Source organism: Rhinichthys klamathensis, unplaced genomic scaffold, assembly GCF_029890125.1.
Source record: "Rhinichthys klamathensis goyatoka isolate OS25496 unplaced genomic scaffold, OSU_Roscu_1.1 h1tg000902l_1, whole genome shotgun sequence".
Lineage (NCBI taxonomy): Eukaryota > Metazoa > Chordata > Actinopteri > Cypriniformes > Leuciscidae > Rhinichthys > Rhinichthys klamathensis.
The window spans coordinates 42024-155951 of record NW_026607249.1 but is presented as its reverse complement, the minus strand read 5'-3'; the positions used below and the strand labels follow the sequence as shown (position 1 = coordinate 155951).

At 38.0% G+C, this 113928-nt stretch overlaps 2 protein-coding genes across 5 annotated transcripts; both read left to right on the top strand.

Moving 5' to 3' along the window:
- Positions 1 to 3862: 3862 nt before the first annotated feature.
- Positions 3863 to 99722, top strand: dlgap1a (discs, large (Drosophila) homolog-associated protein 1a). Of its 4 annotated transcripts, XR_008805936.1 has the most exons (12): positions 3863 to 3971; positions 39662 to 40726; positions 57171 to 57382; positions 72348 to 72525; positions 73569 to 73806; positions 93806 to 94209; positions 94342 to 94421; positions 96867 to 97285; positions 97781 to 97872; positions 98551 to 98703; positions 99023 to 99163; positions 99242 to 99359. XR_008805936.1 is itself a non-coding variant. In XM_056244062.1 (11 exons), exons 2-11 carry the CDS (start codon positions 39734 to 39736, stop codon positions 99455 to 99457), a joined length of 2880 nt encoding a protein of 959 aa, XP_056100037.1. In that variant the 5' UTR covers positions 3863 to 3971; positions 39662 to 39733; the 3' UTR covers positions 99458 to 99722. The 4 variants fall into 4 exon arrangements, 3 of the variants coding, with proteins under 3 accessions (XP_056100037.1, XP_056100038.1, XP_056100036.1); XM_056244062.1 differs by lacking the exon at positions 99023 to 99163 and having other exon boundaries at positions 39662 to 40621; positions 99242 to 99722; XM_056244063.1 differs by lacking the exon at positions 99023 to 99163 and having other exon boundaries at positions 72348 to 72405; positions 99242 to 99722.
- Positions 99723 to 110167: 10445 nt separating this feature from the next.
- ptf1a (pancreas associated transcription factor 1a) lies at positions 110168 to 111798 on the top strand. Its single transcript, XM_056244064.1, has 2 exons — positions 110168 to 111149; positions 111262 to 111798. The coding sequence occupies exons 1-2, from the start codon at positions 110417 to 110419 to the stop codon at positions 111462 to 111464; spliced, it is 936 nt and encodes a 311-aa protein (XP_056100039.1). The 5' UTR covers positions 110168 to 110416; the 3' UTR covers positions 111465 to 111798.
- The last annotated feature ends 2130 nt before the right edge of the window (positions 111799 to 113928 follow it).

Here is a 113928-nt window from a genome sequence, read left to right as displayed (position 1 = left end):
GTTTGTTTTCCTAAGTTACAGACACCGGCCCTGTTGGTGTCTGTTGTTTTTGAGTTAAAGACTGTGAGATTGAGTTCACTCAGTCTCTGTCTTTTGCTTTGTTAACAGAAACTAACGTTTAGTGTACTTGCATAGGTAACGTTATTTCAAAAGTCTGAGTTTGTTTACAGACAGTTTAAATTAGCGTTCACGTTAAATAAGCGTATATCATTGATGTAATGGTAATTATAATACTCTTACAATAACGCTGAAAGTAAAAAAACAAAAACAACAACATTAATTACTATTCTGAAACATCCTTTTGTAAGTGCGTTTGAGGGGGTGGTTGGTTGTCTCCTGTCTTTGCCAATTTGTGGTCTGAGTCCGGCTCGAACATAAGACCGGATAACATTTCCCTCAGCAATGTCCATCATTACAGGTGTTTTATTTACCTCACTTGTGAGCATCACCAAGCCACAGCAGGTTACTGCATACATGACCCTAGTTACCTGTGTTTGGCCTGGACATGCATCACTCAGAAAACAAAAGGCCAATCAGAAGAGAGGCTCATGAATATTAATTAGATGGGCCAAAATCGACCTGTTCTTTGCAGAGCTCCTGAGAAAGGAGCTGTAAAAATAAATTGAGATGGTTGTTGGTACTTATATCGCAAATATATATTCTTAAGGACATCAAAACCTAAAATAAAACTCCAGAAAGGTGTACAATATGGGACCTTTAAATGCATAATATGTACGATTTTTGCATTAAAATATTCAAAAAACAACTTGCACAGTGTTATATATTTTGTTAAATTGTGTACTTGCGTTATTCCAATTGTTACCAACAATGTTTAAAGGTGCTATATGTAGTTTTTAGCGGCCTCTAGCGGTGATGTTTCAGATTGCAACAAGAGTGTGCGTGCTCGAACTCAAGAGCGAGCACTCACTACCAGCCACACTGAGACTTTCAACACAACAGAGAAAGCATCACACAACTTGCTGGAAACTCATGTAAACTCCCACTGCAACGTTGCAATAATAGGCTACTTTTATCAGCTTGACGTTGAACTAATGCTCCATGCTCGTACCATGATAACGTTACATTGACTGCATTTAGCTGACGTGGTGTTATCTAGCATAAGGCATTTCACTAACTATTCGTGTATCTAAAACAAAGCGGAGGTCTCTCCATAATTCAAACGCTCTGCCGATGTTGATCCGTGTTTTCGTCCCGAGTCGATCCGATTGACGTTTGGCCTGACGAGCTTCAGCAGATAAAACTTTTTTTTGTTTTTTATATTTTTGTGGAGTTTGTGTTGGGGTCTGTGTTGTGCTGGAGGCAGGTCGTTTTTGGGTGTTATCAGACTCCATGTCGTTAGCTGCAGTGCCGTCGCATAGACTATATAAAAAGGAGAGAGGCTCAGGAGCGCGCATGCACGTCACATTCGATGGATTTCGCAGAAAATCCGACCCGGAGACTTCACATAGAAATAGGTATACTGGCCTTCAGAGGTAATAGCAAAACCCGACAAGCGGATCATTGTAATGTGTGATTACAACCCCTTCATACACAGGCAATAAAAATTATTCATTTTAGAAGAAAAGTTACATATAGCACCTTTAATTCCAGAGAAATTTGCAATGATAACCAGTGTTATGGCCCGTGTCATTGTGTCGCCTTTCAGTGGCGTACACACAGAGCGAAGAGAACACACAGTGACGTTATAACATAACTTTTAACACACTCAAATGTATATTAGTATGATTGTTTTGACCAAGTAAAACAGCATTGCGTTACCCCACAATTTTATTTAATCAAATAAAGTGACCTGTATGAGTAGTAATATTGTTTCATTAGAATGAGATAAAATAATGTGAATTTAAGTGATCAAATGGAACAAAAACAAATTTCAAGTTCAGGGAAGGAGGAGGCAGGAAACGGCAAACGCTTAAGTTTAATAGTGTAATAGACATAAACAACATAACAAAAGAAGCGGCTAGGCCTGTCACGATAACAAATTTTGCTGGACGATAAATTGTCCAAGAAATTATTGCGATAAACAATAATATTGTCGTTCTGAGACCATTTACATCTAAAATAATGATAATGGCATAATAATGCAGGTACACCTTTTCAAAGATCAATAAACTTTTATTTCTAAAGACTATTTAACACTGAAAATGGAAAACATTTTAAATATCCACAATAAATGAACAAAACAACCAAAAACAATCAAAGCAATGGACTCTCAGTCTCTGTTAACAAAAAATGCACTTGAATAAATACCAAAAACAATAAATAAAATGGATGTAAACAAAACCCGACCCTACCCTATGATAAATTATTTGTTATTAAAGCATTAACACACAAACCACTGTTAATTGAACATAAAAGCAAGCAGCTACTGCGTGCATGGTTTGGCATGACTGAATGGGCGCAAAGTGTGCTTAATAATTCCTAAAAAGCTGACAGTTCATCGCGATCTCACACATCTCTGTTATTATCAATGAAGTGAGTGCATTACCGCCCGCGCTCGCATTCAGTCATCAAATCTAGTGCCGCACCGCACTCTATTGCGTTGGAAGTGCACGTCTCAAGGGCCCGGCCTGGCCCAAGGATAGTGTCGGGGTCGTGTCGGGTCAAGTTCGGGCTCGGGCTCTAGTTCTAGCTCTAGTTCACTCCTCCTACGCTAAGGAACCTAAGTTGGCTTAGGAAGCTAAGTTGTCATCCAGTCTCTTTGGTAGAGAGAGAGAGACGAGGAAAACAAACAAGCATGTGAATGGAACTTATCGCGGCCGGAAAAATGATCAAGCTCATTTTTTTTTATCGTGCGATTAATTGATTTATTGACTATCGCGACAGGCCTAGCAGTGGTCAACTACGGCATGCAAGTATAATATAAACTGCAATGTAAAATGTACCAGGCCTGGTCCTCTCTCGCCCTTCAATGCAGTTATTCCTCCTCGTATCCTTCTGGAGCTCCTCCATGGGACTCGAGGCTGGTGTGTCGTGCAGGTATCTCTCATTAGCATTCGCTCCACCGGCTTCTTTCCGCTCCCACGGCTCTCGGCCCCACCCTGATCCATACCAAAGTAACGTTAGTAAACTTTTATGCATTAGCTCATCCATGAACATGATTTCTGCCTGAGTCCCATCAGATTGCTTTCCGTCGGCTGCGGAGTTGAAGTCAACATCTCCCATGATTCCACGCTCATTCACGGCGTCATCAAGCTACGCCGTTGTTATTGTTTTAAATAAGCGACCTCTAGTGGGGAAACTTACATACGGTTCCTTTTGAAATGTGTTACTGTTAAACAGTTATTTTAATCAATTTGCAGCCCATATAATATATTTTAAATCTTTAAAAAGGTTTGTATGTTTAACAAAGCAAAATTTTGCTTCCTGCTTTGGTACAGATCCACAAACTGTAATTTCAAATACTCAATTGCTGCGTGATTGACTAGATCTGTTGAACTACACTGCTCTTAGAAATTCTGAGTGGTCTGAAACATGTTTCATTTAATAGTTCCCAGGTGTATTTCCAAGAAGCAATGTCTACCTCGCTGTAATGCACTTTATATTTCTTCAGTTGTGTTTGTTTACAAGCCTATCTTTTGTCTGCAAGCCTGTAAGTAGTGTGGCAGGAATGAATCTTCTGCTCATTCTCTCTCACCCCATGTGTTTGAAGTCTCAAAGCTCCACCATCTTAGCCTTCAGCCCTCTCTTTCTGTCTTCATCTTGGATAATAAACAGACACCTACTTCTAATGAGAACCATAAAGCCTCTCCCATTTCATTCTTCTCTTGCTCAAATTAGGTAGCAGTATGTATATTTTCTGGCTTTGTGAACGCCCCTGTTGGTGCTCTTGTTAAATTTAATAACCTCAGTTCTATTTCTCTTTATCCCCGTCAGGTTGGTGTGGAGTTTTGTAACAAAAGGATTCCTCTGTGCACTGGAATAAATCAGCCGAAAATGAGGAACTGTTGAGCGTGAGTATGATTTCATGTGTTCCCTAAATATTGTGTTGTATTATGAGCTTTGTGGAAATCCGCCTGGTTTGCTAATGCTGTTTGTTCGGTATCATTCAGATTAACCTAATTCTTGACCTGATTGTAATATGCATAATAATAATTTAATTAGATGGGACATTGTTTAATATGCGACTCTCCGTTGGTTGACATGCGATTCAGGACAACATGTAAGGACACAAAGTTGTCCGTGAGAAGTCACAGACAGATGGTGTAGTACACACACCTACGCTCACTTTCACTCATGTCTTTTCAAGGAAAACAGTCTGTTTAATAGATTAAGACAGGAGGATTAGGCTTTTACCTGGTTTTTGGTGGATGTTCTGCAGCTCTTAAATGTTACACATGTTTAAATGTAGAAAATATTTCAAAATATCCTTAAAACAAAATAAATTTACTTGACAAGCAGAACTGCTTAAAATATTGAGTTGACTTGAAAATCGATCATTAAAATAATGAGGTAAGAAAAATAAACAATTCAACCATAAATCTAATACAATTGTGATTAAAATGTTCAAGATCTAGGCTATTCTCTGAAAACAGATTAATCTAGGGGTCAATGACATTAATTCTTTCCACGCCATTGACAATTTTCCCTGATTTATTATGACACACAACGCTTCCCCACCATTGACAGAATTTTTTAGCAATCTGTATTCCCACTGTTATACAGTAGAGCCCGCTATTACACATCTTCTGAAATAGAACAGCATCTCTGGATCCAAAAACAAGTGAAGAAGCTGCAGAAACAAATGATAGAAGCATTGCTTGTGCACATGTCATCAAAATCATATAAATCAAAACTGCCTAACATTACAGAATGAAATGTCGACCCAGGAAGAAGACATGGCTGTGCAGACTTTGTGGGTGTTGATGGACTCAATCTGTGTTTTATTCATCGTTCAGTCTGATCTAGTTGTAGTCTTTCACAAAAAAATTATTTTCTCAGTTCTTTCTTTTGATATACTGGTATTGTATGTTCAGATATTCATACAAAAAAAAATATTCTAGGGCCCATGAAAGTTTTGTGAAAATGATCAAAAATGCTGGTGGTGGCTGGCAAAAAAAAAAAAAAAAAAAACTGGCACTGGCATGTGAATACCATTTTCAAGAAAATAATGACAAGTTTCAGTTGAAATCATCATCAAATTTGAATAAAAGCAATAACATTCTTACTCAGTGAGTACATGTGAGTGAAAATCTCGAACATTATTTTTTAAAGATGATTTAAGTATATTTTTGAGGTAAAAGGTGTTATTTTTTGGTAACTCAAATATCACATTAAATAAAAATATATTAAACAGTGAAGGAGTTTTAAAATATTTTTATTTTCTTAATCAATGAAAGTAAAAGATAATGCTAAACAAATTTTTTAATATTTTCATCTTTTGAATGGGGCTTTTTCCTTATCATATCAGGACTGTTGTATCACCAAGACATTTTTGACTCTATACTGGCCCAAAATATCAAAATCAATTTTAATACAGAAATAGAAACTTGCACGTCATAGAAGAGATATTTAAGTCATTGTATGTATCTATGCACATTATGAATTTGATTTTTATGTTTTTTTATTTATTATTATTATTAACAGAAGTGAGCCTAATGCCATTGGCCCTTTCAGAGTTTTGCTTCTCAAGTAGTTTAAAGGGTGTTTAGATATTTTTACTGCAAAATGAGACAAAAATACATAATATGAAAATATAGACACTCCAGATGTTCACAAATAGCTTTAGGCTAGCTAAACAGAGTGCTTTCAGTCACATAGCAGGTGCCGTTATAATGAGTATGGAGGAACAATGCGCCACCCTAGGGTTTCTCCTGTGAATCAGCAGGGTGCTTGGATTAACTGTCCAGCGCAGGACTATGATCTGATACTGCAGCTCCAACGCTCCACACACAGTGTGCAGGTTCATTGGATGAGAGTCACGGCTGTTAAGTTATCTGGGAGTAGTCCTCTTTACAGGACTGATCTGCCATACACTGATAAGAGCTTCTGGAGTGCGGCATTAAGGCTGCTTTCATTAGGACACAACTGTTTGCTACACAGGAACACCAGTGAAATGGAGGCAGTGACACGGCCTAATTTAATCACACTCATATGCTGCTCGAATGTTCAATCTGCAGCTGCCATAATGCAAGCAAAACAATAATTTCACTGCATAGTGGGACTGCAGTGTCTGAAAGATGTGATTTGATTTGAAACACTTATTTAGTTTTCAATTTATCTCTTCTAAAGTGTTTTTGAATTCCATGGGAATATGGAAGATGCTGTATAAAAATATGGAAGAGCATAATCATTCTTTCAGAATTTGTATTTTTAGGACAGTTGTAAAAGCATGTACCCTATGTTAAAAAAAAAGGACACTGGAAACAAGAGTTGTTAAACTTACAACCATCTATTGTCTAAATAGATAAACCATATATTTTTTAATAATAGTATAATCCCACACAGCTTTGATGCGTAATACGCTGATTTCACGCAGCCGCCATTTTGAAATCGCTCCGGTGGGAAGAAAACCGTAAGTGTCGCTTTTAATCATAGGAGAGTCGCGAATGCGATGGCGTATTGTTGTGTTTAATGTAGAAATTAGTTATTCTAAAAATGTACATACATTTCTTTCATACTTTAGACTATATACAGTGAAATTCATTTATAAAAAAAAAATTTTTTTTATATATAATTCAGAACGGAAAAAAAAGAAGCAGGAACGAACTATATACATACCCTATATTGGATATTAACATCCAATAGTGTAAATCGCGGCAGCGACATGGGCCCTCATTGGCCCTCATTAAATTATGGAATAATTGTTAAAAAATAAATAAAATAGGCATATTTGTGGAAAAAATATCTAATATTTGAGTTACATAAAAGCTTTTTATTTGTTTTCTTCCTAATTGGAAGAGCAATTAGGAAGCTAATTCCCCCCCCCCCCCCCCCCCCCAAAAAAATGGTTTGGCCACTGATCAAAATTTGATGTTGTCATTTGATTTGAAGTTCAGTAGGCTAAAGGCCTGTTCACACCGGGACGAATTTCGCGCGTGATATTCGCCGACGTTTAACGCCTCGTGACTAAACAAAGGGCGCCAATGTGAGTGTGCACACCACAGTCTATGGTGCACACCGACACGAAAAACGCCACACTTAAAAGCGTAATTTTTTTAAAAACGCCTCGGGTTTGTTTTTTAAGGCTGCGTTCACACTGCAGGGGCTTAATGCTCAAATCCGATTTTTTGAAATAATTCGATTTTTTTGCAACGCGTTCACATTTCCAATTGAATGCGACCTTTTTTGATCTCCTGTGTGAACATGAAATGACCCAGAAGTGACCCGCATGCGCAGAAGAGTACTCAACGGTCAACGACGTCACTTGTTTGCGGAAGTAGCTAAACATGAATGTCAACAGTGGAGCTCGTTTAGCAATATTAAAGTTATTTGTGTGGGTGCGGAGTCGCAGCCAGGAGTGGTGGGATATTTATGTGAGTGGCTTCACTAATACAGAATTCATCAGTAACTTCCGAATGACCAGATCCACCTTTGATTATGTTTGAGCACATTCGATTAACTCTGTCACGGGAAGAGACACGTCTGCTGCGGACCATAACAGTGCAACGCGTTGGAGTGTAGTGGCTAGCTACGGCGGCGGCATCTAAGATTATGTCTTAGACTGTCAGCTGGCCTGCTTTAGGTCACGACATTATGAGTCAAACATCTGGGTTTTACGGCTAGAAGCAAGGGTGTAGGCTAAGAATATTCTGAAAAGTGGGTGGTGCATATTGGTAAAGGACAAGTTCAGTATTTTATACTTAAAGCCCTGTTTTAAGATCGTTTCTGATGAAATAGAACAGTTAAGATTGAAATTTGGACACGTGCTGCTGGCCCGAGAATTTTCGGTTTCTGTGGTTGCACCGCCAAACATTTACATTTTATAAAAATCACTGAAAAGTATTGAAAATATTCAAATCAGGATGTGTAGTTTGTGCATAAAAATGTCTGTTAAAAAACAAGACATGTTGAAGGGTGTTCACTAACCCATCAAAGTTTTTCAACTGGATTGGCGTTTATCTTTAGCATGCAGTGTGAAGTATTTAACTCAGTTCCTTGATCATTCCAATACAATTTCAGTAAGTGAAGAACAAATTTATACTCACTTGCGTTATGTATTATGCACGTTAGCATCTCTGACAGACAGCATGTTGAAGCTGCGCGGGCTGCTATTTTCTCCCTCTTCTCGGAAAGCGATGACGCATTCTAAGCATCCGGTAGTGTGAGTTTTCCAGGAAATGCTTGTACTCGCATGTTGTGCATGTTATTTTTTGACAGACATTGATGATGTGATATTCAAATGATGTGGATTTGGAATCAGATGGATCATAAGGTAATAATTATTTATTAGCTGGCAAATATTCAGTGAAGTGATTTGATGCCCATGAGTGTGCTATGTCAATGTTTTTAGTTCTAATATTCCAACCGACAGCCAGACGACGGACATGAGTGGTAACGTTGAAGGGTGAACTGTTTGATTTTTGGGTAATTAAAAAATGCCATGGAGACATTCAACATGCATAGTTCATGATGTTTTATTTATTTATTTATTTATAAAGGGACCATGCACAATTTTCTTGTATTGTACCGGATTTAGCTAAAGGCTATTTTTCATCCGTAGTCCCCCAGGCAGGTCAAAGCTAACATAACATTACACCGACAATACCTATGTTCACATACAATAAATACATACATACACGCATACTGTCAAGGCCATAAAAAAACATAAATAAATAAATCAGTCAATCAATCAATAGAACTACAACAATCTCAATGGTTACATAATTGGTTCAATTTAAAAAAAGATTTTAACTTTAATTTAAAAAGACGATGAGCTTTACACCCTTTTATGTCCTCTGATAGGGCATTCCACTGATTAGTGGCTTTCACTGCGAAAGATGATAGTCCAAACGCGGAACGACGAAAGGGAACCAGACAATTACTCATAAGTGATAGTCTGGTAGATCTCACAGAGGTTTCACAACTACGATGAACACAGTCACGTAATACAGAAGGAGCCAGACCATTTAGGATTTTATGAACAATACACAAACTTGAATAGTCTAAAATTGTCAAAGTTAAAAAAATTATTTTTAAATTTAAAATGTTCCTACAAGAATGAAAATGTTTTTTTTTTTAATCTAAAATGTTTAATGTCTGTTTATATAGATATGTTAAGGGTTTAATAACAGTTTCACCAGCTTGACCCCAACATGTCAAACAGTAAGACATGTGAGAAAAGATTGTAGCTTGCATAAAAGCCTTAGCTACATCAAAAGAAAGACATTGTCTAATGTGTCTAAAGTTTAATATTCCTCACCATTTTCTTTGTTTTTTAAAACTGAGATTTGAGTCCAATATTATACCAAGATAATTGAGCTCATTTACTATTTCTATATTTTCACCATTAATGAAAATGTTTGTATTTGAGAAAAGAAAAATCCTTTTGTTTTTATGATGTTTAAGCTAAGACATGACTGTTCCAGCCACTGTGTAATCTTTTCTGTAGCAGCTTTTAACTTCTCAGCTGCTAATTCTGCTGTTTTCGCATGAATAAAAATAACAGTATCATCAGCATACATTTGTACTTGTATCCCTTCACACTGTTGCGGAAGATTATATACAATATATACAAACTAAATAGTAAGGGACCTAGTACTGATCCTTGGGGTACACCCATTGTATAATGAAAATCACAGGACTTAACCCCTTTAATTTTTACACATTGTTCTCTATTTAATAAGTATGAGGATACCCATGCCAAAGCTTCAGGGGAAAATTGAAATGTAGACAATTTAGAAAGGAGAACTGTATGATTAACGGTATCAAAGGCCTTACGTAGATCTAAAAATATAGCCCCAACAAATACTCCTTTGTCAACTTTAGATTTTATTTGGTCTATTAAATGTAAAGTAGCTGTTCCGGTAGAATGATTTACTCTGAAACCAAACTGCATACAATGTAGGCCACTCCAGACTCAATGGTGTTAAGATGGGATGTCAGCTGTTCAAAAACAATCTTCTCTGCAACCTTTGAGAGTACTAGCAGTATGCTTATGGGTCTGTAGTTACTAATTTCATAATGGTCTCCAGATTTAAAAATAGGAGTAACAATGGCTTTTTTCCACGCAGTGGGAAAGACACTACCTTCAAATGACAAATTAATTAAATGAGTGATGACCGGAGTTAAACTATCTTTGTGAGTTTTAACAAACATAGTATCCAAATGATGAGCATCTTTACATTTTGAATTTTTCAATGAGTTAATAACTTTATTAACTTGCGTTTCAATTTGTCTTGATTAGATTAAAACTTTTACATGCATCCTCAATTGGACTAATATTTATTTCCCTTCTTGAAAATGTATCCCCTAATTCTTTAACGGAGTCAATAAAAAATTATTAAAAATAGTAGCAATGGCACAATCATCTTCAATTAGCAGACCCTTGTAACAAAGCCTATCGATGTCTCTTCCAGTCTTAATAGCTTTCTTTAATGCTGAATCCCTATTCTTCATCAGCTTCCATAAATTCACATTGAACCACGGTAAAACATTCTTATGCTTGAATTTTTTCTGAACACTAACAGTAAATTTATCTCTTACAGAATTAATTCATACAACCATAATCTATATCCTTGGAGGATATGATATTATTCCACTCTAGATCAGCTATTTCCTCATCAAATGCTACTAATTTTCCTTTAGGTATACAATGAAAAACATAAGTAGAGGTTACTATATTATTTTTAAATCTGTTTTTCGTTAGTTTCCGTGCAACTACGGTTAAATTATGATCAGATAACCCAGTGATCAAATTATAACTATTGATTATCCTTTCAGGTTTATTAGCAAATATTAAATCTAACTGTGTCTTTGAAGATTTAGCAATTCTAGTTGGCCCTTTAATTAACTGATTTAGATGAAATTTATCTGCAACAATTTTCAATTTTTTTATCTTCCCAATTTAAAATCACCCATAAGAATTATTTCTTTGTTAAGATTACATTCTTTTAAAATTCCTGTAAGTTGATCATAGAATGTATTGTTTTTGAACATGTTTATGTTCAGCTTTCACAAATTCGTTGACTTTTGAAAATCAAGTTAATTTTTTACCATGCAGGAAAGGAGTGGTTTTGATGCAAAAAGTTCTCTTATAAAAAAAATGTTTTATTCCATGAAAATGCAAATCCTGTTGTAAATAATAGTGAAAAATCGCTTTTTAAAACTGTTGTTCCATTATTACCCCTTAGCAGATTTTGACTTTTTATTTCATGCTGACCTTAAAAAAGAAATGGCAAAAGTTAAGAAACCAACGTGGTCAGAAATGATTAATTATTTTTCCCATTTTCCAATATGGCAATTTATCTAGTGTAAGATGTTCCATATGGATTTGGGAGAGATGATAAACTGTCATAAATGATGAAGAGAAGGGTCTCCATAAATGAAGCATCCCTGAGTTCGGTGAAAGAGCTGCCTAAGGTTGCCGGGCACTTTCTGAAAAATAGGCCATGTTTTGCCGTTCATGAGTGCTGTTGCCCGGCTTTTGTGAGCGAGAGTGAAACGAGCCTTTTTTGGCACCAGCAAACGTGTCACAGCAGAAGGTGAAACACGTGGTGGGAGATGTACTTTCTCAGAATGGTGGCTCTGAGTTGCCTGTGGCGAGAGCTCTGCTCATTAAATTTTCAGTTTTATATCTCCATATTTCCCTTTTTTTTCCCTGTTCTGCTCACCAAATAAAATTGCTTTATCTGATGAGAGCATAAGCTGAAAAAGGAAAAGAAAATCAGGAGTTTTTTTTTTTTTTGCCAGTTTTTGTTATTGACAACCTGAATCACAAATTAAGGATCATGATAGTGAGACACATCTGTGACCCTCACTTTTAAAATGGCAGCAAAGCACTGAGCGGGGTATGATTCTCACACTGAGAAGTACCTTAAAAAAGATGACGCATGATAGTAGTCTGATTACAATTCCCACTACATCACAATAACAGATGATTCCCATCATTATTGATTCCAACTCGTGATGAAGAAAACCACTGTACCCTCAAATATAGAAATAACATTATCATTGCAGTTCATATTTCATAAGCATGTGTCTCATGCAAATGCACTAGAAGGCGATGAGCCTTTCTTGTAAGATACCCCTGGAAAGGGTCTGAGAACTTTGCGTAATGTAAAAAAGTCTGACATTATGAAGTATTTTTAGTGCGTGTAACTCCAGGATATGCTGTTGATACACTGAATGGTTATTATAGATATCTTCATGCTTACATTTCACTTCAGGCAGTAGTTATTCAACATGCTCTCAGGACAGAATAACAAAAAATAACCTCGTGAGCTGCCTCCAGGTAGGCAAATTAATTGTTATCCTAAGATACATCGCTTTGGCCTTTTTCAAAGGCAGCAGTTCCAGAATGCATTGTGTTAAGCAATGGAAGATTGTGAATGTAAGAGAAAATACTGAGAATAGTGATTTAAAATAATTTAAAAAACTGTTTTACAGTGAAGTTGTGTGTGAGTTTGGGTTAGAAAGTTTTTTTTATGTAAAAAAAAAACAACCTTTTATTCTGCAAGGATAATATTACTATTTTACTGAATTTTTGTTTGAACAAATGCAGCCTTGGTGAGCATTAGAGACTTCCTTCAAAATCCTTTTTAAAATCTTACCGACCCTGAACTTTTGAACAGTAGTGTATGTATATGTATGCTTATTAAAGGGATAGTCCACCCAAAAATGAAAATTATGAACTTAAAAGTAGATATGTTGGTAGCCAAACATTTGGTTCCCATTGACATCCATTGTATGGACAATAATGAAAATCAATGGGAAGCAAAACTGTTTGCTTCCCAGTCAACAGTCTTCGAAATATCTTCTTTAATGTTCCACAGGCGAAATAAAGTCATACAGGTTTGGAACAACATGAGGGTGAGTAAATGATGACAGAATTTTTTTATTTTTGGGTGTATTTACTTTTAAGTATTGAATTATTCCTCTGAAATTGCTTGTATTGAAATCAATTGTCAATGAAATCCTTGTGCTTTGCATGAGGAGCACTACATGTACTGTATGACGCACAAAGTTGCTGCCTAAATAGTGTGTTCCAAATCAGTCACTTATGAAGTTCTATTTCAGTTTGGATTCTGTCATAGACGGCAGCTGTCTATGTAGGCAGTAGGTAGCGAGGCAGCTTACTATGTTTTGTAACAGACCTAATGAATTCCCTTCCTGCCATACGCATCATAACGGAACTTTTTTGCTTTAGGATGATTCACTCTCATTGTTATTTGTAATTTCTTGTGTGTTCACTTCGTATTAAACATCTTTGATACTCTCTTAAATATATCCTAGTATATCTTAGCATCCCATTTAAGATGCTGTGCTGCACGGCACCAGAAATATCTCCTCAATGAAATATGTTTGGGCCCTCAACAAAACCCCAATGAGAATCGATTTCGCAGCAGCGTCCTTTCCCCACCATTACCTCTGACCTACAAACACGTGTGTGAGTCAAGCTAGTACTTGCTAGCGTCACCGATACAATGCTCACATGTTTTCAGAAACTTTATTTGCCAAGCATGCTTACACATTTTTGACATGTATCGGTTAGAGAGAAAACCTCTAGATAAGTCCAGATAAAAATAAAACAACATTTACAGAGACGCAGACACAAGATAAACGCACGGGGTGTTGTTTTGTATGAATGTGCAAAATGAATTGAGTATGTAAAAAGATGTGTATATACAAGTATTATACACTACTGTTCAAAAGTTTAGCATCAATAATGTATTTTTTTGATCCACCATCGATCAAAAGTGACTAAAAAGACTGTCAGTAATGTTACACACGATTTCTATTTAAAAAAGAAATGCTGTTGTTTTAAACTTTCTATTCATCAAATAATCTAAATGTATCACAGTTTCCACAAATATTGTAAGCAGCACAACTATCAACATTGATAATAATAAGGAATGTTTCTTGAGCACCAAGTCAGCATATTAGAATGATTCCTGAAGGATCATGTGACACTGAAAATTGGAGTAATGATGCTGAAAAGTGAATCGGACAGACTCAATGACAGCTGAGTAGAATAGAATTAGCAGCTCCTTGAACTTCCTCAGATGAAACACTTTTTATTTGTCAATTTGTCAGGTAGCTGGTTAATGTGATTACATCCACCTTGTTTTAACGTAAGAGGAGGCGCGGACATTTTTAACTTCCATTGTCAGCCTTTCAATTATTTTTGCTGTACAAAAACAGCCCGCTATGCTGCTTGATGGTGCACACTGGTATTTCTCACCAGATTATTATTTTTTAGTTATTATCGTAATCATAAACACACTGGTTTGTAGCATAAATAGTTTACTGCACTTTCTCATTCTTTTACAGTGGCTAATGAAACAGAAGTCTCACACATTTACATGAAATGGCTTTCTTCTGCATTGAAAAATCAGGTGACTATTATAGCAGCAGAGTTTGTGTTTTTATAACATTGATAAACTAGGTATCTTTATAATTTCGAAGTAACCAAGTATTCCCACCTTAAAAAGGTTGATATGGAAAACTTTACAGCTCAAATAATAAAAAGAGTTGTGCTGAATTATTCATGTAAGTGCTTTAACAAAATATGAGCTTCACATTTCTTGTCAGATTCACATGTCCAGAACACTGGCCTAGTGTAAAAAAAAAAATACTGTGAAAACATAATGAGGTTTTATTCCCTCTTTTCTATCATCCAGGAGAACTTTCAGTTCAGTCTCCACACAAAATAAAGAGCTCTTCCAAGTGATGATGACTAGAATTCCCAGTTCAGAGGTTTCTAACAGACCTCATTGGCATCCGATTTGAAAGCACTGCTGAAAAACACATTCAAGCGACAAATTTGAAGTTACAAAACAAATTAAAACAGCAGTTCCTCCTCACCGAGAAGAGAGCAGAGTCTTGTTGTAAGTGTGAAAGTACAAATTGAAGAGAGTGTTTCACAACACCGTTACTGGTGGATTAAACGGAGGGTGACATCTTAGCACCCTGTGGAGGAAAGTGCACCAAACATGGGCTGGTAGGGTTCTGAGCTGGCACAGAGCAGGCCACCCTGTATACTGTATATTGAGGGAGCTGGCCAGGGTGCTGAAGTCGAAGCCTTAGTGAATGTGTGGAACTGTCCATGGTAGCATTGACTGTCAGAAATGCAACATACGGTAGCTTTGTGAATCTGTGTCTCTTTGCATGATACATTTGTGTAATATGGTCGTTTTCATAGAGGTAGAAGTTGCCGGCTTGCCGCACAAACTCAAGACAGTTTCAAACATCCTTCACAGTTAAATTAAAACAAGAAATGCATGTACATCTCATTCCATCAGCTCCAATGCTAGATTTCCCATAGGACTTCATAGTCTTACAGTCTGTTTATGCAAATTGCATGAACTTTTATGCTCCCCCAAGTCATCCAACTCAAGGCAGTGAACATTAACAGATGACATTTGCATCAGGAAAATGTGAAGAGGGTTACCCGTTTGGTATTTGTTTGCTTCTTTCTCTTTTTTCCCCCTTTCTTTGTGTGCATGTGTGTGTATGTGAGAGATAGAGAAGCACATTAATGAAACCGTCATGGCCTGAAGAAAACATTTCATGGGGAATGCAAGTGGCTAATACCAGATGCATGTGCTTCCGAAATGCTGGCAAGTCATTTTCTCAGTTGAAGACACACTCCTTCCTCATATAACCTGTGGGAGTTGTCATCAGTATACTGTCCTTGAACTCTAAAGGCCTGATCACACAAACCACGATTAGCGTCCACACCAGCGGACAATATCGTTCTGTTTATTTATTTAAGCATGTGCTTGTCTGTCACTTTAAATACTTGAGCTCATTATATCAGGATTGATTCTGATTGGCTGTCAATGTTTTTATCTTTCATCAGCTGGATAAAATCATTCTGAAAGTGATTCCAACGATATTGTTTCTCTGTGCCGTTATCTTTATATCTGTGGCGTGGACTCAGCTATTCTTTTATATTAAGAACGATTTTTAGAACTATATCTTTATTGTTATATTTATAGTTATCGTCCTTGGTGTGAACGGGCCTTAAGACTCTGATTATTTGCAATAAGGATAATGTGGGGCTCGTGCTCCAGGGCCTTTACTTTACTTTACTTTACTTTACTTTACTTTACTTTACTTTACTTTACTTTACTTTACTTTACTTTACTTTTATTTAAAATTTTCAGGACAGGATTACCAACCAGGCATGTGGAACACTTTTTGTTTTGTTTTGTTTTTTGTTTTGTTTTTGTTTTTTAAGACCTAGATCCTAGATAAACCCTTGATGGTAAATTTTCTATTGGGATAAAAGTTCATTAAAGATGTTTAAATTACAACAGTCACTCACCTCAGATACCCTGCATCTGAAAACATCAGAGGAGGACAAACGCTTGCATTAGTTTTTGAGAATCACTTCAGTAGAGCTCTTGAGCATTTTTAATTTAATTCAACCTCATCTTTTACGTCAGGTAAAAATAAAAACAGTGAATGTTTAAATATCTTGAAATAAAAATCATGCATTATAAAGCAGTGACTAATAATATAAATCAGTTTCTTCACTTGTTTTGGTGCTTGGTGAATGTTGATTTTGGACCATTTACTTGTGGTTGTGTTTATTTTAACATACTTCCACAGTATCGTAATCGCAGGAAAATGTTTCACATCGAGGGAGTCATGTGGCATCATGGGTGGGTTGGGTGACATTTGTGCTCCAGGGGCCGATTATCCTTTGATCCAGCCCCGTTTGCCATGATTGACAAAAAAAATGTGAAGAGTAATGATCTTACAGTGATCTATGGGGACACCTGACTGGCACTGAGAGGCACCACCTGACTCATGGTGCGTTCACGTGCTATGGTAATTATGGTAAATACCAAAAGCCAACGTGGAAAACGCACATGAACACCCCCTCATGTGGTATTTTCCACTGGGCAGCTCATAGAATATTTTGATGCACAAGTTGCCGAGATGAGATAACCTTTGAACTTTTCAAAATGGCGGAGAGCAACGCGAGAGTCGTGAACGGTAAAAATATGTACTATTCATGGTCTAGAAAATATACAGCATATTATTTACCGTTTGAGTTTTGATAAATAATTTTCTTGCTGTAGCAGATGACTTAAGCAATCTAAAATAGTTTTAGCTAAATAACAGGTCTGGATCTCCATCTTTTTAGCACATTACGACAACAAAAGCACTTGAACGCAACACACTGGTAAATACCAGTTCACAAGTGGAAAATATCATATTTTCCATAGCACGTGAACGCACCATCAGACTGATGTTACACCTGTAGTCTGTCAGCAAGAGACTGTAATCCTGACATCTTGTGCTCTTGCAAATCTGTTTAACAACATGGATTGTAGTGTCTATTTCACAAGCCTAGACTCGAATATACCTGAATCAGTCTGGTTTACTAGATCATCAGTGTCTCCATTGCCTTGTAAAACCTAATGGAGCACCACAATGCACATATTACTCATAGTTGTGAATCAGTTGGCCATGTTTTGCATTTAAAGGAATATTTAGGGTCAATACAAGTTAAGCTTAATCCACAGCATTTGTGACAAAATTTTGCTTAATTTCATTAACACAATCTTTTTTTTTAAGTAAATGGGGACAATGAATTTTTAAAGGATTTAAAAGCAGAAACGTTAAGCTTATAATGTTATCAAATTACTATAAAAGCATTGATTCTTCTGTTAAATATTGTGGATTATTTGAGGTCTAAAGTTGTTTTTTACTGTTGTTTTAGGTTTTAAAATGTTCCGTTGTGATGGAAATGAAGTTGTACATACTGTACACTATATATATACAATATATACAACACTGAAGTGTATATACAACACTGAAGTTGTATATACTGTACACTACCATTCAAAAGTTTAGGCTCACCAAGGATGCATTTATTTGATCAAAAGTACAGTAAGCAGTCACAAATCTTTCTAATGAACTGATTTGCTGCTCAAAAAACCCCATTTCTTACAATTATAAATGTTAAAAATGGTTGTGCTGCTTGATATTTTTGTGGACATTTTTTTTTCAGGATTCTTTGAATATAGAAAGTTTAATGTTTAACATTATAAATGTCTAACTTTCCCTTTTTATCAACTTTGCATCCAAAAGAACAGCGTTTATTTAAAATAAAATAAACAATTGTAAGTGTAAAAACCTTTACTGACACTTTTGTTCAATTTAATGTGTCCTTGGTGAATGAAACAATTAGTTTCTTTGAAAAAAATAATATATATATATATATATATATATATATACTGACCCCACACTTTTGAACAGAAGTGTTTTCGTACTCAAACCATTTTGCCCTGCATATTGTTTATATCTTTCTTGTGGCTATACTATTGAGAGTATTTTAACATCTAACATGTTCATGTCCTATTCACTTCCATTGTAAGTGCCTCAGTGCAACCCAGATTTTTGCTTCTTTGAATAAGTGGACTTGATGTTTGTGGTAATCAAACATTATCCCACAGACACTGCTGATTAAGCTTAACTTTTACTGACGTGTCCTGATGAGCTGAAGCCGTCAGAAGCAAAAACACTTCCAAACTGCCCACCTCTCCCCATCCTGGGGCCCAGCAGCCCTGCATCCTCAAAGCACTGCCTGACCACCAGCTGAAAGGAGCATTGCAACATAGCGGCGAGGAGTGGATAAAGAAACTCTCTCTCTCATTGCATCCTCTTTGCTTGGTTCTCTCTCTTCTCCATGTCTCTTCTTTCTCGCTTTCTCTGAAAAAGAGCTCTTTCTCTGTCGCTCTTTTTCTCTCTCTCAAGCCCACGCCTGGTGCAGACTCGGTTGAATCATGGGATTGAGTGGGTGGGAATGTGCTTCTTTTCTCCCAAAGACACGCAGACATACATACACACTTGCGCACACAAACTCACACTCTGACGTATCCCAGGCGGACTGGAGGATGCAGCCTGAGGCTCAGCTTTCTGACATTTCTCCTCCCTTATCTCTTCTTTTACCCTGCATTTCCTCGTTTTCATGTGCTGATGCATAATGGATTTTTGCATACTGCCTGATGTGAGACATAATGAGCCAGTGCTTGCTAACCTTTTGATTCCATTAAAATTGTTACAGATGCTTTTCCTCCCCCCACTCTGTGATTTTTCATCTACAGCAGATCTATGTAAAAACAACATTACTCAACATATGGTTTCATCAGTCCAGCCACTATATGTAGTTATGAAGAATCTTGATTCTGATTAGCCAATTGTGGTATTCTGTGTTCAGATATTTGTGTATATTGACACTAAACTGTAGATTTCCCCGTTGTCCCTGGCAACGGATTTCCTGTGCTGTGCTAGTTTCACTCCACATTCTCTTTCTTCCAACATACTAAAATAATTCCAACTAAAATCAATATTTCATGCCCATTTATTAATATAAGTTGCAGTGTATTAAGCAGGGTAATGTATAGTAAGCAAGTTATTATTATAAAATAAAGTCATTGGTAAGTAAAAACATCTTGGAGATGTTGTCGCAGTTCTTCTGGATTTAGTTTGTCTCAGTTTTTTGGTTTCTTCATGTAATCACAGAAAGTCTTTCTGAAACATGTCTGTAAAGTTAACGGAAACTCAGCTAATACTTATCACACAAACATGAAACACGTCTAAAGAACGCTTTAAATTTCTACTTTTAAATAAAACAATTCACATTTAAAACAAATATTCTCCTGCAGTGTAATCTGTATGAAACTAAAGAGAAGTACAGTTTCTCCTGTCTCAGCTCATTATCGTTAATTTGTTCACACCCACTCGCAGAGCGCGCTATTCATAAGATAATGTGTTGAGGCCATATGCAAAATAGATAAACGCCCCCAGGCAAATGCTGTAAACTCTGTAAACACACTATATTTTTTAGTCAGATTAAGATTCGTCTTGCGCGGCTATGAGGAATAATCCTGGGACATTTACCACAGAAGTGCTGGTTTATTTTCACTTCGAGGAGGAGCAACAGATTCAGCTGAGAAGTGTAAGTGTTTTATGCTTGTGCTTTGTTCTAATCGCGATATAGAATAACGTTAGTGTCTGTAAACGGAAAATAGCATACTGTTTAAGTGTGTGTGTGTGTGTGTGTGTGTGTGTGTGTGTGTGTGTGTGTGTGTGTGTGTGTGTGTGTGTGTGTGTGTGTGTGTGTGTGTGTGTGTGTGTGTGTGTGTGTGTGTGTGTGTGTGTGTGTGTGTGTGTGTGTGTGTGTGTGTGTGTGTGTGTGTGTGTGTGTGTGTGTGTGTGTGTGTGTGTGTGTGTGTGTGTGTGTGTGTGTGTGTGTGTGTGTGTGTGTGTGTGAATGAACGCACAGATACGCACTGTTACAGACGAAATAAAAGAACATTTTGTTGACTAGTTTTGGATAAAGTTTTTCAAATCAAATAAGCATCAAATAAGCTTCAAAATAAAGACATCAAATAAGCTTATGTTTTGTCAATAAACTAATCAACTAAGATGTTTGTTCCAATGCAAGCTATATCAAAATAATGAATCCTCAACTTTGAAATATGTATGATCAAACTAAGACATTTATGGAAAAAGACAATTTTCTTTTCAAGATGTTTCCAACTCTAACTTTGAACTGAAATAAAACCATGTCTATATGGTGAAGGGTGTGTGATAGAAGTGTCCAGACGTATGCACCATTGCACCCTGTATTTTAAAGAAGAACATTTAATTATTTGCGATACATTATTCATTCACAAAGAATTCAGGGACATTATTCATGTCCCTAAAGGTTGGAGTTTTCCTCATTTTTTAAATTAAGGCATTAAGATTTTGTATTCCTCTTTTTAGTCAACTTTAGCATGGGTGTGTTCACTTATTCTAAGCAGTGTGTGTGTGTGTGTGTGTGTGTGTATATATATATATATAATTAAAAAGCAATTTTAACCAGAAACCAGTCCTTTGTTGTGTATCTTTGGATTATGTTGTGTTGTAAATAAATCCAAACAATCTAAAAGCCCTTCTTTTTTAAATCTCCTCGTTCTTTGTGCAAGGCTCCTCGTAATGATAGGGCCTGATAGCACCTAATAGGGCCATTATGGGAGGGTCTTTGTCTTTCTCAGGTGTGAAATGCCATACATATTAATGAGAGATCACGCCTCCTCGCATAAAGCTTTCTCAAACAAAACACGTCATACACATTCTAAAAGACTTTATTGACTTATCTGAATGAGTAGTCAGGATGATTCTCACATAGTTTTGGAGCAAATATTCTAGACTATGTGATAGAATTTTCAAGTCTTGTGAAGAAATAATGTGTTTTGTGGCCTTTTTGAAAAATAAAAGAAACTTTTTATTTTTAAGTTTTTCAATAACCATGCATAAATAATATTCTCTCAAAAATACAAACATGTACATACATGTTGCTCACAAATTATGGTAGCCCAGTTTGTGCTATATAGAGTGAATTTACACCTTTGCCATTAACATGTTTATAAATAACTGAAAAAAGCACAAATGTCAGTGCATGTCAAAACATCCCAAGGGCCCCAAAAAACCCTTGGTCCCTAGAGGGTTAACATACAATTTGAGTGAAAACTTTAATAGAAAATTTTGCATTCATTTCAGAATGTCGTCTTTGTATTTGATATGTTACCTAAAATATTTTATAATATTTTGTTATATTAAAATAGCATTTTTGGATTTTGATCCTAAAACGTTATTATTATTTTCAGGTGTAAATTATACTTTAAGTTCCAGATGTTCAGTGTGCTCTCAAATTTTTGTACTCTGTAGTACATTTTAGATAAACTACAATTTGTAATGTATCTATGGCAACAATACGCTATTGAGATCTGTTTGCATTTAGTGATGGAAGAACTTAATAGGAACTTTCTTTTTCTTAAGATCTGTGATTTCTGTTTGTGAGCATCTTTGAACACCTGTGTTTCTGTTGACACATCTTTTTTAACTCGATAAAAACTCAAACTCGAGTTTTCAGTTGATTGACTGCTAAAATTGATTGGCCAGAGAGAGGGGTCTTTGTGCTCTGTAGTTCCCAGGCTGTAATCATGACTTGATTGAAAGCAAAAATGGAGTAGTGTCGCGTATGCTGGGCCTAAAGAGAATGCTTAAGCCCTGTGGGACTAGCAGCTAATCAGTGGAGGATATGTGTTGACAGATAACATCTGCACTAACTTTAAACAACTCCCATGTGCACCTCACTTCAATTTTGTCAGATAAAACAGCTTATAGTTAACACAACAAAACACAACCAGGCATTTCCCTTTGCTAAAGTTACATCTTAATGCTTATTTTATTTATATACACTTTTCATTTGCCTTGTAATATCAATTCAGAGAGCAAAAGTATATAGGTGTGATTAATTATGGAAAAAGTGCTCCTGTATGGGTTTTTGTCTTATATTTATATCATATGATATAGTTTAGCAATATCACACGAGCAAGAGTTCTGTTTTTTTTTTTTTTTCAATATCTGCACGATCGAAAATGTGGTTTTGATTTTAGTTCAATAAACAAGAAATTAATGTTACATTTTACACACAATATTGTAATTTTTTTTTTTTTTTGCTCAATTTCACCAATGTTCCAATTAGCCATTGATTCAGCTCCCATTCATAAAGACGGCCACTTGCTTCTTTCCTGAATGATTCAGCCATTTGAATGAATTGGTTGAATAATTGACTGAGTGACTCACTCATTAAGACAGTAACTTAAGTGATTAGGACAGTTTTATTTTCATATTTAGAGTATAATTTTATTTTCATCCTGCAATGCTACAGTACCTTTCATTGCAATTAATGGCAAGAGGAATGTTTGGAAATGTAAACCATTTCCTACTGACACACTACATAAAGAAATATATAAATAACTGGCTTAAAACATTTTTTGTGTGAAAATACTAACATGTCTAAGACTGTTGCACAGTACTATATATGATATGATAGTTTTTGCATTTCTTGCGCTGTTAGTGCGACCAGAGCTAGTGTTTCTTTGAAATATTCATGAGCTGTCGTCCTTTTCTAGATGGTTGGCTATACTATTTACTTGCTCAGCAGTCAGCACTATTGGTGCAGTGAAGGATGAGGGGAAAGTGGCTAAAGATGTGTTTCAGTGTGAAATGGAAAGAAGAGAAGAAATGACAAGCATGGACACATGAAAACGCTCAGCTTGACTTCCAGTGTTAAACTAGCCTAGAAATCTAGACGCACCCTAGCGGCAGCAAAAATTATTTTGCAGCCAGTGTGGTCTAGCAACTCTCCGTTGGCTTGCGAGCTGGAAAAACCAAACTCTGGTCAGGCCAATCACATCGTGTATAGAGTTGGTGGGCGGGCTTAACATAATGACAGCAGAGAGTTGTGACGGTTCCGCGTGATTTCCATTGGTGATTTCCCTGCTATTTGGGGTTCTGGAGGTTCTTGCACCATTCCCCAATAAATTGTCTATAGTATGCATCTCTACAAATGCTTATTTTAACCATTTTAAAATGGCACTATGTTAAGATTGTAGTTGTCATGTTTATGCTTGGAAAGCACAGTACTTGCACAGCATGTGTAGTTTTATAAACTGAACTATGTATACGAATACGATTTAGCAATTAAGTAAATTAAATATTCCAATGGACAATCTTTACTAGAAAAGAATCAGCCAAGTGATGTAGCCTAAGTTTAAACCTGTGGTTTTAGATTTTGTTAAAGTAAGATGGAGCCAAACAAGGAACCATTTCAAAAGGCTTTAAACCATGGGTGTTCCAATCCTGCTCCCACTGTCCTGCAGAGTTTAAAGGACAATCCTTCCTAAAACGCATTAAACTTTAGTTTACAAAGATGTTAAACTCACCGAGTGGTCTGGGGTGTTCACTGATATGCTCACACAAAAATCGCTGCAAAAGATGCTTTCCAACACGTTTTATCGTAGTTTTTGTTGAGTTGGACAAAAACTACGATAAAACCTGTTGGAAAGCATCTTTTGCAGCGATTTTTGTGTGAGCATATCAGTGAACACCCCGGACCACTCGGTGAGTTTAACATCTTTGTAAACTAAAGTTTAATGCGTTTTAGGAAGGATTGTTTCTGTGCACCTATGCAACCATTGTGGGGGTGGGGGAGTGCAACCACAGAAACCGAAATGTCTTGGGACAGCAGCATGTGTCCAAATTTTAATCTTAACCGTTCTATTTCATCAGAAACGATCTTGAAACAGGGCTTTAAGTGTAAAATACTGAACTTGTCCTTTAACTCCAACCCCAATTAAATGTACTTGAATCAGCTAATCACGTTCTTATAGGCATACTAGAAACTCCCACGCAGGCGAGCTAAACTATGCAGGACAGTGACCCTCCAGGACCGAGTTTGGACAACCCTGATTTAAACTGTCACGACCCTATTTCCAATAGCTCAATGGGAGCATTCATAGTCAGATAAGTCAACATATAGATCCTTTGTGTTATCTTAATAGAAGCATGCTCCATTAATTTAGTGCAGTTACAGGCAGTGCAGTATGTGACCATCAGAGTAGATTCATTTACAATGATTATCCTGGGTGGCTTCACTATTCAAGTGCTTAGAAAACGCTACAATAAAAGACAGAACCCACCTGAGGAATACCACACCATTGGGGTTTTTGTTCTTATTCAGCTGCATAATCTCCCTTATCACTCCACATAGTTGCTTAGAAATCCAATCCAATAGCATTTTAATTATCCTTATTTAAATGCTTGCTCTATCATTAAAAGGTCATTTAGAAGTTTGAAAACCCAGTGGTGTGCCCTTTCCTTTAGTAAATTCACACTGCTTAGGAGAGGTCATCGCTTGCTACACTAAACAAAGGGTGATGTTATGGAGCCGCATCAAACAATTAGAGAACGCAAACATGTTGCAGAAGAGTCTGTCCCTGACTCCTTATTTACACTGCACACGTCTGCGGCGCATTACTGGATGCGCGAGACCACGTGATTTGCCTGTCCGACGTGGTTTTTCTTAATTTTGGGGTTTCTACCTTACAGTCTATAATTTCTACCAAGGATATATTGGTGTGCAATACATTTGGGAGTATGCACAGGGTGTTTATTTTGAAATTGACAGTATTTTTCGAATTTTATCTTGTATTTACGGTGCGGCTTCGACGCGGCGTCCGTCGAAAATACTCGGTGCCTATCTTTAGCGAAGCGACATGGAAAGAGCCGCTTCTGGGACGCTTCTGAAACGCGGCGTCAAGGGGGGGCATTGGGGGCAATGCCCCCCCAAATGATTTATTGTGCCCCCCTAATCGTTCGATATTAAATCAAAGATGGGACCAAGTCACACATGTGCAAGTCTCAAGTAAGTCTCAAGTCTTAACCTTCAAGTCTCAATTAAGTCCCAAGTATTTTTTTCCTGGGCAAGTCAAGTCAAGTCACAGGCTATGTCAATTCAATTCAAGTCCTGTAGTAGGTCAAGTCAAGTCCAAGTCAAGTCACCTTATTATTGTAATTTTACCTGCAGAATTTGATCTATGGGCGTCAGTTTGGTTTGAAATGAACAGAGGTGCATTCGGAAGTGCATTTGGGAACAATTCATTCACTTTTCTCTTTCGCGCAGGTCATGTTTTGAAAGACTGTGTCCTGTAGCTTAGCCTACTAATTTAAAGAAATAAAAATGTATTCAAAAATGTGATGATGTCCGACTTTTTTTATGAAGAAGAAAGCCTTAAGTTTTCAAAAAGCATTAGACATATGACCCACTATTCTGCTTCGTGTAAGTTATATATCAATTAATTCAAACGTGCTTTCGCGCGTTGGCTGGGCCAGAGATATACGCTCTCAGTGCTGTCATATATCACAACTGTTCAGTGTTTTCAACCACATCATTTTTATTTTAGGTTTCAGACATTTAAATACACATAAGTACTAGCAAAAAAAAAGTATTTGTAGTTTGTAAAATACACACTGATGTCTATGGAAGCGTCAATAATAATCCTTTCCATTATAATAAGACGACACGTTTTATTCATATCAGATACACATTGTGTAAGTAGCTTTACATTTTACCCTATTCTTCTCCCAGTTCACCGGCCTCTTACTTTCATGTATTTCGTGAGAAGTTGAGAAATTGACGTGTTGTAACTTACTGGGCAGAATGGCTCTTCAAATGACGGACGAAATTGGAGGTTGTCGTCTGGCTATGTTAATGTTGCATGTCTTGCAAAGCGCTGTTCGTCTTTTGCCATCTTGTGGATAATTCTTGAAGCCGAAAGCTATGACCCTCGGTACCCCTCCAGCTAACATTTTGATGTGATATCTCAGTGGGCGTGGTGTGCGTAAGGTAGGCTACAATTGTAGTGGGCATGACTGATGATAGTGTCGTGATCCAGTCATGACAACGCTATTCTCAGCCTGCATGCGCTCCAGCTGGATCAACTTTTTTTTTTTAATAATAATGTATTTTATATTCAAACTGAAAACATGATGTGATTAACACTCAAGTTATTCAAGTCATCGTGTCTCAAGTCAGGTCAAGTCCCGAGTCTTTAACTTCCAAGTCCGAGTCAAGTCTCAAGTATTTCATTTTATGTCAAGTCAAGTCACAAGTCATAAAAATAGCGACTCGAGTCCAAGTCACCAAGTCACAAGTCCCCATGTCTGTATTAAATGTCTACAATTGTGAACATTTTCACTTTCTCACCCAGTGGTTTCAGCAGAATTTATCTCACAGGAACAGTAATCACTACAACGGTAGATATGCATAACACGTTATCTTCAGAAATTATTCAGAAAATTCATTATTCAATGCATTATTACACAGAACGTAACTTGAAATATAATTATATTCATAAATGACTGTTAAAACATCCCAAAACAGCACCCAAACCTTGCAAAGACCTACCTCATTCATTATTCAAAAACAACAGCCAATGGCAAGTCTCCATCAGCAGACCTTTCAAATATGTTATTTTTGTGTTAGTAGTTTTATTTATTCAAATTACAATATGCAGTTTGTGTGTAAGTATATATATCATATAAATCATACAATTAATTTAGTTAAGCATACAGTATTTATACGTAATTCCTTTGCATGCGATCTCAGAATCAAATTTTGGCGGTTTTGTAGGCATACAGCAAAGCTATAGATATAAGAAAGTGGTTTAAAGATTCGTCGTTGACAAAGACGACTTTGACCAACAACAACATGTGTGGAGACGACTCTGGAGCTAATGAGATGGTAGGAATGGAGAATTTGTCTAATGAGACACAAGTTCACAGCGTAGACAGAGCAGCGGGTGTAATTATGAATGGGCCTACTACTAGTGACGTGATCGCTGCTGCATTGCTAAATTTTTATTGCAGTATGTTATGCATTGCTTTTATTATTGTTATGTTGTTGGTGGAAACCAGGAGCTTTTGTGACTCATGTTTATGAAGTGTAGAGTCATAAATCAAATTGGTTTTGGTGTAGTTTTAGGTTGGACTTGTAATGATATAGGCTACATTACGTTGATTGTGCCTGTTACTCAAGAAAGCCACTAGATGGCACTGTGTTGTGTATGTGACGAACAATGCAGATTAACAAAAAAATATAGTCTACTAGCTATGTGGAAATGTTAAGAGAAAATAAACAGAGACGTTGAGATCATACGGTGAAGTATTTTATTTGAATAATTGAACAAAACAAGACTATTGTGGTCTATTTTAGTTAGCCTAATATGGGTTGTTGTTTTGGTCTGTCTCAGATCATTAAAAAAAAGTGTGCCCACCTATGAAAATTAAATAACCCTGACAATAACAGACAAAGAACTAAGGAACACTCAGGGCTTAAATATACACGGGGAGTAATCAGTGTGAAACAGAACAGGTGTGATAGAACTAAATAACAGCCAAGGAGACCAACTTGGAGACTACGAAAAAAACAGTATTTAAACCTGATATTAAAGGGGACCTATTGTGCAAAATTCGCTTTTACATGGTTTGAATATGAAAGTGTCGGCAGTGTGTGTACATCTTCAAATCAGTTTTACCTGAAACATAAGTTTAACCTTCAAAATTATAGTAGACTAGGCTAATGAAGCATGCTCACTGACTCCCATAGTTTACAGCATTAGTTAAGAGATTTGTTTTCCTTTGAAAGGAAAATTTGCCATGTATGTACCTGATATCCAAAATAATCAATATTGAAACGAAATCGAATCAAATTGCAAGCTTGTGAATCGAAATCGAATTGTGAAATATGTGTCAATAACCAGCCCTAATAAACACAGTCGGTTATGTCTGTAAACGTAAGCAGCAAGAAATCGCATGTGTATATTATATCTGTGGATTAAAGTGAAACCAGCGTAATATTCAGTACCTACTGCTTTAGATGCTGTTAATATGAATCAAACAACAAAAGAAAAACTGAAAATCACTCACTGCTCTTGATTGAACAACTTTAGTAGCTTTAATAAGAATACATTTCTCACTTGAATGCTGCTGTTAAAGGCTCTGGCGAGGAGATAACCATGGCAGACTGTACAGCTCACTCAGAGCGGGGTCTATGCTAATAGGGCAGAGTCCGTCAGCAGTCGTGAGCGGGGGCCTATGCATACGTGACGTCACATGGCATAGAAACTGCAAACGGCTTATTCTGAGACACTGCTTATGATTTATGGGGATTAAAAAAAGGAGTGGGTGGATTTTTACCATTATAGGGTGGTTGTGTACACGCTGTCAACACACATATGTTCAAACACTGTAAAAGTGAATTTTGCATAATAGGTCCTCTTTAAATATGGTAAAACAGTGCTGAGATTGAGAACACTATATAGCTGAAGGATCATTCTATGAGACATGTGCCTTTTCTAAATGTATAACTTTAAATCATACAAGTAATGCGTTTGTGTTGAAAAATAGCATTGTGCCTTCTAAAGCAAAATTTTATTTTGGCATATAGTTATCACTTCAGAAAAGTGACAGCTTTACAAGTAATGTATTCAGGGATGACTACAAGGTTCTTGTTAGAGAATTTAATAGTGATATTTATACATGTATAAATGAGGGACACTAATTGCTTCCAAGTCTTTATCTGTTGGTTGCTGCTCTATAAATATATGTACTGTACTGTACATTTGTACTTTACATTGGAGCTTTAATCACCCACCTCTGTCATTTATATTTTTCTTCATTGCAGTTAATATTCTTTATTCTGTTGTGCATATCAGTTGTCTGCAGCTCAGAGTACATTGTTGATAATAAATAGTTATCAATAGAGTGGATTAAATTGTTCTCAAAGAAATTATTTTCTAAATAAATGACAAATATAGTGCTATATAACTCAGACATGGCTTAAAATAACTTGTAAAGAAATACATTTTATGTATTAACCTTTAATGCATTCTAGATTTAAGTGCTTTTCTGTGCCATTGTGTAGTAAGTGCCATACAGAATACTAAATTAAAAATGTTTCCATCCATCCGAAGGCATTAGTTCATTGCTTCTAAATAGTTTACAAAAGAGATTTTGTTTTTACTTTCAAGTCCTTTATTATACTCATCTGGCTAATTCTAACCCTCTCAAAATAATATAGACATCCACTATAAAAATAGAGATGAAATCTGAAGCCATCAAATCTATCCCACAGTTTCTTTCCACAACCCCTTGTTTCCCACAGCTGGCACTGTCCTTGTGATGGAATCTTTGCAATGCAATTTTCCGGATAACTTGTTTTAATCCGCTAATGTCAATGTTTTGCAGACATGACATTGAAATCATTCAGCTATAAAAGGGAAAGAACTCTTATTTATAACTCCAACATTTTTACATAATTACCTCTGTATTATTTTCTACTGCATTTTCATTCAGTGCATGAAAAGATCATCAAATCATTTTGACTTACACAATCATTTGCATGTACTGTCTAATATTTTTTATAATAATACTAATTTTGTAATGATATATTATAATATTAATTTTTTGTGTGTGTGTGTGTGTGAGACTATTTCTACTAGCTGTCTCAGATTTAACAGTACTTTAGAGGTCAATTAATTCAATTCAATTCGATTTGATTTTAATATTAAATGTTTTGCTAGAATGTTCATTGGTGTTTTCCCAGATGCCAGTGCCTTATGGAGTCATGCCCAGGCTGTTTTTAAAAGGAGCAGAAATGTTTTGTAGAAGGACTGCAGCAATTTATATTAAACCCATCTGTTACCATGGTGACATTCACCCCTCATCTTTTGAGATATTTCTGGAACGTATTTGTGCTCATACACACTGAATCCAGTACTAAACGTAAATACACATTATATTACCTAACAACTGTATGAAATCTACTGAACTTTTTATATCATGCCTAATACAGTTTATAAGTCTGAATTGCAAACACAAAAGGTCAAAGCCCTGCACTGTCGCATATCAGGGCTTATATGAGGTCACATGGTGCAAAATTACCCGAAAACTGAGAGTCAATGTGAAAGGCTTAAAGGAGTTTTACCAAGGCCTACAAGTAAAACCTAGCCAGGCAAGCAAGATCTAATGTAAAATGTACAGTATACTGTTATAATAATTTGTAAGACAACCAACCTTAAAATGTGCTTTAAATGGTGACATCTACATTTTGAAATGGGTTTCAAAATGTAGATTTTAAAATGGGTTTAATTTAAGTAAATTCAAATAGTTGGTCAATTTTAGTCAGGGTTGGGTTCAGGTAGAAATAGGGATGACAATTCTGTCATGATTTTCAACTCTCATGTCATTCCAAACCTGTATGACTTTATTTCTTTTGAGGAACACAAGACATTTTCTATACTGGTCGGTCACTCTTTTTCATGAAATCACAGTGAATGAGGAGACTAGACCTTTTGAGCTCGCAAAAGCACCATAAGAGTATCAAAAGTCAACAATATTACTTGTGCAATATATTGCAAACTCTTTAAGCCATATATCCTTTTAAATTTAACTCTGACAAAGCTATTATATCACCTTCGTCATTTTCTCACCCTTGTGTTGTTCTAAAGCTGTATGACTTTCATTCCTTTGTAGAACAAAATAGAGGAAGTCAATGGTCATCAAAACGGTTTGGCTATACCAGCATTCTTCAAAATGTCATCTTTTGCTTTCCGCAAACAGGTTTATAACAACACGGGTGCGTACGGTATATGATTGTTTTTTGTTTTTTTTGGTGAATTATTCCTAAAAGTCATTTTTTTCACTGATAATCTCTTCTGAGTAAAATTATCAGACCGTTTTTTGAACAGATTCATTAAAACAAATTGTCTCCCAGGATTTAGTTCACAATTGGACAAGTGTGCCTTTTCTTGTGAATTCAAAGTGATACGTTTTTGGTGAGTTCCTCATATAAAACTATTGCATGGCTTCAGAAGACTTGGACTATAATGCTAATAAGATTGAAGCTTCAGTCCTCATTTGCTTTCATTACAAGATTGGCCAGAATATTCTTCAGTATATTACAGTTTCGAATAACCGTCAATGGAGAAGGATTGGTGTAGTTACAGCATCTGCCAGTGGGGGCTAACAATGTAAAACATTGACCCCTCAAATGCAGCTGAACTCTGAGGATCCATTAAACATGGTTCACAAAATAGCTTGTACGATATAAAAGACCCACAAGTGAATCCATAGTCTACAGAGTTATATCTGGCTATGACACATGACCTTTCCCGTCTTAAGAAATGCAGGCCTATGAAAATCAGATCCTTCTGACAGCTAATGAGCATTACACCCCCACCCTCTCTCTCTCATTCCCTCTGCTTCTCTGATTCCTGCGTGGGAAGAGACGAAATCTATTCAAGTTGAGTTTATTTTTGGCTCGCAGGAAGTCTGCAAACAGAGGCTCTTGAGTCACCAAAATGCACAATAGGCCTTTGCATCGATTCAGTAGCTCCGCCATCCTCACTACAGCTAAAGCTGTGCCAACTGATTACACAAGTCTTGATACAACTAAAACCCTCTTCTCTTGGCACAATAACAAAACAAAACAAAAACCCGCAGGATTACCAGTACAACATGATTTGTCATAAGGTTAGCTCCCGTTTCATAGATTATTATGAACGTTTTTTTCCTTGCATTATTATTGATCAGAACTAATGCGTTTGTTTTCGTAGGCTAATCCGTTTTCTTTAAACAATGTATAAATGTCAGATGGATATTGTGCTATGAACAAATCAAATTTCGGTCTATTATTCTGGTCCTTGGTATGCTATCAATCATGCTGCCTCCAAGGGTATACCACCAGACCGGGATCAATATTGCACTTTATCGGCTCATCATTCTCAGCATGGTCACCTGTGTGTCACTATATGAGTGTGTATGAGCATGTATGTCCATGTTGATCATCGCTATATTGGTATGTGCGCCTCCATCCGTCTGTAACTGATAAATGAGCAATTGAGGACAGTCAAGGCTCTCGTTTCCTGCTGACAGCACTGTGGGGTTGTGGTTTTTGAAGGCCATTGGCATTCAAGGCCGAACGGAGAAGGATAGACAGGGATAGACGGATAGAGAGGTGGGTGGATGGAGATGGAAGTCGCTGGTAAGGGGCAGACAGGGGTCATGGATCTTTCTGGGGTTTGACTCAGGAATTCAGGAGAGAAGTGGTGATGGACGACATATCCTGAAGCGGAACAGAGAGACACATTATCACCTATTGTAGTACTTCATAGTTCTTTTTTATTTCTCCTTGCAAGGTTTTTTTTTTTTTTGTCAAGCACACTTATGTTATGAATGTTGGTCTGAATGTTTTGTACAAAGTTGTAATTATTTCCTCACTGGTAAGTGGCTCGGAAAGTGTGGGAAAAATTGTTGGCTCTCCATACGTTTGTGGATGCCTACAACCACAGCATTAAATCAGGGGAAAACGAAAAACACACCAATTCATCATCATAGTACTCCCATTTTATCATAATCGCTGTCTGCTAGAGAGCTCAGTCAGCTGTTATTTCAAGCATCACCAAGATACTTGAAACTGTTTGTAGTAACTGTGGTGTAAGTGCTAATTGCTTCATTAATGGCTAAATCACATAATGTGCAGATCACATTTTATCCCAAGATCATTTTTTTTTTTTACCATAAAAAGTTTTGTCCGTAACACTATTTTGTTAAACATACTGTGTATGAACAAATGAACAAATCAAATTATATGTGTGTATGTATGTATCTAGGTATGTATGTATGTATGTATGTGTGTGTGTATATGTATGTATGTATATATATATATATATATATATATATATATATATATATATATATATATATATATATATAATAATTTTTTTAAATGTTTTTCCCATCTGTTCAGCCACTGTGAGGCGACCCTTTTCCCTCAGAGACTAATTACTCATGCTGTGTAACCTCTCTCATTAATACTCCCAAAAAAGCCAGATGGACATTTTGCCATGCAAGACTGCAGTAATCAAATATAGTTTTTGTCACCCATAAAAATATGGCCCAACACACTTTCCGGCACGAGATCCACTCATAATGCTATATAGAACACAATGGAATCAGGTTTCCATAATAGAGTATTATTGTGAATCACTGAGTTGCGAAACAAAGTGTCATGGCATTCTTTTTTGTGTTGCAATACACTTGTATGTCTTATTTCTAGTTGTGTTTTCTATTAACAGTTCCAATTATAAGTTCTATGTTGTTGCTACTATGTAAACAAAGGGCAAAGCTTAGCCTCCACTCATGCTAGCCAACATTATTGTTGATGTAAGTCTGTTCACCTTTGGAAGATTATCCATAGTTTTGTGATTGATTACTGTTTGTATTACCATAGTTTTCCGACAAATATCATGATTAAATGTTGTATAAATTTGTATCTAAAATGTAAAAAAGTAAAAAAATAAAAATAAAAAAAAACATACCACTCTGAAACATCCTGTGAATCCGTGCTTGCAAAGTCCATGGTTGAAATCCCTTCTGGACGATCATCTTGTTTGTTAACATTCTTAAGTCTGAATCAGGCTTGAATTGGTTTGAACTTGATGCCATCCTTACAATTTACACCAGAGCAGAACTCGTTGTTATGGTAAGGGACAAAATAAAACAATTTCACAGGAAAAAATACCTTTGAATATGTCATTTTGATGATCAATGATGAGTTTTAAGGGATATAATTATTGACTACAGGGAGACTTTAAAACAAAATGTATTCCTGTGATGGAAAGCAGTCTTCAGTGTCACATGATTCTTCAGAAATAATTCTAATATGGTGATTTTCTGCTCAAGAAAGATTTCTCATTATTATCAATGTTGAATAAAGTTGTGCTGCTTCATTTTTATTTATTTTTTAAACCGTGAAACTTTTTCAGTGTTTTTTAAATGTATAAATAGAAAGTTCAAAAGAACAGCTTTTTTGAAATAGAAATCTTTTGTGTCCTTGCTGAATAACAGTATTCATTTCTTTCAAAAAAAGCTCTGCTGACCTCAAACCCGTGTGTGTGTTGTGTATACACTATGTTGCACTGGGAAAAACAACTCTGAGGGACAAAACTGGTGTCATGACACTACAGGCTTATGAATGGTATTGTAGGATTCATGAGGGGAAGGTGGGTGGCAGGTGTTAGTCTCCATTAGAAAGCTTTTACAGGGAATCACATCATGGCCAATCCACACTCCACCTGTCACAATGACGTATTTCCCTTGCAAACGGAATACAATTCCAGGACGTGAGCTACAGGAGCTGTTAAGTTTTTCTCATTTGGTGTCTTTCCAGAGATGACTGAGGGGAATGGCTTTATTAAGATGCGTGTAGCATTAATGTTTCATTTTTATAATGTACAGTAGAATGAGGGCACGCATTATGGAATGGTCCACAAAGTGCTTTCCTATTATCTGTGAATGTTTGCGGCAAATATAATACATTATTTCAATATTTTCAAAGTTGATTTGAAATTGTAGTGATTAATAACTGCCAATTGGAGAGCTGGTTCTCATCAAGCCTAACACATGTACACACTCACACTCCTCTAGTATCACACTAAAAAAATAGTGTTTCTGTTTTACTGAGCACCATGCACACATGCATTAGTTTCATTATCAGAACTGAGTGCTGAATTCAGAGTGTCTGAGATAAAAGCAGATGCTCTTTAAGGTGGACTTTTGAAAGCTCAACGACTTAAAGGGATACTCCACTTTTTTGGGAAATAGGCTCATTTTACAACTCCCCCAGAGTTAAACTGTTGAGTTTTACCGTTTTTGAATCCATTCAGCCGATCTCCGGTTCTGGCGGTACCACTTTTAGCATAGCTTAGCATACATCATTGAAGTGGACAAGACCATTAGCAAGACCATTCTTTTTAAAATATATTAAAAGAGAATGAATAAATAAATAAATAAATATAAATATTCAAAATTGTAAAAATATATCACAATATTGCTGCTTTGTTTTGGTCATAGACTATATATATATACACTCACCTAAAGGATTATGGAACACCATACTAATATTGTGTTTGACCCCCTTTCGCCTTCAGAACTGCCTTAATTCTACGTGGCATTGATTCAACAAGGTGCTGAAAGCATTCTTTAGAAATGTTGGCCCATATTGATAGGATATCATCTTGCAGTTGATGGAGATTTGTGGGATGCACATCCAGGGCATGAAGCTCCCGTTCCACCACATCCCAAAGATGCTCTATTGGGTTGAGATCTGGTGACTGTGGGGGCCATTTTAGTACAGTGAACTCATTGTCATGTTCAAGAAACCAATTTGAAATGATTCGAGCTTTGTGACATGGTGCATTATCCTGCTGGAAGTAGCCATCAGAGGATGGGTACATGGTGGCCATAAAGGGATGGACATGGTCAGAAACAATCCTCAGGTAGGCCGTGGCATTTAAATGATGCCCAATTGGCACTAAGGGGCCTAAAGTGTGCCAAGAAAACATCCCCCACACCATTAGACCACCACCACCACCAGCCTGCACAGTGGTAACAAGGCATGATGGATCCATGTTCTCATTCTGTTTACGCCAAATTCTGACTCTACCATCTGAATGTCTCAACAGAAATCGAGACTCATCAGACCAGGCAACATTTTTCCAGTCTTCAACTGTCCAATTTTGGTGAGCTCTTGCAAATTGTAGCCTCTTTTTCCTATTTGTAGTGGAGATGAGTGGTACCCGGTGGGGTCTTCTGCTGTTGTAGCCCATCCGCCTCAAGGTTGTGCGTGTTGTGGCTTCACAAATGCTTTGCTGCATACCTCGGTTGTAACAAAGTGGTTATTTCAGTCAAAGTTGCTCTTCTATCAGCTTGAATTAGTCGGCCCATTCTCCTCTGACCTCTAGCATCAACAAGGCATTTTCACCCACAGGACTGCCGCTTACTGGATGTTTTTCCCTTTTCACACCATTCTTTGTAAACCCTAGAAATGGTTGTGTGTGAAAATCCCAGTAACTGAGCAGATTGTGAAATACTCAGACCGGCCTGTCTCGCACCAACAACCATGCCACGCTCAAAATTGCTTAAATCACCTTTCTTTCCCATTCTGACATTCAGTTTAGAGTTCAGGAGATTATCTTGACCAGGACCACACCCCTAAATGCATTTAAGCAACTGCCATGTGATTGGTTGATTAGGCAAGGCAAGGCAAGGCAAGTTTATTTATATAGCACATTTCATACACAATGGTAATTCAAAGTGCTTTACATAGAAGAAATTAAAATAATCAAAACAAATAAGAATAATTAAAACAGTTTAGAATAAAAAATAAAATAAAGTAATACTGGTCCACGCCAATTTTGGTCACAACTTCTTTTATTTTTCTCTCGGGAATCGTTCCTGATGCATCCCTGGTAAACAACCCTATTGTTTGTTAGTATCCCTAACTGCCTGATTCACTAAATTCGGGGATCCCCTATCTGAGATGGAAGAGATTGAGCCGGTTTACGGTGCCACTGGACCTCTGGCCCAGGGACGTACTCTGCTGGGGTGGTGTTACACCAGTAATGCCCAGTGGGGCCCCCACAGAGCACGCTTCGCGTGCGCTGTCTGCTGCCGTTACCTTTAACGACGCTCTCAGCGACGACTTATACTCTCAGCAGTACAATTAACTTACTCCTTCACTCGCCTCATCGGAGTGAAGACTCTCCCGCTCTCCTTCAAAATCTCTTCCAGAGATTATAAATAAATAAATAAATAATTTAAAAATAAATAAATATATAAATAAATTAAAATTTTACAAAAATTAAAGCAGTACAGTAAAAACAGTCGGACGAACAGTGGCACAGTGCTCATTCAGTAAATGCATAGCTAAACAGATGTGTTTTGAGTCTGGATTTGAATGTGACTACATTCGAAATTGACTGCATTCTGGATTTGAATGTGATTAGATAATTGCATTGAGAAATTGAACAGGTGTTCCTAATAATCCTTTAGGTGAGTGTATATTATATATATAATTATATATTTTAATATAAAGTTCTTTTTATATAATTTTTCTTGTATCTAGAAAGAGTTATGAACAGACCATGGACTGTGGATGATGTGTATCTGGTTGATAGTGTGAATTGGATGGATGACGCTGGAGGAAAGGACATTCACACTGTCAGTGTGAACCTGTTTGTATCAGTGGCTTTGCAATTGTCTGTCTTAAGATTTAGTGTAAATGAGCTCCTCTCTTCGTGTGTGTGTGTGTGTGTGTGTGTGAGAGAGAGATATGAGTGTGTGGCATGTAGTTGTGTGAGATCTGTGAAATTTGCACTCCTAGCTGCAACAACCCCCTCCCATTAGACTGTCACAAGGCCCAATAATAACCTCTCTAATAACAGGCTTGGTTCTATCTCACACTCTCTGCTGCTCTTCTGCGCTCTCTCTCTCTCGCTCTCTCTCTCGCTCTCTCTCTCTCTCTCTCTCTCTCTCTCTCTCCCTTAGAACAAATGTTCTTCTTCATATACAACGTCACGCAATTAGTGTGGCTGAATGAGGATATGCTCACCATCTGCAGTTAGCCACATTTGGCTGGGTGCCTTACAAAAAGCCCAGAGTTTTTACCAAAATTGGAATGACGAAGTTGTTCACATGAGTGATTCAGCTACATCGCATAGCTGACAAAGGGGTTTATCCCAGCTAATTTTTGTGCACAATAGATAGCCTGACCGAAAACTAAAATAATCCGTTTTGATTTTTGTGAACTTATAGCAAGCAATTGCAGGGTGTGAGCTTTCCAAGAAGAGCCTTGATGAAAGCCAGAGCTCTTACATCTGAAAAGACATCGGTATAAAGAGTTCTACATCGGTTCTAAGAGTAATGATCAGGCTTCACTTAACATTGAATTAGTGCTTCAGTAGTCATAGTGCTACCTGGTGTTCCATCAGGCTCACCTCGCACTGATCTTATTGAATCTGACAGAGAACGGCTGAAAGTAGTTGTGAGTGGGGATAAAAAAAAATTGTATGGTAGGGGTTGTACAGACTACTCAAGTCGTTTGGTTTGGCGATTAGTCAACACATTGGGTTGACTGTATAAGCGCTTGAGCTATTCTGTCTGGTTTTATCAACCTCATTCTCAAAACAAAAATAAAATGTATGTGTATTATTTCGATTATATATAAAATAAGATACATATTTAAATGTGTTAACAGTTCAATCACGGGCAATCATTGTTTGAAAAATTTTAAAAAAGTTTTTAAAATAAGTTAACTCTGAGAGCTCCAAAGGATCGCAGTTCCTTTTGAATATGCTGAAAGGCAACTTCATTGTGATTCTCAGTACAACTTTCCTTTTTACATTGTCTGTCTATCATCTAAATTTTAGCTTTCTTCCCCTCCCTCTGAGACGGACAGAAAAGTATGTCAAGACTTCTCAGCCTTGAATAATCCTTTCAGTACTGTCAGACAAAAAAAAGCATTTTGAAAGCCTGACTGTTGCTGGGTAATGTCAGACACAGATGTTCATTGAACTAACAGGGTATTTGATCAGATCAGCTCTGCTTGGTTAGGTTAGGGTACATATTGTTTTATGTAAAGTGATTGTGGTTCCACTTTGCATAAAACAGGAACAAGGCCATTTATTGAACTGTTTTTTGCTGATAGCGGGATTAATGACTAATAAGATCATCAACGATAAAGAAAAGCAAAAATCTTTTAAAAACTTTAGAACATATCTTGTATTAATATTGGTTTTATGTTTTTAAAAACATAACACCATTTTCTTACACCTGAAATGCATGATTATTTTTAGTTTTCAATGTTTTTAATTTCTTTTTTAAGTTAATAAAATTATTTTTGCACCACATTTTAGAATTTGAATTAACCTTGCCTTGTCATAAAAAATGTCAAATTATCTAACATTTTAAAGATTGCTCATTGACCTTGACACATTCATGAGGGTTTGCAGGGGTCATCTCTATATCATTTCCTGTTTTGGTTTTCTGCGTGGTTCTGCAATTTGGTCTCACCACACATGTATTTGATTTGACGAACAAATGGTTTTCATATCTAAAAAAAATATATGTTATAAAATATATTATTTTTTTCAAAATCATTTCTGAATAAATTCATAGATCTGGAAAAACAAAAATGAGCATCCTGACCTTGACCCACAGAACAAAACACATGAAAAGATTCCCATAGTGTACTCATGGTCGTTTATGTCTTTCTATGTATTCCCTGCAGACCATCAGGTCACTTTGGAGCCGTACTGTGTGTGGATGCCTCCGACCCTCGCTGGATGATTCCATCTCTGTGATGAAAGGCTTATCCAGCAGCCGCAGCCACCACCACGTGGTGACCTGTGACACCTCTTTTGACTCCATGGGTCACCACTTGGACCACAAGCCCTACCTCATCAGCCAAATCGACAGCCCCAACCCAGCCGACCATTCTTACTACTCCCAGAGAAGCCCCTACCAGCCTGACTGCGTGGTGCCTTACGGGACCTTCCCCCGCCGACACTACAGCTCTCAGCATGAGCTCAAGGATGAGACTGCTGTGGTTCCTTACACCGGCGGAGGGGTTCCAGCCAACAAGGGCCAACAGCGTCTCCCCATTGCACTGTTGGATCAGTTTGACCGGCAACTCCCAGTGCCTCGGGACGGCTATCACACACTACAGTACAAGCGTGCTGCCGCAGCCTTGGAGCAACGGAGCGACAGCCCTGGCCGAATCCGGCACCTGGTGCACTCGGTTCAGAAGCTCTTCACCAAGTCCCACTCGCTAGAAGGCCCACACCACGGTCATGGCCACGGCAAAGGCAGCATCAACGGAGGCAAGGCAAGCCCCGATGGAGAACCCCCTTCTATCCGGCATCGCAAGCGCAGCAAGAGCCGGGAGCGCTGCAAATCGGCCGAGCCCAAGAACCGGACGCCACCTTCCGGCTACTGGAGCTCGGATGACTTGGAACGTGAGGCCTGCCTGTTTCACCATGGACCACCAGGCGTCATGACCATGGGCCGTCACCCGGATAAGTCGCAGTCACAGTACTTTCTGGAGGCCTACAACACCATCAATGACCAGGCGCTTAAAAACTCCCGCAGCAACAACGATTTGGGCAAGTGCTCGACGTGCACAAGCATCCCGCTGAGCGTGGACGCCTCACAGCTCGTGAAGAAGAGCTCGTGGTCGTCCTCTCTCACGGTGAGCAGAGCACGTCAAGTCTACCAGAAGGCCTCGGTAAATGTAGATAAGGCTCTAGTGAAAGCAGAGGCTTGTCAGCAGGAGCGCTCATGCCAATTCTTGCAGGTATGCAAAAAGCCTTTCGATTCTCCCCTACACCCACATGCTCGCCTAACCCACCTCCACCTTTCCACCACCCCTCCTCTTCTTCCTCCTCCACCACTGGAGAGAGCCTCCAGTTTTGATTTGAGTTCTGCCGAGAAGTAAGTGCAACCCACTAGCTGCCTTACTTTCTGTTTAGCTGACAAGCATCTGTTTGGATCCATTCAATCTCTTACTGGTATTATTTCCCTCTCTAAACCTGAAAATCACATTTTTTACTAATGTTTTCCAGAAAGTTCTTATTTTATTGGGCTATTTGTGTGTTTGTGTGTATGTGTCTATGTAGATGGTGGGATATGATGGATCTGACTGGATGAGCAGTTTTCTTGTAGTCTTTATACATCAATTAGATCTGTGGCTTCCCAGCAAGCAATAGTCGTCATTTCACCGTCTAGGTTAACTATAGACCCAATGTAGTCCAGCTATGAGTAACTCACTTCTAGCCAAAATAGCCTAATATTTGCCAAAAATTACTTGCCAGATGTGTGATATTCCATCATGTTACCAAAGTCAACAGTGTTTGGTTTCATTTCTTTGACGTTCTCTCGTTTATTCTCGGGCTATGGTTAGATGTCCATTAAATTTTCACTGACAGCCCAAATTTTGCCTTGTTTTAGCCTAGACGTCAGGGCTGTGTTTGGATGGCTATTAGACGTCTTTTAAACGCAAAAGTGCTTGCTGGGTGGTTGCATAAACTGCTTAGACTAGTCTTACAAGCTAGTTATAAATTTTTTTTTTTTTTAAGATGAACTGAACTGAAAAAAATCTACGTTGATATTGTGTTTATGACAATTAAAAGTAAATTACACACAAAATTTTAATTAAAAATATCAATATAGCTTTTTTTAATTTGCACAAAATTTGCGCTTGTTAGTATAAGAACGCTGGCAGTTTCGATGACGTCACTGGCATGGTAGGACACGCAAAGGTGCATAGGCAACAGCTACAGGTCCTATATACACAGACGAAAATGAGCACTTTTACTTTAATGGGGCAATAGTGGTTCATGGTGTTATAAGAGGGAAATGTTGTTGGGAGGTTGGAGGGCTGTAGCCCGTCATGCACTGTCATTTATTGTATCCAAGCACATTATACATTTTAGGAAATAGAGACTGCTTATGTCGTGTGCATTTAGAGAAAATACAAAAACATGGTTGAGGTCTTGTGCGTTTTAGAAAATCGAGGCAGATAAATGGAAAATGTGATTGGACGAATTCATCCAATGGGATCGCTTGTCAAGTTAGTTGCACGCAAAATGTTAAAACAAAATTCGGCACGGACGGATACTGCACAGAAACCTCTTACTATGGAACTGGCAGATATTTCTGCGAGTTGAACTCCCTCTGCATCAACAATGTGCCCTGAGACGATGAACATCAGCTAGCTTCTGGGTGAGTAGAGAGGGACATTTACAGACCTGCTGTGGTTTAGTTAGCAGCTAGTAAATGCATTATTATCGATCTGTGATATCGTCGGAGTCATTTATTTATACAGTTTAATATGGTCGGAGTGATGGCTAGCTTGTGGAGTTTGACAAAAGTTCTTCCAACGTGTTTAGCTGCTAGCCCTTTCCCTAGGTTGGATGTTTTGTATCTAGCTTGGTTTTGTGGCTCAATTTCAATTAATGCCGAGTGTGCAACGGAGTAGCCTACCATCCCAGTGACGTAGCCGAATGTTGAAATCCAACATGGCGGCGCCCGTGTAACAAAAACAACATTTTCAACGTACAGTTTTATCCCTTTTAACAAATTCTGCCATTTTAATAATTGTACCAATGATAATAAATAAAATACGTCTGTTATATCACCTTTTTTCAGTTCATCTTTAAGACTGGTAATAACTTTTTTATGTCAGTTACACAAAAAAGTAGATTGGTCTAATTAGAATTTTAAAATTAAGATGGGTTACCCCTTGACTAACTGCTGGCTGGTCAGACTAGTCCTTAATACACAGTCTTAACATAGTGGCTATGTTTATGCAACTGGCCACTGGTGAACAATTAGGTCCTAGCATAGCATACTGCTAGCCGATTAGCCTTCTAACTTAGTTTATAAGCTGTGGCGGAGTTTCAGAATTGAAGAATTTGCACACTTTCCATTCATGAGTGTGAATTTAAATTGACCACATACTGTACCATAGGAAGTTGAATTAGAATTTGAATTGGAATGACAAGAAGTATTTACTGAACTGCAATTCAAAGAAATTCTAAAACATAATACATTCTGGGAAAGGAAGTGTCTGTCCACCCTGGTCAAATTAATTAATTAATTAATTATTTAACCTGGAATACAAAAAAACTAAATTTAATTCAATTAAAATTAAAGTATAGGTATTATGTAGCCTGGATGCCAGCCCGAACCCCGCCCACAAAATTTTTTTGTCGGGAAGTTCGGTCTGGACTCGATCCATTGAGGAGTAATTATGATCAGTCAAAAAATGTTCGGGCCAATCAAATTGCCAGGGCGGGCTTTATACGATGATGGACAGATGATCTGCGACGTAATCATCACGTTATCAAAGAGCGCTTAACTGGTTTCCCTCAGAGATGCCTGCCGCTGGAGAACTGAGATGTATAGATTCCGCTATTGCGTCTGTTGTAAAAGAAATCGACAGCGCATTCATTTTAATAGACGAACAGAGAACTGCGATCAAGGCATTTGTCGATCGGAAAGATGTGTTTGCCGTCCTTCCTACGGGATTCGGCAAAAGTTTAATTTAGCAGCTGGCTCCGATGGTCACTAAGGCTGCGTTTACACTTTGCATTAACATGCGATCACCGTGATCCGATCAAGCAGATCGGATCATTAGCCAATCAGGACATGGTGCGTTTATATTTGTTCACATTAAGCAGCCTCTGTATCTGGATAACCGATCGGATTTCTGTTTCCCGCATAATATTTAAATCAGGTCTGTGGCACGACACCAGATTAATAGTAAACATCCCAATTGCTTTCACTCACTCACTTTACTTTCATATGCAATCTCCATTAATTAGATCAAATTATATTTTTTGAAAGAAGGAATACTTCCAGAGTTGATCTTACAAAAATAACTGGGTTGATCATGTTAAACAAGTCACATATCATCGATCATCTGGGTATCTGGGTTTAAGGTTGCGTGCAATGACTATATTGACAGAAATGGGAGATTGATAAACATGCTGAAACAATAAAAACATTCAACATTTAAAACATTAAAAAATTCCGATTCCGATTATTCCTCTGGCATAGCATGCAGCGTTCAGCTCTTCGTTAAGATCTCATGACTGACTGTGAGTGTAGGCTACAGGCGATCGCCTTGTTCAGATAATGTTGCACAATTATAATGAAAAATGACACACATAAATAAACTGTTTTAAAGATTGACGTTTATTGTTCAAATAAGTTTAATTTCGTGTCTAAACTGCGTCTGGCCATTACTTTCTGACAGTCACGCGGGGAGACTGGGCGGGGATTTAAATTACGTTCACCTGTGAATGCAGACACGATGGCTGGATTGCGTTTACATTACACTGAGATCCGATCACAATGCGTCCTCGACCACCTCCGAACCGGGACACGCTGATCGGATAACATTCCGATCAGATGTGCGTTTACACTTGTCTTTTCAATGTGTATGTGGACAACATCCAGATACAGGTCGCATGTTAATGCCAAGTGTAAACGCAGCCTAAGAAGATGGGACGCAATGAAAACCCTGTGGTCGTTGTGGTTTTTCCTTTGGTCGCACTCATAGAGGACCAAGGAAAAGAAGCAACACTCGTTATTTTACTTCTTCCAGCGTGTGTGCAGTTGAGTTCTGTAGTTGACAACTGTGCTATGCAAAGTAGTTGACTTACTGCGTTGCTCTCATTGGTTGTAGGTCTATCCAATTGAGTGCAGAGTTTTTTTTTTTTCTGGTTCGGTTAAGACACATCTCATAATCAAAGCTCTATGGAGCAGTATCAGACTCACATTCTGACTAGAATATGAGTATGACGAAGTCAGGCTAGGTATTATGGTTTTGTTTGATCAGGCATTACAAACGACTACGCCCTTGGGTCCTCAACAGGCAAGTGAATTGTTCATGACAGTGGTTGATTGGACAAGAATACCACAGAATCTCTGTTGTGCTGATACTCTGTATAACAGCACTCTTTTGATATTGCTTAAATATACTCTAGTTTGTTTGAGAGGAAGCACTTTGAAATTGTGTTTCTGTGTAATTGCTACATCATCAGTACTTTTGTCTTTACATGGCATGTGTCTGTTTTTAGAATGATGATTAATATTAATCGGTCAGAAATAAAATAACATATAAGTTGGGGTGAGATGGAACTCAGTGTATCTGATATTATTTGAAGTTGTTTCTATTCCTTTTGTATACAAGGCTGCATAGTCCTCAAAGTCTGATTGAATAGACATGTGAGGTAACCCGTTACGCTATACATGCATTAAATGAGCGAACTAGAAAAGATCTTAAGACCACCTGCAGCGGACTGTGAATCAGAGTTTGCACGTGGGCAGCCCATACTAATTCAGAGGCTAAATTGAGCTGGCAGGATGTCACACATGTTCTCTATCATGCTCTGTCAATACAAAGAATAATTGGCATCTTTCTTCAGGGCTAAATCTGGACGCCAGTTGCCATAGTAACCGTGAGTGACAGGGCATTGCACTGTGCAGTTCTTGTTCTGAAGGTTTGTGGAAAGATTTCCGTAGACATTCAGCGAGTTTGTCAAGTTAGAATTATGTTGATTGTGTGGACTTCATACAGAAATGTATGTTTGCCTTGTATTGAAGTCAATTAATGCAGGTCTTTTACGGACATAGACATTTCGAGGGACTCGCCCCCAGTATTTACAATAGTGATCAGTCAGTGTAGGGTTTTCAATGAACAATTCTTTCAATTTGACATTTTTACAAAATTTACAATTTCATTACATCATTATATTCAAAGAGCAATAAGCGATTTTTATAGAATGGTACCATTTTCTGTGACATCTCTCCACAGTCAGATTCTTTGGCTTGACAGTCAGAACACTTTGAGGCCTTTTCTGCCTGTCATTTTGTGCATTCACAGGGAAAGCCCATATATGGTAAGCAGGAAGCTGAGAGCATGGTAGGTAAAGCAGATCATTCGAGTTCAGTTGTTACTTGTTATCTGTGTGATAATGCTATCAAAATAGCCCTTGGTTTTGATCATGTTTTTCAACATTTGAAATGATATGCAGCTGCTCTTCTCAATATAATGGTCTCATCAATGGTATTAATTATGATGGTGGTTAGTAGGGCTGCGTGCTTTGGTGAGGGACAACAAATTGGGATTTTTCTGATAAAACAAAATTGTGATTGCGATTAAAATGCACTTTTTAAAGAGCTCAATGTTTGCTGTTAGTTTGTAGGACTGTACAATTTTGCCAAAAATGTATGATTTATATGAGGGCTGTACAGTAACATGTCGCATGGGTTACTAAAAAATCAGTCTGTGTGATAAATAAATTTACCACAGTAGGCTACCACGTGTGCGATACAATTTTGCATGTGTGAGACAGAGCATCTTTGTGTGAAGTGAAGCGTTTGTGTGCTTGTTTGTGTGTGCCCGATTAACCTTGTATGGGCTGCACGATTAACCAATATTAAATCAAAAAAGCGATTCGGCTTAGTGCGATTAATAAAAGTTTGACTTAAATAATATGCACAGCGTGTTTCATGGTGAAGCGCAGCAGCACTGTGATCAGAGCGGATCGATCGGTTCACAGTAAATGCTGGTCCATCTCCGCAAGCGCTGTGAGTTTGAATCACTAATAAAACGTGCATTTGAAAAAGCAACACATGCCAAACATCTTTCCAAACTTTTCAAAGCTTATACTTATTTACTTAATTTATATTTTATAATAAAACGTTAGACCTTTCTAATGATTGTTGTGGCAAAAATTCATCTCAAGCAAACATCACTGCGTAAGAGACACTCAGAGTCAAATTATATAAAATAGAAGAATTTATTCTTGCAAGAATAGGAGCAGTCTAATACACAGTTGTTACCCTGTGCAGAAGAGTGACACACCCCCAGACAGACTGAACTAGCTTTTATCTTAGTTTCAAGGCCTTCTTCCCCCCAGAGCCTTCCTCCCAGTAGTTTTCCATAGACGTCACTAGTTGGCCCCATAGGCCCCCCTGCACCCAAAATGGCCTTCTGACATCTAGGTCAGAGGTCCTTGTTCGTCTGTTCTCTGGAGTGTCTCCCTCTTCTGCCTCCCCAGGTACATAAACAGAATCTTCTCTCACTACAAGTGAGAGACACACATGTGACATTCTTTGAATCATCTATATTTTACACATTGAATAGGTTCTCTCTCTTATGATATCTGTTAGGGATCAATGACTATTAAAATTTCCACAACAAATTCCCGCTTTTTATCATTCTGATTACCCATAATCATAACAATAAACAATAAGACAAATTTTAAGTCATATCATCACACTTATACTCTTCATCTCTGATTTTTGCATAAATGATCACTCTCCTTGAACCTGTGAAGAAAAGTTTAGAATGAAGAAGCATAAGGCTGTTTTTGTGGGGGAAAGGCCCCGTAATATTTTAGCTAGCAAGTAAACATTTTTACGACGCCGGGCTAAGCGAGAAATCTCTGTTCCTGCGCTCCTGTAAACAGACCCTCAGTCACGCCAGTAAGGAAAAAGGTAGTTATAACATAGTAAGGAAACAAACAGATAAAAGTATAATAAAAATCACTCAGTTTCAAACCCTATCTTTGTACGCCATCTCGTAACACGGATGACTGCTGCTTTTAACCCTCTTTAAATCTTTGCCCTTAATCTTTCTCAGAAAATAAACAAATAGAAGAAAAACAAACAGAACATACATTTAACACATATCTCACTGTAGCTCCCGCTACCTGTATCGTCACATAATTTTGTTCATCCTTGGGATAGACTGTCATTTTCACCAATTGAACAGACAGCATGTTTCACCTGTCACTGTAATCATATTCACCCATGAATAACAAAATTATTAGAATAACAATCCTAACTCCTATCATTAAGCCTTTTCCATTATTCTACGCCCATCTCCATATTTCACCTCGGTTTTCCTAACCATATTTTGTTCACTTCTAATTCAATTTAGTAAGCTCTATTTAATGCCATATTTAACAAAATCTAACCAGAGAAGTCTTATAATTTTATCCATTCTTCTAACCAATGCAGTTGTTCAATATTAACTCTAATATTTCCATTACGGACACAATCAATATATTTTCTACATTTACAATCAAATCAAGAACAACCTAGTTTGATTCAATCAAACAAAATCATCACAAAAACAGATTCTTCTGTTAAACTTAAACCATCAGTTGTGTTGATCATCTCGTTCGCCCCACGGACGTTCCGTGTTCTTTTACCTTTAACTTTTAATTCAAACATGCTGTGGTTCTACTTAATAAGCTTCAACAATTATCCCTATAATTTACATTAATTAATAGATCTTCTCTTCCCAAAAACATTTTCCTTAAATATTTCCTAATGAATAAGTAACCAATCAAATCTTTTGATCTACTGTATATCAATACTAAGCCCTATTTTGATTTAATCAAATAAATCCTCAAAATAATCACAAAACGACATTCTTAAACCATTAGTTGGTTCACATCCTCCTCCAGGCGTGTTGATCATCTCGTTCGCCCCATGGACTATGGGATGGTTGTGGCCTGTTGGTGTAGGTGAGAGGCTTGGACCCAGGTGTCACACTCTCCAACCATTTTCTGATCCTTATAAGGTTTTCCCTTATATCACGACCGCACCCCCACTGGAGTGACCTGTCACCTGTGAATGGAGACCTTAAGTATTTTGTTAGTGACCGCTTGTCTAGCCGCTCGTCCCCTTTGGTGTGACCTGTGGAATCAACAACCTGAAACATTATCTCCGGATAATTTCTTGCTCACTTAATAGCACTCGGGGTCCTTTTACCCTGAAAAACACTCAACCCACTTTGCTCATGTCCACACAATATTTATACATTTGGAACAGAATTAGTTCTGTTTGATCCAATCCATCCTGACATTCTGTAAAAGGAAAATTTCAAGTTATGCGCTGCGCAGGTGTAGCACCTTTCTGCCACACTAATAACCCAGGCCAGGACAGTTAGCCAAATTCATCCATAACCATTATTTTATTGGCACATTTTGCCCTGTCTCCCAATCCTGCATGCTCTCTGTAAAGAGAAACAAATTTCGAGGTTATTGTCAGATAGTAAAGTACGTAGTTTCTTTTGTCTACTGTTCTCCCGTGTCCTTCGATGCCCTGGCGTTTCCTGTTGAAACAATCTTTGTTATTGGTGTGTGCAGCACACTCACAGACATCAATTTTGTTAGGCAGAAAAATGGCTTCTTTCAGGGCTTTTATCCAATTACCCCTAGTGTTCTCCCAACATTTATTCAGCAAATGTGAACCCCTTAATAAACCATATTTGGCAATTGTTATACCATCCCCCTTTTGATGCACGACACAACTCGAGCATCAATTTAACATAACATTTAACATAGTGTTTTTGATAAAGTTTGCCATCAACACTAATCCAAACATTCCTTCAGACAAATTCCCTCCAGACATCTTTCTCTGCCTCTGAAACAAAAATATTACAAAAATATTACATTCTTCACTTAAAGCCACAATCTCATCTTCTTATCGAAGTATTTGAAAGGCAACGGCCCTCAGTCTCACACCGAATCTTGCTTTTCAGGCCTGTTGTTTGGTCTCTCAAGTCAGTCATCTACAAACATTTCCAAAGTCATCAATTGTTTCTATCAGGTCAGGTCATGCTGTACAGACTTGGTCATTGTCAGTCAATCATTTCTCCCCCTTTGTTCACAATAATCATAAATGTGAGAGGCTCTCTTGATAATTTCATGTTGACTTAGCCAATATGTCACTTTGTTGTTTCCCTCAAATCTACAACATTTTCATTTATCTCAGCCCATGCCAGATGGTGATCTACAACTACACAATTCCAATTTACTGATCTTCAAATCTACATTATGTATGACAAAATTATTACTACCAGACAGAGCTTGATGGCCAATCAACTTAAAGCTTGTCCCATGTTCTGTATTGTCTTTTCATCAGAATTATCAGCTTCTTTAAAAATTTGTCATTTGCCTTACCCCATCTGTAATGATAAACTCATTCCAGAGGTTAATGACGCAATATACACACCATTCAGGCGGAATATTAGTGCCCCAAACTAATACATACAAGACATAAAGTGCTGTCACCATCACACACACTCGTACTAGACACACATATGTTAACTGTTCATTTTCAATATTCATTTTTCTTTATATTATTGCTAAAAGATTTAAATTTTAAATAAGATTTTAAACCTTTTCATTTTCCTGTAGCATCTACCTAATTTTACATGGTCTCCCAACCAGTTTCAAAGCATGTCTTGTTCATTATTCATTAGAATTTAACAAGGTCAGCTGGGTTGTTTTGTTTCATTATCATTATTTTGCTTCAGCTTGCTCTAGCAGGCCAATAACAGAAAGACAGACACAGTTACCATCCCTTCCTCCGCTCAAGCAGTCTCTCTCACTATAAATAAATAATCTTTTTCAACAGCCCTCTAAGGCTGTAACTTAGACAAAATGTAATATTAAATTAATTACAATAACCTTTGACCATTCACCTTGTTATCCAGACTTTTCTTAAATCAAAAGCTGTCTTCATCTTTAGCCACCACCATGTCTAACGACCTTCAGGAGTTAAAACTATGTCATAGACCTATTAGTTCAAAATCAACACTATGATTTTCCTTGCCCATAAGGCAAACCAGTACATAAAAAAGTTTTGCTACTGTCTCCACAACAACTAATGGGAATCACTTCATGGCCTCAGCTGGCTCCTGCTCGCCCACTCCTGTTAGCCCTTTATCTATAATCTCCATCAGGGTGTTTTCCCCTGGCATATTTGCAGACGCTTGTCACAATAAAAAAAAACAAGCCATACAATGAATGCGGTTTCTTCTGGCGAGTGGTAAATAGAGGAACTCGCATTTCCTGGGTCAGACCGCCGTGACTGTTCCTCACAGCGCATCTCACCTCTCAATGCTCTGCTGACCCCGGTGGCCTCCAGTAATCAGCGCTCAACTCTCATACCTTTCTCACATATAACACCTCCATCCCGGAGGTGCCCAATGTTCGTGACCCCCTGCGTTAGGCTGTCCCCTGGCCAGGAAGATCAAACCCGTCATTGAGTAGCCACTGTACACACTGGTGACCGCTCTTTCCCATCACAGGCTGTTTGCTTCAACAGAACTCAGCTGTTTTCTGGAGCTTAGGAAAGGCACGTTCAAGAGTCACCAGAGCCATTCGGATTGCCTAATAGTGTTCACATAGGGAGACAGATTAATAACAACAGTATTTAATCACTTAAATCCATTAACCATCTTAAAGCAGAAACCTAGCTGCTTGGATTATACTCAGTGACTTTAGATCACAACCGTACATTCAGTGTACTTCATCTGTAGCCGGAGCCATCGGTCCTGAATGGTGGAGACTAAATCAGACAAAGAAGTTACTGGTCCTAAAATAAGCTAATCAAAATGTCATCTCTATCTGTATTATTATTTTAAATACTTCTTTAAAGTCATTCAGTTTTACTTTTAAAACAAATTGCTCTCTAAATGGTTTCTTTTACCATCTCTGTGTCTATGATTCTTCAACTGACACACTGTGCTTTACACATTATCACAGATAACAGCTTTTAGCTGACTCATTGAATGAGAGAGACTCTGAGACTCTATTGGATGGTACACTGCTCTCTTATATACTTCTAACATCAAACTTTTATCTATTATCTTTTAACTCTATCCCAGCTTAAGGCATCTTTGCCAGAAATTACATACGGTTTCAAATAACCATATTATTTATATTTGTCTTTTGCCCACCACAGCACACATCAGATTCAGATAAGCAAACTGTTTCCTTACAGCCAATAACAAACTTATCTTTTGAAAGCAAAACATCAGCTTCTAGTTCTTTCATGGTCAACTTTTCAAGCTGTTTGTTTAATCAGCATTTAGCAACTGTTAATCCTATAACACTGCTTCTGCTTATTTGTTCTTACATAATGGTAATTATTCTAGTTCTCAATAACGTTTCACATTTCTCAATCTCAATTTTAGTTGTCAAGTTCTCAATTACCATAACTTAATATCTGACCTCAAAGTTTTCTCTTCTAGGAGTTTATCAGTCTCCAATCAGGATTCACTTTAAGACTTCAATCTTTTGACCTTGTTTTTTATCTCTTATTTCTCAGACCAAAAATTGTCACTGTCATCATTTAAACACTGATCTACTTTCAAACCCACATTATTACCAGAAATGTGTTGTCATTTTATCACATTTTTAAACACCTTCTCGGTGGTCATTTACAGTTACCTATTAAATTGTCCTGATGACCACCATTAAAACACTCTCTGTCATCTAGTGAATTTGTTTCAGCCTCAACTTCAGCATCAGACACCTTGCAGTTTGATCACTGTGAGCTTCCAAAGGGCTTCAACTTAACACGCCCTTGAAGCAGTGTGTGTCCCATTCAGGAATGTAAACAGACCCACTGATAAGCAGTTCTCTGTATTCTTTTGACCATCCACCAATGGCGGATTCAATCACAATAGCCAAATCATACTCTTCATCATTATTATTGGCAGAACATAATTTTCATGAGCAGCACAGAAAATGCTCAAAATATTCTAATTTGTTTTCTGTCTTTACCTTAGTAATTTGGTATTATCATCAACAACACTAATTACAAGTACTGTTGCTGTTATCCCAGCTTATCTTTTACAAAACCTCATCTGCAAATCTCTTCAAAGTGAGATCTTCAGAGCAGAGCTGTTTACAGCATTTGCTCTCTTCTGTCTCTCTATTTATTTATCTATTTATTTATTTTCCCGGACTGTTCAGTTACTCTTCATAAAGTGTAACAATTTGTACATCATTATTTTCATTACAACTGGTTTGAAGCCTTTTTCCTTCCATTACATGGTTAGTCTGCAGATTCAACTTAATATTATCATTATTGTCTCAGTCTTATCTCTACTGTTTCTCCAAAACAGATTATATTACTCAGTCCGTAAATTACACAGACAACCATTATAGCTACTTGCTTCAATACCCTTATTTTCTTAACATTAATAAAATAAAGCAGATATATCATCATTTCAATCATTATTTTATCAAAATCTAGAATTGTTCCCCATTCTGCTCAAAACATTCTTCATATCATGTTAATCCTTGTCAATCATACAATGCCTTATTTTATTCTAAAACTTTTCATATCATTTAAACAGTTAATTTGACTTCCATAAATTCTGTCAGACCATGTCTATTTTCATCACATATAGTTTTCTACTATATTTCTCCTTTCTTTTCCCTACATGCCAGTTCCTTCATTATCTAACCAGTACATGATTGTTTGAACAATCCCCACACACACATACCTCTACAGTTCCCTCTATTCCACACAGACAGCCTTATTGCTTCTTGCCACTTCAATCCTTGTCATATAAATTTAAGTTCTATAGACATCTAATGTCATGCATCCATTTACTGGATAAAGAAGTAAAAAACATTATTTCTCCTGGCAGTTCGACATTTTATCTTCAACTGAACAATCCATTATCTGTTCACATTTTTTACACACATGTTGAACGCAGCCACAACAACCTTTTGTCCCGCTGCCCTGTTCCACTGATTCTCGCACACTCTTAGTCTATTTGTGCTCAGTGTTCCCTCCCTGGGAAAATCATGGTATTTTCTCAGTTTTTTCAATATCTAAAACATACATTTTTTCCCCCATACTTTCCTAGTTCTACAGAAAACCGGTGTATCAAATTTCGCAAGCTTGCTTTTGAGACATCCCCATACTGGCTGTTTTCTGTTCTCTGTGGATTTCTCTTCAACGCGCGTTCTCTTGGTCTGAAAGGCGTCCCTCCCAGACCCGATTTTTCTTTTAACCCAAATCGGTCGGGTTGCACTATTAGTGCCCTCCTAATTATGGTTTACCAAAAAATCTTTTCTGGTTCCCCCTAATTAGCCTCAGCACCTAAAAACAATTTGCTCCGTGGTGGAACAACTAATTTTCAGGGTACCTATCTGTTTGAAATCTCTTGATCTGTTACAGTTCTCACTTAATCCCAGATTATTTATCTGCTTGAAATTTCTTGTTCTGTTACAGACCTCAATTAATCTCAGATTTTTCCCTCGTATCTGTTTGAAATTTCTTGATCTATATAGATCTCAATTAATCTCAGATTACGTACCACAGAAACAGCCCTCAGCCAATATGGTTCAATTTCACTCTTTCCCCAATTAAACTGAATTTAATTAACTTACCCAAAAGAAAATAAATTGAACTGTCTCTTACCAGAGATGCTTCTGTTGCCACCTGCGGGTTCTTTAGGTTCCAGTGGTCGATTCTCCCGGCCCTGATATCGGTCGGCCCCTCTCTCTCAAGTTTACGAGGTAGAGCTGGAACTTACTTAGCCCAGGTGGCCAAACACCGTCCGATCTCAGGTCCAGGAGGCACGTCCAAGGAATATCACTTCTGACACCAAAACTGTTGTGGCAAAAATTCATCTCAAGCAAACATCACTGCGTAAGAGACACTCAGAGTCAAATTATATAAAATAGAAGAATTTATTCTTGCAAGAATAGGAGCAGTCTAATACACAGTTGTTACCCTGTGCAGAAGAGTGACACACCCCCAGACAGACTGAACTAGCTTTTATCTTAGTTTCAAGGCCTTCTTCCCCCCAGAGCCTTCCTCCCAGTAGTTTTCCATAGACGTCACTAGTTGGCCCCATAGGCCCCCCTGCACCCAAAATGGCCTTCTGACATCTAGGTCAGAGGTCCTTGTTCGTCTGTTCTCTGGAGTGTCTCCCTCTTCTGCCTCCCCAGGTACATAAACAGAATCTTCTCTCACTACAAGTGAGAGACACACATGTGACATTCTTTGAATCATCTATATTTTACACATTGAATAGGTTCTCTCTCTTATGATATCTGTTAGGGATCAATGACTATTAAAATTTCCACAACATGATCTATATTCTAATGATATAGGAATCTATAGGACTCTAATGATCATATATAGGAAATCTAATGATTTATAGGAAAATTAAGCTGTCTTTTCAAGTGATCAACCAAAACGGATGCATGTTGCTTGGATTGTGATTAGTGATATTGGGCTATGTTAACAAAATTGACTTGTTTTGTTAAATGTTGTTGTAAAAGAGTTGATTCGATGCCGAATTCCTTGCCAAAAGATATACGTCTTTTTGACTGAGAAAGCCAGGGAAGAGCAGACGCAGGAGAAGAAGTGATGATAATAAAAGGAGCACAGTTTATTGAATAATCTTAGTTGCGTATTAAATGTTTCAATGTTCAGACTGTCTAGAATATTACACTACTCAATGCTTTGACTTCGTCTGACCAGTACAATTCCAACAAGTGTTATTATACCAAGGGAAAAACAATGAAAAATATATGGTTGCTTTCTTAAAGTAAAACACACAGTTTGTAATTGAAAACTCTTAGATCCTTCAATTGTGTTGTCTGTGCTACAAAACTTTCAACCTCTGTAGCATCATGTGCAAATAAATATGACCTATACTAGTAATATTGATTATTATTATTACTAAATAAAATATTAAACAAATATTGTTATATATTGTAATATTTCACTATATAGTATTTAACATATTTAATAATAATTGTTATAAAATATATAGACAAACAATCTCGATGCAAGTTTGGAAACGTGTTGTACATGAGACATTGAAAACAATGGATTTTGAGCTGTACATATGTAAAATAACACAGTGCTGCATTTCACTCTGAAAAAATTATGTCATTAAAAATGTGATTATCACACAAATTCATATCACGATTTCAGTGTTATTCTGATTAATCATGTGGCCCTTGTAGTTCCAGAACAAAAATTTCAGAACAGCTAATATTGCTTATTGCGCTTTTAAAAATGTGCTACATCAGGCTAGAATAAGCAGCTAAAGATATAAACTGAAATTCTGTTAATAAAAGGAAATGGAGGCTCTCAAGTGGGACACAGTCTTTCATCCCTTGAAATGATCAAGCAAAGCCCAATCTGCTGTGAGGACACTGAGCCCTGTACCCAGGTCTGCTCAACAGGATTTATCCTCATTTTCTGCTCATTAGATGCGACTTGACGAAAGGCTTGTGTGGGTGTTGGTGGTATCTTTGAAGGAAGTTTTTGTGTTTGTCGGGTCTGTGAGTTTGTGTGTGGGCAAAGAACCGGTGTTAGTGGAGTCATTCTTCCTCTGACTGCCTTTTATACACTTCCTGACGTCAAGGCCAGCCGTTTCCCCAGTAACACAAGCTCTGCGGTGATTCATATAATCACAGTGAAATTCTTTAAAGTGGGATTTTCTCTCGATGCCAGCTGAGTATCTCTTTCCATACCTTAAAACAAACCTCCATGCAGACTGATGCATGCAGCATACCAGCTCCAAACACAGCAGTGCTCTCTGAATGAGCTTGCAGTTATTTGCATGCTGTCACTCTGACACTGATTTAATAATAATAATAATAATAATATCAATAATGAAGGGCCCATTAGCAAAGTGCGTTTACAACATACTGGCTGGTATTTGCGTAACACTAAGTTCACAATGAGTTCACCCTTGGTTTGAGGACAAGTAATCAAATGAACTAAAGCAACTGCTTTTTGCTCTTTATTTATATCATTTTTAAAATTCTTTATTTTATTTGTATTTAAATAATTTATTGAATGTTAGTTGACGTGTTGAAGTTTTAATTTAGTCTTTTACTTAATGTCTTGACTTATTTATTTTTTAAATATATTTTATTTATTTATTTATTTATTGTACTTATTAACATCTAATTTGCATTTAACCCCTGGCCCACTTCAGCTCTGACACAATTGTGTCAAGGTTTTATTACCATTAGATAGTATGCATTTGATTACCCTCAAAAAAACCAAGTGGTTGAAAATGAATGCCTTTTTCTTTTGACAGTCTTCAGTTGTTCCGCTCTCTTAAAACTGCAGTCCAACTTCTCATACTTTCTGAGAGTCCTATTGATGAGAGTTTGCCCTGGGAGAGCTGCACTGAGACAGATGCTTAACTACCCAGGGAGGCGTCGTTAGTGTAATCATGCAAGCTCACACCGGCAGCCTCATTAATTATCTCTGCCGGCTCAAAGAGAGGAAGAGGCTATCAGAATGTGTGTGTGTGTGTGTGTGTGTGCGCATATATCTATGGGTGGTTTGTGGAGTTGAACGCACAGGAGGAAGTTTGCATGCACCTTTCGGCAGAGGTGAATGACACAGTGTCACCTCTGACCCCGCAGGTCCCTCAAGACGAGTGGGCAGGCTTTCCATTGGGGAAGGATGACGATATCCCATGCAGACGCATGCGCAGCGGCAGCTACGTAAAAGCCATGGCGGACGATGACAGCGGAGACTCGGACGGAAGCCCTAAACCCTCGCCCAAGATGCAGGCTCGACGGGCCAGCTACCTCAAAGCCACCCAGCCATCACTGACAGAGATGACCACTCTAAAGTAAGTTCTAAGATTTACATCCATAGGTATTCTATGTATTAGTATCTGTAGTGTAAAAGTTCAGCACTGATCTGGATTATTATCGTTGACTAAAATGGAAACCATAAAAAATGTGTTACTTGAATTATAATAAATGTTCAATATATCTTAAACTTATTTAGTTTCAACTAGTTGTCAAGGCATCATTTCTCATTTTATTTTAGTTTAAATTGAAGTACTAAAAAAAACTAGAAATAAAACTTGAAAATAACTATGTTAGACCCATTTAAAAAACGTATTCAAGATTTTAAAATAAAAACAGAAAATATAAAAATAAAAGCTAATTCAAAACATTAATAAAAACCATAATAGTATATCAATGATACTAAAATAACACTGTCGTGACCACTCGTCATTTCCAGACCGTAATCATGTAGGGTACAACGGGTTTAAAGGCACACTCTAAGAAAAATGTGCTGTTCACTACTCCTATATAGTGTTTGATCGCAGAAAAAAAACTTTTTATTGAACATTGATGGACCAACAGATTTTGTGAGAAAAGAAATCATAAAAGTGGTTTGTTTGTTTAAAAATCTTATAAATGTATGAGGTGGCAAGGTGGGCCTTTTACCCCAAACACGACGTGAAAGGTTTACCAGCATATGGGGTAAAAGGCACAAAGTATTGATACAAATACTTGAGCTAAAATAATATGTTTTTAATAAAGTCCAAGTTAATACTTGTTCAAAACAATCACTTTGGCAAAGTTTACACTATTTTCAATTTATTTTAATAAATAAAACAATAGATTTTTGTTCAATAACTATACTGTCATTAAAATGTTCATTTTAAAAATACAGAAACAAAGTTATTTAAATAAGTAAAGATTCTGAAAGCATTGAATGAGATCACATAATAATTTCATAAAACTTTACAATAGTAACATATACATATATTTTATTATATGATATGATTAATATCATATTTTTAAATATGATTTCATTATAAATATATTCATAATAAATTATATTTACCATCTGAATCTAACCATGTCATGTCAACAAATGGAAAAGTCAGCCAGCTATTTATTATCCTGTTAATTATTGTGCCTTTAGCCCCAACTGTAGGGGCACCTTTTACTCCAAATATCATACTTTTAAATATTACTTTGTTATTGAAAAACTGTTACTTTATTTACCTTGAACAAAACTGAAAATCATTAACAAGGCCTTTGTCTCAAAATATAGACATTAATTGTATCGATTCTCATTTGCTACATAGTAGGCTACATACCTGTCATCTCCAAGGTGTTTGATTTTTTACTTTACCATGTTTATGTTCAGAGACTCATGTGAATGTTTAAGTCAGCAGGACTCATCAGTGGCATCTGGTCCCTTTAAAAATATTTTTTTAGAAAGAAAAAAAACACCTGTGAAACATGCTGATATCAAAACTATAGGGCTGCACGATTTTGGGAATACATTTTAGATTTTTCTGGTTAAAATGATTACATTTACTAAATACATACACTATATATATATATATATATGAACACCAAGTTTGTTGTGCCTTGTAGGCATATATGTGTAGGGCTATATAAAATATTAACAATAGCCTAGATAGCAGGCAGCCTATAAATCGTTAAAAAGGAACACTTCAGTAACACTACACTTGAGAAAAATATATGGATTATCATATGTTACTTCAAACGTTTCCATACGTTACGACGTTATGAAATGAGATTAGAGTAAAAACATGAAGCCTAATGTTTGGTGCGTTTTGCTTTTCAAACCCACAGAGAACTCAAACTCACAGCACGTGCAGAGGACATTTACTGAAGCGATTGAGCCGCTCCAAACTATGAAACTTTATTCATATTATACATACGTGTGAGGAGATATCCACAAACACAGTATTTAACAGTAAACACAGGTCTAAACATTAAAATATTCACCAAGAATAAACACTCATACGAGCCTACTGTTATATCGTGCTGTGTTTAATTATCGAACATAAAAACGTTCTCGTGTCGTACATGTAGGCCTATATACATTTAGCATTAGGCTTCATGTTTTTACTCCAATCACATTTCATAACGTACATTTTAGCCTGGCACCAGTTTAACTAGTAGCTACAATGTAAAGTTTATGCAACAATAATATGCTACTATTAGTGTCTTACCTTAAAAATCGTTCTCATAATCAAATCGTGTTCTTCTAATTCTTCTGAGGTAAATCCAAGGTAAACAGCACAGCACAAACAACTCGATGAAAAGCAGAGCAGTACTGAAGTCGCTGATTCTTTGTTTTGAGGTGATGAGGGCGGTAACAGCTCTGCGTTCCTCCGCGTGGATCATTTGCATGTGAACAGCTCTTGCCCGTGTGTGGGCGTGGTCACATTAGCACTAATCAGCTCGGGCTGGAGAAACTGTACATGTCGTTGCTTTCATACGAATTACTTAAACAGAGAATATTGTTTGTTTTGTTTTTGATATGATTTACATCATTTAAAAATGGAGACTTCAAGCTTCGCAAAGACATATGTTTCATGTCACAGTGACAAGCATTCGCTGAGTTATAGGTCATTTTCTGTCGCGTTTCAGAATGAACTTCACATTGAGAGAGACAGGAGAACGCGCATCATGTTTATTTTCTTTAATTTATGAAAAACACAACATTTTGTTTTTATTATGAGTGTACACAAATGAAATAAGACATTTAACAGTTTTGAATGATGTGTAACACATATATGTAAGATCAAAATCAACAGATTATTTTGAGTTTGTTTTGCACTGATAAAAAAAAAAGCGAGCAGATCACGCCAGCGTGATTGCCGACCCCAGAGGGTTAAAGGGACCCATTTGCATTAAGAGGTCCATTGTTAGACAACCAGTCATACTATTGAATGGTCGTGCAACATTCTTTTATTTTCCCCTGAGACGAGAGAAATCCACTATATACCTTTTTCACTTCCTCCTACAATGACGCAAAAATCGTCATTTGACGTCATTGTAGGAGGAAGTGTAAGAGGGGGGGATTTCTGTATAGACTACAAGCACAAATTCCCACCCTTTCAAACCCGCCCATAGGGGGTTGGACCTAATGCGCTAACAGAGCTATCACAGATCAGTGGGTGGGACTTCACTTGCAGATACTGAAATCAATATCAGCCATCTTGTTTATAAGCCATCTTGTTTATAAGCCAAGCTAACAAGTGCTGTGGAGATAGGAAGTTACGACAATGACGGAAGAAACTAAACATGATATGGAAGAAGAGGATTTTGAAATTCTGCTGCTCGAATCCGCTGTTCGTGGCTATCTTTACGAGCCGCAATATAGTAAAGAGCAGCTGAGGCTGATGGAGGAACAGGAGGCGGACGAGGAGCCCGGACTAGCTCGAGCTGGGCGGACTGCTGGTGCCTGTGCTCTCGCTGTGCGCTACGGACACAGATAGAGTCCGTCTGCTGCAGAGAATTTCAACGATGGCAATTTCTCCTGGACGAAATCTCTGAATCAGACGAGCACACAGACTTTTGTGTTGTGATGTGAACCATCCTAGTGTCGCACCGCATATGTTCTGACTGAACATCCAGGTAAAATGCAATAATTTACCATATAGAAAGAAATACAAACGAGGAGTAATTCGCTAATGAGTTTGCCAATGTAACAGGGTTCGTTGTTGTGGGAAGAAGGATGCGGGAACCGGCGAACATTTAAACATTTTAATAGTAAAATAAACAAATACAAAACAAAAGTATAAGCCCGCTGGCCACACACAACAGAAACAAAACATAAAATCAGGCCTGTTCCTTTTGTGCTTTCGCTCCTTCGTGAGAGATATGAGACCGCAGCACAGGTGTCATTCATTATCACTCGCGTCGTCCTCTCACGTCCCTCGCCCTCGTCCTGCTCGCCACAGCCAACTAACTAGACATTTTGTGTGAAATGAATTTCAAACTCATTTGGCAGCTAACGTTAGCCTTGTAGACGGAAGAGTGATTTCTCTGATGTTTGCGCTGTTCTGGATTAGTGGGAGTGGCTTGCGGAGCTGTGCAATGTGGTGCATTGTGGGAGTTGTTGTCTTACATACAAATGCGCCCTAAAGTTATTTTCTGTCTTTTTTCGGTCAAGAGGGCACCAAATTCAAAATTTCTTTTACATTTCGACTACATATATAACCCACTTTCAATAAAGATTAATGTTGAAATGGGTGAAGTGACCCTTTAAAGCCACACTATGCAGGGATTCCGTTTTTGTCAAACAGCGACCCCTAGAGTCGCTGTGGAGTACTTGAATTTAACATTACTGTCGTAAATACCACTCACGCAGAGCGCCTCTGCACTCACGGCTAGTGTGCCTTTAAATAAGAGATGTGTTTTTGAACTCAACCTGAGCGCTCGTGTCCGCTGCTATCAGTGTCATGGATACATAGTGTCTCTTGTAGCGGCGCGCGCGCAGTCTTCACTCGGACGCGCTCTTCAATCTATCGCCATTGCGGAGACTCTCTATTCATTCCGGTGAAATCACAAAATAAAATGCACACAAACTTAGAAATATTTACTTACTAGTCCATCAACAAGATCGCCAGGTCAGCATCACTGTTGCATCCAGTGGTGCTTTTTAGCTCGTGCCAACAAGTGAAAAGCCCGACCACGTTTTCTTTGCCTTTTCCATCGTCGAGTATCACGTCTGAAATGCGCGCAAGTGTCTTTGTGCTTCATATGTTGTTGTTGATTTGTGTGACGTCATTGCCGTAAAGCATGTCGTGATTCTCGCGAGATTTGTCGGGGGCGCTCCTCAAACTTGCATTGCTGGTTTTTCCAGCGGCGTCTCCCCCAAGCTTTACTACCAGGATGATTCGCCCCATAGATTCCCCTACTATGAGTTTGTTGACCACCGAAATGACTTTGAAGCTCTTATATTAAGGTACAATTCTTGCATAGTGTGCCTTTTTAATGACAGTTTTCATATTATTTGAACTGATTATTGATTTGCCAGTTGATTTATGAATTAATTCCATTGAGTTCCACAATTAAGAGCCCTCATACTGTGTTACTTGAACTGCAAGTGAAGTGAAATAAAAGTAAGCATCAAAGTGTTGGCAACAGCTCTAACCATGTTCTTCTGAGTTAGGATCCAAAGCTTGGCATCTCTTGAAGAATGACTGTGCCTTAGCCACGCAATAGTCATCCAGATGGTTATAACAGCTTCAAATCCTCTGCCTGTCCAAATGGCCATTTCAAAGCATACCAGAGCTGTAGTCAACACCTTAAACACCTGCCAAACATGCAGATCTGTTACCATGTAGCTTTGGAGAGTGATGAGTTTATTAACAATCTGTTTTATCTTCTGTGCTGCACTCATCTCCCAATGGAGAGGTGCATGGAAACAGTTTTTTTTCTAGTCAAGATATTAATTTGTCTGGAAATTAGATCTCTGTTGTTTCGGTTTCTCATTTATTTCAGCGTTTTTTATGATAAGACATGTACATTTTTCCTCTAGCCTTTTGTCTTTTTCCTTTGCTGCTCATGAAAAATTAATTATATTTTTTTCTTAACAGAGTAAAAGTTCCAAAACAGATGGTGTTTTTTAACTTTTCACTGCTCCAGTGAGCAAAATGTGCTGTGAATATAGAGTTTTGTGAATATTTTGGTATTTTTATTGTTCTTTTTTGCAGTAAATTGCTTTAAGAAAGCTTTTGCTAAGAACACAAATGTGTACAAAAGCTTTTGCCTTCTTGGAACATAATTCCCCTTTAAATTAAAGGGATAGTTCACTTTGAAATAAATTTTTGATATGTTTTAGCTTACCTCAAGGGCATCCAAGATGTAGGTGTCTTTGTTTCCGCAGTAGTTTCAATTTTGATATTCTTAGGTCAAACCGTTCTTGTCTGTCAGTCATATAATGCAGGTCTATGGTCACCACCTCAAAGAGCATGCACAGAGAAGTCCAAATTAAACATGATTTAATGACTCGTAAATGTAAGTACACATTGATGGCCTAAGACACGAAACGAGCGGTTTGTGTGAGAAAACGAACAGTATTTATATCGTTTTTACCTCTTGTAAACACAGCCACGTCCAAGTGATCTGAGGGCGCGGGCGCTTCTGTGTGTGCGTTACAAGAGGTAAAAACGATATAAATACTGTTCGTTTTCTTACACAAACCGCTCGTTTCGTGTCTTAGGCCATCAATGTGTACTTACATTTACGAGTCATTAAATCATGTTTAATTTGGACTTCTCTGTGCATGCTCTTTGAGGTGGTGACCATAGACCTGCATTATATGACTGACAGACAAGAACGGTTTGACCTAAGAATATCAATATTGAAACTACTGCGGAAACAGACACCTACATCTTGGATGCCCTTGAGGTAAGCTAAAACATACCAAAAATGTATTTCAAAGTGAACTATCCCTTTTATAACATCTCTGCGATTCAAACTGAAAATCCATTAGGGATGGAAAGACTCACTGTTGTATAAATGAAATATTTACAAATGACTACCACATTGGATTTTAGAGATATTAAGCAAAACGCTATCTTAAAATTGGGCATTTGTGCCCTTTGACTATTCTCTGAATGGTTTTCTGTTCTTACTTTGGTTTAGTTCAGCTCTGAGATCAGATTGATTGGGTTGGACTGTTGTACCTACATGCCCTGCTTCCCCATAGGCACCTGACTCCTGTTAATGTAGGTCACCAGGCTTTTCTGTTACTGCTGAGTAATGAGTGGCTAATCAGCCCGGGTACAGCGCTGCGCTAATTACCAACCTGCCGTATGACTTGGGGCACCTAGCACAGCTTGACGGGCAGAACCGCAGCTGATATCCACACAGACACATTGAAGAGTACGAGATTAGATGGTCAGTCAGACATGCTTCCCTCAGCGGAGATACCAGTCAGCGTCTCCACGGTAACACAACACCATTATTCCTGCCGGCCAGGGGCAGAGTACGGATTTAATTAAGGAAGCACAATATGCCACCCCACTGCAGTGGCAAAGGTACGAGTAATTACTCTAATAAGCCCACAGACTTCCTTAAAAGCCCTTGCATTGTAAAACACCCTCCCATATATGTCGACGGAGGTCTTGTAAGCAGCAGGACCTCAAACTCATCGCTTATTCTGAGCATTAACTGATCTTTAGCGATATATTTAGCAGCACTAATATGCAATGAATGCTGCATTGTGGTTTTAAAGAGTCTAGCACATTATGGCACATGTGAGTACAGCGTGTGTGAGCGGGGGATAGTCTACGTTTAGGGAAGTCTTTGTGGGGTTGCCATAGTAACAGATTTGTGCTGTAATACATTTTAAAGTCTGTAGGTGGGCTGAGTTCATTAAATCAATTGTTTGTTCTCATTATTAGTCGCGTCTCATTTCGAAGGCTGCATCCCCTGGAGGTCGCATTTGAAGGCTTCATACGTCATCGAGGTGTCATTTAAGAAAATTAACCATTAGATTGCAAAGTAAGAAATACATTACAGTTTTTTACACCTCATGGGGAATAACAGCCAATTTTATTACAGTTACTTTTCTTAAATAAGACATCCTTGATGACGTATGCAGCCTTTAAATGCGACCTCCGGAGACGCAGCCTTCAAAATGAGACTGCCTCATTGGTGACATAGTTTGTCTTTGACAAATATCCAATTCATTTAATCAATATTTATTTTGTGACTAAATTTACATTATTATTTTAATTTTTAACTCTCAATGAAATGGTATCAAATTTTAGGCAACTTAAAGTAGCATTTTAGTTGAAAGTGGAAACTTAAAATAATCAAACACACAGTTGGGTTTTAATGTTTTATGGGGACATTCCATAGACATAATGATTTTTGTACTGTACAAACTGTATAGTATAGCTTCCGGAACGCGGAGTAGGGATTCAGAACTTGCGGTCAACAGTATTTCTCGCTAAGGATTTAGATTATCAGCCATAATGTCTAAACCATCCGAGGTAGACTGACCACGAGCTATGAGGTTGTGAAAAGAAGGTTTTTGCTCCTGTAGAAGCTATAACTTTGTATGAAATCAACCTTGTTTTAAGAAAAACATGTTTTATCTGCGATCTTATGAAAAAAAACTACACTACCCACAATCCTAAGCGTAGCAGCAACGTCTGCTGATTGTTTCAACTCGCTGTTACCATAGAAAAATGTAGAACCAAATGTGGTTCGGATGGTAAATGAAAACTCTCAAGTGGAAACGTCAAAACTGAGTAAAGGGTACAAGTGTTGTTATAGCTCTAGCCTCTTGTCCAGCGGTATCTATCGGACTCCGCCATTGTAAAAAACTAACCGGAAGAGCCGTATCCCTACTAAAAGACGTACTTCCGGTCAGGCCCGCCGACAGGGGGGGACAAACGGGTCTGTTGTCCCGGGCCCAGGGTAGGGAGGGGGGCCCAGAACTGGGCCCTCATTAAATTATGGAATAATTGTTAAAAAAATAAATAAAATAGGCATATTTGTTGATAAAAATATCTAATATTTGAGTTACATAAAAGCTTTTTATTCGTTTTCTTCCTAATTGTCCTTGAAATAGTGGTCAAGAACCCCCCCCCCCCCCCCCCCCCCCAAAAAAAAAAACAAAAATGGTTTGGCCACTGATCGAAATATGATGTTGTCATTTGATTTGAAGTTCAGTAGGCTAACGTTACACTCAAAATGTCCGGTCAGCACAAGTCTGGTGCTCAGAAAAGAAAAGAAAAGAAAAGAAAAGAAAAGAAAAGAAAAGAAAAGAAAAGAAAAGAAAAGAGAAGAGAAGGCCTTCGAGATGTCCTAAACAAATATTTTTAAAAAGGTGGTGACGGTGAAGCTGGAACTAACGTTAGTAAAGTCAATGTAGAGCAAGGTAAGAAACAGCGCAGCCAACGTTTATGAGTGTTGTCAAAGACCCGGCACTTCAGTACCAAGTCGGTACAAATTTCTTTTTAAACGTCACGCCACGGTACCAGGTTTTCTCAAACCCGGGATGCGCGTGCATGCCCAAAGCGCGTTTAGTTGCGTCCTCTTCATAAAAGCGCTGGGACATGGCGACCGGCGGTGCTGCTGCTGTGGTGGCTGTAAATCCACTTGTTGATAAGAAAGGAGGAAAGAGCCACATATGGAAATATTTAGGACATTAGCTCATAATAGCGACGCGGCGCGCTCGTTTTTACAGGCGCGCCTAAGTTCATTGTTGCATAGCAACGACAGACGCCACGGGAGAGCAAACGCTTGTGGAAAGGAGAAAGCGGTGCGAACTGTGCTCTCCATGATGACGAGGAAGTATTAGCAAAGAATTCATTGATTTCTAGCCCTTGGATTAGCTTTACTACTATTTATGGAGATGAGAAATAAAAAGCCGGCTGAAATGCATCACTGTCATCATCGGTGAACAGATAATGGGGCAGATCCGAGTCTATTTTTGCTGTGCTGCTCATGCTTAAAAGTGAAAGCACACTTTTGATGGACAAAAAATAAATATGATTTCACACAAAAAGTGCCCAAAATGCACAGATTTTGCATGTCTAGTGTGTTTTAACAAGAACTGCAGTAGGCTATGTCAGAAAAGAAAATGAAGACATTTATAGAAAATGTACCCATTTAAACGTGTTTTTATTATTCATTTTGGGTAAACGTATATGGTGTTTTATAAAAATAAAAAAAATCGTGGGGGGGGGCCCATCTAAGATTATCTTGTCCCGGGCCCAGACAAGACTGTCAGCTGGCCTGCTTCCGGTCTTCAAATGGCCTATTGTGGTCAAAAATGTACATAAACTTTGCAATAATGTTAATTTTAACAAAGTAAGAGGGATCTTTTTTTTTTCTTTAAAAAGATTTTTAAAAAAATTAAATTAATTATATGTAATTCTATATGTAAACTTTTGACAACAACTGTATATATTAGGTGTGTAACGGTACATGTATTCGTCCCAACCGTCATGGTACGGACATCGCGGTTCGGTGCATACAGTCAGACAATAAAAACAGTCAGTCACAGGCGATCCACACTCCAATCCAGAAGGGGGCGTGCGTGGTAATGCAATAATGTTTGCTAACCTCCACAACAGGAAAGAGCACAAGAAGAAGAGACGATCTTTGCACCAACCCAAAACAAGGGTGCTTCTCATTTCTTATTTGTGCATCCTCGTTTCCTTTCATTGGAGAATGCGAGGGAAGGATGCAGAGAAAAGAAAATGAGGACGGAGGAATCGAAGGAAAGTTTATTTGTATATTGGCATATTCTTGATCACTCGAGTGTCACTTCAAAGTGTCATCTGCTGCGCTCAAAGGATCTGCCCTTATGTTGTTGAAGTCTGGTTATTTAAGAAATGTATAAATAATAATAAAGCAAGATGGCCTTTTGAAATATGTGAGATATACACTCACTGGCCACTTTATTAGGTACCCCATGCTAGTAACGGGTTGGACCCCCTTTTGCCTTCAGAACTGCCTCAATTCTTCGTGGCATAGATTCAACAAGGTGCTGGAAGCATTCCTCAGGGAGTTTGGTCCATATTGACATGATGGCATCACACAGTTGCCGCAGATTTGTCGGCTGCACATCCATGATGCGAATCTCCCGTTCCACCACATCCCAAAGATGCTCTATTGGGTTGAGATCTGGTGACTGTGGAGGCCATTTTAGTACAGTGAACTCATTGTCATGTTCAAGAAACCAATTTGAAATGATTAGAGCTTTGTGACATGGTGGAAGTAGCCATCAGAGGATGGGTACATGGTGGCCATAAAGGGATGGACATGGTCAGAAACAATGCTCAGGTAGGCCGTGGCATTTAAACGATGCCCAATTGGCACTAAGGGGCCTAAAGTGTGCCAGGAAAACATCCCCCACACCATTACACCACCACCACCAGCCTGCACAGTGGTAACAAGGCATGATGGTTCCATGTTCTCATTCTGTTTACGCCAAATTCTGACTCTAACATCTGAATGTCTCAACAGAAATCGAGACTCATCAGACCAGGCAACATTTTTCCAGTCTTCAACTGTTCAATTTTGGTGAGCTCTTGCAAATTGTAGCCTCTTTTTCCTATTTGTAGTGGAGATGAGTGGTACCCGGTGGAGTCTTCTGCTGTTGTAGCCCATCCGCCTCAAGGTTGTGCGTGTTGTGGCTTCACAAATGCTTTGCTGCATACCTCGGTTGTAACGAGTGGTTATTTCAGTCACTGTTGCCCTTCTATCAGCTCGAACCAGTCTGGCCATTCTCCTCTGACCTCTGGCATCAACAAGGCATTTCCGCCCACAGAACTGCCGCTCACTGGATGTTTTTTCTTTTTCGGACCATTCTCTGTAAACCCTAGAGATGGTTGTGCGTGAAAATCCCAGTAGATTAGCAGTTTCTGAAATACTCAGACCAGCCCTTCTGGCACCAACAATCATGCCACGTTCAAAGTCACTCAAATCAACTTTCTTCCCCATACTGATGCTTGGTTTGAACTGCAGGAGATTGTCTTGACTATGTCTACATGCCTAAATGCACTGAGTTGCCGCCATGTGATTGGCTGCTTAGAAATTAAGTGTTAACGAGCAGTTGGACAGGTGTACCTAATAAAGTGGCTGGTGAGTGTATATATATATATATATATATATATATGTAAAAAGAGTTATTTAAACTGTAATGGTAAAGCATAAATTAAAATTGTGGCAGATGTGATGGGGGTGGAGAATTTATATGTGCGTCAGGATTCTCAACAAGAACGTCTTCCACATAGGATACACCTGTGCATCCTCGCTCATAGCTCCTCTGGAAGCTTCCTCACTCCTCCTTCCTCGCCTCCTCGTGTGCAGTTAGAGAATTGAGATGTCCTTCAAGATGGCTAGCTTTGATCGGTTTCTGGGTCACAGGCTGGAGGAGCGAGGAAACGAGAAAGCATCAATTTGAATATTGAGAAGCACCCCAAGAGTTCAGATGGCACGCAAGAGCTTGCTAGTAGGCTGCGCTGAGTTTTGATTAATTTTTGGGATGCACTCCACTAACTTCACAAAAAGGAAACTGGGACGGCAGAAAGCGTAATCCTGTTTGTTTTCTTTATTTTACAAAAGCACAATGTTTTGTTTTTATTTTGAGTGTACACAAATTTTATTTAAAAAAATATATATACTTATTGTCATGATGCACATTGTTCGTCTCACTTTCATCAATGATGTTTTCTTCAGTAATTTTATTCGTGAGATTACCACTGCCGTTTTGTCAATCCTAGATGTCAGACTGTGTAATTTATTTGCTTCAAATTCAGATTCATATCTGCTCAAGCTCTACAAAAGTGCTCTGAGATTCCACCCTAAGCCCACTGGAAAGCCCAGACAAGGATTGGAGGATTTTGCAGATTTGTAATACTGTTCTGGCATTATGAGCACTCATAAATATTTCATCTTGTGGAATTTCCTCAATCCGCATTTTGATGGTTTTATCTGTTTATTGACGAAGAAAAGCTTTGAATGCCAATGTTACATCTGCATGTGCAAAGGAGGTTTGTTTGCTTTAGCGTACTGTCGCAATCCTTCGAACTAAATAAAGCCCTGATTATATGCCAGGGGGCAGTGCTTTGACCTTTAATTTTTTTTATGATTAATAAAAATAAGCGAGTGCTTGATGTCTATATTTATAGAGCGTGTTCTTTACATTAAGTTGGCCATTGCTTATTTTATAGTTCAGAACACTAAATAACTTCCATGTACATTAGTCATCATCAGATACAATTCCGTATCTTTGTGAAGCATGAAAATAGACAGTCTTAGATGCCTCGGGGAGCTGCCACTGCAGTAGAAAGTAGTACGTGAGGCACAGCGCTGCATTGTGAATGGCTGACGTAATTAACAACCGCACAGCGACCAATCCGTTAAGATGACCGCAACAGTGAGGCGGAAACTTATCGGCTTATTCCGCAACGATGACATCATGCATAACCAGTTCCCCAGAGCCAGGTTCACCGAGGGAGATGCCCCCCCCCCCCCCCCCCCCTTAGCACTTCTTCTGAAGTTTAGACATTCTGTTCTCCAGTAGTGTAGGGAGATGCCCTGGGGCGTTTTGGAACGCACCGCTTTGTGAGGAGTTGTTGTGTTCACTTATGTATGTGTGAAGCCATGCAGATGGAGGGTGGGAAAACTACGCCAATGTCGGAGCTTCCACTAATTCCCATACTGCTGATGCGGATGCAAGGTGTCTGCCTGTCAGCAAAGTGTCAGCGTGAGTCTCTGGTATGTGTGTGCTGGTCTGCGTGGGTGGCCTTAAGTGAGTTTAGCTGTTTCTCTCCTTGCCCGTGTGCTGCACTCGCCCCACCTGATCTGAATGAACCATTCCTTTATCTATTTAAAGAGCCACATCCATAATGTATGCCCCTGTTCACTGGACACATGCAGAAATCCTGCATGAGCGTTTGATTTTCTCACGGCTTCCCCACGTCCCCCTGATGAACTGACTTTGATAGCATGCCATCTAAATGCTCGACTCAGAACTCAACTCGTGATGTTAAAGAACATGCTACACATTTGATTGAATGAAATTTCTCAGTTTGCATCATGTCATCTAAAGAAGAATGACCTGAGCCACGTCTGTCTCTTGTTACTTTAAAGTGTGTTTTTTTGCCAAAAATGTCTCATCTTTATTGTCATTCAACCATGCGTTTACATGGAGAAACTAAATTGTGTGCCGCCAACAGACCCACATGCCTTTTTTTGAGCTGTTTTCATAATACAGCACATTTATTTCGTTAGTTACTTATCTAATTATTTATCTATTTAGCTAATGTTTCTTTTGATATAACACGTATAACAAATTAGAAATAAATGCAAATTAGTTCATGCAAAATATGTTTTACACAGACATTCTACGCCATAGATGTAGTCCAATGATTGGTCCTAACTATAAATTAAATTAATATTTAAAAAATTTAATTGATTAATAAATATTATTTAAATATTAAATAAAATAATAGAATAAACAAATCTGTTGTAAAAAATGTGTTATTCGTTTATTTGTATAAAATATTTCATTTAATAATGTATATATTCTTAAAAGGGGTGTAATAATATATCGTGTCACAATATATGGCAATACAAAAATGCTACAATATGTATCGTGGATAGTGACAATATGTATTGTGTATAATTCATCCAAAATACAATTTCTGTGTGAGGAAAAAATTCTGATTTTCCGAGTTTTAGTGTCAGTACTACATTAAACTGCTATATATAATGTTGAATATAATGTATATTAATGCAATGGGGGACTATCCTGATAATGCCAAATTTCTTATGTTACCAGTAAAAAGCGGCCTACATTTATTTTAAATATATCTAGAGATTCCTTTTTGTCATTTTTATGGTCTACATAAAAATGAAATTCTGTTTCACACATCCACTCAGTAATTCAGTGCAAAACAATTTATTATAAAATAAGCAGCTAATAAATAAAAATACTAATAAATATACTAAAGTACACATAAATAGTTCTAATTTTTAAAAGATAACAAAAAAAAGTACAATTCACGTTCTGTGATTGAGCAGTCTGATGGGAAAGAAGCTGTTTAACAAGCTGCTGTTAGTCAGTGACAGAGTGCAAGCATATTCGTCTAAAATAATTCTTTATTTTAAGCTTCAGAATCGTGTATATTGTTATTCTGGTGTCACCATTGTCTTGTGCATTGGGTTACCAGTACTAAGTCCAAGCCTAATCATTTACACCCACAATGTAATACCAAATTTAGCATTTTAATCAACAGTACATTTTTTGTTAACCTTTTACCATATGTCTTGGAGTATCGCAATAATATTGTATCTTGAGTTCAGTATTGTGATATGTATCACATTGTGACATGAGGGTATTTATTTACACCCCTAATTATTATGTATAATATTACACAAAAATCTAAGTATAATATAAAAATAATGTATAATATTATTTATTTAAAATTATATACTTAGTAGTGTGGTTATAAAAAAATAAATATCTCTTGTGTTTTCATCCATTCACAGGATCTCTTCAGAGCACTCTCCAAAGCTGCAGATCCGGAGTCACAGCTACTTGCGGGCGGTGAGTGAAGTTTCCATCAATAGGAGCCTGGACACCCTGGACCCCAAAGCTCTGCTAGCCTCTCCCCAATACCGCTCACGCAACGAGAGCTACATGAGGGCTATGAGCACCATCAGCCAGGTTTGTGCTCACCCCCAAACACACCGTCATAGTGGGGTGCAGGGAAAGGAAGGTCAAAATCCACCCAGATTAGTCCAACAAGTCCAGTTAAAAACCATGAAACCGACATCTGATTCATCCACCTATGAGATGAATTTGAGCCATCACCATAACAGTGTTCAATCACAGATGTATGTGTCTAACCAACTAACATGCTCCATGTTACATAGACGTTGGATGGCATTCATCAGGCAGTTACTCATCCATCTTAGGCACACTTAGTCCCCAAGCACTGCTTTGTCATGCTAATTATAACATGGCAAAGATGACATCACTGCCATTTTGTGCCAGCATTGACTGCTCTCTGATAGAAGATGGAAAAGACTAAATTCACAAGGAATGTTTTGAAATATTAACATTAAAACGCTTTAGACCTTCCTGTAAAGACTTTGTGGATGGCACATGACTGTTAACTTGACAGTTAGTAAATAAGAATATGGTCCATATAGCTCTCATGGGTGATTGGGACAGAGTTTTGAGCTTTCTACAATGTCCAAAACACCCACCCTTCCTACAATCCTCTTTCCACAATTGTCCCTTATCACGTCTCCATTTTCCCCTGCTCTCATCCACCCTTGGTTTCTGTTAGGATCAACACTAATGAACATGTTGATCCTAGTACTGTCTCACCATATTCCACCCTGTCAGTAGACCCCACTTGAGGATTTCCTCCATGCTGGTGTGGCGTACACCTTTATTTACCCTGTAAAGTTGTCTTTCAAGCCTCACTATGTTTCTTTTTTTATTGACTCTTCCTCTTCTTGCCACTGCCTTGTGTGTTTCTCACCTGCTCCTAATGACTTCTCTGTAGTTTCTTGCTCTGTTTTTGCACCCCTATATAACCCTGTGGTAAGTGGGACTTGGAGCTCATTTTACGGATGATACCCGCTCTTTTCTCTGAGCACTGCCTTCTCTGTTTCTCCTGACTGCTCTTTTCTAATTTTCATTTCTTGTCTTTTATCTCTGTCTGTATCTCTGCTCTTTTCTCCTCTGCATGCCTGCAGGTGAGTGAGGTGGAAGTGAACGGGCAAATCGAGGCAGTGTGTGAGAGTGTGTTCAGTGAAATGGAGTCGCAGGCCATGGACGCCCTGGACCTGCCCATGCCCGGGTGCTTCCGCATGAGGAGTCACAGTTATGTGCGTGCCATCGACCAGGGCTGCTCGCAGGACGACGAGGGACCTTTGCTCCCTGCCTCCCCCCCAAGGACCACTACTACTGTCAGAACCATCCAGAGCAGCACAGGTCAGCGTGCAAGTGCATACTCCGTCTGTCTGTCCATCTATCAATCATACTTAATACATGTTTAATAACTCTTTTTATTATCAAACATGTTCCACAGTTTAGCAAAATTAGACTACATTTTATGACAATAAAATGACTGATTTAGCTGATTTGACCGATACGTTTGGGCTCTTAAGGAAGAACAAAAGTGTGTCAGTGAGAAAGGCAGTTTCGCTAGACAGAATGCGGCACAATTATCATGTTACCTCGATTACCATCTTTTCATAATCGTTGGAAACCAAAATCGAAATGAAAATAAAATTTGATTAATCGCACAGCCCTAGTATTTTGTACTTTCTTTCTGTCTTTTGTTCTCTGTCGTTCTGTCTGTCTTTCATTCTATCCATTTATCTCCCTTTGTCTGTCTGACAGTCATTCTGTCTGTCAATTGTTCTGTCTGTCATTCTACCCGTCTATCTCTCTGTCTGTGTATCTGTCTGTCTTTTTCCTGTCTATTGATATGTTTGTCAGCTGTTTTATCTGTCTATTGTTCTGTCTATCTGTCTGTTGTTCTGCCATTTTATTGGTTTGTCTGTCGTCATATCTGTGTATCTTTGTCTGCCGTTATCTGTCTGTTATTTTGTTTGTCTGTTTTTCTGTCTGTCAATTTATCCATCAGTCTTTCTGTCTATTCATCTGTCTGTGTGTCTGTCTATCTGTCATTCTGGCTGTCTGTTACTCTGTCTGTTGTTCTATCTTTGTACTTCTGTCTGTCGTGTCATTCTATCCAGTCTATCGATCTATCTATCTTTAAATTAGCAGCTCGCTTTATCAGTAAATAAAACTCTCTTTCATGTATCAAGGAGGCTGTCAGCAGAAGAATCAATATTCATTTGTTATTTTCTCTGTGGGTCACAACATGGTTATCCTCAGATGCCCTGACAGGATGTGTCTGATTTGCTTTTTATTATCACTGTGAGGCAATAACAGCAGTAATGGGGAAAAGAATGATTAATTGAATTTGAATGATTTAATCTGATGTAGAGCGAGAGTAAATCATTGCATGTGCTATGAAAGTAGGCTATCATGTTATTGTACAACATATAAAAAATTGAAAATTGAGTATTTATTATTTATAACCAAATTTATAACTGCTCAGCATTCAAGCTGAGATTTGAAAATATTTTACAAATAAGAGTCTCTCAAATGATTGTGAGATTTCAAGTGACCAACAGCAATCCAGATGTCAGGCTGGATGTGTGAACTCAGTGTGACCTGTGTCTGCTTTTGCTCTGGGGTTTTCTTTAATCTGAAACCCCAGTGATCACTAATCCCCCTCTAGCATCCGAACCCAATTTGATTTCATCACAGTTGACATCTTCATAAAAAAGTGCCCACAGTCTCTCAAAAATGCAAGGCTTTCTTTTGTTTTGTTTTTTACTATTAAACTAAACCTAGCTGTCTGTTTTTAATAATATTTTTCCCTAGGTTTAAAACCATATTTTCACATTCAGTCTGTTGGTCGCTAGAATGCGTTTCTGCCGTTGGATGCCCTAACGTTATTGGTTTGCTGTGTAACTGCAAATATATTGCCAGTAAAAAATAAAATGCCAGTCTATTTTGACAAGGAATACGTTTTATTTCTGCAGGGAGAACCATTTGGATATAGCTGAACTGTATAATACATCATATCATGAACTAGATGAATGATTATTGATTGATTGATTGATTGAAGTTTATTTTGAGGAAAATAAAATAAAATAATATATACATATATATTAACACACATACACATACAAATAAAAAATAAAAATAACATAGCACAGCTTATCTCCCATATACATAGATATAAATATATACACATATACACACACATTATTTACACTTATAATAATAGTTGCTCGAAAGGGAGTAGAAAGAAGTATAACTTATTTGCTCCCACCCCCAATTCCTTCCCATTTATAAAACGGTTAGTTCCAATCCTTGATTCTGATTGGTCAATAGCTGTGCTTTATTCACGATAAAACACGGCTATGACCGCTTCACCCAACGGTTCTATGTATCACTACACAACACCCCTAGCAACCACTCTTAGCAACTTAAACAGATGTTTCATCTCATTGATATTGTTCATTTAAAGCTAGAGCAGAGCATTGTGAGAGATCGAGTAAGCGAGTGTACCTGCATTTACTGTACAGTAGACGTAGCATTTTCCTTCAGGTCAGTCCTATATTCATAATAAAAAAATGCGTTTGAATGTCCGCTGCATATTTTGTCCTTTTAACAGTCATGGGGTTTTCCGTGCATAACGTTAGTCATCTGTCAGTTGCGTCTGTCTTCTCCGTGATCACAAGTTCGAGTCCTTTCAAAAGCCTTCTCTACAGACTCACTCACTCACTCACTCATAAAGACAGTCTTTGCCGCCATCTATTGGCGAAATAATATATGTAACTTCTGTTGCTGTTCACGTTCCGGGACTATTTTTTCAGCGGAAGGCAGGCTTTTAGTGATTTTACTTCATGAAAGTTGCATAGATACATATTTTTCGGCTTTAATATTTTTATTGTGTGGCAACCGTTTTATAAAAGCAATAAGGTACTCGAGGCAAGTGCTGTATCGTGAATAAGTAACGGCTGAAGGGGTTGCAGGCACTCCGCTTCGCGTCGTGCCTAACAACGCCCTCCAGCCGTTACTTATTCACGATACAGCACAGCCTCTCGTACCTTATTGCTTACATATTACCCCATATATCCGCTGCCATTAACAGTTAAATTAATAATAATTCATTTGTTTTGATAATATTTATTTGATATTATAGTTTCTTACAATTACATTATGCTATCTCAATAATCACTATAATGCTATATGATAATCCTCATTATCGTAAACCTTAAAATATGTCCCGATATCTATACTAATCACATCATATATAAAATTATCAATGCATGAATCTAACTCACTCAGAATGCAGACAATTTCTGGCACTGTTTTCCACACTTTTTTTATTATATCGATGCACATTATGTGGATGGAAATAATCATATGTGACTTGCTTTATCATTTTAAGACAAAAGTCTTGATTGCGATTTTAAGCAAACAATGCTTTGTGACTGTCTTGTTTCATGTTTGATAAAGCATTGTCTTGCTAAGCTTAGATTACTTAATTTTAGCAGAAGGTTGCAACATAAAAAATTTGAAAAATCAATATCAAAATGAATGAAGCAGATCAGGTACAGAACACTGAAATGTGAAATGAGCATCAATGGTTCACTGCACCCTCTAAAACTCTGAGAGTCACTGGACACTAGTTGCTGAAAATCACAAATTCTTACTGAAAATTAATAACTTCCGGTTGCTATGTCAATGCAGGTTCCTGTCAGTATGAACTGAGTTTAAGTTTGACAGTGTCTCTGGGGGAATTTGCACTCTGGCAATTTGTTTGGAAAAGCCCAAGTATGTAATACTTGTCAGTAAAAACATTAAATGAGAGATTATCCACAATGCTGCAAACTTTGACATGTTACATTTTAATAAATTGTTTGATGTCGTAATCCCTTACTGGAAGTTGCATTCAATTTATATGGTGTGGTTTCGACAGTGCTGCAATCTCTCTTTGCACTAGTAATGCAGATTTGACTGCTGTGTTCTCCACTTGTGTTCTCCTAATGCCTGGGGCTAGTCAGAGAGCCAACATATGTCCACCAGCCTCAGTGCATCTATGGAGACAAGACAGCCGGCTGAGGAGAAGGAAATGTGAAAAGTTTCTTGAAATCTTATGGGATAACCTTTAGGGTCTCATGTTACTGCTCACATCACCTGTGGGCTGGTTTAATCGAGTGGAAATGTAGGGCTTTGAACAGCATCTTTGAGTCACAGATTCAGTTACTGCCATTGGATCAAAACACCGGGGAATATAGACTGTCAGAACACTGAGCGTGTTAATGGGTCTGTTGTTAGCATATATATAAACAATGTATAAAATATAAATTATTACCATTACTTTTGGCATCCCTAATTTAAAGCAAGGTAAGCAAACAATGACAAATGCCTGGTTTTATATATTGTGGTGGCGTGATAAAACAATCCGCTTGTGTCACTCTTAAGCCAGCTGCTGAAATATGCGTGATGTCTATAATTTGAGAGAGTGTGTTCTATATGGGATGCACCTGCCAGCCAGAGGCAGATGTAGTTTGAGTTTGGCAGGGCTGTGCAATTGAAAGCTGCCATTTGTTTAAACTTCGCATACTGACAAAGCTCAGCAGGCAGCAGGAGCCTGATGTGACGCCTTGGCTGGGGTGACTCTGGCAAGAGATGTGACAGACATGACCTGACCTTCTATCTGTGCCTGACATTGATTTAAGAGTGAGAATTGCTGTGCATTTGAGTGGTGTTTGTTTAGGGTAGGGACACACCAAACCGCCGAAGAACTCGCACTGATGAATGCCGACTGTGTTGTCGCCTCGCGTCGCGGCAAAAAAGCCGCACTTGAACACACCGAGAGAACTGCAGCCGACTGTCAACTAGCATGAGCGTTCTGCGCCTGCGTGTAAATGAGACAGCTGTCTATTTCTGTCTATTTATAACTGTGGAAACACATCATCACATCATTAGTTAACGGGATAGTTCTCCACAACTAAATGTATGGCATCATTACGGTGAGCAAAAGGTCATTCCAAAACTGTATGTCTTTTTTTGGAAGGTATTTTGAAGAATGTTTCGACAGTTTTTGTCCATGTAATGAAAGCCAATGGGGTCCAAAACCACATTGGACCCCACTGACTTTCATTGTATGAACAATAGAAACACCGAGACATTTTTTAAAAATATATTCTTCTTTGTTCCACAATAGAAATTCATGCAGGTTTGGAAAGACATGAGGGTGAGTGAATGATCCTGTACCACTGGACAGTAGATACAGCACTGTGTCCAGTCATCCCTGTCCAGTGCGGGCCCTTCCAGATGTCCTCGCCACGGAGACCCGGCCAGACGAATTATGAGATGGCTAATTGAGGGAGCTGTCAGGGTTGACATTGAGAGGGCACCTACCTTCCCTTCATCCCCTTCAGAACACCACGGTGTGTTCAGACGAACAGAGCGGCACCATCTGCCTGGTACGCAGCAGGCCCTTATCACACACTGCAACACTGCCTTTGGGGTAGTGTGCAAAGTCTTTGAAGTGGAGTGTAGCGAAGTTTAGTTTTTTTTTTTTTACACTTTATTGTTTATGTTCAAAATGTTCCACTGAAGCTGTTATTTGTGTTTATTTGATCATAATGACATGCAGCTTTTGATAAATTGTTAATGGCTTGGTTTTGCTCTGTGTTTTCTCTTAGTATAATTGACAAGCCATTAGAGTGCAATACTTCATCCTCACCACAGGGAGCAGACAATGAGTCTGAAAACATAATTTGTCTTGTTCTCAGGAATACGCTCACACGTTAAACGAGTCATGAATGAACGTGATGGGCAATTTCTTCCATTAATGTCATCCATTTCCCTGCATTACTTTAATAAAAAGGCATTACACTCTCGTGCATGAATGGGCAGGCTTTAATTCCTCTGTCGGGACACAGATTCAGTTAGATGATATAAACTCTTCGCTTGGTATCAGTAAGGTTAAAACAATAAACCTTGGAGCGTGTGTGTGTTTAGACAATAGTGTTTGCTTCTTTTCAGCATTCACAAATCTTAACGCAAGCCTGAGCTGTACACCACGAGCAGAGGATTTCCGACCCTCAACAGGCAGAGATTGAGCGAGAGAGATGAAGTAAAAGGTGGGAAGTTTAGAGAAGCAGCCAGGGGTTAGATGCTGACAGGTGGGCTGTTGCAACTTCAAGCATTTGTTTACACAACGTTGTGTCGTTTTGCAAGGCTGACTGCACAGAGCACTCCAATGACGCTTTAGCTGTGACGTCCCTCAGGGTGCAACTGCAAAATCCTCCCACTGTCTCTAAACTGTGTTCCTGGCCCGGCATCAGCTATCATTTAGACTCAGACTAAGGACAGCTCTAAAATAGCCTCCATCCTTTTACTGTGTACGGCAGGAAAATACCACAGCTGCCATCGCTGGGACTGATGATCAATGTTCCCCTTAAGCTATTCGAGTGTGCAGCCTCGCAGGTCCAGTGTAGACAGAAAAAGAAATTCAAATATGTCTTAAAGATGAAAATTACGTTTTTAATGGTTTTTATATATTTTTAAATGTTTAATGTCTGTTAGGTGTTTTTAATATTAAGACAAACCATGTGCAAATTCATAAGTTAACCCCATTACTGAGTATTTTCTCTTTAAAACTGCAGTGATCTAAAGACAGTCTCAAAAACGCGGTTAGAAATCGCTAGTGTTTCTTACGTCAAATACTACTTTGTGTACCAAACACGTCTACGTGGGGGTGGGCTTTCGCATATCATTAACTGCAGCGAAGCAAGGGAGTCTCAAGAGAAGCCAGGCTATCCCTGTATATTTTTCTTTTGATATGAAAAATTGGGTACATATAACAATATAGCGGGTGAATTATGTATATATTGTATATTACAATGTTATGATGAAATATATGCCTCTCTCCACTGACGTTCTAAGTTGTTCAAACCGTTTGTAAGGATGCTGATTTTTAGAAGGCAGCTGTCTGACTCTTAGATGGCGATCGGGAACATGGTTTCTGTAGGATTAGCAAATCATTATTAGCTGTTTGATAGTGTAGTCAAGCAAAAGGCTAAACATAATTGTACCATTGTGCAGAGTTTACTATAGTAAAGTTGACCGACCGAGTTGATCTCTGAGCTTGTGTGAGGGGAGGCGGGGCTAATTTGCATATTTATGGTTCCACATATACTAAATGAAGCAAGGGTGTAGAGTTACGTTCAAGCTATTTTAAAGAAATGAAGTTTTTTTTTTTCATAGGAAAAAAACCCGTTTAAATGTAGTTTTAAGGGATACAATTATTGACTAGAGGACTTTAAATCGGAGCTAAATGAATGGGCAGTGTTTAATCTGTAGTCCATCCGTATGTTCATTGATTTTTAGAATGGAACTGGAGCTGCGGAAATATGCAGCGTTAGGTATTTCACAAGATAAGTTCTGAATACTGGAACAGTTCAGTTTATAGCAGCACAAAACAAGTGCAAAAGTTATTTCTGAATATTTATTAATTTAAGAATAAATTATTAATTTCTATTAAATTTGACTTTACATTTCACAATTACAACTTTAAATTTTGAAAAATTTTCTTTGTGACTTTATATTTCAGTTTAATTTGATCTCAAAATGTGACTGTCTTACAATTGTGATATTATTTCTCATGATTGTAACTTTTGACTATATTCCACTGTGAGTTTATTTTTTTTAAATTGGATGTGGAAACACAGGCCATGTATTTTTATTTTTTATTATTATTATTTAATATATATTCCCCGCCAGCGTTTTTAAAAAAAAATCTCCATCCACCGCCAGCATTTTTGATCATTTTCAATAAATGCATAGATAAATGCATTCTTTTTTTGATCAACACTCTTGATGTAGGCAAGTAAAAAGTTTTTTGTCAAAGACTACATTCAGATCGTATTCAGAACAATTAAAACATAGATGGAGTATCTTGAAGTCCATCAATACCCCCAATGCTTGCACAGTCCTATTACTCAATCTGGGTCGACATTTCAATCTTGACAAAACATGTTTAAAATGAGAAAAAGGACCCAAGGTCTATGGGACCAAGGAGCAGGACCGGAGCACAGAACGTTTTAATAAATTTATTAGTGCAAAATGACCAACGTTTCGACGCACATGCGTCTTCTTCAGAGTCAAACAGTCAATGGCAACACTATACAGAATTTAAAGAGTCAAAATTCAAGGTATTGGCCACAGGCCTAGGTGGGTGTGGTGCAACAATTATCCAATCTTAAACAAGCAAGTCTAAACCCCCCAAAAAACACAAAAAAACACACACACAATTACACAAAAACACACAAATACATTAATAATAATAAAATTATTAATTTTTTAAAACTGAAAAAAAAAATTGAAATAAAAATAATAATTGTAGAAACCTGAATTATAAAAAGCACAAAAGGCTCAGTTCCTCATTAAGGCCATTTGGTTCTACTGTGTTAAGAGTAAAAATCCAGAACGCCTCCCGTTGTAATAAGGACTTCACTATGTCACCTCCTCGCTGGGAGGGTCGGATTTTTTCAATACCCCAAAATTTTAAAGACGCATTCGAACCATGATTAGCTTGTACATAGTGCCTCGCAATTGCATAGTCCATATTTCTGTTACGAATAGCGGATTTGTGTTCTGCAATGCGTAGTTTGAGGGGGCGTTTAGTCTGACCTACGTACAACAATCCACATGGACATTTCAACATATAAATCACGTGAGTGGTGTTACAATTGATGAAAGAATTAATCTTATATTTTTTACCTGAATGGGGGTGGACAAATTGCTTTGTATCATTTGAGTTAGAGCAATGGATGCAGTGCCCACATCTGTAAAAACCAAAGGGAGGAGCCGGTAACCACGTAGGTTTTGGTGGAGGGCTCATGGTCGTGTGAACCAACCTATCTCTCAGTGAGCGAGGACGCTTAAAAGTTATACGTGGCGATTCTGCGCATATAGCTTTAAGAGCTGGATCACTCTGCAGAATGTGCCAGTGTTTTTTAATGGCATGTTTTATTTCTCCGCCAATATGGGAGAAATCTGTGGAAAAACAGAGTCTTTGCACTGAATCGCGTTTGGTTTTAACTAGAAGATGTGGACGTTGCGTCAATCTGGCTCGTTCACAGGCTGCAGAGATATCACTTACATCATATCCCCTGTTACGGAAGCGCTCTGTCATTTCTAATGCCCTGCGCTCAAATTCGGCTTCACTGCTACAATTCCTTCTAAGTCGTAAAAATTGGCCAATAGGAATATTCTTAATCAGTTGTTTAGGATGGTGGCTATCAGCTCTGAGAAGGGTATTCCTACTAAGAGGTTTACGATAAATCGATGTCTCTAAACCTCTTTGAGAATTTTTGTAAATAGTTAGATCCAGAAAGTTAATACTGTTTGTGGAATGATCTACTGTAAATCTCAGAAAAGGTGTTGTAGAGTTAATATAGGCCATAAATTCATCCAATTCAACCGAAGTCCCCATCCAAATGAAAAAAACATCATCAATATACCTCTTCCAAAGCAGAATTTTAGGGAGGAATAAGTTCTTCACAGAGTTATCAATAAATTTTGCTTCCCATAAACCCATTACTAAGCATGCGTATGGGGTTTAGACTTGAGTGCTTGTTTAAGATTGGATAATTGTTGCACCACACCCACCTAGGCCTGTGGCCAATACCTTGAATTTTGACTCTTTAAATTCTGTATAGTGTTGCCATTGACTGTTTGACTCTGAAGAAGACGCATGTGCGTCGAAACGTTGGTCATTTTGCACTAATAAATTTATTAAAACGTTCTGTGCTCCGGTCCTGCTCCTTGGTCCCATAGACCTTGGGTCCTTTTTCTCAGATTGTTGTGTCCTGTTCCGAGAGCACTGGCTAGGCTGAGGCGCAAGTGATTCCTTTTTAATGTTTAAAATGACCCTGTTTGGGCGGGGCAATACTGTTAACCTGATTATAATATTTTAGCCTATATTTACATTCATGTTTTTGCCAAAATGTGATAAATAGTTTATCTTTACCATATTTCGCTAAGAAAATGAAGAGGAGAAGTTCTGAATTGGGCATTTTGTTTAATGGAATTTCTTTGTAAAGACACAGTGGACACTGCAGTATTCAGGGAGATGAGCTGTTTCTGATCAGATGCCAAAGCGTTTCTTCCCAATTTTTCTCAGCAAGAACAAAAATCAGGGGAAGCATTGCTGATGATACAGTATGCCTGTTATTCCTAAACTCCCCTTTCTCTGTTAGTGTTGAGCATGGAATCCAGCAAAGTGTGTGTGTATGTGTGAGGGGTGAAGTGTGATTGTACATGACGTGCATGTAATACTGGTGCGGGCTGAGCTCGAGGCTGAGATATGGATGGGATAATACTGCTGCTGGAGAAGAAGGCCTGTCACAGTCACTCTTAGTTGATGCCTGACTCATATATATACACACACACACACACACACACTTAAACACTTTCACAAGTGCAGCAGGGGGAAGCGAGCATTTATCAGTGGAAGCTGTGATGACGCTCTGCCACATTATTCCACATTTTCAGACTGGAGAGGCGCTTCTTGGATGGCTTTGTCAGCTTCTTGTTATCTGCCTTGGTTAAGGAAATTATTCTCCATTCTTTTCCTTCATTCTTTTGTCATTACTTAGGTGATCCTTTATGTTATTGCTGACAAAGTGATTGAGTGAGGATTTAGAATACAAATACCTTAGCATATTCATACACACATTCACGGTAAAGGTCATTTTCAGAGCAATGTACAAGACACAGGAGTGGACAGTGTCTAATCAGGCTTAACCTGAGTTTATTTTAATTTGACATGCTCAATCATGCGGTTTCTTGTTTAGCAGTAGCTTTGCTTTCCAGATTATGTCTAGTAAGCAACTTTAATCTCATATTCTGAGTAAAACTGCTTTTTAACTCTTTATTTTGAAGAGTGCTGTACAGAAGGGAAGGTGTTTATCTTCAGGTTTATAACATTTTTACTAGTTTATACGACATTAATAGCGGGTAAACAAAAAACATGGATGTGTATCTAAATAATATATTCCAGATAATATTTAAATTATGATTTCATTTTTAAGAATGGAATATATTAAATAATATATTCAATTAGTGGTTGTGAGTGTTTTTTCCCTTTTCTCTAGCTTGCTTCTTAATCTATTTGATTTTGTTGTTGTGAAAGTATTTGAGTAAATGTAATTAGTTACTGCAAGGTGCAATAGGTGATTCTCTACTGAAACATTTTTGGTTTTGCTGGTTGAAAGTCTCCTAATATCCTGATAGCAATCACTATGTTAAGAGGTCTACTCTAAATGTTTTTTTTTTTTATGTATATCGTCTGTTGAAGGCGTAGGACCATACAATGTTCGTTCAAACATTTCACTCGGTCCGAATGAAATGATACCATATGTTACCTGTCAGTCAACGTGTGTTTACATACCACTGCACAGTCTGTTCACGCAGACATCATACGTCATCAGCGCGTTTCACATACGCTGTGCAGACAGAGCGAGAATGGCAGGCAAACAAGCTATCTTTCCTTTCTGAACCGACAAGTATCTACATTTCAGGTTTGACAGTACAGTTCTATTTACCCGCTGACTTTGCCCTATGCAGGTAATTCAGTGACTGTTGCCGCTATGTCCTAATTGTGCATATGAATACAGCTGAAATACAGTGCATTCTTTCCTTTATGTCAACAGGTCAACTTCTGAACTGGAGTCATTTCACAATCACATACTTATGTATGCAAGCAAGCACTTCTGTTTCTCCCCTCACTGTGCTGTAAAGTTTTCTCACTGGTGAATGACACGATGTAATCCAATAACGTTGTCTCGCTTCTGGTCTGTGCCTGTTCATGTGTTTTGGAGGAGGCCTGGCTTTGGACGGCGATTTGCAGGGAGGGTGGGATCATATGCTTTCAATGCTAGCAGGCTAAAGTTAGCATTTCACAGATCACCTATGCACCTTTAAGTATCGTTGTGCATTGTATGTTTTACTATTTCTGGCATCCAAGTCCCATCTACTTGAATGAGGAAATCCTGAAATCTTAAAAACTTCTTGCCACACTCACAATTAAACAACATATTTCAAATAGCCAGAGGCCATATCAGCCAGCAGCCATGTCACCCTGTAGCCCAAGACTGGTTGCCCACTGAAGCTAAGCAGGGTTGAGCCTGGTTAGTACCTGGATAGGAGACCTCCTGGGAAAACCAGGAAGAGGTGTTAGTGAGGCCAGCAGGGGGTCTAATCCTCTGGTCTGTGTGGGTCCTAACGCCCCAGTATAGTGACGGGGACACTATACTGTCAAAGAGCACCTTCCTTCTGATGAGGCAGGCCAAATTTGCCCAGTGGCCTCTGTCCATCATAGCCTCCTAATAATCCCTGTACTGATTGGCTTCATAACTCTGTCTCCTCTCCACCAATAAGCTGGTGTGTGGTGGTCGTTCTGGCACAATATGGCTGCCGTCGCATCATACAGGTGGATGCTGCACATGGTGGATTCTTCAATGCATCACGTTATCAACTGCTAAATTCAAATCTGTGGTCAGTGTTTTCAGACATATACTATTAATTTTATGTTTTTGACAATTAAATACAGATAAGTACTAGCAAAAAAACGCAGTATACAAAGTGCATGATCGCCCTGCCCATAAATGCTGTTTTTTATGCTCTAGCTTCTACCGGCAGCTTCAGTGATGCAATGACTTTATTATCAATAAGCGATTGGCTCTTTTATTTCGAAGGCATGACTTGTCCGCCATATTGTGCTTTGCACTTTCTCCCATTCATTAGTAGTACGAGTGCGCCGTATTTGTATATCTAAAGTCTTTGCTCTTATACTTACCCAAACAAGGCTACTTTATGTGATTTATGAGTGCATTAGCAGGTAGTTGCTGAATCACAGGTGTTTTATATATGATATGAGAACATGGCTTTACTTGACATTTTATTTATATGTTATTTTGAAGAGACCCTTTTTGAAAGATATTGGTTTTCTTATGCCCTTTTTGAGCATTTGAGCTTAGCTGAGACTTCAGTGGGTCTGTTGTGTCAGCCTTGATTTATTGTGGTAATAGTGAGGTGTTCAGTTTTATTTAGATTTTCTTTTTTAAATGAATGTGATTGCTCTCCTGATAAATCAACAGTTTCTTGTTTTTGTTTCAATGGCATGTATTTTAAGTGTTGAGGACTAGTGCCTACATTCAGGGCGAGGAAAATACTTAAGTCCTGTTACAATCAGATACTCTAAGATTTTCTAAGATTTTTACTTTTAGAGTCATTTTCTGCATATTTTTTTCTGTCATTGAATGTCATGCTACACTCAAAATTACATCATATTGTGGAAGTATGAGTTCCTTTTCATGTGCACTGACACTGATTATATACAAAAAAGCACATCAAATTCAATAAAAGTATATATGCACTATATCTCAAGCCTTCTAAGGCCATGGAATATAGCTTTGACCGAAATCATGTATGGTGTGACATCAGTGACCAACATGCTTAACAACATACATCTCCATTATTCATTGTGCGTATATTCTGCAGCTTTTAGCTTTTAGTTTTGTCTGCACACAGTGTTTATCATAGGATTGCCATCAGTGTAAAATGGCTTTGTGCTATAGAAGTCAACTCACTTAAAAGATTTATGCATTGTGTTCAACCTTTTACCCCCAGACTGTGATAATCTGCAGATCATCGTCATAACCCTAAAATTCTCTTGTGTCCAGCTGGAGATAGTTGCTGCAGTCATTACATAAAAAACTCTGTCACTGTTACTCTATGTATGTCATTTTACTATCCTATACACAAGGCAAAATAAAAAAGCCTCCAGAATTGTGTGAGAGTGGTTATCGGACAAAGTTTCACCCTGGGACCCATAGTTTGGCTGGCACTTGACCTTTCTTCTCATATGGCTGCCTGTGTACTTTTGTAGCCAGACGGATGTGTTAATTGCCTCTCATGGGGCAAAACGACAGCAAGCGCTCTCTTTTCCCTCTTGAGCTCTCTCTTTTTCCTCTCAGGTCTCATCTGGGAAGAATTAGACCGCATTAAACACTTTGGCAGCTTTAGATATCGGAATGAAACCCAGAGATTCCTGTCCAGGCCGGATTGCTTCTTTTTGTGGTCTTAAATATCAGTCAGGATTATGCTGATTAGCCAAGCATATACGACTCTGTCCTTGAAAAAGATCCAACATTAGGGGATGTTAAGGGCACTCAATATGCATGCGGATACTTGCGATTATGGATGTAGAGTATAATTCATTATGATGTTTCTGTATGGCTGAAAGACCATTCGCCTGAGGAAATGGAGGTGGGTTAATTCTGTCAGTTTGTCATCTGAAACAACCCTGTCAGGATGTTTAAGAACATGAACGTGCAGAGAGCGTCCTGTCATTGTAGGAGAGACGAGTCGGCGGGCTCGAATTGATTTTTCTGCTGCCGTATCGTTCACCTTGTCCTCTGAGCTCAGGGTCAGAGAGCGGCAGACACAATACAAATGCTGTCAGTGACATGAGGTCATGGTTTAAATGCTTTAACACACATTTTGTCACCTTTCGCACACAGTGATATGCACTAGTTTACACAACCAAATCTCCACATAAGAGAGAACTATGTGTGATTTTTTTAATGAGAATAGCAATAACAGTAATCCTACTGAGGCTTAAATTTGCTAGCATAATGTTAACATGATGCATCTCTCATATTTAGTAAGCAAATATGTCATAATATACATATTCGGGAAGCTAAAAGCATTACACATTGTTCTGTAAGTGTGTATTTACTCCAACTTACAGCAGTAATTAAGTAAAACTGTTAAAATATGTTAAAAAATAATAAGCTGTTGGTATCATTAGGGTTTTATTACTGTTAATTATCAGATATTTGTGTGTGTTCCAACACCATCACATAGTGTTTTATCAGAAGCATCTGTTCCTCTTCCTTTAGAACAGTTACAGTAAATCCAGAGTTGATTGGCTCTCACATTTTGAAGGTTTTCGTAACAGGCTCTATATGACGTCTGTGATGCATAACCTTGTAAGGAATGAAGTCTGTAAGTGCTCAGGCTGGCGGGCCAGAGGAGACACCGTGACTTGAGCAGTCCCTGTATGTGTGGGTGTGTTTACACTGCGCATCAGCAGGAGTGCTAGCTCAGCCCATCTCTTCTCTTTACATTTACATTTTAGTCATTTAGCTGACACTTTCCATTAGTATAGATGAGGAATGGAGGAATTAGTGAGGGAAATATAGGACATTGGAGCAAGTTTCCTGTGTCTTCCTTAAGGGGGCACTTGATGGCTCAGGTTGGATTGGTTTCTATGTCCCTGCAATCTCATAATAAAATGTTATTTTAAACATGTTTATTTTTTTCTTATTTTTACTGATCATTCATTTAATTACAAATGCCTCTGTTCGGTTCATTGCTACCTGGGGAAAATTAAGAGGACGTTGCTGTCTATGTGATACTGCCGTGATTATGGACAATAATTTACACCTGAAAATGACAGAGAAACTATTGAATAAAAAATGCAAAGTGATATGTTAAAATCAAGGGATCAAGGGGTCAAAGGTTTGGCTGACTTGCATTGGCCCGTTAGCCCCTGCTGGAAAATGCTGTGACTACACCATTATGCTGCTGAAAAGCATTTTGTCTATTGATGACTATTCAAAAATGATTTTGCCAGCAACATATAAGTGCAAATATTTCATAAAATTATATACACTACCAAAAGTTTTACTTTTTTTATTCAGATAGACTGCATTACATTGATCAAAAGTGACATTTAAAGGCATTTATAATGAAAGTTCAACAAATGATTTCTATTTCAAATAAATAGTTTTTTAACCTTCTATTCGTCAAAGAGTCCTAAAAACAATGTATCTCTCTTTCCACAAAGATATTAAATATAAATGCATCCTTGGTGAGCGTAAGAGACTTCTCTCAAAAACATAAAAAAATCGCACTGACCCCAAACATTTGAAACGTAGTGCGTTTCATAAAATCTGTTTATAGGTTGATGGCAAAAAAAACAAAAAAAAAAACAGATGTAGACATTTCTCCCCATCTTTTTCTTTTTACATCACAGCTCACACACTAGTCTAGCAGGGTAGTCACTAGCGTGGGGCTTGGGGCTGAGTTGTTATGATGTCATGTTCTTGTGGCTTCAGAGTCACATGTAATTTATGACTCAAGTGATTGGCTCAAAATAATGTGGGCTTATGAGCGAAGATAGCATTGAGCAGTTTGCATACTTCTGATTGACACTTTTTCCAAGTGGTGCTCACTGCAGTCAATGACGTTCAGCTCCACCTCTCTAGATGTCTAATGGGGTAGAGGGATAGAGTTGTGGGTAGGGTTAGGGTGTGGTTGGATATTTTAGCTCCACCCATTAGGCCCAAATTACATTCGATCCTCCTCGCTGGACATCTAGCGAGGAGGAGCTAGACATAAGCTCCACCCATTTGTTCTGCAGAGAGCAGCCTCTCCCCTTTTTCTGCCTTTGAGATGTTTTCTGCTTTCTCCAGATATTATAAGTGGCCAATTAGAATCATCATCCGTGCTGCTACTGTAACCTCCTGCCAGTTTCATAACCTCTGTTTCATGCTATATGCTATTCTGTACACTAATTATGTGAGGAACCCTATGACCGTTCTTACAGTGCATCAACATTCTGTCTTTCCCAGTTATTGTAGATTGGACGCTTTTGATATTAATTGTCAGACACTCCTGTGAACATCTGTTTTGGTATAACAACAAACGCCAAAGATAATGACACAATCAGCAGCAGTCTCGCTGGTAATTATACAAAAACAATCACGGTTTACAACAGTGCAGCTTTACTGATCCCCTGTATCACTACAAACCCAGGTGGACCATGAAAAGAGAGTTGATTAGAGAGGGAGGGGGTGAAATTAGAGGAGAGGGTGACAGAACTCTCTAGAGCTGGAGCAGCATCTGATCTGCAGGCTGTTATCTCAGCAACACACACTGCAGCTCGAGAGCAGAAGTTTGTCCTGATCTTACTAGCTTGACTTCTTGAGTTGAAACGAACCATTTGTTTTGGCTGCAGAGTCGAGTGTGAACCTCTGCGTGGATGGAGGGATGTGAACAAATGAAGACGCGCGAGACCAAGATTAAGTCGGTTGAATTAATTGTGTGTATATGCACTCTTTGATACTGTTGTTTGCGGAGGTGAATTCTGCTATTCAAACACATGCGTGTAACTGGTTGTTAAAGAAGCAAACAAGAATGTCTACCTTGGCAGGGAAAATGTGATAGATTGTTCCTGTGAACAACACCGTTTTATCTTTAGATTTAAAAGGTAATTCAAGAGGGGAACTTATGAAAGTCAATTCCTGCCACATAAAAAAAAATCATTACTGTTGCACATATGTAAGTGCAAGTTCCTTTCAGTTAAAACAGCTCAAACATGCCTTTTAGTCTGGGCCTTGTCTGTGAAACCTGCGGGTATGTTAAATATATTTTTCATATGTGCCAAAAATGAGCTTCATATGAACTCGTCTGAATGCCTGTAAAAGAGTGTTATGGGCTGGTTTCATAGCCTGTGTTATTTAGCATGACTGGTATCATAAACATGAATAACGTACAAAGGATAATGATGCTTTTATATTGTATCTTGACTGTTTTTTTAAACCTCTTGTCTCACATCTCTAAGACCCCATTTCAGGTCATTTAATAGCTTGAAACATATTTAACATTGAGATTAAGTGTCATCAGGTTGATATCTCATTCCTTTCTCTCTTTAATGGGAATTCATTATAAACAATAACATTATAAAAAGGTCTATGAAAAATTTGACTTATGTTTGGGGTCAGATACAAAACATGACTAAATGCATGAACATGAATGAAGCTTTAGCTTTTAAGGAGTTGGGCTTGTGTGTGCGTATGTTTTAGTTGATACCTTTTTGGGTTATCTTGTTTTATGTTGTATGCTATTTATGTTGATTGCACAGTACTTTGGTCTGCACGGGCAGTTGTAAAGTGCTTTATTAGTATGAATGAATGAATGGACATGCTAAGACTCTTGTTTTCTTTCTGTGGTTCCTTTGACCCCAAACAGAAACAACATAAATAAGTCAGAGGTGCTCGAATTTAATTGAAATTTCATTTTATTATTATTATTATTTATCTAAATTAATAAATAATTTATTTATTATGAATTATTAATAATTTCACATGTACGTTTTATATTTAGGACATAAAAACAAAAGAAGAAAGAAAAAAAGTCCCTCTCAAAACGAACTGATGGTTAATACAATGGCAAAATATGACAAATCAACGGTATGCTTTTTGACAAAAAAAAAGAAGTCATTAAATGTATTGGAATAGAAAAACCAAAGAGTAGGAGAAAGAGGAAGTGAAATCAGACAGGACATTAACAGCTGGTCTCTGTCTCACTCTAGCCTGCCCCCTTGTGGTTATTTTGAAGAAAACAAAATAAGAAAAATATATGCCTTGCTCACAAAGACTCTCTCACTGTTTATCTCACAACACACACCTCTATCTGCAGCTTCATGCAGCCATCGTTTAGGGATTTCATGTTTAGCCTGTTTCTCTCTTTGAAGTGAAGTGCTGGAGGAAATGAGTCAGTGCTCCACCAGCACTTTGTCAAGCAGTAGCACTTCAAGATAACACTTTCAATGTCAACAGATGGCACGCTAATATAATAGGATTCTTCCATAAGTATGTTAATAAGTGAATATTTAATCATACTCTATATCAGAAGCTGTTTAAGGATTATTAATAAAATTCAAATTAATGCAATGAGTATTTTAACGTGATGGCCCCTGCTGGTCATATAATATTGTGAAAAGATAATAAATGTGCATATTTTACACCAATATGTTAATAATTAACTAATATTATATAAACGTATTATTTTATATTGCATTTCATATGTTATATATTACCTTTTTTAGGGATATAATTATCTTATATTGAAATGTTCTATTTATTTCATAATTATAATTGTTTATGCCTATACTGTCATAAGTCATTACTGTATTTGTAATAATCTGTGAGATTATTGTCAGAATAAGTCTGAATATTGCATGTCTACCACCAGTAAAGTGCACATGGCAGAGGTCTATCTCAGAACTCCGCGATGATCAATTAGCTCACACTGCTGTACATTGGAAACATCCAGAATTTGAATCTGTTGCCGGATCGCAGACCCGTATCTATGTGGCAGCTGAGCTTGACCTGCAATGGTTTACGAGACAAATCTTATGCAAATCCATGGTTTGTGAAAGCACTTTTTTACTGCCAGATTCAAGGTTCTAGCAAAGGCAAAAGATTAGCTCACAGAGTCATGTTGGAAGCATGGTCTGTTCTGAGTCTTATCTCTTATTCCCCATGACTCCAGCAAAACATTCCTGGCCTCTTTAATGTGCTTAGCTCTGTGTGTTGGAGAAAACTTAAAAACCACCAGCATAACAGTGGGCGGCATTGACTTTTCATTCAAGTAACGGCAAGTTACTGCAAGATATGCATTCACAATATGTAAGATATTTACGGAGATCCACGACACTGGTTTTACATTCAGAAGATTTGCTTTCGTCACATTAGCAATCAGGATTCTCTGGTTTAGACATAAGATTATCTTGCTGTACCTACTTTGAATTACTCATGCACACACTTACAATACAGTTCAAAAGTCTCGGGTCAGATTTTATTGTTTTTATTCATCAGCAATGCATTAAATTGATCAAAAGTGACAGTAAATAATTTACATTGTTAACATTATATTTCAAAAATGCAGTTTCTTTTTTTTTACTTTGTTCATCAAAGAATCCTATAAAAGTATCACCGTTTCCACAGATATATTAAACACCACAACTGTTTTCAACATTAATAATAAGAAATGAGCACCAAATCAGCATATTAGAATGATTTCTCAAGGATCGTGTGACAGTGAAGACTGGAGTAATGATGCTGAAAATCCAGCTTTGCCATCACAAGATTACACTTTTAAATATATTCGAATATAAATCCGTTATTTTAAATTGTAATAATATTTCACATTATTACTGTTTTACTGTATTCATGATCAAATAAATGCAGCCTTGGTGAGCATAAATTGACTTCTTACATTAAACATGAAAAAAAAAACTTACCGACCCCAAACTTTTGGACATTAGTGATTTTTTTTGGAGACAGCCATGGTGAATTGGAAGTATGTATCCTGAGTCTTAATATAAAACCCTGTTTTTTCTTGCAAGGGCTTCAAAATGCCTTATAGCTGTTTCAACCATTTACATATTTTTTTTAAGTTTATATTGCATCCGTTTTTCTAAGTTATAAAGCATCTGCGAAATGAATGTGTAATTTTCTGTCTACAGTATCATCATGTATCACCACCTACAAGAAGACTCCTCCACCGGTACCTCCTCGCACCTCCACCAAGCCCTTCATCTCCATCACGGCCCAGAGCAGCACGGAGTCTGCGCAGGACGCTTACATGGACGGTCCCGGTACGCGGGGTGAGCCCGTCCTCCACTCCGGCCTGAGCAATTCCACCGAGAGCATTGACAGCATGAAAGCGCTGACGGCAGCCATCGAGGCGGCCAACGCTCAGATCCACGGCCCTGTCAGTCAGCACGTCAGCAACAGCACCATCACCATCAGCACCACCCCATCCTCTCCGCTGCCCATGCCTGTTCCTGTTCCCATACCCATACCAGTCCTGGAAGACATCCGCAGGGATGTGCTCAGGAAGAGCAGGTGCCTTTCCATTGGCATCCAGGTGAGTGAGAAACTATTCAGCATTGTTTTCATACTTTGATCAGTCCTGTTGGCTATTAGAACATCATTTTAGTAGATGATTCTTCAAATGAGTGTGGATGTGGCTGGTTTACTGTGTAATGCGTTTAAACAGGTGGATGGGCCTGAGGACCAGGAACTAGAGGACCAGTCCAAGTTCCAGTCAGTGGGGATTCAGGTTGAAGAAGAGCATGGGTAAGTCTATGGCCACATTTACACTGCAGGTCTAGATGCCCAATTCTGATTTGTTGGCTATATCTGATCTTCTTTTAAAAGTGACCCATAACTGATATCTGCATTTGCACTACACACTTGGCGAAACAAGTTAATTTGTGGCCATGATTTAACTAAAACGAGTGAACCAATTAGTAAAAGGTGGCCACGATTTACTAAAACCAGAGAGAACAAATTCTTAATTTGTTGCTACTGACACTAAATCTGTTCCAATCTGCTCTGTGCTGTTAATGTCTGGTTAGCTTCCAGTGATTCAGGACAGAAACATTAACATTGAGGATGCCCCCAATATTCATATCAGTATAGATTTTTTAATTATTAAATAATCTAATGTTTCCAAATCACTTCCGTCTTTAATGTTGAGCTGTATCATTGTTGTTATGGGTAATAAAGAATCAAAATTATTCCACTCACCTTTGCATTATCACCTGGTCTTTGTGTCCTCTAGTGCTCCATTTCCTCTAAGACAATTTACTGGTTCTAAAATATGTATTTTATCAAATCGCTTCAATCTAAAGATTAGTGGAGTGGTGAATATTGTTGCATTCTGAAAAGTATTGTTTATCCCCTTCAGCTGTTACACCGCACACTGCATATGGTGAGAGAGTGCATTAAAATTAAGGATTAAGGAACTCTGTATTAGGGAGACACTTTCACTTTATTAAACGTATTGAGCAGGGACAGGATTATCCCAGAGCGCTAAAGCTGGCACACCGAGGCTCTTCTCAAAACTGCCTAGCTAGACTGTATTTTTAGGCACCATAGACGTGCTCCTGATGTCAGAAATTGTAAACAACCGATTATGCTGCATCCTAAAAGACCTAATTTTTGGCTAAATATGAAGTGCCACGTTTCTTTTGATAAGGCAGTACCACAATTCATTGTGACAAGCTCAGCAAAACAATTTCATTAAATATGGTGGAACAAAGCTAAAGGAGAGTGTAAATGTTTATTATGTTATTACTGAAAAGTGTTGACAGGAAACCAGCTTTAAAAGATGCATTTCATCCAATTTTCATGTTTGCTACATCGTTTTATTAAATTATCGCTAGCTGTGTGCTTTGTATCAGTCTCTTTTGTAAATCACTTGAGTGGTGTTATTTGTCTCCTAAATAAATAGCTGTTAATGATGTTTGTGCCTGTAAACAGCATCTCAAACCAGTTTCTAATGTGGTACAAATGGTATCTACGTAGACAGTAGCTCATGTAGGCTGTAGGCAGCTCGTGTTTTGAGACAGAGCTGATGTGGCAATGAAATGTAAGGCCTTTACTAATTGCGTCATTTCTTATATGTTGCTGTTAATTGTGTGTCTTTTAAATTAACTTGAATCATGTTTAAATTAAATGTTTAGCTGTGTTATTAGGTACTGTTTGATGACCTCACATGGGACTACAAATGTAAAATAGCCTGGGGGCTAATTTTGGCATATGTACATTGCTGAAAAGCTATGTTCATTCATATGCATTGTCCCTTTTAAATAAATGAAGAAGAAAATTAAAACATCTTTTAAAAGGAAAGGAAAACACATGTCAAGTTATATTCATGTTAGTTTCATATGGTTTAAAAAAAACGTAATGCCATTAATCGTTATTGTTTTGATCATTTCATTGTTATTTTAAAAAATGTTAGCTAAAAAGTATGTTTTTCTTTTTTTACAAAAACAAATATCATGAGTTATTATTCATTAAATATCATTAGGTTTTTGGGGAGTCACACCAAGTGGCATTTTACATCTGAGAGACATGTTGACCTCGACATATATTCACGAGGGTCTGCCGGGGTCATTATTTATAGTTTTTTCTGCATGTTGGTGGCACCACATGACTTCAAATCTTAAAGGCATACTCCACCCAAAAATGAAAATTCTGTCATCATTTACTCACCCTCAAGTTGTTGCAAACCTGTATGAGTTTCTTTCTTCTGCTGAACACAAAGGAAGATATTTTGAAGAACTATTGGAACTTTGGCACCATTGACTTCCATAGTATTTTTTTTTTCTACTATGTAAGTCAATGGTGCCAAACAACTGTTTGTAGTAAATGATGACAGAATTTTCATTTTTGGCTGGAGTATCCCTTTAATTAACAGTGTAGTTTTTCTTAAAATATTTTTTCTAAGAAAATTTTGTGCTAATAAAATCAATATAATAAAAGATGATGCCAAACTTTTGATACCAAGCTTTTTAATATTAAATGAGACTTTTATCTTCATTATGATACTGGGACAGTTGTATCACCCTGACATTTTTTTACATTTTGATGCCCCCCAAACAATTACCAAAACGAATATTATTACAGAAATGAAATCCATTTTCATCCTAGAAGTGTGTGAAGTAGTTACTATATACCGGTATGAATTTCTTTCTTTCTTTCCTTCCTTCTTTCTTTCTTTGCTCTGTGCCTCAGTCACCGGCGGTTCACCCGCTCTAACAGTGTGACGGCAGCAGTGCAGGCTGATCTGGACACTCCGGACTACACACCAGCTGACTCTCCTGTCACGGAGTTCCCCTCTTCGGGCTGCTTGTCACGGCAGTACTCGCGTGATGCCGCCACCTCCACCGTCAGCATCCAGGGCTCAGGGAATCACTACCATGCCTGCACCTCAGACGACTATGATGACGTTGGGTTTGATCCCTCCATCCTGCCTCCACCTGACCCCTGGATTGATAGCGTAACAGAAGATCCCCTGGAAATCGTGGGCCGCTCGGTGTGCCAGCGTGACGGCCGCTGGTTCCTCAAGCTGCTGCTAGCGGAGACGGAGCGCATGGAGGGCTGGTGCAGGCAGATGGAGCACGATGAGAAGGAAAACAAGCTACCTGATGACAGTGAGTGACTGATTTTACCCGTAATGTCTATATAAATCTCATCTTTAAAGAAAGTAAAATATCATTTTAAACATTATTCTGGTTAGTTTTGTGTGATCTGTGCATTGTTTCGGTGCTCAGTGGGCATCTTTGCACTAATTATAATGCCAATGACTTTTAATTTGAATACAGCTAAATTAAATATGGCTTGCAGCCAGGTGATTAAAGACGCAGATTTTTTGCTGAAACACCACATGCAAAAGTGCAAAAACTGTTTATTGAGATAAATTGAAGTCGTCTGCCCCCTGCTGGACATTCTGGTCCTCACACTGTTTGCCTGAAATCTCAGGCATTGTTTTAAGAAATGCTGACATCACCTGAAACTTTAGTCTCTCCTAATTATAATCATAATAGAGCTCTTTTCTTTCAAGCCTGTCAAGTTTCAGAATGTGCAGAATCCTTTGTTTCTAGTGTTATTATGCATGTATTTGATGCTTGTGTGTGTGTGTGGTTCAGTTCTGGGGAAGATCCGCAGTGCAGTGGGAAGTGCACAGCTGCTTATGTCCCAGAAGTTTCAGCAGTTCAGGGAGCTGTGTGAGGAAAATCTGGTGAGTACTAATAGTAATGATAATAAATATTTATTTGACAAAGGCAACTTACAATACCTTTTTAAAAGTTTGGGGTCAGGTTTTTTTTTTCTGAGAAAATAAATTAATACTTTTATTCAGCAAGAACACATTAAATTGATTACAAGTGACTGTAAATATATTTATAATGTTAGTTTAATGTTACAACGGATTTCTATTTCAAATAAATGTTGTTCTTTTGACCTTTCTGTTCATCAAAGAATCCTGAATAAAATGTTTCATGGTTTCCACAAAAAAATTGATAATAATAATAAGAAGAAATGTTTCTTGAGCACCAAATCAGCGTATTGGAATGATTTCTGAAGGGTCATGTGACACTAATGGCTACTTGAAATCATTTTAAAATATATTAAATAGAAAACAGTTGTTTTAATTTTTAATAATATTTCTCAATATTACAATTACTGTATTTTTGATCAAATAAATGCAGCTTTGGTAAACCTTCTTTCAAAACTTTAAAAAAAAATCTTACCAACCCCAAACTTTTGAACAGTAGTTTTGGATCAGCTTTGGCTCTTTGGAAAGGAATGGAACTGTGGATACCTTTGCAACTTTTGCGATGAGCACACCAGCTCCAAAGAAAACTAATAGTCATATATCATTTTCCCTCTTCCGCTTCTGTAACTCTTGGCTCAACAGAACCTAAATGCTCACCCGCGGCCAGTGGCTCAAGATCTAGCAGGGTTCTGGGACATGCTTCAACTTTCCATTGAGAATATCAGCCTAAAGTTCGATGAGCTTCACCAGCTCAAAGCCAATAACTGGAGACCCCTCGACCCCCCCGAGAGAAAGGTACAACAAACTTGCAGAATCAGTACAGAGTCATTGACATGCCAGATGCCTGATCGAAGGGCAACATTGCGTTTTTTTCATTCATGTGCATGATCTGTTGCTTCTGTAGTGTGATATTATGCATTCAGGGGTGGGCACTGGCAATAACAAACCTCCAAAATCCACAATGTTATTGTGAACGATTATAAAGTGTTGCTCTTGCCTCCCTGTGCCTCATGTCGGTCTGTTGGTCTAATGTGACTGTGAATGTTTCTCTCACTCACTCTTAATTTCCTGACATCCTCTTCATGTTTGTTTTGTTTGTTTGTTTGTTTGACAGTGAGCTGTTTTCAGAAGTCATTCCATCTGGCACGCACCATGGGGGCAGCGGCCCCCAAGCTCTCACCCCCGCCGGGCCGTTCTCTTACCGCACGCAGTCGGCCGCGGAGCCGCGGCTGGCCTTAGCACTGTCTGTGTGCAGGTGTGCCATATTGCTGTCTCCGCTCGTCTTTCTCCGCCCGCCGCGGCGGCTAACTGACTGTTTGTCATCCCTGTTCAGGAGAGACGGCTGCCTCCCCCAGTGCCAAAGAAACCCCCGAAAGGCCACCCTCCCCTGGCCAGAGACCGCTCGCTGGAGAGCACAGAGAAGCAGCGTCAGGAGGCACGCAAGCGCTTGATGGCGGCCAAGCGAGCCGCTTCTGTGCGGCAGAACTCGGCCACAGAGAGCGCAGACAGCATCGAGATCTATATACCTGAGGCCCAGACCAGACTATGAAACTGCCAAACATGAAAACGCACTCACACATGAATTCTGCCATGAGCACAACACGTCCCACAGATCTATATTTGCCTAATGCTAAGACCACTGTATATTACGAGAGACATACACCAGCACCATGATAGCACAGTAGTTGTAATTTGACCTTTCATTATTTAAAAAATGACATCCAACATAGATGCATCATATTTCTGTGACACCCAAGACTTTAGTCAGGACTTATTAACGCCTTATTTCATTTTATGAAAATGAAAGCGAAGCTGTAGGTTGTATGGTTAATCTAATTTTCACGTCCCATGGTTTCCTGTTGGTTTTGTCCGCTGGAAAACCAGTACAACCAATGAACCATCCTGAACATGCAGTGGTGGAAATGGTTGAGATTCACTGAAGGGACCTTGTTTCCAGTCAAAATGTTTTTTGATTTTTTCTTTGACAAGCAACACTGCATAAAATATTAATACTTAATAAGTTTGGGGTCAGTAAGATTTTTAATGTTGTTAATATGCTCTTATGCTCTAATGCTCACCAAGGCTTAATTTATTTAATAAATATACAGTGAAACCGGTAATATTGTGAAATACTATTACAATTTAAAATAACTTTTCTATTTTAATATATTCTGAATTTCAGCATCATAATTCTGGTCTTCAGTCATAATATGCTGATTTGGTGCTCAAGAAACATTTCTTTTTATTATCAGTGTTGAAAACAGTTGTGCTGCTTAATATTTTTGTGGGAACAGTAATACATTTTCTTTGATGAATAGAAAGTTCATATTTATCAACATTTATTTAAAATAGAAATCTATTGCAACATTACAAAATTATTTACTTTTGATTAATGTAATGTATCCTTGCTGAATAAAAGTATTATTTTCTTTCATAAAAAGAGCATCTTAGTGACCCCAAACTTGTTTGTCTAACAACACAGATTGTTTCCACTCATTTTAAACGTGTTTATATTTAAAAGAAAAAGTGAAAATAAAAATCTGCCATGCAGATGCATTCTCTGAAATTATTTTGTGTCTTATACAGTGTTGCTTCTCAAAATGTATCTTGTTTCAAGAATTTCTAAGTATTTTAACTGGAAAGTAGGGTAAAAAAAACTCATTAAGAATTATTTTTGTTGTTGCAGTGCTTAATTATATACTACTGAATATAACTATTGACCTTTTTTTTTAGATTACAGCAGCATTTCTTTACACCTCACATCATATTATCATTAATAGCTTAACTGTTCCTTTACAGCATCGCTTTCATTCACGTCAAATTAAATGTCTACCCTGAATTAGATCCTTTGCACACACACCATTTGGAGCTCAGCCACTTTATATATAATATTTTTCGTTTGTATGCATGTGGTTACATACACTTTGTTTGTTATCACATATACACACAGACATGTTTCCACATGCATAGCGACCTCTCTCAGAGCCATCGGCTGACCTTCTCTCTCCATATAGATAAACATGTGCATATACGCACATATATACTTTATCATTTACAGTGTCTCACAAAAGTGAGTACACCCCTCACATGTCAGCAAACATTTTCGTATATCTTCTCAAGGGACAATACTATAGAAATGAAACTTGGATATATTTTAGAGTAGTCAATGTGCTGCTTGTATAGCAGAATATATTTACTGTCCTCTGAAAATAACTCAACATACAGCCATTATTGTCAAAATAGCTGGCAACAAAAGTGAGTACACCCTAAGTGACCATGTCAAAATGGTGTCCAAAGCACCAGTGTTCTCTAGCACTGCCTTAATCCTCCTAGGCATGGGATTCACCAGAGCTGCACAGGTTGTTGCTGGGATCCTCTTCCACTCCTCCATAATGACATCATGGAGCTGCTGGACACATGGCGCTTCTCCACCTTCCGCTGGAGGATCACCACAGGTGCTCAATGGGGTTTAGGTCTGGAGAAATACTTGGCCACCTCATCACCTTCACCTTCAGCTTCCTCAGCAAGACAGTTGTCATCTTGGCGGTGTGTTGGGGGTCGTTATCATGCCGTTCGGCCCAGTTTCTGAAGGGAGGGCATCATGTTCTGCTTCAGAATGTCGCAGTACATGTTGGAATCCATGTTTCCCTCAATGAAGTGCAGCTCTCCAGTACCAGCAGCACTCATACAGCCCCAGACCATGATGCTACTACCACCATGCTTGACTGTAGGCAAGACACAATGTTCTTGGTACTCCTTACCAGGGCTTGTACTGTAACTCAGTTTCAGGGTGTTACCAATCTTCTTATAGCCTAGGTCAACTCAAATCCTTAGAGATTTCTTTGCCATGGGGTGCCATGTTGAACATCCAGTGGTCAGTATGAGAGAATTGTACTCAAAGCACAAATTTTAACTGCTCTAATACAAGATACACAAATTTGAATGGTCCTGTCAAGCAGACAAAAACATGAAAATGATGAATAGGACATGTGGCTTTGCATGATTAAACGACGTACAGCTATTATCACTTAGGGTGTACTCACTTTTGTTGCCAGCTATTTTGACAATAATGGCTGTATGTTGAGTTATTTTCAGAGGACAGTAAATATATACCAAGTTTCCTTTCTATAGTATTATCCCTTGAGAAGATATACTAAAATGTTTGCTGAAATGTGAGGGGTGTACTCATTTTTGTGAGATACTGTAACAGTTCTACACAGATTTATGACGAATAATAAGCATAAGCGTATTCACTCTGATTGGAATGGGCTGGGGGTTTGTAATATAATCTGCCTGTACCTTTTCCCTTGAGGATTGAAGGGATTTTTATAGCAGGTTTAATGTTTTACTTCTCTGCAGTCTTTCCCATCTGTCTCCCTCTTTCACACACTGTCTTAATCTGATGATCTGAAGAGATGTGATCATAGTGAATTATGTTCCTAGCCATGTGAAGTAGGTAAACCCTCCCTCTCTCTCTCTCTCTCTCTCTCTCTCTCTCTCTCTCTCTCTCAGTTCATCTTATCATTTAGAAATACTGTATCCTGTTGTCTTCTAGCATTTCTGTTTTTTCTCAGAGGAGCAGAACGTTTTGCAGTTTTTTCACTTCCACCCCTGCCCTTTCTCTTTCTTTTTCTTTTTGTCTTTCTTTTTTTGTAGTTCAATTGGGAAATTATTACCACATTACAGGGTATTTTAAGCTAAAAGCAATACTCATATAAAATTCTAATGTTTCTACATTATTTTGATGTAGAGATTCTGTAAACTGATTCATTGCTAATGAACAATTGCCTTCACTATTCTGTAGCCATTTCGGTTTCTTGTCATTCCTGATGCTTGCTATTGTGAACGCTTGGCCACTCTTAAACAGTTCTTCCTATTTTAAAATCTGTTTAGTCATATGTGGGACATTTAGGCACATTATTATATTCTTTAGTGTATAAAATACTAATAAACCTACTAATCATTTTTCTAACATAGATTTGGGGCCTTCTGTGGATTTTTATGTAGACAAGTACAGGTACATCAATGAGACGACTGCAAAAAAATGACACTAGAAAGGGAGTTCTAATAAAATGCAAGCTTTTCATCATCGTTCACAAGATTATGTCTTTCCAGTAGCAATTACAGTGACTTAATTTAATGTGTGTTTTAATACTGTGTTGAGGCACAGGGGGAAGTTTTTGTAAGCTTTGTGCTCAAAAGGGTTGTGACTGAGAGGACCGTGTGACTGCCTGGTCGGCCATGTCGGGTGATCTAAGCTAGCGTTAAACTCTCAGGAAAAGACAGAGATGAAGCGATTGCAGCAAATTCAGGGTCTCCAGTGGTGATGTTTTACGCGTGTATTTGTGAGCGTGTTTGCGTGTTAAATGCACACAGGTGTGAGTCTCTTTTAAAGAATGTATGTATATGTATGGTAAATAGTTGTGTGTGAGAGCCTGTGTGTGTGTGTGCGAGTCTATAAAAGTGCTTCCTAATTTTATTGGTTAACACAATCTTTGAATTTTTCTGTTGGTTGAAGTCAAGTAGCCTCATGAACTCATGTACAATATCAAAGCCCCTTGTTTTTATTTTAGTCTATTTGATGAGGATTTTCCTGTAAGCATGCAGACACAATTTGAGTCCTATAGATATAGATATATATCTGATTTATACTATTATTTATTTATTTATGTACTTATTTATTTGTCTTATCTAATTAGGATTTATTTTATACGGTTTTGATTCTGTTTAGTGATCTGTCATGCCACCCTCATATTGTGAATATGTTGTACTGTATGTATAAACATTATATGTGCATACATACGATGGACAAAGAATAAATTCTTGAAACTTTATGTCTTGACATGTATTACAAAACGTAGACAAACGATATAGGCCTACATACATTTTTTTATTATTATTTTTTTCTCAATACTATGATGGGAAGGTGAACTAAACTTTTAGATGAATTGGCTGGGCCTAGGTTTGCAATGAATGAATTTAAAATAGTTAATTTGGCTTTTGCAGTAACAAAATAATAAAAGTTCAGTACTTGTGTTTATATTGTATTTATTTTTAGCGTGACTGACTGTAATGTCGTTTTTAGGGCAATTACCTATAACAAAGGCGCTGTAAAGAGAAATAACACTCCTTCGCTATCACCAAATGAATATAGACCAATGACAAGGATTTCAGTAGGCCTATTACATGAGCAATGGAATGCACGAGGTGGAGGATTTTAAGAGAACTGTTGGGATATATTTACAGGTAAGCAAGTTTAGGTCAGCAACTTTGCTATAGCTTTTGAGGTGTTAGCAAAATGTGCTGCCTGGAGGAAGGGGAGTGTGGGAATCCTGTTTGCAAACAATCATCAGTGTTACTTGCAAAGCTAATATTATTCCTCAAATCGTACATGCAAAAAAAAAACAAGAATGATAGCTTACAGGGGGTAGGCCTATGAATTATGTATGGGATCAGGTGATCAGGAACGTTTCCCCTTCCGCTTTGCAATGGGACCCTACTAGATGACCATGCATGAAATCTTTAGTTTTCCCTCATCGTAATGTCCCGTCCTGACATGTGTTTATTTCGATATTATTGAATGTAAAGTAATTTACGGAAACAGAGACAATGCTGTCTTTCAACACTAGGCGTCACTGAGGATCCAGCAACAACGCACTTGTTGCTCTCATGCACCTTGTACCATCACGCACATTAAAACGCATTCTTCTAACTATGCTATGTTAATGGGTAAGATATAGGCCTATGTGTAAATACTTCAATATATATTTTTTTTATTAAAGTAGGCATATAGTTAAACAGAATCGACCCCATTAGTCTAAAGTAAAAAAGATCGTACGAATCGTCTTAGAATTGCTGACTGATTCCCAAAAGCATCATTATAGAATATCTTGTTCCAATAGTGCCTGCAAGAAACCCGCAAAAACAGTGTGATATCTGTAATAAACAGTGTGATATGTCTGACAGCACCCTGCATCATTATCAATATGCTAGTCATTGCCATGATTAGACGCATGGATATACGGCCTTAATGAATAACTGCAAAGCTAGCCTATTTGTCTGTCCCTACCATTTTTTTTTAAGTTGCCTATTCTTAACGTTAGACACCAAAAAAAAGTTAAAATGAAATTCCATGATTCTAGAAGGCAACATTTGTTGAACTGACAGCGACTTGAATAATGCGTATTCATGCGCTGTTGGGAAACAAAGTAGGCCTAAAATAAATGTTCATAACTATAGCACATTCTTAATGGCTTAAATCGTTATAACTAGGTCCTAATTAGCCTATCATTTTTGCAAATAATAAATGTAGCTCTCTTAAATGCAGTAAATTGATTTTGCACACATAGGCACGTCTCAGTTCATTAGGCCTATGTTCAGAAATCTATTAGTAGGCCTATAGATCGTAAACAACATTTTTTTTATTTAAATAGTAAAAAACGTAGGCCTACGTTAATAGATTTGGATGGTATTAATGTATTAATACGATAGGGATTTGAAGGTTATTTCGAGGATAAAAAGCATTGCTTAAATTCGCATTGGACAGCGAAATAAATAGGCTTATCAATTTTGAAAATTGAGCAGGAATCCTTGCTATCTCTTTGATAATGTCTGATAATTTGATAGGCCGTGCGTCCAATGAATTTTTTTTTTTTTTTTTTTTTTTTGCATAAATCAACTATTAAGGCGTTTTTCTTCACTTTTCTACGATGAAACAGTTATGGTATTGTGTTGGTTCTCGGTAGCCACTTGCTAAAATCTGGCGAAACTCGGCGATGTGATATAGGCCAAATTTGACAGGAAATAAATTAATTTTAATAATAGCCTATTAATGCGTATTTTTCTTATATTAGTTCTAATGTTTCGTTAAAAAAGTCATGCATTTCATATTTTGGCAGTATTTTTGCACTCTTTTTGTGTAGGCCTAGGCTATGGTAGACGAAATAGGCTACATTGCGGAATTTAGCCTTAACCTAGTTCAGCACCTTTGGACGTGACAGCTCCCGAAAAGATGTTTCACTGTCTGCTTAATAATGAACTGTTTGCTTTCTGGTTTGTGAAACTGTTTTGTGAAGCACTGTTGAGGACTTTATTTATTTCACCATAGACATTTTTAAAATAGATAATTCGAGCAGAATCTTTTTTTTTTTTTTTTTTTTTTTTTTTTTTTTTACTGTTAATCAAGTTTGTCGCAGTAAGGTTGTCGTGATGTAAGATTATTTGTTGTTCTCTATTTTGCAGAATGAATGATGAAGAGAAATAGGACTAATGCACTGGGCCACAGCCTCAAGAGGACCACCCTGCACCCCCTTTTCCTATAAGGTTTAGGCCTATTTGCTGGACGCTACTCAAACACCTCACTAATCTGAAACAGCCTAAGGGCTGCCATATTTTTAGATTAACAAAGGAAAAATCAATTAGTCTAGGATGTAGTGAATCAATAATCTTCCTAATCTCCGCGAGGATAAACGTAATAATAGCAAGGCTATATAACACTTTTATGGGTGCTGTTTACGCGTTTGAGAGGATTACGATTACGCTTCTAACTACATTCCCCAGTTCCAGATCCATGAAATTGATGCTGTTAATCTAGGATAAAATATGAGTCGTCATTAAATGGGTTTAATCGAAGTGAACTAAATAACTACCTTCGATGAAGTAGGTAGTCTATATCTTTCATTCAGAGGAGAGGATACATTGAAGATGCCGAGTTTTTGCTGATATTTGAATGAAACCATTGCCTGTCTTTAATATGAGGGGACAATGTGTCCCCGTGTGATGTGACACTTAAGAAAGAGCGCTTTATTTGTTCATCGCTGTGAATGCAGGAATCTCTCCACACCCCACGACTACCGTTCTAATTTGTCTGGCAAGCTGGAGGACGCGCGCTCAGTGCGCTGTTGCTGCTCCTGTTGCTCTGGCGCATGTGGCTGGATTCCCAGGGATCCCCAGTGTTCTGCAGCTTGCGTTCCTAACATCTATGACCCTTCAAAGAGGCCGTGAAAACGCAAGGCTCCTGTAGTCAATAGTTGTCTACCAGTCAACCTTTTTGAATACCAGGTCAATAAATGTAAAGTGTAGAAACAATAAAAGCCACTTGACAGGCGCGTCGACAAAGTGTGGTGCCTTTTATCGTTTTACATTACCCAACACGCGAGGACCAGTGCCAATCACATTGTGTGGCTTTTGTTTCAACAATTGTTGGCTATTTGTTGCTGAAAATAGTTTTTTTTTTTTTTTCTTCAATGGCCCAATGTCTTCCATGGAAACCAAGTCAAAAATCATGTCCTCTAAAATAGCGGCGGTTCAAGAGGCTTGGCACACCTTTCAAGCCCATATTACCTTGTTAAGTAGTCCAATTATTGCCATTGATTGATTCATTTAATCTGTCTTTATATTTAATCCTTTCTCTAATCCTGTTTGACACAAAGATTAAACGGATTAGTAGCGATTTCCACTGAAATAAATTGAAGTTCTGTTAACTTTGTCCTCTCGCTAATCCAAAATGTTTCAACTGTAAAAAAAAACATCCAAGTTTTCCTAAAACTTTTAAGTCATTAACTTAAATTACAATAACCTGACTTAAAAAATGAGTTGAATCTTGTATAACTTATATAAAAACATTATTTAGATGAGTTAAAACAATGTAAAGCATATGTTGTCCTAACATATAGGCTATCATATGCCTATGTTTTACAGTGTATCATTAATAATAAATATTATAATTATTATTATCCATAGTTTTTAAGATTTGTAACGCGTCGGTTCTTGCTGCTTGCAGTCTTTACTTGCCTCGTGAATTGTAATGCACCATGACATGAAATAAGACGCCTGATTTATTACGCTCATCGTTGTAATATCTGTTCAAAAATCCATGTGTTGCTATTCCCAGGCCAGCCCAAGGTCTGCAGCCGCGGTCGCTGAGATATGTGACATTGCTAAATTGATAGCGCAAAGGTGACGGTCACGGTCCTGTCTGTGCTTAATGGCTGAATGACTCGCTTTGCTGAACAACCGGTGCGCGTTCAGGTGCCACTTGTGCCGCTCCACAGGTGCACCATTCCAAATCATGGAGAGTTTATATGCACTTGAACGTGAACTTTCAAGTGTGACCCTGAGTAAATAGTCGTTCAGTGACTTTTTTATGTTACATAACCAAAATGAAAAACAAAATCATTACTCACATATGCCTCCTGAAATTGAACTGAATATAGTAGAATAGACATTTTTTGGGAGAAATACGTTCTGATGTGTTTGCTCCTCGTCCATTTTTAAACTTTCATGCAAGAAATTAATAACGGTCCTCTTCCAAAAAAAGTCATTTATCAATACCTTTTTTAATATTCTAAATACGCGTTTTAGCATACAAGCTGTACGGCTGGCTCTGTTCATTGACTGCCGGCAGTGGGTCTCTTTGAGTGCAGAGCGCGCAAGTGGTGTGATTCCCACGGATTGTCCCTCGCGTTGCAGCTTGCAGCGGGGTGCAACAACCATACACTCACCAGACCCCTTTTCCCTTTAACTAACAAAGTGGCCCCCTCCATGTTTATTTGAACAGCAGAGAATAAGGGTTGTTTATGGGCTCCAACCAGTTAGCATCTCAGGTACCAGCATAATTTGTTGTGAGGTGTCTTACAAACCTCCTCATTGGCGACCACTGAGAGGCACACTGCTCTTAACGCCAGTACCAGCCCCTACTTAATAAAACCATACCCGCTGCTTGTCGTTTCTCCGCTGGTATATTTACTCTTGTTTATTCAAGGACTTAATGATGTCTCGTGGTAAAAGAAAACATAAAAGCACCCACTTTATTTATGACAACTCTTTTTCTTTTTTTTTCTTCTAAAAATCTATGGGAATTTGGCATTAAAAAGTGTGGTGGTCCCAACTAATTGAACTGCAGTATTTATTTAAATGTACTTAAATAATAATTATAATAATAATTGCTGCTATTTTTACAGATATGTAATCGTTTAATAATTATAACATTATTTTAAAGCAGGATTTATACAGAATACATTGGAATGTTTTTTTTTTTTTTCACGGTGATGTTTTTAAGTTAAACCAATTTAATAAATTATCATTTATTTATTATTTATTTGTTATTTAGAGAGAGAGAGAGAGATTTATTTATAATGTTTATGAACACAATATTTCAAATTCTTCACTGAAAACTGCTTTTTGGTTTGTGAACCTGTGTAAACACCAACATCTTTCAATGAATTTTCGCATTGAATATCTCAGTGTTAAATGGTAACTAACTTTTTAGAAAATTGAGAGACAGTGGTTTAATTTCTCATTCTGCATAAATTCTCATTTTGCAAACGGGGCTCCACTTAATGTAGGCTACAATATTCATTCAGTCAGTGAGAGTCGTTTTTATGTTTGTTTTGCCTTTCAATATTTTTCCGTCTGTTGAACACGTATTGTTAAAGATATAGTCCTCAGGGGGACTATAGGTTGTTCGTATTGAAAGCTGAAAACGCCTTCGCTTTACCACTGGAGCTCTCGCCTTATTCTTGTGATTGTTTCTTCAACAGGCGAGTGTCCACTGCTTTGACACAAACGTGCGGCCAGACATCCTACAACCCGTGATTGATGAGAGACCTATTATTTACCCTTTCTGCCTCTTAAATGACAGCTCCTTTCACTGACATCACTCATACACAAATGTTTGTGCTGTATTGTATGGACCTCGTGGACAACCAATGGGGGCTTTAACATAGCTGCATGTCTTGATAATTAAGAGGCCGATGGAAGGGGCTTCGCCCACGCGAATGGTGAACGCTTGAATTGTTACCTGCTTTAAGAGGAGCCTCAAGGTGACAGGGTCAACAGTAGGCATACCTACCTCCCTGACCCCTTAATTACATGATAACTGTGTGCACTTTATGCACTCACTGTTAATGGAGGAAAGACAAACGGGCAGACAAAACTAATATTTAAGTGTCAATAATAAAGAAGGCACACCATGTCCCTTAACTGCTATATATCTCTTTGTTTAACATACGAGGAAGGAACCGACACATTACCAAATACCACACAATAACTGTAAAATTGGTAGGAAATTAATGATATAGGCTACTTAGGCTAATTTTAAATATTCGTGCATTGCAGTTATATAAATATAGCCTACATTTGGTTTTCCTATATTATTTTGTATCATAAAATAGTGTGCTGAAAAATCACACATTTCTGTCATTTGGGTGGATTGAAGTCTATGTAAACGATATAAAATTATTTAAAAATACAAGGAAAATGTTTTGCCTCATTCTGGTCATTTATTAAGGTTTGACTGGGACACTGACGGAGAGATTATTTCTGATACAGTTGTCAATATAGGCAGGCGCTTTGTTGACAATTTAGGAGCATGCCCTGCCTCGGTGTTTTGGGCTCAGGGGGCGTGTACTGAGGGGGATGGCCTGTTAACATCCCTTATTCTAAGGTGAGCTGCATCGGCTGCGGACGCTGGGGATGCTTTGCGCTGATTGGCTGGCGTTTACGATCAATGGCACGCGACTATGGATGTAGTTATAAGAGTCCTCGCGTGCCGCCTTTCAAACCGAACCAACTCTTGAGCGTCAAGAGGAAAGCGCGAAAAGTCGGCGATTGTTGTTACTGGGCAACACCAACACAGCACAAAAAAATGGACACTGTGTTGGATCCATTCACAGGCTTGGACTCCTTCTCCTCCCCTTATTTCGACGACGATGACTTCTTCACGGACCACTCGTCGAGAGACCACTTGGACACAGACGACTTTTTGGACGAGGACGTCGATTTCCTCACCAGTCAAATCCAAGAATATTATAAGGACAGTCGGATAGCGCAGGACGGAGACTACTGTGACGTTGGCAACTTCTCCTTTTCCTCGTCGTCTTCGACTTTCTCGTACGGATGCGCTGACAGCACCTCGGAGCTGTCCCCTCACAGAGACGGGCTGTTACTGAAGAGGCGGAGGCGCATGAGATCCGAAGCGGAGATGCAACAGTTGCGTCAAGCTGCTAACGTCCGGGAGCGACGGAGGATGCAGTCCATTAACGATGCGTTTGAGGGACTGCGATCTCACATCCCTACCCTACCATACGAGAAGAGACTTTCAAAAGTTGACACTTTACGTCTGGCAATCGGCTACATAAACTTCCTTGCAGAACTTGTGCAGTCCGACATGCCAATCCGGAACCCACACAGTGATACTTTAAACCAACCTAAAAAAGTCATAATTTGCCACAGAGGAACAAGTATGTGTAGTATTGTTATTATTATTAATTATTATTATTACTACTATTGTTGTTAATGCTGTTGTTGTTGTTATCATCATTTAAACAACTCTTATCTTCTTTTTTTTTCTAGGATCCCCATCTCCAAATGACCCAGACTACGGGTTGCCTCCTCTCGCCGGACACTCTCTTTCATGGACTGATGAGAAGCAGTTAAAAGATCAAAACATCATTAGAACAGCGAAAGTCTGGACACCAGAGGACCCACGAAAGTTGCACTTGAAATCATCCATAAACAACATTGAGAATGAACCCCCCTTTAACTGTATTTCCTAAGGCAGTGCCGTTATTATCCTGTATACACATTGTGTAACTGAATTGTATGGATATATCCATTTATTTTTTGTTTATTTGTAATATATTATTGTGACTATCCGTTTTTCAGCTTTTTAGTCTGAATTGAACATAAGGCCACTGGCAATCATTTTGTGTTGTATTTAATTGCTTTAATTCTGCTGTAATATATTTTTCTAATTTAATACTGATTTTATGTCAAACAAAACATATTTTTATACAAACGAAACACGAAAAATATTTGCCTATTGTCTATATTTATACTGATATGACTCAATAAATTTGTCTGATATCCCACGCTCATGTGTTTGAATCATTCCATGTCCCAGTATCCCTATTTAAACAATTCCTACCATTAAATAGACCCCCAAAATACATATTGTTTGTTTGCTCAAGGCTCAACATCAGTTTAAAATATCAAAATGAGTATAAATTAAATAATTTAGACAAACATACATCCTTTGGTGTACTATATAATTATATTTTTATAATATGATTATGTCAACAGAGCAGGCATATATGATGATATATCTTGTAGACAGGTCATCTTTTATTCTGCAACAATGAATAGGCCAGAGCAAAATCGTGCGATTAACTGTAACTAAAACGTGGTTTCTGAATAGATACTTTAACGTGAGGTGTGAAGCTTGGATATGGTGTGCAACAACAGCTGAAAGATGTCACTATTTATCATTATGGAAATCTGACGGACCCTCGCTGTGACGCTGACAGTTTGGGTGAAAAATAAATAAATAACTAAACAGGAGAGGAACGAGTATGTTTTAAAGTGTTGGTCCAAATTGCTAAAAGAGGCATGACGTTTCCTTTGCCTTGGGCAGTTGGCCTGGGTACACTGCAGGTGCTCAGAGGCAAAATTTTCCCGTGGTATCCACTCGTGTTCTATGTACCCAGTTGTCTCTACGTCAGCTCTCGCAGTTATTAAGAGGTTGCCCAAACACATGTCCAATGTAAACTCATGAAGAGCTCTTGGAGGCTAATATCTTGGATGGACTGACTGGAATCACAGGTATTTATTTAATACGATCATTTTAAATCTCATTTGTTTACATTATAATGTCTGTTCTTGTTTGTTCAATATGTCATATCATTAATACATTGAGTGCGCAGAGTATCAAGTGGAAGCATAATTACATTTTTGCTGTTGTTAACTATTTGCGGTTCATTTACTTCCCTATTTAGTTATGTAAGTTTTTTGAAGATGGAGATGACTATTTAATTAGTGTCAACAATAATCCTCAAATTCTATTGGGAACTTTCCTAATGAATTAAATTAAATCTAAACTGATGGACATAATCCAACCTTTCCATGTATTAGCGCCTCATTAAACGCGTTGATTTCTGCTATCCAGGGCGCAAGACTAAAACCATGTAATCCCATTATGCTCATTAGAAAGTCAAATGTTAGCAAGTCAGACTTAACTAAGATAAAGGACCCCAAACGTATTATGGTGATTTTATGGCGAACTCTTTGCCCGTGGTAAAATTTCAACTTGATTAAGGAAAGACAGAGACCAAAAAAAAATAAAAAATGCGGCTATCATTGTATTTTGTCATCCTATACTAGTGAAAGGAGTTTTTCTAAACAGGCACAGTACAAAAAACCCTTAAAGCATCTTTTGGAAGAGCGCTGACGGAGCGGAAGAAAAAGGCTGATGCACTGGATCTTTTCAGGTTTCTATTTTGTCACTTTTGGGTTCTGGCTTGGCAAAGCTTAAAAGGCGACAGTTTATTGCTTGCAAGGTTTATACCCGTTCATTATGTGTTCCAACATCCCACAGGCTCTATTGCAAAGTCTGCGATTGTGGATGCCGGTGGGTAGCAGGGCGATTTCATATGGGCTTTGCGCAGTTTGGTCAGTCGTGTAGATTTGATTAATTATATACAGACAAAAATCACTAACTGACTAAAAATGTGAACAAAAAACACTCTTTTGCACTCTTTGTTCCTTTGTTTTCCTGAGTGCGTTAAAGCAGACAGATTTTGCGCAGTGAAATTTTAGAAAAATATGCTAAATGTACAGTCGCCGTCGTCAATTAGAGCCCCACCTATAATTATTAAAGAAAGTGAAACGATTACGCACGGTTTATAACTATCAGTGTCAACAATCTTACGATGCGCACTAAGCTGGGAACAACGCCTATCAAGATTCTCATAAGCTTTAAATCTGCTCATATTCGGATTATCGCCTGCAAAAATATGGAGGATAAGACTGAAAATCTTTGAGTCCAGCGCATTTTCATTAGTGCATGGCAACAGTGGCACCGGGGTGCCAGCTGCCAGCTTGAACAAACACCAGTTGATTCCCCGATACCCAAACTCTTTAAAGCCTACTAAATCCCCCATGTCCAAGTCGCATCTGGAGGGTACAGCGTAATCCTCAATACAACAAATATATCACTAATTATTTGTCCAGAAATATTACCTC

What these genes read in the sequence shown, in the direction of transcription:
- dlgap1a (XM_056244061.1), top strand. Translation starts at nt 39,734, where the DNA reads ATGAAAGGCTTATCCAGCAGCCGCAGCCACCACCACGTGGTGACCTGT. An exon ending in CTATGAGCACCATCAGCCAG is followed by an intron (nt 72,526 to 73,568) that starts GTTTGTGCTCAC and finishes GCATGCCTGCAG; the next exon opens with GTGAGTGAGGTGGAAGTGAA. An exon ending in AAACAAGCTACCTGATGACA is followed by an intron (nt 97,286 to 97,780) that starts GTGAGTGACTGA and finishes TGTGTGGTTCAG; the next exon opens with TTCTGGGGAAGATCCGCAGT.
- ptf1a (XM_056244064.1), top strand. Translation starts at nt 110,417, where the DNA reads ATGGCACGCGACTATGGATGTAGTTATAAGAGTCCTCGCGTGCCGCCT. An exon ending in AATTTGCCACAGAGGAACAA is followed by an intron (nt 111,150 to 111,261) that starts GTATGTGTAGTA and finishes TTTTTTTTCTAG; the next exon opens with GATCCCCATCTCCAAATGAC.